The following is a 120,277-nucleotide window of genomic DNA, read 5'->3' on the forward strand; positions in this document are numbered from 1 at the left end:
TTACTGATGTGCCCCCATCATCCTCCAGTGCTCTGCATAGAAGGGAACTTCTCACATGTAGAATCTAAAAGCTTCTCAGTGAGAACACCCACCCCCAAGATTTTTCCATTAATTCTGCAGACTCTGGTGTTTTGCTTCTTGCCTCAGAGCTCTTCCCACTCGGTATCGCACTTACTTTATCTCTCGCCTTGTAAGGCTGAAGCCAGGGTATCCTGCTTTCTGTATGAATATTTTATCTCCCTAAGGTCCTTGTGGTCCCCTGGCATGGACAGACTCTGTATTCTTCAGGTCTCCAATAGCACATCGTTCTGGTAACTAGCACTTACCCAGCGATTTCTTATTTACAAAGAAATTTCACATTTTCTTGTTTATCCTTAGAACCTCTCAGAGAAATGTTATTCTGAGTCCCATTTCCCACATTAAGGGACTAAGGGTTAGAGGGTTGGTGTAACTGGACAGCAGGGCCTCTGGTGACCAGCACCATCCTCTCTGGGTCACCTATGGCCTGTGCTCTCTGGGAGTTGAAAGAGACCTGCTGAGGTTTTGGCTGTGGTCTGCCCCAGCCAAAGCCCATGTTGAAGTCTGGTCCCTGATGTAATCATATTGAAAGGTGATGGGACCTTAGAGAGTGAGGCCAAGCGGGAGGTGATCGGGTCATGCTGGGCTTTGTGAAGGGACGAATGCTGGTCTAGCAGGGTGGGTTAGTTCCTGCAAGTGTGGCTGCTGTGTAAGAGTGAGCCTGGCCCTTCCTGCTCTTTTCTTCTTCTCTCTCCCGTGTACATCCTGGACACACGACATCCTCCCCCATGACACAGTGTAGACAGGGGTCTTCACCAGAGGCCAGTGTCATGCTCTCTGCGCTTTTCAGCCTCCAAAACCATGAACTTAATAGACCTCTTTTCTTTATATATTACCCAGTGTCAGGTACTTTGTTATAGCAACAGAAAAATGGACTAAGACAGGCTTTCCCAGAACAAGGGCTGAGCAGGCCATAAGGAGAAACAAAATAGCAACAAGCAGGAGTTAGAGAAAAAAAATTCCACAGACAAATGCTTTGGATGGGTTGAGAGGGCAACTGACTGGGATGTGCTGGTGAGAGCAGAAGAAAGTCTCCCAGAATGCGGTGGGTGGGAAAAGCCCCGTGGATGTGGTGCTAGGGTCAGGCCTGCCATCATGGGGCTCCGGAGTCGGCTCAGTAGCTACCAGAAAGGCAGCCTCCTTTCCTTTGCCCTGCGTTTAGCTGTCCTCTCCTCTGGCAGTGCCTCTCACACGGATATGTGTCCGCCTGGACCCTGTAATCCCCACAATACTCTCTGAGTAACAAGGACTCAAATTCCCCAAACACCCTGAGTCATTCCCAGGGCCTGTGTAGACCTCTAGCCCAGAACCAGGCTTTCAAAATCTCTCATGAGCACACCAATAGCACCATGGGTTTGCCAGTGTGTGGCTGTTGCAGGGAAGAGAGTGGGGCGTGGGCATGCTCATGGGGTGTATCCATGTCTGCACACACAAAATTCCCTTAGGTACAGGACAGAGCCTGGATGAGCAGAGAGGGGGAGCCTACCAAAAGTCAAAGCCTGACTTGTTCCATGTAGAATTCCAAAAAGTCAAAAATTCTAATGGTATAATTATTGCAATTATCATTATAAAGGTAAGGTCATCTTAAAATGATAGAAATTACACATTTAATTGTTATTAAAATTTAATTCAGAGCAGGCGCCTTGGCTCAATAGGCTAATCCTCCACCTAGCAGCGCCGGCACCCCGAGTTCTAGTCCCAGTTGGGGCCCCGGATTCTGTCCCAGTTGCTCCTCTTCCAGTCCAGCTCTCTGCTGTGGCCCAGGAATGCAGTGGAGGATGGCCCAAGTCCTTGGGCCCTGTACCCGCATGGGAGACCAGGAAGAAGCACCTGGCTCCTGGCTTCAGATCGGCACAGCGCACACTCAGTAGCGGCCATTTGGGGGGTGAACCAATGGAAGGAAGACCTTTCTCTCTGTCTCTGTCTCTCTCACCGTCTAACTCTGCCTGTCAAAACAGAAAAAAAGAAAGTAGTCTTCTGACTTCTAGCAACATGGATTACTTTGGCTTGATCTAGAGTCTTACAGTATGTTCTTGTGTCTGGATTCTTTGACCAGCAAGTAATGTTGGTGAAATTCGTCTACATGGTTTCATCTATCATTAGTCTGTGTCTTTTTATTGCTAAGTTGTATTTCATTTATCCGTTTTCCTGCTGAGTTAGAGCTACTACAAATAAGGCTGCAGTGAATAATCTTGTACAATATGCTTTTTTGCAAACATGTTTTCATTTCCCTTGGATGAAAGCCTAAGAATGAAATTACTGACTCATAGGAAGTTTATAAGAAATTGTCAAACAGTTCTTCAAAACAGTTAAGCCATTTCACACTGCAGGCAGCAACGTGGGAGAATTGCAGGCACGCTACACCCTACCTCCTCCCCTTTGGGTGGTGTTGGGCCATTTGCCGTTCTAGTGGGTGTGAGAGGTGTTTCACCTGCATTGCATTTCCCCCATCTCTAATGATGCTGAGCACTTTTCCACATGCTTTTTGTCTTCCTTGGTGAACTTGTTCATTTTTCAATTGGGCTGCTGGTATAAGTGCTCATGTGTGTATGAATTTATATTTATGTATTTATGTGTTACATAGTTACATATTCTGAGTGATTTTGTCAAATAAATGTATTATGGCTTTTTTTCTCAATTTATGATTTATATTTTCATTTATTTATTTTAATTTTTTGCTTGCAAGGCACAGAGACAGAAGGAGAGAGATCTTTTATCCACTGGTTCACTTGCCAAATGCCCCCAACATCCAGGGCTGGGCTGGGCCACAGCCAGGAGCCTGGAACTCAATCTGGGTCTCCCACATAGGTGGCAAGCACCCAATTACTTGACCCATCATCTAATGCCTCCCAGGGTAAACATTAGCAGGAAACTGGATTGGAAACAGAGTAGCTGGGACTTGAACCAGCTATTCCCCAATGTGGGATGAGGGTATCCCAAGCAGTAACTTAACTGCACCACACACTCATCCTTACATTTTCATTTTTTTAACGTGGTAAAGGCTGTGCTAGAGATTTCAGAGAGAAATAAGGATGTAACTGGGAACTGAGCTGAAGACCACCCTTGTTACATGGTAGTGAGGAACCTTGCTCTACTGTGTCCCTGTCCTGATGTGTGATGGGAGGCCAAGCTTAGAGGTGAGGGAATGTTTTGTTTGATGGAAGAGATTTCAAGACAGCAAATCATTCAGACTGCATCATGTGTATTATTGGCTATTGCTAGTAAATTTTACAGTGAGAATCAGGGGCCAAAACAACCACAGCGGAAAGGTATGAAAAATTAGCAACCTGGCCAAAGGAGTAAAGAAAACGTGACTTTAGGATAGATGCGGAAAATCCACTTGCTGACCACTTGTTCCAGAAGATCTCTCTCCTTCTGTCGCTGTGCCTTGCAAATAAAAATTTAAAATGAATAAATGAAAATATAAATCATAAACTGAGAGAAAAAAGCCATAATACATTTATTTGACAAAATCACTCAGAATATGTAACAAGGTCTGGTGGCAGACCTTGCCGTTGTCCGTGTGATGCTGGTTTTGCAGGCCTGCAGAATCAAGAGTTATGGGGTAGAGGTGATTTCCACTGAAATTGCAAAGAAAAACCTGAGAGGCCAGGCGGAATTGTGCCATGGGATTGGAGCCCCTGCATGGGGCCCCAGATGGGGCAATGCCTAGTGAAGGCGTGGGAGCAAAGTCCACTGTGGAACCCCTAGGAAGGTTTTGTGATCAGCGATGCATGCCCACCTGGAAACCTGGCTCCAGGTCCCAATTCCAGTTCCTACTGCAGTCCCTGGGAGGCAGAAGGTGACGGCTCAAGCAGTTGGTCCCTGACACTGACACCCACGTGGAGACCTGGTGAGCACCCAGCTTCCAGCTTCAGCCTGATCCCCAGTTCCAGCCATTGCAGGCATTTGGAGAGTAAACTAGATCAGTGGTCCATTTCTCTCCATAACAATAATAATAGCTTGCAGTTTAAACTTACCTTTTTTTTTTTTTTTTTTTTTTTTGACAGGCAGAGTTAGACAGTGAGAGAGAAAGAGAGACAGAGAGAAGGGTCTTCCCTCTGCTGGTTCACTCCCCAAATGGCCACTATGGCCAGCGCTGCGCCAATCTGAAGCCAGGAGCCAGGTGCTTCTCCTGGTCTCCCATGGGGTGCAGGGCCCAAGCACCTGGGCCATCCTCCACTGCATTCCTGGGCCACAGCAGAGAGCTGGACTGGAAGAGGAGCAACCGGGACAGAATCCGGCGCCCCAACCAGGCCTAGAACCCGGTGTGCCAGCACCACAGGCGGAGGATTAGCCTAGTGAGCCACGGCGCCGGCCTTTTATTTATATTTTTAGACTTACTGAGATGGCCATGTTTAAGTCTATCTTCTTGTTATTTGTTTTCTATTTGTCCTTTTTTTGTTCCTTTTTTTCTCCTTTCCCACTTTCCCTTGGATTAATCAAAAAAATTTTAAATATTCCATTTTTATCTTTTCTAGTGGATTTTACCTAAACATCTATTTTATTTTCTGTGGTTGATTTGGAGATTATAATATATATCCTACTGGTATTTCCTTCAGGCACCATTTCCTACCGGTGCTGTTTCCTTCAGTCTAAAGAACTTTATATGTGCAGATACGCTGGTGACGAATTCTGCCCGTGTTTTTGTTTGTAATCTGAGAATATCTTGACTAGGCTGTCATTGTTAAAGCAGCTTTACTAAAGTATAATTGACATACAGAAGACTTAGTAGTGTATACAGTTGGATGCACTTTGACCTAAGTATGTAAGTGTGCACTCATTACATAACCGAGCAAGTGACACCGGCGATGCATGGTCAACTCCAACGTTTGCTCATGATTCTTCGCAGCCCCCTCTCCTCCCCCTCCAAAAGCCCATCTGCAGAAAACACTGAGCTGCTTTCTAGTGTTCTAGGTGACTCCTTTATCTTGGTCTGTTCAGACTGCTACAACAAAAATAGTATATACTAGGTAGCTTTTAATAACAGAATTTATTTATTTCTCACAATTCTGTAGGCTAAGAAGTCCAAGATCAAGGCAAGTTCTGTCTGGTGAGAGCTCACTTGCTGGCTCATAAATGACACCTTCTTGCTGTCTCTTCATCTAGTGGGAGGGGCAGTGGGGCTCTCTGGGACCCCTTTATAGGGGCACTAATCTCATTCGTAAGGGCTCTGTCCTTATGAACTAGTCACCTTCCAAAGACCCAGTCTCTTCATATCCTCACCTTAGGGGATAGGATTTCAACCGTAATAATTTTGGGAGTACATACATTACATTTACATTTTCTAATAAGTTACATAAATTAAAATTCAATTACTGCCGGCGCCCTCTCACTTGGCTAATCCTCCGCCTTGCGGCGCCGGCAGACCGGGTTCTAGTCCCGGTTGGGGCACCGGATTCTGTCCCAGTTGCCCCTCTTCCAGGCCAGCTCTCTGCTGTGGCCTGGGAGTGCAGTGGAGGATGGCCCAAGTCCTTGGGCCCTGCACCCGCATGGGAGACCAGGAGAAGCACCTGGCTCCTGGCGGATCAGCGCGATGCACTGGCCGCAGCGCGCCGGCCGCAGCGGCCATTGGAGGGTGAACCAATGGCAAAAGGAAGACCTTTCTCTCTGTCTCTCTCTCTCACTGTCCACTCTGCTCGAAAAAAAAAAATTCAATTACTTTACTTTTATCTAGTTTCTTTTACTTAGCATAATTATTTTAAGATTTGTCCATGTTGTGTGTATCAATAGCTTGGATTTTTTTTAATTGCTGAGTGGTATTCCACTGAATAGATACATAAATTATTGTTAACTTATTCACCTGTTTATGATCATGTATATTATTTCTAGCATTTGACAATTACCAATAGAGCTGTTATGAACACGCATGTACAAATCTTTGGATATATGCTTTCACTTCTTTTAGGTAAGTCCCTAGGGCTGGAAAAAATGGTTATAACATTTTATATACCCATCAACTGTATATTACCACTAGCAGTTCTTCCATATCTTTGCCAATACTTAGTGTGGTCAGTCTTTTTGGTTTTAGCTAATATAATAGGTGTACTATGAATTTCACTATGGCTTTAATTTGCATCTCTCAAATCATTAATGATATTGGGCACCTTTGAATATATTTATTAACTATCTGCTAACTTTCTCTGTCTAAGTGTTCAAACCTTTTGACCACTTTTTAAAAAGATTTATTTATTATTTATTTGAAAGGCAGCATTACATTCAGAGAGATGGAAAAACAGAGAGAAAGGTCTTCCATTTGCTGGTTCACTCCCCAAATAGTTGCAATAGCTGGAGCTGGGCCGATCCAAAAGCAAGAGCCAGGAGCTTTTTCCAGGTGCAGGGGCCCAAGGACTTGGGCCATCTTTTACTGCTTTTCCAGGCACATTAGCAGGGAGCTGGATTGGAAGTGGAGCAGCTGGAACTCGAACTGGCACCCATATGGGATACTGGTGCTGCAGGCAGAGGCTTGGCCTACTACACCACAGCACCGGCCCCCTTTGGACCATTTTTTAATTGGGTTGTTACCTTACAAAAGTATTTTAGAGTTTTTTATTTTAAAGATATATATTTGAAAGTTGGAGTTACAGAGAGAAGATGAGATACAGAGAGACAGAAAGATCTTCCAAGCACTGAATAATTCCCCAGATGACAGCAACAGCCAGGGCTGGACCAGGCTGAAGCCAGGAGCCAGGAGCTTCACCCAGGTCTCTCACATGGGTGGCAGGAGCCCTAACACTTGAGCCATCTTCTGCTGCTTTTCCCAGGCCATTAGCAGGGAGCTGGATGGGAGGTGGAGCAGCCAGGACTCAAACCAGTGCCCAGATGTGATCTGGTGTTGCAGGTGGCAGCTTTACCCACTATACCACAATGCCACCCATAGCCTAGAAACTCAAGGGAATGAAATGGGGGCATCCCTAGGATTCAATCTTCTTATTTTCTATTTCTTAGAAATCACTGTCCTTTGCTGGCTGATGTGCAAAGTCTTGAAAACTGTTGTTAAAGTCGTCTTAGTGGAGAAGATAAATCCGGTCATAATAAGAGAAGTCTTGGTCATTAGCAGAAGTTCACCATCATCATATATCTGGAACCTACTGGGTATTGCCACTTGGAAGTCCTTCTGGCTCCTGAAACTCAGTCAAGGGCAGCACTAAACGCCCTAACTCCCTGCCCTCTGATCTCCTTGTCTGGAGTCTTTGCGTCAGTGGATAACAGCATTATTCACTTACCCATTGCACAGAAAGCCAGTCATTGACATTGGGGTGGTAGAAGAAAGTAGGTGTTTTTTGCAATGCACAGAGCAAGGAGCCTGGCAGCTATTGCTTAATTCCTGGGCTCCCCAAGGAGTTGGGGCGAAGATTCTCATAGTTTGAAATTGAGGCTGAGAGGTGCGTGTTCAGCTTGTATCCAAGTTCCCGGTTGGTCAGTGGTGCTCATAACCTTCCTTTGATTGGTTGGTGATGCTGTGCTCTTTAGGGACTTTTTATTATAACCAGACGGGCTTCAGTTGGTCTTGGGGGATGGGTGGGTTTACATGGTCTTCTGTCCCAGACCTGGAATTTCCCTGCCTGGACCTGGAATTCTCCTACACAAACAGTTTCAGCCAATGTGGGCCAACGGGGTTTTATCTGTTGTAAGAATCAAACAACTTCTTGAGTCTGGTGATTAGAAACCTTGTAGGCCAGCTATAACACTCCCTCAGTTCAGCGAATTCCTTTTGATAAAGGACAGGCAAGGACACCTTGGGCTAAGGAAGGCAGAGGAGAGGCTGGGTCCTGCCTTTACTTACAGGGATTCGGTCTCGCCCTAATCCACCCCGTTGTCTGTAAGTCGGAGTCTGAGAGTCATCCAGGATTTCCCATTTCCTCATTCCTCACATGAGTTAAACTGATCTCATCAGTTCTTTTCCCTTTTGGATGTCAATGCTCACTGCCCGAAGACCTTCACAATTCTCATGTGGCAGTTTGTACTGTGTCAACTTGGCATCACCAAACTACCTTCCCAGGGTCGTTTCCAAGTGGACTTGCATAAAAGAACACGCCGAGGGTATTGCAGAGTCAGAAATGAAGCAGCAGCCGTTAGTCTCTGAACGTTGCTGTCCCTGGTTGGTGGGACATGCAGACACAGATACTGATGTCTTCCAGCTTGCTTTGCTCTCCCTCTCTCTGTTCAGCTCTTCCCTGTCCATCAGCTGGAGCCCCTGTGCCACCTCCAGATCCCTGGCTGAGAAGCTGCAGAGTGGTAGCTTTCTAGCACGTTTTATACAGCATCTGCCTGGTTCATGCTCCAGCAACTGGATGTGCATGGCTTTCCAAGGTTCCCTGTAACTGGACTCGTCCACCTCGCTGTCCTTTAGGAAGGCAGGCAAGGGACTGTTCTTTGGTCCTCCAACTCCCCCTTCTGAGCTGTTACTTTTCCTAGCTTTTTTTTTTTTTTCTTTTTTTTTTTTTTTTTTTTTGACAGGCAGAGTGGACAGTGAGAGAGAGAGACAGAGAGAAAGGTCTTCCTTTGCCATTGGTTCACCCTCTAATGGCCACCGTGGCCAGCACGCTGCAGCTGGCACATCGCGCTGATCCGAAGGCAGGAGCCAGGTGCTTCTCCTGGTCTCCCATGTGGGTGCAGGGCCCAAGGACTTGGGCCATCCTCCACTGCCTTCCCGGGCCACAGCAGAGAGCTGACCTGGAAAAGGGGCAACCGGGACAGAATCTGGCACCCCGACCAGGACTAGAACTCGGTGTGCCAGAGCCGCAGGCGGAGGATTAGCCTATTGAGCCGCGGTGCCAGCCTATTTTCCTAGCTCATTCTATGATTGTATAAGGTCTTATTTTTTTTTAAGATTTATTTATTTATTTGAGTTACACAGAGAGAGAAGGAGAGGCAGAAAGAGAGGTCTTCCATCCTCTGGTTCACTCCCCAATTGGCTGCAACAGCCAGAGCTGCGCCAGTCGGAAGCCAGGAGGCAAGAGGCAGGAGCTTCCTCCCGGTCTTCCTATGAAGGTGCAGGAGCCCAAGGACACCTAGGGTACACCTATGGGATGCCAGCACTGCAGGCGACGGCTTTACCTGCTACGCCACAGCACTGGCCCTGCAAGGTCTTACTTCTATCATAACTCCCTTAATCAATTCTTGTCGTGATTCTCCTTCTCTGATTTTACACTGCTTGACACATCTCATTGAATGTATTTTGTAACTTAAATTCAGATATAAAACATAAAAATGCACAGTTTGTAAGTGCCCAGCTTTATGAATAATAAAAAATAAATATATCTGTGTAACCTTACATCTAGAACAAGATAGAGAACATTACTCCAGGGTGGGTGAAGATGAAACCGGAGGGGTGGAAGCAGGGAGTGTTTGCTCTCAGAACACATTTAATACAGCCTTGACTTTTGAATTATTGAATTGTTTTACATTAAAAAAGCAACAAGTATGAAGAGATAAATCTATAAACATGTAATTAAAATCAATAAACCTAGTGAGATATTACATGGATAGCATGATCATAAGGAATATTACAAAGAAAAAGAAGAGAGACTGGACTACAATGAGACATGAAGTTTATTTGTAAATTCTTTTGGTATAATCTGTAATATCTATATATTGATATTCTGGGGAGCTCGAGTTCTGTTTGTGGGATCTGGGAAGTACAAATGTGGACTGGAGGGAGACAAGGAAGAACAGTGTTTGGACCACAAGTAATGCAGATACACACACATGTGCACCTGTACACACATACATTTCCTAATTCTGTCTTCTGAGAGGAGCTAGAAACAACTCAGTTGCAATACTTACACCTAATGCCCATATATTGGCTGTTAATACCATTAAAAGGAACCAGGAACTTGTACAGGAGGCTGGTTCTGGGGGTGGGCAGGAAACCTAGAAGGTAACCAATGAACATCTTCTGCTTGAAAATAAATGTGTCTTCAAAAACCGACAGGGACACGTTGACAAAACACAGGAGGCAATTTGAAGAGACTCATCCCTAGCTAAGTTTGTGGCAACTTCAGCACCAAAACAAAGAAAGGGACCAGGTATTTGGCCTAGTGGTTAAGGTGCCAACATCCCACATCAGAGTGCCTGGGTTCAACTCCCAGCTCCAACTCCCGAGTCCAGCTCCCTGCCAGCTCAGACCCTGGGAAGAGCAGATGACAGTTTAAGTGATTGGGTTCCTGCTGCCCACATGGGAGACCGGGATTTCATTCCTAGCTCTCAGTTGTAGGTATCTGGGGAATGAACCAGTTGATGAGAGCCCTCCCTCTGTCTCTGTCTCCCTCTGCCTTTCAAATAAATTTTTAACAATAAACATAGGAATCAATGAATCCAACTTCCTAATGCACACCCTGGGAGGCAACAGGGAATGGCTCAAGTCCTTGGACCCCTGCCACCCATTTCAGAGACCCAGATTGTGTTCCCAGTCCCTGGCTTTGGCCTGGCCCAGCAGGCACTTGGGGAGTGAACCAGAAAATGGAAGATCAATCTCTCTTTCTCTTTCTCCACCTTTCTAATTAACTAATTAATTAATTTAGAAAGAATCAGTGGATTGATATTAATAAGTTTCTCTTTACTTAAGATAGAAATAAGAAAGTTCTTATTTACAATAAGTCATACAATAAATGTTGATGAAATAATTGAAATATAAAATCACCATTTTATATCCATCATTGTAATAATGGGTTTATGGATAAGAATCATTAATGGTTGTTAAGGTTGTTAGGTGAAAATTGTTGGGGAACAGAATATAGAAAAACTGTCAAACATCACTTTAACTGAACAATAAAAAGTAACCTCATCGACAGTGGGACTGTGGATATCCTTGCCTCCTGCTGTGGTGCCCTCAGAAAAACACAACATCGCTTCTGTAGTAATTTTGCCAAAACATTACACTTTAATCCAACCAAGAAGGAAACGAACAGAAACATCCTTCTCCCTTAAAGTAAGCACTACTATGCTAAGTTTTAACACATTCTTGGCCTATTTTTTAACTTTAGATAATCTTTCTCCAATTGCTATGTTTGTGAGACCTAGCTATGCTGGTGCACAAACGTTGACTGCAGTGTCATTTTGCAAAACTAGCCTGGACTCTTCAAAAATGTTGATTTCTTGGAAGAAAGTAGGTGTTTATTTTGCATTGTGCAGAGCAAGAAGCACAGGCATTTGCGCTCAATTTGTGGACCCCTCGAGGGAATCTTACAGCTTACAGCTGGGGCTGAGCAGTGAGTGATCATCTCACAAATGCATCTCCGGCTGGTTCGTGATGTTTGATTCATCTGGGATGTTCTGCAAATGGTGTGGTGCCAAAGTAAGCTTTGGTCTGTATCTGGGGTCTCGGCAATTACTTTGATCGGGACCTGGTATTCCTATGAAGCATCTCAGGATGGGTCTAACGTTAGGACGTTAAAATACAGAGGTGATCTTTAAATTCTAGCTTGTGATCTGAGGTCTTATGGGTCAGTATGATCCATACACTACTCGCTTAATTTTGTGTTGATCTCTAATAAGGCATTGACTTGCAACCATCAACCTGGAGACAAAGGAACTGTAAACTGATGGAAGATTATAGATAGGGGCTTGATATCAACAGTGTTATGCAATATGTGAGCCTTGATTGGATACTGTACCTGCCAAAACCTTGAAAACACAGTTGAATAGAAGTGGAAACTCTCAGTATCACTTCTTTTATTCCTGACCTCAAAGGAAAACATTATAATATTTCCTAATTAAGTGTGATGTTTACTATAGAACTTTCCTAATACCCTTTATCAGATTAATAATGTTGCTTTCTATAGTAGGCTGAACAGCTGCCTCCAAATGTATCACATCCTCATTCCTGGAACTGTATCCTTTTCCTTTTTAAAAAAAGGTGTATGTATTTATTTATTTAAAAGAGTTACACAGAGAGAGAAGGAGAGGCAGACAGAGAGAGAGGTCTTCCATCTGCTGATTCACTCCCTAGTTGGCCACAATGACCGGAGCTCCGCCGATCTGAAGCCAGGAGCCTGGAGCTCCAGGTCTCCCATGTGGGTGCAGGGGCCCAAGGACTTGGGCCATCTTCTACTGCTTTTCCAAGCCTTAGCAGGAGGTGGCTTCACCTGCCATGCCACAGCACCAGCCCCCAGAACTGTATCCTATGTAAAATACATCTTGGCAGATGTGATAAAGATGTTGCAATGAGCAGGCTATCCTGGATTATCTACATGAGCCCTGAATGCAGTATAAGGCAAAGGCAGAGAAAGATTTGACATGATCAGAGAAGAAGACAATGTGACTATGGAGGCTAAGATCAGAGGGAGGAGGCAACAAAAGCCAATGAATGCAGGCAGCCATCAAAGCTGGAAGAGCCAAGGCGTGGGCTCTCCCTAGGGCCTCTGGAGGGAGCCTGGTCCTGCTAACCACGTGATTTGGGCCCAGGGAGACTGATTTTGGACTTCAGGTTTCAGAACCATAAAATAGTTTATATGCTGTTTTGAGCCACCAAGTCTGTGGTTACTTGTCACAGCAAACAAATGAAACTATACGTCCTGTCTGTATTATGCTATTATTGTTCTGTGTCTATTAAAATGATTGTAGGGTTCTTCTCCTTTATTCTGTTACTGTAATGAATTGCATTCAATTGTTTTCAAATGTCAAACCAACCTGGAATTCCTGGAATAAATCTAACTGGTCATGATATCTTACCCTGTTAGCCATTTTTTATTCATTTTTACTATTTTGTTTAGGATCTTTTCATCTAGCTCCCAAGAGAAATTGATCTATAATTTTCCTCTCTTGCTCTTATTTATTTTTTTTTTTTAAGATTTACTTATTGGCCGGTGCCGTGGCTCAATAGCCTAATCCTCCACCTGCGGCGCTGGCACCCTGGGTTCTAGTCCCGGTCAGGGCACCGGATTCTGTCCCGGTTGCTCCTCTTCCAGTCCAGCTCTCTGCTGTGGCCCAGGAGGGCAGTGGAGGATTGCTCATGTGCACCCACATAGGAGACCAGGAGAAGCACCTGGCTCCTGGCTTCAGATCAGCGCGGTGCGCCAGCTGCAGCGGCCATTGGAGGGTGAACCAACGGTAAAGGAAGACCTTCTTTCTCCCTGTCTCTCTCTCTCTCTCACTGTCCACTCTGCCTGTCAAAAAAAAAAATATTTACTTATCTATTTGAAAGGCAAAGTTGCATATCAGCATATCACTAACATATGTTTGTTATTGATTTCTAGTTTATATCATTGTGGCCAAGGATATAATCTATGGGTATAGTGCTTTGAAATTTCTTAAAGCTTAATTGGTGACCTGGCTTGTGTTGATTTTGATAAATTTTCCATGTGTACTTAAAGGAAAGTATATTCTCCAATTGGTGGGTAGCATTTATAAAGTTTATTTATTTTTATGTATTAAAGAGAGACAGGGAGAGAGAGAGAGAGAGAGAGAGAGAGAGAGAGAGAGAGTCGTGTGTGTGTGGCAGGCACTTGAGAGTTATCGTCTGCTGACTCCCAGGGTGTACGTTAGCAGGAAGCTGGAACTGGTAGAAGAGCTGGGACTTGAACCCAGTGCTCTGATAAGGGATGTGGGCATCCCAGCTAGCATCTTACCCTGTATTCCAAATGCCACCCAGTGTTTTATGTGAACTAGATCAAGTTTATAAACTGTGATTTTCAAACCTTCCATCCTTCCTGGTTTTCTCCCCGCCGTGATCTGTCACTTTTATTGGATATAGAATTCTAGGTTGTCATTTCTAGGTTTAATTTCTTTCAGTACAAAGTATGCTTCAACACTCTTCTGTCTTCCATTTTTTCTGTCAAGAAGTTAGTGACAAGTCTTATTTTATGTCCCTTTGAAATATCTTTTCTGTTCTCCTATTTGTGAAAGTTTCCCTTTTACTTTAATTTTCAGTTGTTTTTGTAATGAGTTTAGGCATAGTTTCCTTGTGTATGTATGCAAATAGACTTTAAGTTCACAGCAAACCGAGCAAAAGATACAGAGGTTTTCTGTATCCTCTCTGCCTCTACATGAACCACCTGCCAGGTTGTCAGCCTCTCCCAGCAGCGTGGCGTGTGTGTCACAAGAGGGGAAGTGTCGGTTGACGTCATTACCCCCAGAGCTCACAGTTTACATTAGGTTCACTCTTAGTACTGTATATGCTGTGGGTTTGAGCAAAGCTGTAACAGCACGGTCCACTGGGTGCACTCACACAGTCGTTCCAGTGCTCTAGAGACCCTCTGTGCTCCACCTGTTCAGTTCTCCCCACTCTGTTCCCAACCTCTGGAGAACACTGGTCTTTTCTACTGTTTTCAGAGTTTTTCCTTTCCCAGAATGTCCTATAGTTGATATCTTACAGTATGTAGTCTTTCCAGATTGGCTTATTTTATTCAATAATGTGCATTTAAGTTTCTCCCATGTCTTTTCATCTTTTCATGGCTTGATAGCTAATTCCTTTTTAAAAAAATGTATATTTACTTATTTATGTGAAAGGCAGAGAGTGACAGAGATTTTCCATTTGTTGGTTCACTCCCTAAATAGCTGCAACAACAAGGTCTGGGTCCGGTTGAAGCCTGGAGCCAGGACCCCATCCAGTTCTCCCATGTCCTCATGTCCCAAGTTCTCTTTTCGATTTTCTGTGTTGCTTTATTTGGTCTCTCAGTGCATCAGCTTGATAAATTCTTTTGACCTTTCATCCAGTGTACCAATTCTTGTTTCAACTATGCCCACTCTGATGTTAAATCCATCCAGGGAATTATTTATTTATATTAAAGAATTACTGTTTGATTCTGTATATTATAGCAATTCCTTATCGAAATTATCTATCATCACTTTTTAAAAAGATTTATTTATTTGAAAGACAAAGTTACAGAGTTAAAGAGAGAGAAGGAGAGACAGACACAGACAGAGAGATCTTTTACCACTTCCCAAATTGCCACAGTGGCCAGGACTGGGCCAGGCTGAAGTCAGAAGCCTGGAGCTTTTTCCGGGTCTCCCACGTGGGTGGCAGGGGCCCAGAGACTTGCGCCATCCTCCACTGCTTTCCCAGGCACATTAGCAAAGAGCTGTATGGGAAGTGAAGCAGCCAGGACTTGAACCAGTTCCTACTTGGGATGCTGGTGCTGTAGGCAGCAGCTTAGCCTGCTGTGCCACACGCCCCCCCCCCATCTCGTCATTTATTAATCACATTTAAACCTATAATCACAATTAGTTTAAAGTCTGTGGTAACTTTACTGCTTGGTTCTGTGAATTTGTACTTATTATCTGTGTCTCTCTTGACTTTCACTCACTTTTATATTTTGGCATGCTTGATGGGTTTTGATTGAGTGATAATACTCTATCTAAAAATTTACAGACTTATTTTAGGTTATACCAGATGCTATCTTCTTTTAGAGAAAATTTACTTTTCCTTGGCAGCAGGCAGTTAGGGGAGGAGCAGATCAATGTGAGAATGATATGATTCTAAATTGGACAACACTGTTCTTTAAAAGATTGATTTATTTATTTACTCATTTATTTGAACAAGGCCAAGCAACAGAGAGAGAGAGAGAGAGAGAGAGAAAGAGAGATTTTCCATACACTGGTTCACTTCCCAAGTAGCCACAGCTGCCAGGGCTGGGCCATGTCAAAGCCAGGAGCCAGGAACCCTTTCCTGGTCTCCCATGTTAGTGGCAGGGAGCCAAGCACTTAGGCCACCATCTGCTGCCGTCCCAGGAGCATTAGCCGGAAGGCTGAGTTGACAGAGGAGTACCCGGAACTCAAACCAGCACTCTGTTATGGGGATACCAACTTCACAAGCAGCAGTTTAACCTACGGCTCTCAAAGCCAGCCCCAGCAGCAGTATTTCTGAAGCTGGTCTAGCCTTCCTTGTCTGGCCCAAACTGAGAGCATGGCATGTTTATTGGGGCCCCTCTTCTTGCCAGTTGTGAATTCCAATTTGTCCTTTCTCCAAGTCTCTTCTGAACTTTTGTGCTTACCTCTTGCCATGGATCATCCTGCCCTTAAAGAAACACGCAGCCTAAGACTACTGCTTCCAAATGTTTGTTTCATCTTGTACACCCTGCTCACACTCCGTCACCTACTCCCTAGTGCTTAAGTGTTCCGTGGCAGTCGGCAGAGAGGCAGAAGAGGTCAAGCTGTCAAGGGGCTTGTGAGCCTCTATGCCCCACCCCACATCCCCGAAGAGCAGTTCCACATTGATTCTGTTCTTGCATTGCACCTTAAGGCTTCATTTGAATAAAGGGGTTTGCAGCTAAATTGATTTGACAGTCTTAGGCCGGCGCCGCGGCTCAACAGGCTAATCCTCCGCCTTGCGGCGCCGACACACCAGGTTCTAGTCCCGGTTGGGGCGCTGGTTCTGTCCCGGTGGCCCTCTTCCAGGCCAGCTCTCTGCTGTGGCCAGGGAGTGCAGTGGAGGATGGCCCAGGTGCTTGGGCCCTGCACCCCATGGGAGACCAGGAAAAGCACCTGGCTCCTGGCTCCTGCCATCGGATCAGCGCGGTGCGCCGGCTGCAGCGCGCCGGCCGCGGCAGCCATTGGAGGGTGAACCAACGGCAAAAGGAAGACCTTTCTCTCTGTCTCTCTCTCTCACTGTCCACTCTGCCTGTAAAAAAAAAAAAAAAAAAAAAAAAAAAAATTTGATTTGACAGTCTAAGTTACATAACAGTATCTAAACTGTGAACATGACATGCAGGACTACTTATGACCTGACTTCAGCCTTCCCTCTCATCACTCACCCCATCCCACCGTCATGCACCATTCCAGCCCCACTGCTTTCTTGTCGTTCTCTGTGCTTCAGACATTCAGTTTCCTGTCTGGACAATTCCTTGACCTTCCTCGTCTGCCTAGTAAGTTCCTACCACTCCTTCTCTGTTCAGTTCTCTGAGTTCCCAGCTCAGAGAAGCTGCCCATAACTCCCGGGATAGACTTTGAGCCCTTCGCTCTGCTGAATTGTGCTTGCACATCCGTCCCCTTGTTCTTGCTGATTTGCGTGCCTTCCCCCACTCGCTGTGAGCTCCTGAGGCAAGGACTTCAGCTTTCATCACCATGCTTAACCTCAGCACTTTTTTAAGGTTTATTTTATTTGTTTGAAAGTCAGAGTCACAGAGAGAGAGAGAGAGAGGGACAGAGAGAAAGAGGTCTTTCATCTGCTGGTTCACTCCCTAAATGGCCACAGCTGCGAGGGCTATGCCAGGCTGAAGCCAGGAGTCGGGAGCTTCCTCCAGGTCTTCCACATAGGTGCAGGAGCCCAAGCACTTGAGCCATCCTCCGCTGCTTTCCCAAGTCCATTAGCAGAGAGCTGGATCACAAGAGGAGTAGCTGGGATTCGATCCAGTACCCAGATGGGATGCTGGTGATGCAGGCAGCAGCTTTACCCACTAACCACAGTGCAAGCCCCTCAGATTTTCCTGTTTTGGGAGTCTGTGTTAGTCTCTTTGCTGTGGCTTTAACAAAATATGCAAGGTTACATACTTTATAAAGAAAAGAGATTTAGTTAGCTCAGGATTCAGATCCAGGAGCCTGGCACCATTTGCTTAGCTCTCGTGAGGCCTTGTGAATGGCGTCACAGTGGTGGGAGAGCATGCAGAAGTGGTCACATGGCCAGACAGGACAGGTTCACCCTGGGAACCCATCCCTTCCACGAGACCAGCATTAATCCCTCCCAAGGGTGGACCCCATGACCCAGTCACCTTCCACTAGGGTCCCACCCCACACTTGCTACAGTGAGGACAGAGTTCCAGCACCTGATCCCCTGGGCGACAAACCACAGCGGGGTTCAGATAACATCTCCACACTCTCTCCTAGTAGCAAGTGGCCCAGGAATGCTCGTTACACTGAAAACCCTGGTAGTTTTGTTCAGAAAGTACAGTCACCTTGACTACATATGTGTAAATGTGTATATCATCATGCCCAACACTGAGTTGAGGACCCAGTAAGTACTCAGCATCGACTTGTTGACTAATTTCTACTGAGTGGGTTTTGTCCCTAACCAAGCTAGAAAGAACTCAGTGTCCCTATAAAATAGTCCTAATTGCACAGGACGAGCCTTTGATGTGACAAGCTTCCCTCCCTCTGAAAGCTGTAAGGCAGTAGTGTATTCATTACAAGGTCATCAAAAATTGATGACTCAAGGATCAGCCTTATAAAACTTCAAAATCTCTTGTAAATATGAGTCAGAAGCTGAGTAATAAGCTTGTTTCTATTATAATTAATCATGTCATGGCCGGGTGGGCCATGTTTTGCAGAGTTAGTGTTCCAGAATGTCCATGGTGAGAAATCTAATTTTCATAACGAGAACACTGATTTAAAAAGCTGTAGAGAACATAGTTATGGGGAAATTCAATAACTTTAGTTATTAAATTTTAAAAAGAAACCTAAAAGCGAATTTTGATGCTTGTTTCAGACAAGTCTGGCTTTTTTCACATACAAAAGATCTTCAAAACTTTGCAGAGAATGTATGTATTATGAAAACTTTGCATGGATTTTTTTTAAATGTGTGCAATAAAATAAGCTTATCTTTTCATTCCATTTTCCCGCTAACTTTTGCAAGTAGGGTCATAAGTCTGGAATTTGTTTTAAATCAGCCCCAGGTTCATATTCTTTCACTGAACTCCTAATCTCTACTGGTAAGAGGTGACCTCACTCCAGGCCTGGACACTCAGGCCCAGAGCTTTCACTGCGATGAGGGGGCTTGGAAAGCCCCGATGTACAATTCTTCACTGTGCAGCACAAAGCTCTGACCCCAGGAAGACAGGGACCCTGGGATGGGTCACTCTCTAAGCTACTCTCAGTCACTGACACTCTTAGTCTGGCCAGGTTTTGACACTGCATAACAGAACAACTGAGGCTGTGGAAGATTCTGGAAAACACACAAGGCAGCCATAGATGCCAGGACACTGAAATGTCTTCCATTCATCTGCCACGTGCCCACCTTGACCCTGGCTTTCTAACACCACATCAGAATCTTACCCCCACATCAGCTATGGTTGATGTCATCAGAATGATAACCCAGTAACACTGGTTGTCAGAGCTGTGCAGCTCAGACAGAGGCATGGCCCCTCCCAGGAAGGAGGCCCAGAGCCGCCAGGGATGGGAAAGCCAGAGAGAGATCTTGAAACATCAAATCATCAACCATTCCTGTGGTCAATAAATCCAAACACTCTTTTAAAAATTCAAACAAGCATGGCAGTTTTATAAAGGAGACTGAAGACCACGCAGTTGTTAGCATATGACAGTTCAGTGTAACATCTGCCTCCCTGAGGGTCATTCAGGACACGCATTCACTTTCCCCGGTCCTTGAGTGTTGGAGGTGCACTGCTGCATAGCCAGCCAGTTCTGGAGGCATGGAGCCTCCCAGCTCACAGCAGAAGAGCTGGAAAAGAGGCAGCTCCCCACCCCCCCGGACCCTGAAAACCATCGCCCTCTGCAACTTTCCCTGAGAGATTCCAGGGTGGGGACTTGGCACTGGCTCTGTGGAAAGACTCCAGAGCCAGCTGCAAGTTCTTTGCCACTCTAACAGCTGCAGAGGAATGCTCTCTGTGGGAGCTCTCCACAGTCTCTCTCTCTACTATGAGAAAGCTTGTGTGTAAAGTCAAATTGGAATAGGCACCACCTGGCACCCAGTGCTTGGCCAACTTTCTGCACACTTTTGTATCAGGATAGGCTGGTTTAAGTTATGGTAACAAACAACCCACAAAATGGTGGGACTTCACTACACCGAAGGTTTATTTCATGCTCACACTGCTCGGCCATGCTCATCATCACAGGTCTGTTTCAGGCTGATACTATACGTCAAGCTCATCATCACACACTGAGGAACCCATTCACCACCTCTCTCCAGATGCAGGCTAATGGAGCACCCTCCATCGCCAACATTGTGGGCACCACGGTAGAGGGAAAGGAACTTTGCAAGTTTCCCAATCCATAACTCAGTGCCCATCCCAGAAATGAGAACTCCCACCCACAGCTCACTTGCCAGAAGTCGGCACATGGCACAGCCCAGCTGGAAGGGGCAGGAAGTGTGATCCAGCCACGTCCCTTGAGGGAAGCCGACCAAAACTATTTGGTGAGTAGCAGTGGCAACCACAGCTTTTTTGAAAGCCCCAAGCCTGAACCTTTAGGGTATGTGCCTGCTCTCGAGGGAAAAGCTCAGGCCTAGGGGAACATCTGAAAAAATCCATATTGCCCTACCTGCAGTCTGAGCCATTACTTCCTGCTTCTCTGATCTCAGCTGATAGTTTCAGGCTCAGCAGCCTTCCCAAGGTCATTTTGGGTGAGCTGCTCAATAACCGGCACTCTTAGATTTTTCCAGGTGTGCTTAGGAGGAGGGGCGTGAGGAGGTGGTATCTATTAGACCAGAGGAGAGTGATGAATTCTTAGGACTTTACCACACAGAGCAATAAATCAGGATTTGTACTAACTCATTACTTTTTTAAAAAAAATTTATTTATTTATTCAAAAGAGTTACACAGAGAGAGGAGAAGCAGAGAGAGAGAGAGAGAGAGAGAGAGAGAGAGAGAGAGATGGCAGGCACCGCGGCTCAATAGGCTAATCCTCCGCCTTGCGGCGCCGGCACACCAGGTTCTAGTCCTGGTCGGGGTGCTGGATTCTGTCCCGGTTGCTCCTCTTCCAGGCCAGCTCTCTGCTGTGGCCCGGGAAGGCAGTGGAGAATGGCCCAAGTGCTAGGGCCCTGCACCCACATGGGAGACCAGGAGAAACACCTGGCTCCCGGCTTCCGATCAGCGCGGTGCGCAGGCTGCAGCGCGCCAGCTGCAGCGGCCATTCGAGGGTGAACCAATGGTAAAGGAAGACCTTTCTCTCTGTCTGTCTCTCTCTCTCTCTCTCTCTCTCTCTCACTGTCCACTCTGCCTGCCTGTCAAAAAGAAAAAAGAAAAAAAAAGAGAGAGAGAGAGAGAAGTCTTTCATCCACTGGTTCACTCCCCACTCCCCAATGGCCGCGATGGCTGGAGCTGCGCCAATCCAAAGCCAGGAGCTTCTTCCAGGTCTCCCACATAGGTGCAGGGGCCCAAGGACTTGGACCATCTTCTACTGCTTTCCCAGGCCACAGCAGAGAGCTGGATCAGAAGTGGAGCAGCCGGGACTCAAACTGGCGCCCACATGGGATGCCAGCACTGCAGGCGGCAGCTTTACCAGCTATGCCACAGCGCTGGCCCCATAAAGCCACCCTGTATTAAGCACTGCAGGAGAGATAACAGAAATAAGACAGACTCTTAGGGAACTTAAATCTATGAGGTGAGTTAGGCCACTGTCTGTTATCTTATACTGCAAATTCTCCCTCCGTGCCCAGTGAATGGTAGCCAATCAATATTAATGGCCATTAGAGTTTGGACAAGGTAGAGTTTGCTGCAGGCATGCCTGGGATGGAAAAGTCTTCACTGTGAGAATTAGGACTTTGGGGAAGATGGGGAACTCTGGTGGGTGAGAGGGAAGGACGTGTGATGAAGGGCCCAGGAGCAGGAACCCCCGGCCTCGCATGACAAGTAGGGACAGAGAGTCATGACAGGCCACAGAGAGAAAGGCTTTGGGGGGGTCTCATGTATCCACCCAAGGAGCTTTGCTTGTATGGCTTTTGCAGAGCCTAGAGGGCCAGCTGCCAGGATAGATCCCTGTCTAGGCGAAGGCTTGGGTCCATCACCCTTTGCCACACCTGGCTGTGCATCCAAACACCAACCTCACTCCTATCCAACCCCTGAAAGGAGCTTGTTAGAACAGACTTCCTTAAAATCAGAAAAGTTTTCCCTGCAATACTCAGGTCCCACCCCTGGAGATCCTGACTCAGTAGCTGTGAGGTGGGCAGTCCCTGCCCTCACAAGCTTCCCCAGGGACTCTGGTGGCGCTGGTCTGAGAACCTGGCTAGCTAATTCCCCAGACGTGGCCCTGGCACACTGGTTGAGCGTGTCCAAAGGTGAAGTTTTTCCGTCACATTCCTAAAAACTGCTCTTCTTTCCGATGGTTTTATTCCTCTCTCCACTCGGGCTTGGCGCCGTCCTGGGGCTCTTCCTCCTTGCACAGCCCAGCATGAGAGGTGAGATCTCACCTCTTGCTCAGACTTCTGCTTTGCCTCCTGTCTAACCTCTTACCCCTCCTGCACACTGCCACCAGGGAACTCCCGATCAGCACCAAAACTGGGTTACCCTCACTCCTCCACAATGACAACTCCAACCCCTTAGCCTAAACAAAGTTTAAGTGCCTTGGCAACTAAGCTCGTTACAATATGATTTGGCTTGTTTTCCTTTGTTTTTCAAAGTCCTAGCCAAATTGGACCATTCTCTTGCCAATTCCTGCCTCAATTTTATTTTATTTATTATTATTATTTTTTAGAATGTCACCCAGCTCACATCTCTACTGCTTTCTGGTATGAAATGCTCTCTGCCTATTATGCAGTGGACATTTGGGCTAGTGATTTAGATGCCTTTTAAGACACCCGCATCCCATATGGGAGCGCCTGACTTTGATGTCTTGCTCCGGTCCTGACTCTAGTTTCTTGATAATGCAGACTCTGGGAGGCAGCGGTCATGGCTCAATTGGTTGAGTCTCTGCCATCGACATGGGAGACTTGAATTGAGTTCCTGGCTGCAGGTGTTGGGGGTGAACTGGTAGATGAGTGCTTGCTCTATCTCCAAATATATCTGCCCCAGCTCCCTGCTAATGTGCAGAGGAAAGGAGTGGAAGATGGTCCAAGCACTTGAACTCCTGCCACCATGTAGGAAACCCAGATGGAGTTCCAGGCTTCCTGGCTTCAGCCTGGACCAGCCCCAATTGTTGCAACCAGCAACAAATGAACCAGCAGATGGAAAATCTCTCTCTCTCTCTCTCTCTCTCTGGCTCCCCCTCTCCCTCTCCCCCCCCCCTTTCTATCACTCTGACTTTAAAATAAATAAACAAATTTTTTTAGAAAAAACTTCTCTTGGTGCGGTGCTGTGGTGCAGCAGACTAAGCCACCATCTGCAGTGCCAGCATCCCAAATGGGCACCAGTACCAGTCCTGACTGCAACTTTTCCAATCCAGCTCCCTGCTAATGGCCTGGGAAAGCAGGAGAAGTTGGTCCAAATGCTTAGGCCCATTCACCCATGCGGTAGACCCAGAAGAAGATCCAGGCTGCTGGCTTCAGCCCAGCCCAGCCCTGGCTGTTGCAGCCATCTGAGGAGTGAACCAGCACATGGAAGATCTCTCTATGTGTCTCTCCTCTCTCTCTCTCTCTCTCTCTCTCTCTCTTAATTCTTTCAAATGAATAAATAAATCTTAAAAAAAAACTTCTTAAAAATAAATAAAATTCTGGGGCCAGCGCTGTGGCATAATGGGTAAGGCTGCCGCCTGCAGTGCTGGCATCCCATATGGGCATGAGTTCAAGTCCTGGCTCTCCACTTCCGATCCAGCTCCCTGCTGATGTGCCTGGGAAAGTGGTGGAGGATGGCCCAAGACCTTGGGCCCCTGCACCTACATTGGAGACCTGTAGGAGGCTCCCGGCTCCTGGCTTTGGATAGGCCCAGCTCTGGCCATTGCGACCATTTGGAAAGTGAGCCAGCTGATGAAAGACCTCTCTCTCTGCTTCTCTGTAACTCTGCCTTCCAAATAAATGAATAGATCTTTTAAAAATAAATAAAATACCCGTTCTTTAAAATCTAATTTAGATTTTATCTACTCTTTAATGTCTACTCTGTTTAAGAAGAAAAATATATATGTATGTAGCATATTGTGCCCATATTTTCTTATCAACTGTGTGCTAGGAAGTTTGCTGGTTTTAGGAACACAAAGATGAGTAAGTCATGATCCTTCCCCAAGAGATTATCTTGTCCAAAGGGCCAGAGTAGGTAATAGAACATATATTGGAAGAGGTCCATGAAATTCAGAGGTCTCTCACACTTTCTCAAAGCTCCCTTTGAAAGAAAGTGACCCAAGCTAATCCTTTCTGCATAAAGTTGCTCATAGTTGTTGTCAAGTACAGAATCAGCCTAACACTGCCCTACTGGCCTCCACCCCCCTCAGGGGACCATGGCTTTCAACTCTGCACCGAAGGGGCACTCCCTATTGGGTAGTAAGATCCAACCCAATTAGACCCTCTCTCCAGGAAAGAACTCTTAGCAGAGACACACAGATGGTCACTTAAGCCTCGTCCTCTATGAGACGGTCAATACACCAATTATGGAAGCACTGAGAACCCACAGGCTGTATTACCATGGAGATAGCATCCCTGTTTCCTTGAACAGGAATCAGCCCCTTCCCAAGGTAGTCTGGAGCAGCTCTTTCAGGAAACAGCAGAGGGATCGTCATGAGAACACAAGCATATTAGCATGCACAGTGACCTGCAATAGCCCACAGCAAGAGCAGAGGCTGTGGTCTTCAACTGGGTCCAGTATCAAGGCAAGTTAGAGGTGGAGGAAGGCCAGACCAGGGATATTTACAGAATGACCTAGTACAATCTCTGCTTTACACAGAGGCTGGAGGCTGACTGACTTGTCCAAGGACCTCAACCAGTAAATGGCAGAACTTCCGGGTCTCTCAACTGCCCAGACCTGGTCACAGCGCCCCAGGGCACTCCTCTTAGCCTACAAAAGGCTTAGGCGTGTCCTGATGTCCTTGACTTCACAGGGAAGCTCAGGACGCTTATGTTTGTGCTCTGTGCCTACTTTTACATTTGTAATTGTGTCAGTTTTTCCTAGATAGTATTCCCCCAAATTACACAAACTTCAGACCAACAAATAATGGGCCCACCACTGGCAGAAGGGATATGTTACTTGGGAGGGAGAAGAATCATGTGGGAAAATGTCTAAAGGAATAAAAGAGGAAGCAGACCTGGGGTGGGGGTAGGGGGTAGGGGTAGGGGGTAGGGGAGAGATCCAGGAACATTCTGCCATGGTCCATGCATGACCAGGTCACCTTTGCCCTCCCTGGTACTTAAACTAAAAGGCAAAATGAAGCCAGGAGCTCTAAGCAGGATATCTCTATGTCCTTTCGTTTGAGCAGCAATCCCTGAACGTCGGGTTAACACGGATGGCAAAAGCCAAGTCAGGGGCAGGGAGCAGGCCTCATGGAATAGTCTCGGCCACAGCGTCTCCCACCACAGCTCGGGACTGCAGACACAAAAAGGACGTGTCCCGGCTGATCCTCCGGCTGGCTGTCCGCTGGACCCAGGCTATGGGAGAGAAGGCAGCCAGGCCTGGCAGGCCCAACAGTCTGGACCCAGGGTGCTAGCCAGCTTCCCCAGGGGGAAGTCACCCTAGCAGAATTCTGAGCGGTAATTCGTCTTTGTAACCACAGGGGGGCCCCATTCCAGGCTCTTCCATCTGCCAGTTCCGGTTCAGGAGTTTTACCTTTTATTCTGTCCTTGTTTAAAAATAATGTCTTTTGATGATACTTTTTATTCTCCCCTTGAGACTTTCCTTTTAATAAAGCTGTTTCTATTGACACATAGTAACTGAAATATTTATGGGGTACAGGGTGACATTTCAGTGTATACAGTGTGTAACAGCGAAGCAACCGGCCTATCATCTCGGAAATGTATCCTTTGTGTTGGGAACATTGAAAACCCTTTGCACAAGATATTTTGAAATACTCCACTAATCGTGCTCTAGAACATTAGAAGTTATTGCTCGTATCCTCCTGCAGTGCCCCTCAACCATCCTCTCTCCATCCCCCCCTTCCCGCCCACCTCGCTCCCCACCTCAGGTAACCACTCCTCAGCTCCCCTCGGACGAGATCATCGTTTTAGCTCCCACATAGGAGCGAGAGAACGTGCAGTATTTGTCTTTCTGTATCTACCATCAAAATCCTACTCCTGTTACTACAAGATAAAGCAGAAGTTAGAAAATGAACGGAAACATCCCGCGGGCTCCTATTAAAGAACACTAGAGTATGTTGATAGGCACGCTTCAGACTAAACACGACATGTACTTGCTACACATGAAGTACATACGTGTTGTCAATAAATACGTATTGATGGTCCTCCTTAACACACAATATACACCATCCCATAGCAAAAAAAAAAAAAGTGCATGTGCAATGGGATTTATTCTGCACAGGCTTCTCCTCAAATATCAAATTCTTCACCGAAATCATTTCAATTGAGGGTACTGTATGCCATTGCTCCTTCCGTGAAAAATAGTCACTCTGACGAATAGGTGACAGAAAATTGCAAGTGGCTGCCTACCCGGATTTTACCGAACTATAATCCTATTGTTGGAAGCATGTATTCATCTCAGGCCAAAGACAGAGCCACAGCTGTCCAAAAACTAAAGCCCAAATCTGCCAGCCCGGGGCCCGAGGCACGCCCGGGCGCCGCGGGGGCGAGCGGGAGGCCTGGCCGCGGGCGGCCACAGGGGCCCGCACACCGCCCCGCAGGCCACCCCGCCCGCCAGCCTGCGCCGCCGGGGCCGGGGGCGCGCCCGGGCCACCGCGGCCGGCGGGGCCGAGGCAGCGGCGCAGCGGGCGCGCGGCCGTCGGGGACCGGGCGGTGCGGCCCCGGCTCCGGGGCGGGGCGGGGTGGGGCCGCGGGCGGGCGGGCGGGCGGGCGCCGCGCTGCCGTTCGCCTCTCGGGCTGCAGGTGGGGCTGTGCGGCCGCGCTGCCTCCAGGAAGCCTCACGGGCCTTCGTCGGCCGGGCCGCGGCGCCGGCTCCCAGGATGCAGTGTGGACGGGCCGGGCGCTGACGGCGGCGGCGCGTCTGCGGGCGGAGCGGCGGCGGGCCGGCCACCGAGGAGGCGGCGGCGGGGCAGGCAGGGCCGCGCCGGAGCCGCCTGCGGAGAGGACCCGGCGGCCGGGCCTGCGCGCGGCGGCGGCGGCGGCGACTTCCTCCGGGCCGGGCCGGACAGCGCAGGGCCATGGCCGAGGCGGCCGCGGCTCCGGTAAGAGCGGGCGCCGCGCGCACGGGCCTGGGGACCCCGGGCGGCCCGGGCCCGGCGCACGGCGCCGCAGGCCCCGGGGAGGAGCTCCGGGGGCCGGAGCGGGCCGCTGGGCCTGGCGCTCGAGCGAGCGGCTCGCGGGGTCCGCCGGGGCCTACGGCGCCCGCGGTCGGGCCCCCCACTCCGGGCCGAGCCGGAGCGCGGGCGGAACGGCCGGCCCCGCGCCGGAGGCCGCCCCGCGCCGAGTTCCCCTCGCCCCGCGGGGCTGCTCGGCCGCGCCGCAGCCGCTGCCCTGCGTCTGCGCGCCCCCACCCGCAGCTCCTTTCTCTGCCGAGCTTCCCTCCCCCAGCTCCCCCCAGCGGCCTGGTGGCACCTGGGAGGTGTCCGGCTTCCTTTCCGCACACCCCGAGCCGCGCTGCGTGCTCCGCCTGTCCGGGTGGGCGCCGAGGGCACTCGCCGCCGTTGGCAGAGCCCGGCGCCGCGCTCAGCCCGGTGTAGCCATTATCTTGTCCTCACAGCCAACCTGCGGGGTAGGTACTGCTAATACAAAAGGAATACCGGAGGCCTAGAGAAGTCCGCCTGCCCGGGATGGCACGGCGAGGAAGTGCGGAAGACACAGGGGCTGTGATGGTGGGGAAGCAGACAGGTACCCTGGCTGGGATCGTGCGAGACGCGGCGAGCGCTGGCGTGGAGCTGGAAGCCGGGGGTGCCCGCACACTCGCGCTCGCCCTTCCTGGCGCGGCACTCGGCTTCTGCGATTCGAGCGGGGCTCTCCCGGAAGGCTAGGGCTGCATCAAGCTGAGCTCGACGGGTGGAGCTCTTCAGGGAGTGAGGCAGAAAGATGGGACAGCGCAGGGCATGAACCAGACCGGAAGGCGACCGTGGGCTTGGGGAAGACGACTTTGGCAGGGGGCCGAATGCCTGCTCCCGGTGCTGTGGGTGGGGAGCCCAGCAGGGATTCCCTGCCCAGCTGCTGCAGCCGCTGAGTGTCCGCTCCCCTGCGGAGCATCCCCGCACAGTGCCACAAAGCCCTCAGGTAGGGCTTCCTGCACCGTTACAGTGGTAAGAGAAGTGCCTGTTGTTCAGGCGCTATAGACTAGTATCTTAGTCAAGGAGGAGTTTGTGCGGGTGCCCTCTGCATCGCAAAGGTTGTGGGGTGGGGGCGGGTAGGATTCTCAGGGGTGAGGAGCTGGGTGGTGAACTTTCGGAACCTGGGGTTGTATGGCAGAGATTTGGCCTGCGGGAGGACGAGCAGAGGGGGAAAGGTGGCCGTCAGGAGAAGGTGGACTCACAGGAGCCCAGAGGGTGCCAGCCTGCTACAGTAGGGAAAGGCGCCAGGGCCAGACCACCTGCTCCACACCCATCAGTGTTTCCCCTGGAGACAGCTCTCTGCCTGGCCCAAACCGCCCATCCTAGACCCAGCTGGAGTCCTACCTCCTTCAGGTCCCTCTACAACGGGGCAGGGAACGGAAGGCTGGCTGCATCCTTTGGTCTGGCCCTGCCAAGGCAACCACAGGCAAGACTTGAAATTCAATACATCTATGGCAGGCTTAAATTTTCAGTTGATAATTGTGTATGGCCTGCAAGTGATGTTATAAATATCCACATGGCCTTGGCAGGAAAAGGGTTTCCCACACCTGCTCCACAACCATAGACTCTCTTAAGCTCTGTCCTGGACAGGTTTTTTTTCCCCTGCCTGTGCCCAAACTCCTTTTGTCTCCGTTTCCTAAGGTGTCCATGCACATTGTAGTTCTCAGTGACTTTCTCTAAATGAATGCACACTGGTTCCTAGTAGTCACTTTATTTTGCAAGTAGTCACCAGCCTTTTGCTTAGGAGTGATTCCCCAGAATATTAAAAAGGAACCATCGCCGCCACCACCACCCCCACCCCCATCCACCTGCCCAGTCCCTGTAGGAGAAGGCCAGTACCAGGACCTCCTCTCTGCCCCATAGGTCCCAGCTGCAGATGCATGTTAGGCACTCCCCACCCAGAGTAAGATGGGCACTTTCTTCCCTGTTCCCAAGTGCTGGCCACCCAAGGCGCCCTGTGGCTATTGCCAATCACCAGGAAGCATCAGGTGTTCTGGTGCTTGCCTCGTATATGAAAGTGCAGCTCCTCGCCAGGCTGATCCTGGTGCAGCCACAAAAGTGCCTGAGACCAGCGTTTTTACCTTGGGAGGGGTGGGAATTGGGAAAGAAAAAGAATCTCTGGATGGTTGACATATTAAAAAAATAAATAAATAAATGAGTAACACTCAGCTCTTTAAGCTAGTAGCTAGTGGAGCTTTCAGCTTGTCAGGAGGAGACGAAGTTGCATTGCCCTAGGGTCGTTAGGTTTTTCTGTTTATGGAAAGGGGAGGTGAGATGCTTTGGAGGAAACAGCAAGACTCTCATCTGTGCCGTTTCAGTGAAAAAGCTGTTTATTTTTGCCAGGTCGTCACGCGATCAGGACGGGAAGGCAGCCTGGCTGGGGTAGATCAGCGGGTTTCCATTTCTCCATGAAAATGCCCCCGCAGTGCTAAGTCACTGTTTATGTAGCAAAATTGTACCCGGTGCTTCCCAGGCATCAAGCACTGAGCTGTGAACAGAGCAGTGCGGCTCCAGGTTAGCAGGTGCCTAGGTAGGAGTCTGCACAGTGCGCTGGAAGTGCCTAGGTCTAGCAGAGTTATCCCCAGACACAGGCCGCCAGGCTGAGATCCGGAGCCCAGCGCAGGCTCTCCCGTCCCACCCCGGCTCCCCCACGCCCAGGGGAGACAGACCGAAGAATCACGGTGGATGCTATAGGTGATAGCTGCTTTCTTTTTCTTTTTTCCTGAAGATTTCTCCGTGGACAATGGCGGCTACGATTCAGGCCATGGAGAGGAAGATTGAATCGCAGGCAGCTCGCTTGCTGTCCCTAGAAGGTCGGACCGGCATGGCCGAGAAGAAGCTGGCCGACTGCGAGAAGACGGCCGTGGAGTTCGGCAGCCAGCTGGAGGGCAAGTGGGCCGTGCTGGGCACCCTGCTGCAGGAGTACGGGCTGCTGCAGCGGCGCCTGGAGAACGTGGAGAACCTGCTGCGTAACAGGAACTTCTGGATCCTGCGGCTGCCCCCGGGCAGCAAGGGGGAGGTCCCCAAGGTAGCCCGTGGGTGCCCGGGGGTGCCCGGGGGTGGGGGAGCCCGAGGAGCCGCGCCTGTCAGTGTTGGGCGAGTGAGTGTGACCCTTGTGGTTCCAGGTGCCCGTGACCTTTGATGACGTGGCCGTGTATTTCTCTGAGCAGGAGTGGGGCAAGCTGGAGGACTGGCAGAAGGAGCTGTACAAGCACGTGATGAGGGGCAACTACGAGACGCTGGTCTCCCTGGGTAAGGCCCGACGCTCACTTTTCTGCTGCATGGGCTTTTGCGAGTCCTCAGACCCCTGCCTTCATGCAGGCTGTTTTGACCCCAGCAAGAGGTGAATCATTAGAAACTTTTCCCTTGCAGGGAGTTTGCTCCTCCTGCTACCAGGGATGAGCCCTGGGGACGCCAGCTTGCGTAGGTGGGGCCCCTCTGCCAGCCAGGCCCGGAGCATGGCTGTGTCTGTACTCGTGGAGACTTGGAGTGGAGAAGTTCCTACGTCTCCAGGATGCAGTGCGTCAGTGACCCCACGTTTAGGCAAGACTGTTCAGCCGTCTCCCATGGAGATGTGTGGCCTTTAGGTGGGTCAGCAGAACATGGCCAGACTGGGCTGCAGGCAGTGGGCATTTTCTTCCTGGTCCAGAGCTTTGCCTTCCCAGATGCTGCTGACCTGTGACGCTGCCCAAGTGTGACCCCAGGACAGGAAGGCGTGTTTAGTGGGCATGGGGGCGGAGCAGGCCTGACGGTTTGTTCTGGTTTGCAGAAGCACACTGCTGCTCCGTGTGGAGGCTGTCCCAGTGCTCCTCAGGGTTTGGCCCCCACAGTGCTTGTTGGGCTGGGGAGGCCGTCCTGTGTACCGCAGGATTGTCAGCAGCCAGGAGTCCCTCTCCCCCAGTCCCTAGCCCTGACAGGTTGTCTCCGGAATTTGCTGAATGTCACCCCAGGGAACAGAGTTGCCAATGGCTGAGAACCACTGCCCGGCACTAACCGAGAAATTGAGTTTATAGAACGACCTTGGCTCTCCTGGCTGCCTGTCCCCAGCTCTCCCTGGAACACGGCCAAAGCTAGCCCTCCTGTCTTTCCCCAGACTATGCCATCTCCAAGCCGGAGGTTCTCTCCCAGATTGAACAAGGGAAGGAGCCATGCACCTGGCGGCGCACTGGCCCCAAGATTCCGGATGTTCCTGTGGACCCAAGCCCAGGTGAGGGGTTGAGAGAAGCCAGGGAGACTCCAGGGGATCCATCCAGTGGGAACAGGAAGCAGAGGGCCAGGTGCGATGTTTCTCCCCTGCCCCGGGAGCGCCAAGGAGAAACTCCCAACTCACTCGTTAAATCTCAGTGCTTTACAGTGAGTTGTAACCTCCAGCCTGTTGAGCCAGCACTCCAGGAGCCAGTCCTTGCTGAGGTAGAAAGGACACGCAGCAAACCCAGTCTAGGAAGGAGACGGCCTTGGCCACAGGGTTAGGACAAGAGAGAGGGAGGCACTGACAGGGAAGGTGGGAGAGTATGGCAGGCAAAATTTAGTTCGTTCATAATTTTATGAAGCATCAGCCCTGCCTCCATCCAAGAAGCAAATTTCCCGTAAGCCCATTAGCACTTGCAGAGCGCAAGCCCACTGGTCGCTGTGTGGTTCAGTGATGAGAACCGGAGATTTACTGAGGGTGCGTCTGGGCCCAGGTGCCAGGGTGGAGCCAGTCGGCACCTTTGGAAGTCAAGCAGAGGTCAAGTAGGCACAAGAAGGGGAGACTTTGCCAGGTTGCAGGGTGAATGACAGTCTCATTTGACTGGGGAGACCCCGGCTCTTCCAGGCTTGACCCCTGCCACCTCCAGTAGGCTCCCCTGGGTTTCCCTTCCCCCCAACACCTGTGTTACTCACTCGTGTGTGATGAAACCCATGTCCATTTCGTTCACGTACTCACCAGCTTAGCCCAGGAGAGTGCTGAGAGCTGGAGGACAGACATGACGAGAACATGGTCTGCCTGGAAAGAGGCGTGTGACACAGGGGCTTCCAGCTTCTTAACCTGGGCGGGAAGCTCAGGGTGGGCTGCTTCAGCTGTATTTACAGGATTCAGTGGGCATGGGTAAGGGCCTGGAACCACGCTGGTCATTGGTGAGACCCCACCAGCACTCAGAGTCGCCGCCGTGCACCTCGGGTCATCAGCAGGAGTCCCACGTGGCTCCCCTGTCTCCCCTGTCCACTGCTGTCTGTGCAGCCAGACGCAGCTCAGCCCTCATGCCCACTTGGTTCCTTCCCTCCTGCGTCAGACCATCCTCCTCCAGTGCTTTCCGGGGTCTCCCGTGCTCAGCCAGCCCCTGGGATCTGTGTGTTCCACCCACTCCTGCACCATCTGAGCCCTGGCTCTCCCTGAGGCCCTGGTTCCCCGTGGCGCTCTTTTGCCCACACCCAGCGACCCCAGGTTTGCTGGGAGCAGTACCCTTGCTCACAGGCAGTGCTAGGCCCCTCTCTGCCCACCCCCAAGGCCATCCTGTCTCTGGAGATGGCTGTGCACCCCTTCTCCATCTCCATTCCCCACACGCCCTCCAGCTGCCTTCTGTCCTTCCAGTTCTCTGCACATCTGTGCACGGTCCCTCCAGGCCTCCACCCTGCTCCCCAGGCCCTCATGCCCGGGTGTCTGCTGTTGACCCCACCGAGGGAGCCCTTTAAAACACATGTCCAGGGAGGGCATCTGGCACAGCAGTTAGACGCCGCTTGGGATGCCTGCATCCCATGTTAGAGCGCCTGGGTCCGAATCCCAGCTCCACTCCCGATTCCAGCGCCCTGCAAGCACAGACTCTGGGGGGCAGCCGGTGATGGCTCAAGTACTTGGGTCTCTGCCGCCCACATGGGAGGTGCAGGTGGAGTTCCTGGCGCCTGGCTTTGGCCTGACCCAGCTCCTCTTGTGGGTATTTGGGGAGTGAACCAGTAGATGGGAGGAGATATTCATTCATTCATTCTCTCTCTCTCTCTCTCTCTCTTTCTCTCTCTCTCTGTCTGTCTGTCTCTCTTTCTCCCTGCCTTTTAAATAAGGAAAAATAAATAAAGCGGTTTTTTTTAATTTAGAAGATTGCACATCTTGTCTTCCCGTCTGAGCCACATAGCCCGTAGCCAGGCTGCAGGCCTGCCCTGCCCACGTCTGCACGGTCAGGCCCTCTGCCAGAGCGCTCCTCGAGTAGTTCTGGCTCAGTTCATGGCCTCCTTTGGGCCTTTGCTTAGACAGCACTCCCCCAGTCACCCTCCCTCATCCAGGATTTCCACTTTCCTCTCCTGGTTTGATTGGTTCATTTCAGATACTGTCATCTGTTTTACACACACGTTATTTATAGATTCATTGCATTGGGGTGTAAATCTCAAAAGGACAAAAATGTTTATCTTTTTTTACTCATAGACTCATTTAGTCACCTAGAGTACTGCGTAGCACCAAGTAGGAATTTTCTATGTATTTGTTGAATGTACTGTTTCATAATTTAAAGCGTGTTGTCAAAGGGTGTGTGTGACATTTAACTCCTACTTTGGATCTCCTAGTCCCATTCTGCCTTAGGGTGACAACTTGTCCTGAAGTTGATATATTATCCTTTCTATCCACATTTTAAATATCAACTGTGTGCATATGTAGCCATAAACAGGATATAATGCAGTCTTATGCTTTGAAAAATCACGTAAATAAATATCATTGTATTTATCACTCATTCTGCATTTCAGAATTATGCAGGTTGATCTGTATAGAGCAAGCTTTTTTTTTTTCTTTTAACACATTAAGCACTTGAACAGATGCAACTATATTATAATTTAGTTTCCATTATTCCATTGATTTGCACCTAAGCGATTTGTGGCTCTTTATTATCACAAGTGACACTGCTGTAGCATCTTTATGTGTCTCGGTGTCCGTGTGCTGTTTCCTCAGGGAGCGGGCCAGGGTGCTGTGCTGTTTTCACCTCTGTCATTGCCAGTCTCTCTCCCAGTGGTTACTGCCAGTAGATATCAAGTACCTGTTTGCCCACTTTTCATAATGAAACTTTTGCCAGTCTGGATGGAAGCTTCTTTGTGTGCTTGAATAAGATGTTACAGTTTTCTCCTTAGAGTTGTTTCTATTGTAAAATTCTTTTCCTATGTTTGTTTGATTTCCTCTCCTGTGATTCTTTTTTTTTTTTTCTTAAGATTTATTTACTTGATAGGCAGAATGACAGAGAGAGCAAGCGTGAACAGTTAATTGATCGCTCCTCCATCTGCTGGCTCACTCCCTAAATGGCTGCAACAGCCTGGGCCAGTCCAGAGCCAGGAACCAAGAACTCCGTCTGGGTCTCCCACATGGGTGGTGGGGGCCCAAGCCCCCAGGCCAACTTCTGCTGCCTTCCCAGGTGCACTAGCAGGAAGCTGGATCGAGAGCAGAGCAGCTGGGACTTGAGGTGGTACTCTGACAGGGGGATGCCGCCATTGCAAGCGGCGGCTTCACCTGCTGTGCCACAGTGCCAGCCCCTGAATCTTTTTCTGTTTTCCTACTGAGTTGTCTTTCATTTTCTCATTGATTGAAGACTTCTGGATCCATATCTAGAACAAATACCTGTTACTTTCATTACAAGCATCTTCTCCCAGGGTGTGGTAGGTCTTCTAACTTTGTAGTTCTTTTATGGAAGGTTTTATTGTCAGGCAGACATACCAGTCTGCCCCTTTATGATCTGTGCTTTTACTGTCATAGATATTGCTTGCCTGCCTGCCTCACTCAAGGTCAGAAGGGTATTCTCTTATATATTTTTTTATTTATTTGAAAGGCAGATTTACACAGAGAGAAGGAGAGAGAGAAAGGTCTTCCATCTGCGGGTTCACTCCCCAAATGGCTGCAATGGCTGGAGCTGCGCCAATCCGAAGCTAGGAGCCAGGAGCTTCTTCCAGGTCTCCCATGTGGGTGCAGGGGCCCAAGGACTTGGGCCATCTTCCACTGCTTTCCCAGGCCGTAGCAGAGAGCTGGATTGGATGTGGAGCAGTCGGGACTCGAACCAGCACCCATATGGGATGCCAGGATTGCAGGAAGCAGCTTTACCCACTATGCCACAGTGCTGACCCCTCTTATATTTTCTTATAAAAGTTTTAAAGTTTGACTTTTCACATTTAGTCCATCTAGCATTAATATTTATATAAACTGCAAGGGAGGATTTAATTATTTCCCCACAGAGACATCTGATTTTCCAGCAGAGTCCTCCCCACTGATATGCGCCACCAGCTCCGTGGTGAACTGCTTTCCGTGTGTGGAGAGGCTGTTTCTGGGCTCTGATTCTGTTGTGTGGATCTCACACCCTCTGTGCCAATCCTCTGTTCTTTTAGCTGCATAGTTAAGTCTTGACAGCTAGTAAAACAAACCTTCCCTGCTGGTTCTTCAAAAATTTTTAGCTTTTCTTCTCTCTTTGTTCTGCTATATGAATTTTAGAATCTTTAGGTTGCATTTCTAAGAAAACGTGGTTGGAAGTTTACTTTATGATTTCTGGAGAATCGTCCTCATTACTGCGTTGAGCCTTTCTGTCCATGGGAAGACTCACTGGAGGCTGCTTTGTGTGCTTGAATAAGATTTTACAGTTTTCTCCTGAGAATTGTTTCTATTGTAAATGGGATTTTTGGAATTAGGTGCCTGTTGTAAATAGTTACTACTGGTATATAGGTATATTGTTGACTTTTTTTTTTTTTTTTTAAGATTTACGTATGGGGCCGGCACTGTAGCAAAGTGGGCAAAGCCACCGCCTGTAGTGCCTGGCATCTCGTGTGGGCACTGGTTGGAGTCCCTGCTGCTCCACTTCCAATCCAGCTCTCTGCTAATGTGCCTGAGAAAACAGCAGAAGATGGCCCAAGTCCTTGGGCCCCTGGACCCGTGTGGAAGACCCCGGTGAAGCTTCTGGTTACTGGCTTTGGATCTGCCAAGCTCTGCCAGTTGCGGCCATTTGGGGAGTGAATTGGCAGATGAAGTCCTCTATCTCTGCCTCTGCCTCTCTCTAACTCTGCTTCCCAAATACATAAATACATCTTTTAAAAAGATTCAATCATCTATTTAAAAAAAAAAAATAAGGCGGTTTATTTATTGACTTGAGAGGCATAGTTGCAGCCAGAGGGACAGAGAAAAAGAGGTCTTTCATCTGCTGTTTCACTCCCCAAATGGCTGAAATGGCCGAGACAGACCCATTCTGAAGCCAGGAGCCAGGAGCTCCTCCTGGGTCTCCCAAGCGGATGCAGGGGCCAAAGCTCCCTGCTTTCCCAGGCCATCAGCAAGGAGCTGGATACAAAGTGGAGTAGCCAGGATTCGAACCAGTGCCCATATGGGATGCTGGCACTGCAGGCAGAGACTTAGCCTACTATGTCACAGTGCCTTGAAGATATTCTTAGTTTGAAGACATTTCCTTCTACTTCCGACTAGCCAGAAGTTTTTATTGTGAATGAGAGTTATATTGTATCAAGTGTTTGCAGTTTTTTTAAATACTTTGTTTTATTTCTTTTAAAACATTACTGTTGTGTTATATATTACAACAGGCAAAACACATGCAGAACAAGATTCCTTTAATATGTAGAGATTGTAAACGTTCACGTTCCAGACACCCAGCATGAGAAATGGGTCACAGAAGGTCCTCGGTCGCCCCTTCCTTCCTCTTGTAGATAAACACAATCAGCCCTTTGCTTTACATTTCATTCCCTCTCTATTCCTAAATTCCGTTGTTTGGCTTTACCTGTCTTTGAACATCCTAGCACACGCTTTCTTCTCTCAGTGGCTCTTCTTGGACAGGGTGTGTGTGAGAGCCAGCGGTAGTTCCTTCATGTCCACCATGTTATACTTTGTAGCAGCGCATTCGTTCTTCCTACCCTGGTGGGTGTTGTGTTGTTTCACATGGCTTTTAAGGAAATACTCCTGGGAAAATTCTTGTTCCTGTGTAAAAGTTCCTCTAGGTTCAGACCCAGGAGGGAACTGCTGGGGCTAAGGAGAGGTGCTTGTTTGGCTTCCAAGTGTCTCTGAAGCTGGGGGACCGCCTCGGGGCTTCCTGCTGAACCCCACCCTCCCCAGCCTCAGAACTGCTGTTTTCATTTCTTCCCAACCGGTAGATGTGAAGTGGCTTAAAGTTTGCATGTTCCCGATTGATGATTGGATCCTTTATTTATGGGCCATCTGTTGTTCCTCTTCTGTGGTGTGCCCATTTATGTCTTTTGTCCATTTTTCCTTAGATTCGCAAGAGTTCTTTACATGTTCTGAATGTAAATCTCTCTGTCGCTTCCGTGTGTTGCTGTTATCTTCTCCATTTATGGGATATTTTAAAGATTGGGTGCTTTTCATGGTAGTGTGCTTGGATTTCCTAGTCTTGTCTTTGACGCGCCTTCAACAGGTAAGGAACTTTCCCTCCCTCGAGGTCCTAGAACATACAACACCAGATATTTCCTCTTAAAAGTCTGAAGATTTTGCCATTTACATTTAAATTCATAGTCCGCCGGGTAGGGGCCCGTGGCCCTGTGAGGGGGCCCTGGTTACCGTTCGGTAGCACCGTGTTCTTTTCCTCTGCTATTTCAGGGACACTTGTGGATCGTTTTATCAAGTCTTAAGGAAAACCCAGCCGGGGATGTTTTACCGTGAAGCACCTTGGAGAGTCATGCCCTTCATCAGTAGCCTCTTCCGGCACTTGGCAGGGCCCAGAAGCCTCCGCGAACTTTGACCATTTTCTACCAGAAAGCTCCCTCATGTTTTCTTGTTAGGTGTGGTCCCAGGTTCCGTATTGTTGTGTTTTAATCACTCCTGTCAGGGGTATCTTTTTTCCTCCACATTTTCTAATTGTCGCTGACGTACGTTGGAGCCTTGGGGGCAGTGAGCCCGTGAACGCCTGCCCCTTTCCTGGACGGGAGCTTGGTTTGGAGACTGTTCCAGTCTCTGCCCTTTGCACACCGCGTGGGATGTCCCTCGCTGGAGCTGGCTGAGCAGAGTCCTTGGGCTGCTGCCTCCAGGGTCGGCAGCTGCTGCTCTGCTGGGGACAGGTCTGTCTGTACAGTAGCTAACTTTCTGCTTCTGGGGTCAGCATTCAGAATCCCTGTTGCTCACAGATAAAAGCTGCATTCTGAATCGTCAGTAATAAAAGTAGATTAGTCTCACTTGCCTTCCTCATTTGTTTTCTTAAAATTCAGGACTGGAAAGAACATTGGTTATAGATGAGCTCCCTGGACCCCCGACAGTGTGTTGAAGTGTGCTTGTCTTTCAGGTGAAGATTGCTATCCAGGAACCCGGCGAAAATTGTCATTAGTGCTGTAACTTCTCAGAGTCTCAGAAAAGTAGTCACATCACTTATGATTAATAAGAAGTTAGTTCTTCTCAAATCTTTGGGGTTTATTTTTCTCTTGCTTTCTTATGCTGACAGAACTCTCAGAAAATCTTAAATAGAAGTAATATGACAGTTTCTTATTGGTTCATGATTTTAAAGAGAATACTTTTTAACTTTTTCATATTGAGTATAATATTTGCTAAAGGTCTTATTTACAAATACCCTTTAGTAGGCTAAAGTAATTTCCTATATTTCTGGTTGGCTAGGTGTTTCTAACAGGAATGACTGTTGAATTTTAGGAAATATGTTTTTGGTATGTATTGAGATGGTTTTCTCCTCCAACCTGCTACTGTAGTAAATTGTGTTATTTTCTAATGTTGAACCAACCTTGCAATCCTAGAGTAAAGCTAACTTGGTCATAAGCCTTTACGTACATTGCTGGATCTAGCATACTACCTAATTATTTTGTTTAGAATTTTTGAATCTTTGTTCCCGAGTGAAGCAGGCCTGTAATTTTCCTTTGTCAGACTGTCTTTAAGTGGTTGTGGCATTAAAGATAGAAGCTGTGATGTGTTCCTTCTGTTTTCGTTTGCAGGTGGGACTCAAACTGGTGCTCATAGGGGCTGCAGCCTCCCAGGCCTTGGCTGAGCCTGCCGTGCCACAGCGCCAGCTCCTCCTCTTTATCCTCTCAGTCTCCACCACATCCATAACTCTGTTCCCTTCCTCGTTCCTCAGATTGATTATGGTGTTGTCTCCTTTTCTCTTGATTATCTTGCTGAAGATGCTTTGGCTTACTAGTCTCTTCAATGAGCCAACATCTGGCTCTCTGTATTCTTGTATTCTTATTTTCTCTTACGAATTTACTCCTTTTGTTGTGTGTGGGCTTCCTATCATTTTCCTTTTTTAATCTTTAAAGATTTATTTTATTTATTTGGAAAGCAGAGTGACAGAAAAGGAGAGACATGAGAGTGATCCTCCATCTGCTGGTTCACTCCCCAGATGGTCACAACGGCCGAGGCTGGGCCAGGCTGAAGCCGGGAACCTGGAACTCCATCTGGGTCTCCCCCATGGGTACAGGGGCCCAAGCACTTGGGCCATCTTCCACTGCTTTCCCAAATGCATTAGCAAGGAACTAGATTAGAAGTGGACCAACCAGGACTCGAACCAGTACCCACTTGGGATGCCAGCATCACAGGTGGTGGTTTAACCTTTTATGCCACAACACTGGCCCCAATTTACACTATTCTATTAATTTCCTCTCTACTTTTTACAAAGTTTCTTTTTTTTAAAGATTTATTTATTGGCCGGCGCCGCGGCTCAACAGGCTAATACTCCGCTTAGCGGCGTCAGCACACTGGGTTCTAGTCCCGGTCGGGGCGCCGGATTCTGTCCCGGTTGCTCCTCTTCCAGGCCAGCTCTCTGCTGTGGCCAGGGAGTGCAGTGGAGGATGGCCTAAGTGCTTGGGCCCTGCACCCTATGGGAGACCAGGAGAAGCACCTGGCTCCTGCCATCCAATCAGCGCGGTGCGCTAGCCACAGCGCACTGGCCACAGTGGCCTTTGGAGGGTGAACCAACGGTAAAAGGAAGACCTTTCTCTCTCTCTCTCTCTCACTGTCCACTCTGCCTGTCAAAAAAAAATTTATATAAAAAAAAAAGATTTATTTATTTATTTGAAGGCAGAATTACAGAGAGGCAGAGAAAGAGAGACAGACAGACAGACAGACTTCCATCCGCTGGTTCACTCCCCAAGTGGCTGCAAAGGCCAGAGCTGTGCGGATCCAAAGCCAAACCAGGAGCCAGGAGCTTCTTCTGGGTCTCCCACGTGGGTGCAGGACCCCAAGGGCTTGGGCCATCTTCTACTGCTTTCCCAGGCCATAGCAGAGAGCTGGATCAGAAGTGGAGCAGCCAGGACTCAAACCTGCACGCATGTAAAATGCTGGCACTGCCAGTGGTGGATTTACCTGTTACTCCACAGTGCCAGCCCCTTTTACAAGCTTTTGATGTCTTATTTCTTCTTTAAATTTTTTTTTTTTTTAGGATTTATTCAATTTTGTTTGAAATTCAGAGTTACACAAAGAGAGGAGAGGCAGAGAGAGAGAGGTCTTCCCTCCGATAGTTCACTCCTCAACTGGCCACAGTGGCCAGAGCTGTGCCAATCAGGAGCCAGGAGCTTCCTCTGGGTCTCCCACGTGAGTGCAGGGGCCCAAGGACTTGGGCCATCTTCTACTGCTTTCCCAGGCCATAGCAGAGAGCTAGACGGAAGTGGAGCAGCCAGGTCTTGAATTGGCGCCCATATGGGATGCGGGTGCTTCAGGCCAGGGCGTTAACCCACTGTGGCACAGCACCGGCCCCTCTTCTTTAATATCTTGCATTCACTACTTAGCCCACTAATTTCTGACCTTTTTTCTCTTTTTTTAACATAAATAATACAAAGCTATAAAATGCCTTCCTTCCAGTTCTGTCCCAGTTGTTCCTCTTCCAGTCCAGCTCTCTGCTGTAGCCCAGGAAGGCAGTGGAGGATGGCCCAAGTCCTTGGGCCCTGCACCCGCATGGGAGACCAGGAGGAAACACCTGGCTCCTGGCTTTGGATCGGCGCAGCATGCCGGCCATAGCGGCCATTTGGGGGGTGAACCAACAGAAGGAAGACCTTTCTCTCTGCGTCTCTCTCTCACTGTCTAACTCTGCCTGTCAAAAAAAGAAAGAAAAGAAAAGAAAAGAGAAAAAGGAAGGAAGGAATGTGCTAAGATAAAATCCATACGTGATTTTGAAAACTACAAAAAATAAGATGTAGAAAAAAGAGTGTAAAGTTTTACATTGGTTATGTGTTGAAGTAACATTTTTGATATTCGTGTTAAATAAAGTATACTGTTTAGATTTATTTCAACTGTTTCCTTATGCTTTTCTAATGTGGCTTCTAAAACACTTAAAATTAAGACAGGTATTCCACATTGGATATCCCATTAGGAAACAGTTTTTATCTTCAAGCTATTTTTTTTTTTTAAGATTTTATTTATTTATTTGAATGGTAGTTAAAGACAGTAAGAGGGAGAGACAGAGAGAAAGGTCTTCCATCTGCTGGTTCACTCCCCAAATGGCCACTATAGCCAGAGCTGTACCACTCCGAAGCCAGGAGCCAAGAGCTTCCTCTGGGTCTCCCACGTGGGTGCAGGGGCCCAAGGACTTGGCCATCTTCCACTGCTTTCCCAGGCCATAGCAGAGAGCTGGATCAGAAGTGGAGCAGCCAGGACTTGAACTGGTGCCCATATGGGATGCCGGCACCACAGGCGGAGGATTAACCTGCACCACAGCACCAGCTCCCACACTATTATTTTTAATTACTTGAAAGTTTCACATCAATTTATGTTCTCTTAGGGAAGCTCTTAGAAATTGTTCTTCCTTCAGAAGTTATATTTTCTGTGTCTGATGCTAGTGAACTTTCAGCATGTGTTTGTGTGTGAGTTTATCTGAAGTATCTTTATTCTCTTCCTGCGTTTGAAAGGTGGAATTCCAGTTGGACTGTTATTTTCTCTTAGCCTTTAAAAATCATCCACCCTCCCTCTGGCTCCTGCTGCTGTGGAGAAGCCGGCCGTCAGTGCAGGCACCATCCCTGTAGGCAGTCTCTCTTTCCTCTGTCTGCAGTAGGCCTGTGTCGGCAGTGGCCTACCGTTTACTGCTGTGTCTGGGTGTGGACTCCTTTCCCTCTATCCTGCCTCAGGTACTGAAGCTTGGGGAAGTCTGCTGGCCTTTCTCTTTGAGAATTGTCTGAGCCCCGTTCTCTAGGCCTTCGCTCTGGAACTTCCTCAAACCTCTGTCGTATTTTCAGTTTTACTTCGAGTCTGAATACTTTCTTCTGATCTGGCTTCTAGTTAGCCCACCATTCTCTGTGTCATTGTTTCCATTCCTTGGATTTTTCCATTTCACTGATTTTATTTTTTATTTATTTATTTTTTTTGACAGGCAGAGTGGACAGTGAGAGAGAGAGAGAGAGAAAGGTCTTCCTTTGCCGTTGGTTCACCCTCCAATGGCTGCCACAGCCAGTACGCTGCGGCCGGTGCACCGCGCTGATCCGATGACAGGAGCCAGGTACTTATCCTGGTCTCCCATGGGGTGCAGGGCCCAAGCACTTGGGCCATCCTCCACTGCCCTCCCGGGCCACAGCAGAGAGCTGGCCTGGAAGAGGGGCAACCGGACAGAATCCGGCGCCCCGACCGGGACTAGAACCCGGTGTGCCGGTGCCGCTAGGCGGAGGATTAGCCTAGTGAGCCGCAGCACCAGCCACTGATTTTATTTTACAGTTATAAAGTTAGATTTGATTATTTTTCAAAATTTGATTAGCCAGTTTCGATAGTCTCGTTTCTCACATTTTCTCTGCCCCCTTTATTTCTCTAAGTATCTCAAACTTTATGTTCTCTGTCTGGTAATTCCAGCGTCCAGAGTGTCTGCAGGTCAGTTCCCAGGCCGCGGTGCCCACTGACTTTATTGGAAGTGGCTGGTTTTGCTGTGGAGGAGGTGGCAGGGAATTGTGGGCTCGCTGGTTGAACACTTGCCTCTGGGGAATGCGGCGTGTGCCTCTGCTGCTCCCCTGGTGGCAGCACAGACTCAGGCCCTCCTGGCCCCAGATACCCTTGAGTGTCGAGTGCCGGCGTGCGGTGTCAGCTCCATGGGAAGAGTCCTCTGCCCCTGAGCCTCTAGCAAGGTCAGGACAGGTAGTCTCTGTGGGGCAGGTTTATTTATTTATTTACAATTTTTTTTATTTATTTGAGAGAGAGAGAGAGCTTCCATTCATTGGTTCATTCCCCAAATGGCCACGGCAGCCAGGGAAGCCAGGAGCCAGGAGCTTCCTCCTGATTTCCCACCTGGGTGGCAGGGGCCATTCTCTGCTGCTCTCCGAGGTGCCTTAGCAGGGAGGTGGTGAAGCAGTGCCCATGGGGGACGCCAGCATCCCAGGTGGTGGCTTAACCCACTGGGCCACAACGCCAGCCCCACAGGGCAGGTTTTGATTTTGATTTTCGTTGGAAGTTTAGTGCGCCGGGAATATCGCCCTTCCGGGTCGTAGGTTTTCTGCAGTGAGGGATATCTCCAGAGCGAGCTTCTCACACCCCTCTCGCCCAGGCGTGCACAGTGCATTTGGACGCAGGGAGGGCAGGGAGTGGTCTCCAGCTTGCCATCGTTGACTTGGGCTTTCTTAGTCTCCGGCCTCCCTTTGTTTTCCTTACTTTATTTGTAGGTCATCCATGCTTAATTTTTTTTTTAATTAACTTTCTTGAAGGGTTAATTAAAACGTAAAGAGTCCTAACAAATGGTTACACCCATGTGACTGTCACCACAGTCAAGACATTTTCATCAACCCTGAAGATTTTCTTGTGCCCCTTCTCAGGTAACCAGTTGTTGCCTCCACTCCTTCAGCTCTTCCAACCCCAGCAATCATTTCTACTTTTTAGATAAAAATGAATATAAGAAGTTCTACCATTCTTTTCCCCATACCCTGACACCTTGGGGTACTGTCTAGGATATAGGCACCAGTTTTGGAGTTGTATTTGGGGTCTTCAAAAAATTTATGGAAGTTTATATTATGAGAAATCTATGTATGGATATAAAAATTGGGCAGGCATTGTGACTGTGATGTTAAGCCACTATGTGATGCCCACGTCCTAGGTACTCAACTTCCAATGCTGTTTCCTGCTAATGCACCTGAGGGGTTAGCAGATGATGATCCAAGTACCTGGGCCCCTGTTACCCATGCAGGAAACCTGGATGGAGTGCTGGGCTCCTGGCTTTGGCCTGGCAAACCCCTGGCTGTTGTGTCATTTGGGGAATGGAACAGTAGATGGATTATCAATCTCTCTCTCTCTCTTTATCCACCTTTCAAATGGATGAAAATGAACCCTTTTCTTAAATTTTTCAAAAAAAATTTATTTTTTAATTCTATTTTTCCATAAACGTTTTGAACTTCTCAAATTTTAATATGCATCAGAGCCACATTGGGGAGCTTCCTAAAATGCAGATTTGATTCCCAAGTCACACATCAGAAATGCTAGTTCACAAAGAGTACGTTAGAATAAAATATTTCTTTTTATATTTTACCCATCATTTTTATTTTTATTTTTTTGACAGGCAGAGTTAGACAGTGAGAGAGAGAGAGAGACAGAGAGAAAGGTCTTGCTTTCCGTTGGTTCATCCCCCAAACGGTCGATCCGAAGCCAGGATCCAGGTGCTTCCTCCTGGTCTCCCATGCAGGTACAGGACCCAAGCACTTGAGCCATCCTCCACTGCAGTCCCGGGCCACAGCAGAGAGCTGGCCTGGAAGAGGGGCAACCAGTACAGAGTCCGGCGCCCATCATTTTTAGATATTCTATACTGGGAGAATTTTCTGTGTTTCTTTGCAGATGTAGCCAGCTATCTGCCAAAAATAGAAGAGCTCAATGCTGCTTTTATATCTGCTAAGATGATTGTGTTACTTTCACCGTTATTCTATTAATTTTGTGAGTTATATTATTATATTTGCTAGTGCTGACTTATCCTTGAGGTCTTAGGCAAAACCCACCTTCTTTATAATGCATTACTTTTTTTAAATACATTGCTGAAGTTGATTTGTAATTTTTAATTTAGAGTTTTTGCACACCTGTTCATAAATGAGGTCATTTTACAGATTTTTTTTTTCATATACTGTCTCTAGTTTCTGCAATCAAATTAAAGTAACCTCATAAAATAAGTTGACAGATACCTCCCCTCAGCATTTGAGAATATTTTATTATTTTCTGATGACCTAGTTGCCAAAGGAAATCTTTCCATCTGAAATATCCTTCTTTTGTCTTTGGTATCTTTTAAGATTTTCCCTCTGCCTCTGGAATAAATGGGATTTATTCCACTTCATTTAAGTGTTGTCTTGGTTGGTTTACTTTATTTCATTTCCTTCTTGGGTATTAGTGTGTTCTTTTGTACTATGGGCTCATAATGCCTTCGGTTGTGGAAAATTCTAAGCCATTATTTGTTTACCGCTTGTCATTTACTTGTTTCTCTACTCTCTCCTTTCGATATTTCAACCTGGCTGTATTGGAATTTCTCAATCTGTCCTCCATGTTTCTTTTCTGTCCTGTTTTTCATTTCTTTATCTCTCAGTGCTGTGCTTCGGATTATTTTCCCAGATCTGTCTTCCAAGTCACTAATTTTCTCTTCAGCTATTTTCAGTCTGCTGTGAAGCCATCAATCATGTTTTTAATTTGTGTGACTGCTTTTGTCATTTCTAGAATGTCTGTTTAGTTCTTTTTCAAATTTACCTTTTAAAAAATAATTTGCTGTTCTTGCCTTAGAGGTCGTATTCCCTCATTTCATATTTTAGACGTAAGTCACGTATCATTAAGTGTCCTCTTTTCAGCAGTTCTTGCAAGTGCTTTCTGCCATGATTCTCATAGCCTTTTGGTTTGTGGAGTTTTAGTTTTCCTTCTGGTTTTAGTTTGCAGTGGAGCCCCTTGTGGCCTGCCGTGTAGGGGTGCCTTTGTGGGGCAGGTTTGCATTTGCAGTGCTGGGTCCTTCTGAGCTACCATGCTCTCAGCCAGTTTTCCTGTGGATTTTCGGCTTAGCTTCTCCGCACCTGTGTGTAGATGCATTTCATGTGGACATGGGATTCTGATTTCTTGCTTAGCTGTGGGTCCGTGGGCGGCTTCCTGATAGCTGCCCCAGATAGATGTAGTTTGCTAGCCCCTGCTTCACAGACTGGGCATGTCAAGCCACAGGGCTCTTTGCTCCATAGTCCTGAAAGCCTGTATCCCATCCCAGCAGTTGTGTGGGTCATGCACACTCCACTGTAACGCTCGGTTTGGCTTTGCATTTGCTCCTTGATTCTTATATCCAGAATCTTTGTCTTGGGCTCCCTTGAACACCTGTACATAGAGAGAGGGTCTGGGAGGAGGGGCAGCAATGGCGGTTCAGGTTTATCTGGCTTCCCAGTGTTAACAGAAGAGCGGCACTGCCCAGGAGGGCTCAGGCCTCCCGTGGACCAGCAGCCTGTCCCCGAGAGTGTGCATTTCTCAAACAGCCTGTCCCATCCTGCTCATCCCTAATCCAGGAGACCTCACGTTCTGCCTGGAGGCCCTGTGTGCTGAGGCACTCCCTTCCCCAGCTCAGCCCTTTCTCCAGCTGGGGGCGTGTCTGCCCCGGGCCACAGGGCCACAGGGCCACAGGGCCGGGCTGCTGCAGCTCACACACTATCCCTTCCCCAGGCTCGGCTCCCCCGGTTCCTGCCCCTGACCTCTTGATGCAGATCAAGCAGGAGGGTGAGCTCCAGCTGCAGGAGCAGCAGGCCCTGGGCGTGGAGGCCTGGGCAGCCGGGCAGCCTGATATCGGGGAGGAGCCCTGGGGCCTCAGCCAGCTGGACTCCGGAGCAGGAGACATCTCCACAGAGGCTACATCTGGTGAGTACCTGACGTGGGAGCAGACACACCCTGGCAGCGTGTGGGGAGCTGTCCTGGCCAGTGCTGGGCTTTTCCCACCTGGAGGCAGGAGCTACCCCAGAGGACACCTGCTGGGCCTTGGGAGCTCGGCGGTGCTGTCCCCGGGCATTTCTCAGCCCCTCGGTCAGCTACGCGGCCGCCCTTCCTGCCCCCGGCACTGGGCAGTGAGGTCATCAGTGGCCTCCTATTCAGGAGGACTGTGAGTCAGTGGGGGACTTCGGGCCTTCCAGGTGCTTCAGAGGAGGGGCAGAAGGCACTGGGCTCACAGAGGCCGGGTCACTGTGGCCCTTCAGAAAAGTTCCAGTGAGCGAGCGCTCTTGGGGTTTAGCCGTTCTCCTCCCGTGTTTGCCCTCGGCTCCCCGGCCTGCCCCTGACCCATGGCCTCTGATCTCTCTCCATCGCAGGCGTCCATTCCACCTTTTCAACCACTATCCCACCCACGTCCTGGCAGGCAGATCTCCCTCCCCACCATCCCTCCTCTGCGTGCTCGGACGGGACCCTGAAGCTTAACACGGCAGCCTCCACGGAAGGTACAGGGAGCTGGGCGAGGGGGAGGCCGCGGCGGCGGCCGGGGGAAGCCTCGGCCCAGGCACCTGATCACTGGCAAACTGCTCTGACCTTTCAGCCGGCAGGCAGTTGGTCACCTGTGATCATGTCACTCTTCGTCCATTCTGTCCTTTACTCCTGTCTTGGGCTGTCCAGCTTTCAGACCGTTCCTTTGTGGAGCAGTGCTGAGCAGCCTGCTCTGAGAAGCTGGTACCCTTGAAGGAGATGCCTCTTCCCTGGACTAGGCGGCCAGTGGCTGCGGTCCAACGTGGAAGAAAACAAAACCAGATCCACGCCATTCCTTAGTTACTGGCGCAGTACCAAAGACAGGTGTATTAGTGTTCCCTTTACTTACATGGAGAAGGCCGGTTATCTGCTACTTCAAGTAAGAATTCCGGCCATATTTTAGCATCCCCAAAAATGTGCTGCAAGCCAAGATCCCAGAGATTCACGTGCACGTGTAGAAAAGAAAGCACATTCACTTGTGTGTTTATCCTTAGCTAGCGGCCTCCTGGCATGCTAAGATGCTTCGGGACGTGATCTGGCTGATCGGCATACAAGCCTACCAGGCGACATGCACCGACGAGCTGTTCCTGAAGAGCAGTGGGTGCGTGGCCGAGACGCGGCACAGCCTCAGAGCCGTCTTGACCCCACGGCCGTGCTTCTGCCCCTTGGCAACACAGCCATCGGTGGTCAGAACCCATTCTTAGGATAAATTCACAACTAGCACTAAAAGCCATAGTGAAAACAGGCCCTGGGAACAGATGTGACAGGTGTGGGGACACAGCATCCTCTGGGTGTGAGGCAGCCCCCTGACCGTGGGGGGAGAGGGGGTCTTCCTCAGGGCTTTGGTCCTAAGGCTGGGCCTGCGGCACCCAGCATGGTGCCTCCGGGCTGAGTGAGCAGCTATTGTGTGTCCAGGTAAAGCGCCAGACCCTTCGTTCTGTCAGCAGGCAGGGGCCCGAATGATTTCTGCTTTTCTGTTTCCCTCAGCAGATGTAAAAATTGTGATCAAAACAGAAGTCCAGGAAGAGGAGGTGGTGGCCACACCTGTGCACCCTACCGACCTGGAGGCTCACGGGGCCCTGTTCGGACCCGGCCAGGCCACGAGGTTTTTCCCTAGCCCTGTCCAGGAAGGAGCCTGGGAAAGTCAGGGCAGTTCCTTCCCCAGCCAGGACGCCGTGCTGGGGCTGCGGGAGCCCGCCCGGCCCGAGAGGGACATGGGGGAGCTGAGCCCTGCCGTGGCCCAGGAGGACACTGCCCCCGGGGACTGGCTCTTTGGTGGGGTCCGGTGGGGCTGGAACTTCCGGTGTAAGCCTCCAGTGGGCCTGAACCCCAGGACCGGGCCAGAGGGTTTGTCTTACTCCTCCCCGGACAATGGAGAGGCCATCCTGGACCCCAGCCAGGCCCCACGGCCCTTCAACGAGCCCTGTAAATACCCTGGCCGGACAAAAGGCTTCGGCCACAAGCCGGGGCTGAAGAAGCACCCAGCAGCACCCCCCGGGGGCCGGCCCTTCACTTGCGCCACGTGCGGGAAGAGCTTCCAGCTGCAGGTGAGCCTGAGCGCCCACCAGCGCAGCTGCGGCCTGCCGGACGCGGCGGGCTCCGGGGCGGCAGCCTCTTCCGGCGGCGGCGGCGGCGGCGGAGGTGGCGGCGGCGGCGGCGGCGGCGGCGGCGGCGGCGGCGGCAGCGCCCGGGATGGCAGCGCCCTGCGCTGCGGCGAGTGCGGCCGCTGCTTCACGCGGCCCGCGCACCTCATCCGCCACCGCATGCTGCACACGGGCGAGCGGCCCTTCCCCTGCACCGAGTGCGAGAAGCGCTTCACTGAGCGCTCCAAGCTCATCGACCACTACCGAACGCACACGGGCGTGCGGCCGTTCACCTGCACCGTGTGCGGCAAGAGCTTCATCCGGAAGGACCACCTCCGCAAGCACCAGCGCAACCACGCGGCGGGCGCCAAGGCGCCGGCCCGCGGCCAGCCGCTGCCGCCGCTGCCCCCGGGGCCGCCGGACCCCTTCAAGAACCCCGCAGCCAAAGGACCCCTGGCCTCAACAGAGCTTGTGACCGACTGGACTTGTGGCCTAAGTGTCCTGGGACCCGCCGACGGCGCGGACCTGTGAGGCACCCCTCACGCGCCGTGAGCCCCAAATGTAAAAATCCGTCTTGTAGACAGCGGGCGAGGCTGAGCTCGGAGGCGGACGCGGGGTGGGAACCAGATTTCCCAGTTGCAGAACTCATCACTGGAAAACGCCAGACTGTCAGTGCAGCTTCCACCTCCAACCAAGGTAGAATTCTGATTGTGAAACTGAGCACCGTAGAATTTTAAGTAATTTAATTGCAAAACTGGTTTGTTTGTTTTTAATTCTTGAGGGGGAAAGAAAAAAAAGCTGGAAAGTAATAGTAAGCGCGGGTTTGAATCTGTAGCACGCTCTTGGTTTCCAGGGCACCTCCTAGCTGTGTCTTGCTGAGTGACAGGTGAGTACTGGGAAGCCGTCGGCTGGGGAGGGAGGTGCGGAAGGCCCCGGCCCCACTGACTGCTAGGGATGGGTCCCCCCCCCCCCCCCCCAGAGAGCTGAGGCCCTGCTCTGCCAGGGTGGGCGGGTCTGCACATGGGCTGCCACTCGGCAGGAAGGACCCACCCAGGAGCCACTGTTACAACTCCAGCTTGCCTCTTCATCCAGAAAGGAAGGCCCCCTCAACTGCTGGCCATGGTCTGGCCTTTCCCTATGTGGGGCCACCTGGGGTACCTCTCTGAAGGGAACTTGGCCACGGCCCCTGTTGAGTGAGTCCCGGGCTGTAAAGCAGCATTGTCAGAAGCCACAGTGTTGGTCTTGGGAGGGTGAAGAAGCTGAGGCGAGGAGTGGAGCCCGCAGACATCTGGTGGTCACCCCGGAGCCAAGAGCAAAGTGTCGCTGCCACTGCCCACTCCTGCCCTGTGCCTCTGGCGGGATCAGCGCCCTGACTCCAGGAGGTGGGGCAGGCAGGCATTCTTTCCTTTGAGACATGAGAGAGTAAAGGCTCAAAGGGGACCATCTCAGTCTCACTGTGGGTGCACAGTGGGGCACCCGGCGTTGAGAAGGGCCGCAGTGGGATGCGGCTCCTGCCCTTGGAGCATCAGTTTGGGGGAGAAAAGGTTTCCATTTTCGCCCTCTAAAAAGATTGATCCCGCACCTGCATGAGTCAGATCATCAAGCCTCAAAGAAACTTCGGGTGCAGCAGCTGCCTGGCTGCGCCCCAGCTTCCCCGGTGAGTGCACGCACCCCCACACGGGGTACTCGGAAGGCAGCGTGAGAGCTGAGTTCCCAGTCTGCGGCTTGCCCCCAAGCCTGTTCTCTTCAGGCTGGAATGAGAAACAGGCCCAGGTTTCTTGATTCTACCACAGTGCTGTCCCCACCACACGAATACCCATTCCTGTTTTGTTGACTGCCTGTGGCCCTCTCCCAGAGTGAGTACCTCCTCTCCCTGTGGAGGAGAGGCCCTGGCATCCATTTGTTCAGCTCCCTCATGCGTACTTTTATTAGGCAATAGACTAGTTAAGAAAATTGTTTCTATGTACTGTATATTTTGTACCTGTTTACACTTCTAATATTGATATAACTGATATTTTGAAAAACAAATGGACAGAAAACATCTTGTTAAAATAAAACCTAACCAGCACCAAGGCGGTTTGGTGGGTTCCATTCTTAGACCTGTGTCTTTGTTGCTGATGCTTCTAAATACATCCCCCGGGGAGGGGAGTGAGGGGAGGCGGCGATCTGACGGGTCTCCCAGATGGGTGAGGAAAAGTTGGTTGAAGAAGATAGGGAAGGAGGGAAAGAAGCAAAGGAAAGATCACAAAACAAAATGGTGGAGAAATCCACATACATCTATGTTCACTACAAATAAGCTTTGTGGTCGAAAAACAAATTGTCAGATAATAAGACAAAACAAAGATCCAGCTCTTCACTTTGAAGTTTTAGGGGAGGATTCATTGTGGCGTAAACACAAAATAGTTCTCCTCCAGGGACTGCCCTGAAACTGTGCTCTGTCAACCTTTTTTTCTCACTGGCAGTTTGGTGCCTAAATGACATCTTGTCAGAATTCCAACACATGCAGTCACTTTGTGCCGTCGGAGGAGCCTCATTCTACTCTCAGTGGGAACCATATTTGAATTTCAGTGTGAAGCCCCATTCAGAGCCCACGTGCCTGCCACCCCAGCTCCGGCCAGCTCTGTCTGGGGTGCCAGCAGCTTGGCACTGGGTGACATTGAGGTCTGCTCTTCGAATCCTTCCCCGAGAATGTAGCCTAGGCCTTCGCGAACTCTCGCTTCTGACTTTGAGGATCCAAAAAGGAGGGAGTACCGATGCCTGCTGACGTGGGACCGCGTGCGGCTTGGCTCCACCTGTGACTGGCCCCTGCAGGGGTGGCGGTAACCAGGTGACTGTTGTGTGAGCTTTCCTTGGGGTAGTGCTCAGCTTCACTTTACACCCCTCTGATGCTGAAAACCAGTCCCAGCGAGGGAGCTGGAAAGTGTTGCCCCCCAACTTTGCCCTTGGGCAGGCACGCCATCCTGTGGCCTGTGGCTGTATGGACAACCTCCGCGTCCCTCCCCCTGCTTCCAAACCCCTGAGCCTCGTTGCTGAGAGAACCTGGAATGTGGCGGGAGCAGCCGCACCTTTCCCTGCTCTGCTGGGCTGCTCCTTCAGAAGCTCTGCACTAACTGCCACGTCCCAGTGTGTCCACACCCTGCAGGGGTAGCATCAAGGGCTCCAATGAAGGAGAACAAGAGCGGCTCACCTGGCAGAAAGGGAAGGAATCTCACAGACATCTCTGTATTTGTGGAGCGGGGGAGAGGGTATTCGTGCCTCGCCAGTCGTGAGGTGACTGTCCCGGAATTAACACGTGGGGCACTTTACATCTCTTGTCCTGGGCTCTGGGCCTTAGCTTCAATTTCCAGAGAAGGATAAAACAGTGCTGGACATCTTATCATATGCCATTGACAAGAAGCATACCTAAAACTTAAGGATGCAAAATAGTTCAAAGTAAATAATTAGGGAGAAAACCCACAAATGCTAGGTAAAAGATAGCTGGAGCATCAATCCTATTGGGAAAAAGAAACCTTTTTTAAAATATTTATTGGGGCTGGCACTGTGGCGCAGCGTGTTAACATGCTGGCCTGAATCGCCGGCATCCCATATGGGCGCTGGTTCAAGACCAAGCTGCTCCACTTCCGATCCAGCTCTCTGCTATGGCCTGGGAAAGCAGTAGAAGATGGCCCAAGTCCTTGGGCCCCTTCACCCACATGGGAGACCCAAAAGAAGCTCCTGGCTCTTGGCTCCTGGTTTTGGATCGGCACAGCTTTGGCCATTGCAGCCAATTGGGGAGTGAACCATCTGATGGAAGTCAGTCTCTCTCTCTCTCTCTCTCTCTTTCTCTCTCTCTCTCTGCCTCTTCTCTCTCTGTGTAACTCTGACTTTCAAATAAATAAATCTTTTTAAAAATATATTTATTTATTTACTTGACAGAGTTACAGACACGCTTTGGGGGGTTGGAGAGAGGTCTTCATCTGCTGGTTCACTCCCCAAATGGCCAAAACGGCGGCTGATCAGAAGAGAAGCCAGAAGCCAGGAACCTCTTCCAGGTCTCCAATGAAGGTGCAGGGGCCCAAGCACTTGGGCCATCTGCTCTTTCTCAGAGCCATGAGCAGGGAGCTGGATCAGAAGTGGAGCAGCTGGGACACTAGCAGCTAAGGCAGATGCTTAAGCTACTACACCACAACACCGGCCCCGAGGAAAAAAACATCTTTAGTGCGAAAGTATTACTAGGCCAAAATGAATGGCAATGTTATGAAAACAGTAAGGTTTGATGTCCCTAACATTATGGTTTCAAAATCCATAGAACATGAAGAATGATGAAGAAACAATTGAAAAATCACAATGAGAGAATTCCACATACCTTTTTCTGTAATTTATAAAAGAGAAATTAGTGGCTGGTGCTGCGGCTCAATAGGCTAATCCTCCACCTAGCGGCGCCGGCACACCGGGTCCTAGTCCCGGTCGGGGCGCCGGATTCTGTCCCGGTTGCCCCTCTTCCAGGTCAGCTCTCTGCTATGGCCCGGGAAGGCAGTGGAGGATGGCCCACGTGCTTGGGCCCTGCACCCCATGGGAGACCAGGAGAAGCACCTGGCTCCTGCCATTGGATCAGTGTGGTGCGCCGGCCGCAGCGCGCCGGCCGTGGCGGCCATTGGAGGGTGAACCAACGGCAAAAGGAAGACCTTTCTCTCTCTCTCTCTCTCTCACTCTCCACTCTACCTGTCAAAAAACAAAAAATTAGTAAGAATATAGAAAATTTGAAAGTATATTATAAATTGGACATTGTTTTAAATGAGGCTTTATGTTCCTTTCAAGTATTTATAAAAATTGGCTTCAAAACAAATCACAATGAATTCCAAACAGCTTATTTTATTGACTTCAAAATCACAATGCAGCAAAACTAGACATAAATAACAATATTATAAATGTTTTTAAAAGAGAATAACGATTTATTGCAGAAAATATAAAACAGTTGTTGCTCACAATACTGTTTCTTTTAAAAGGTTTATTTATTTATTTATTTGAAAGGCAGAGTTATAGAGAGGCAGAGGCAAAGAGAGAGAGAGAGGTCTTCCATCCACTGGTTCACTCCCCAGAAGGCTGCAATGGTCAGAGCTGGGCCTATCCTAAGCCAGGAGACAGAAGTTTCTTCCAGGTCTCCCACATGGGTGCAGGGGCCCAAGGACTTGGATCTTCAACTGCTTTCCCAGGCCATAGCAGAGAGCTGGATCAGAAGTGGAGTAGCCGGGGCCGGTGCTGTGGTGTAGCAGGTAAAGCACTGCCTGCAGTGCAGTGCCGACATCTCATAGGGGCGCCGGTTTGAGACTCAGCTGCTCCATTTCTGATCCAGCTCTGCTATGGCCTGGGAAAGCAGTAGATGGCCCAAGGCCTTGGGCTCCTGCACCCGCATGGGAGACCAGGAAGAAGCTCCTGGCTCCTGGCTTTAAATCATTGCAGCTCTGGCCGTTGCAGCCATCTGGGGAGTAAACCATTGGATGGAAGACCTCTCTCTCTCTCTCTCTCTCTCTGCCTCTGCCTCTGCCTCTCTGTAATTCTACATTTCAAATAAATAAATAAATCTTAAAAAGTAAAAACAAAAATAAGTGGAGCAGCCAGGACTCAAACCAGCACCCATATAGGATGCTGGCAATACAGGCGGTGGCTTTAACTGCTACACCACAGCACCAGCCCCTAATACTGAGAGACACAGAGAGAGGAGAGGGAGAGAGGTCTTCCATCAGATGGTTCACTCCCCAACCGGCTGCAACGGCCGGAGCTGCACCAATCTGAAGCCAGGAGCTTCTTCCAGGTCTCCCATGTGGGTGCAGGGGCCCAAGCACTTGGCCCATCTTCTACTGCTTTCCCAGGCCATAGTAGAGAGCCAGATCTGAAGAGGAGCAGCCGGGACTAGAACCGGCGCCCATATGGGATGTTGATAATACAGGCGGCAGCTTTACCCGCTACTCCACAGCACCGGCCGCTAATACTGTTTTAATAACAATCCTATTGTGATAAGTTCATAATAAAGAATTTAAGCTAACTACTGAATACTTAATATTTTTTAAATATTTATTTATTTATTTGAAGGGCAGAGTTACAGAGAGGGAGAGAGATCCTCCATCCTTTGGTTCATTCCACAAATGCCCACAACGGCCGGAGCTGAGCTGATCCGAATCCAGGAGCCAGGAGCTTCTTCCCATTCTCCCACATGGATGCAGGGGACCCACGCACTTGGGCCATCTTCAACTGCTTTCTCAGACCATGGCAGAGAGCTGGATTGGAAGGGAGCAGCTGGGACTAGAACTGGCGCCCATGTGGGATGCCGGCACTGCAGGCAGCGGCTTTACCCACAACGCCACTGCGCCGGCCCCGAGGTGAATTCACATTGAACATGCTGTTTCATGAATGAAACTACTACTGCAAAGCATAAGGCTGAACTACTGAAGTATGCGCCAGCATGACTGGTGCCAACCAGAGAGGCTCCACGTCCCCAAGTGCACACAGAGGACTCCACCTCTATGACGAGGGCAACAATAATGTACGGGGGCCCAACACAAGATTCCTGGGCCCGTCAGAACTCAGACTGGGGGGGTCACAAGAGAACTTTCTTCAGGGGTAGGATGTTTTCTATCTTGATGCGGGGTGTGGGGACCACACGGGGATTTGCATTTGTTAAAACTAGATAAACTGTACACCTGAGGTCAGTGCACTACCTGTATGAAAACAACACTTTCACTAAAAAAAATAGATTGTGGAACAATTACCACAAAAAATGTTAAAAAAAAAAAAAACAGACTAGGAGATATTGCCATGGGTACCACCAGCAGAGCGCTGTGGGGACTACAACCTGTATAACAGTCCCCTGAGCCACTGGAAATCTGTCCCAGGCCACTGGTGGATGCGTGAAACCATGGATGGAACTGAACCCTATGCATACTATGCATTTTACTGTATATGCATATTTAGGATAAATTTTATCTATTAGGCACAGTAAAAGTAATAATAATGACTAATAGAACATTTATAACAATATACTATATAGGCCGGCACCGTGGCTCAGGCTAACCCTCCGTCTTGTGGCGCCGGCACACCGGGTTCTAGTCCCGGTCGGGGTGCCGGATTCTGTCCCGGTTGCCCCTCTTCCAGGCCAGCTCTCTGCTATGGCCCGGGAGTGCAGTGGAGGATGGCCCAAGTGCTTGGGCCCTGCACCCCATGGGAGACCAGGAGAAGCACCTGGCTCCTGCCTTCGGATCAGCGCAGTGCACCGGCCACAGCGCACCGGCCGCGGCGGCCATTGGAGGGTGAACCAACGGCAAAAGGAAGACCTTTAGCCGGCGCCGCGGCTCACTAGGCTAATCCTCCGCCTAGCGGCGCCGGCACACAGGGTTCTAGTCCCGGTCGGGGTGCCGGATTCTGTCCCGGTTGCCCCTCTTCCAGGCCAGCCCTCTGCTGTGGCCAGGGAGTGCAGTGGAGGATGGCCCAGGTGCTTGGGCCCTGCACCCCATGGGAGACCAGGAAAAGCACCTGGCTCCTGGCTCCTGCCATCAGATCAGCGCGGTGCGCCGGCCGCAGCGCGCCGGCCGCGGCGGCCGTTGGAGGGTGAACCAACGGCAAAGGAAGACCTTTCTCTCTGTCTCTCTCTCTCTCACTGTCCACTCTGCCTGTCAAAAAATAAAAAAAAAAAATAAATAAATAAAAATAAAAAAAAGGAAGACCTTTCTCTCTGTCTCTCTCTCTCACTGTCCACTCTGTCTGTCAAAAAAAAAAAAAAATACACTATATAGTTATTTGAATTGTTCTCTGCTCACCTTCTTGTGATCATTTGAAATGATTCTAAAAGGAATCACTGTATGGCTTCTCCTATCTGAATTGCCAGCAACACAAATGTGGTGCTTTGGGGCCATTATTAAGTAAAATAAGGATTATGTGAACACAAGCCCTGCAGTGTTGCAAAAGCTGATCTGATAACCAAGAAGGCTGCTGAGTGACTAAGGGGCAGGTAGCATATACAATGTGGATACACTGCACAAAGACATGATGCATTTCACAGGTTCAGAAGCAACAGACAGGATGGTGTGAGATTTAAAATGCATGAGGTTAAGCTGCCGCCTGCAGTGCCAGCATCCAATATGGTCGCTGGTTCGAGTTCTGGCTGCTCCACTTCTGATCCAGCTCTCTGCTATGGCCTGGAAAAGCAGTAGAAGATGGCCCAAGTCTTTGGGCCCCTGCACCGGCATGGGAGACCCAAAAGAAGCTCCTGGCTCCCAGCCCATTGCAGCCAATTGGGGAGTGAACCAGCAAATGGAAGACTTCTCTCTCTCTCTCTCTCTCTCTCTCTCTGCTGCTGCTGCTGCTGCTGCCTCTCTGTAACTCTGCCTTTCAAATAAATCTTTAAAAAAAAAAAAATGCATGAGGGGCTGGTGGCGCTGTGGCACAATGGGTTAACGCCCTGGCCTGAAGCGCCAGCATCCCATATGGGCGTTGGCTCTAGTCCCAGCAGCTCCTCTTCCAATCCAGCTCTCTGCTATGGCCTGGGAAAGCAGTCCTTGGGCCCCTGCACCCACGTGGGAGACCTGGAAGAAGCTCCTGGCTCCTGGCTTCGGATTGGCGCAGCTCCAGCCGTTGCGGCCATCTAGGGAGTGAACCAGCAGATGGAAGACCTCTCTCTCTGTCTCTACCTCTCTGTGTAACGCTTTCAAATAAATAAAATAAATCTTAAAAAAAAAAAAAAGGCACGACTCAGGGGCCAGCATTGTGGCATAGTAGGTAAGCCTCCCCTGTGATGCCAGCATTCCATGCAGTTCAAATTCGCTGCTCCACTTCTGATCCAACTCCCTGCTGATGTGCCCGGGAAAGCAGTGGAAGGTGGCCCAATACTTGGGCCCCTGCACCCATGTGGAAGACCTGGAAGCTCTGGCTCCTGGCTTCAAATCAGCCCAGTTCCAGCCATTGCAGCCATTTGGGAGCCAACCAGCAGATGGGCGATCTCTCTCTGCCTCTCCTCTCTCTGTAACCCCGGCTTTCAAATAAATAAATACATCTTTAAAAATATATTAATTATTTATTTCTAGAACTGCCCATTTAATATTTTTGTACCATGGTTCACCTTGGGTAATTGAAACTCCCCAAGGCAAAACCACAGAGAAGGGGGCTACTGTAAAAGCATAAAGTGTTCGCTAACAATAGTGCACAGGAGGATACAGCTGACCTATTATAAGGTAACTACCAGATGTGAGTGGCATAACTGATATGTGGTAGGCTGCCAGACATTGGAGATGTAGGGGCTGGCACTGTGGCATAGTGGGTAAAGCCACCCCCTGCAGTGCCAGCATCCCATAGAGATGCCAGTTCAAGTCCAGGCTGCTCCACTTCCAATCCAGCTCTCTGCTATGGCCTGGGAAAGCAGTGGAAGATGGCCCAAGGCCTTGGGCCCCTGCACCCACTTGGGAGACCTGGAAGAAGCTCCTGGCTCCTGGCTTTGGATAGGTGCAGCTCCAGCCATTGCAGCCAATTGGGGAGTGAACCAGCAGATGGAAGACTCTCTCTCTCTCTCTCTGCCTCTCTATAAATCTGCCTTTCAAATAAATAAACTTTAAAAACTGAGATGTATATTACAAACCTTAAGGCAACCATTTAAAATGATGTGTAACTAATACGTGAATGGTGAAAAAGTAGCCATTATTTTAAAAGTGAATACTAATATAATAATAGAATTACTTTAAAGATAATCTAAAAGCAGGCCAAAAGGCGATAAAAGTATCACTGAACATCTGAAACACAGAAACTAGTAAGACAGCCAGTTTAAATGCAATCATATTAGTAACTACATTCAACATTTGGTGATAGAGTTAATATCCAGAACAGGTTTTACAAAACACCTACAAGTGAATCAGAAGACCTTACAACAGAGACTTTGACAAAGGATAGGAATAGAAAATACACGGGAAGAAACCAAATGTTTAGTAAATATGGAAAGATGCTCAGCTCCCTTGATCAGTGAAATACCAATACAGTTCTGGACCATCAGCCACCACTTGCCCTCACCGTGTTGGCAAACTTGCTCAGTCTGTTAGCAGGGAGCTTTGGCAAGGATGTGCAAACAGGAAATCGTGCATTGTTGGGGTGGGAGGGAGTGAGTGGGCACCACCTCTTGGTGAGCAAAAAGCTGCAGGTTCCTGTCACCCAGCATTCCCTGCCGGGCTGTCTCTCCAGCAGTGCGCGGAGACCTGGGTCCCAACAGCAGTTTTGTTTTCATTCCACTCAGGGGATTGGAAAGTAAACTGTACTTGAAGTAGTCGATGAAATACTGCAGCGTGGTTGAAATGAATGCACCAGATCTGCCAGTTTAAATGTGATTGGCTACGGAATGAATAACTGTCATTCACATACAATTTTTTTTTAAATATCCCAACCAGTAGTATGCATTGTACACAGGTGCACACAAGGTAGGAAATGCGAAGACCTGAGTGGAGGGAGGGGAGGGGGTGTTCTAGTACTGGGCCGATCTCTGTCCACAACTTTCCCATTAAGATAGCTGAGCTGAGCGGCCAACTGCCTCCCAAGGCCAGCTCCAGTCCTGCCCTCCGTGGGCTTCCACTGGGGAACAGATGTAGTCTGTGCCACTCCCCACCCCACCCCGGGCCACTTCCTTCCAGATGGGTTTCGTCACTAGTAGACTTGGACACCTGCCTGCACCACGACACTTCACAAACATCCACGCAAAATGGAGCTGAAAGGCAACACGCATTTTCCACGAACTTTCTAGGTGTCCTCTGCTCTCCCCCCCCCCTTTCTCATTCCGCACCCCGTTCTTGCTACCTAGCAGGCATTCACTAAATAGGTGTTCAAGTGAACCTGTCCAGCAAGGGGAGTCGCCAACTCTGAGCGCCACCGCTTCTTTGGGGCCACCCCTCGCGGTGGGAGAGAGCGTTCATGCACACAGGGGACTGAAACGGAGCCCTGGGGGTAAACAAGGCGCTCCCCACTCGGCCCGGTTCCTCCCGAGGACCCATCCATCGGCCGGGCCCCCTCCAGCCCAGCACTCTCCGATTCTAGGAATTCCGTCCTTTCATGTCGAAAACAACACCGAGGCGTTTCACAAAAGCACCCAACCCCCTGGCTACCCTTGGAACCACGGCTCGCTTCCCTGGGACCCGGACTGCACGGCGCTGGTCACATGAACTCCGGGCTTTCTCTGGTGTGACGGCTTTCTTAGATCCCTTTGTGAGCGCAGGTTTTGAAAGGGAACGACCCCGGGTTCTGGGTTTGAGAGGAGCAGGGGAGCCGGCGGGAGGAAGGCTGTCGGAGCCAATCAACCCGCCTCCAGACCCCACCACGTCGCCTGGGCTGCGCGCTCGGCTTCTCCTCTGCCCGCCCGCCTCCTGGCCTCGCCCGAGGGTGCCGGGGCAGGCGAGGACCCCCAGGTGAGAGGCCGGAGGGCCCCGAAGGGTGGGAGGCCCCAGCGGTTCGGCCCGGGCGGCACGACGGGCTGGCCCGGGCTCAGGGCGTGTCCGTCGCCGCCTGGCTGCTCGCTCGACACTGTTCGCTCCTACCGGCTGTAGATGGAGCTGTCTGGGTTCCGGCAGCCTCCGACGAGCCTCGGAGTGTTTCTCTTTAAACGGCCTGAGAGGGACATGCCTCCCAGGATGCAGTTTGTATCAACATGGCAGCTGCTGTGCAGCTCCCCTGCTGAAGAGGCGCCGGGACGGCAGCGCAGCTCGCAGCCGGGGCCGGGGCCGCAGCCAGGGTCGCAGCTGCGGCCGCAGAGGGGCGGCGCGCGGGCCGGGGGCTGCTGCTGAGGGCCGGGGCCTAGCTCGCGGCCGGGGCGCAGCCGGCCGGGCCGCCCGCACAGCCGCGCGCCCCTCTCCGACGCCGCTGCCCGGGCTCCGCGGCTCGGTGCCCGCCCGCCCCGCGCGCCCCGAGCAGGCCGGGGCCCGACGGCCGCGCGCGAGCCCCGGCGGGGCAGGCAGGGCCGAGCCGGCGCCGCCTGCGGAGGGGACCGGGCGGCCGGGCCTGCGTGGGGCCGCGCACGGCGGCAGCGGCGGCGGCGGCGGCGGCGGCTCCCGGCCCCGGCCGGACAGCGCAGGGCCATGGCCGAGGCGGCCCCGGCTCCGGTGAGGACGGCCCGCGCGCGCACAGACGCGCGGCCTCGGGGCCCCGGGGACGGCCTGCGTGTCCCGGGCTCGGCGTCCCGGCCTGGGGTCTCGGTAAGGGACAGAAGCGCTGCGACGTTGGCGGGGGAGGGGGCGCTCTGGAGGGGCTCTCGCGCCTCTGAGCGCGGGGCGGGGGGGCGGCGGCTGCCGGCCGGGTCCGGGCGGAGACTCGGCCGCCGTCCGTGCGGGGCTGCGCGGACGCTGGGCCCGGCACACACACACACACACACACACACACACGCGGCCCCGAGGTGGGGCGCCCGGCGGCGCGCTCGCTCGCTCGCTCGCTGCGGAGCCGGCGCTGCGTCCGTCGGGGTGGCCGCCGGCGCGTTTTCCGCAGAGCTCGGCCCCGCCGAGCCTCTCCGGCCGGGGCGCGGCGCTGATGCGTTTCTCCCATTTCGCAGAGCGGGGACACTGAGGCACAGGCACCTGGCAGCGACCTGCCCTACCTGCCCCAAGGTCACGTAGCGAGTCCTCGGAGGCACGGCGCCCGCGGCCCCGGAGAGGCCTGCCTGGCGGGCTGAGGGCCTGGACGGGGAGGGGGACGGGCCTGGCGGTGGCCTCTCCTGGTGGGTGGGCGGGGGCCAGGGGGTCCGGGCAGCCCGTCGGGGGAGGTGAGGGAGGTGGCCGAAGAGGCCAGCCTGCGCCCTGCCGAGCGCGTCCGTCCGCGGTCCCCAGTCAGGCAGGCCTCGGCCCCCAGCTGTGCATCTGTGGGGCCCAGGGCGGAACTCCGGGGGTCCTGGCGGCTGGGGTCTGGGGAGCGAGCTCCTGACAGGTTGAGGGCTGCACTTGCTCTCCAGTGGGCCGTTCTGAACATCCATTCTTAAAATCTCCCTGCAGACCTGCGTTTTGGGATGCCCGGCTGTGCTGCTAAGTCAGTGCCTGAGCCTCAGTTACCTGTCTGGTACCAGGAGGGCACGGCATATATGCATCTACATGGCTTCCTAAAAGAGCCTCCGCGTTCTTAGAAAAATAATGAGAACAAATTCGAAACTCTTGGGAAAATAAAAAAGCAGAGATTGTTAAATGCCTTCCCTTGAATGATAAATAATTCTGAATGAATCACATGGGGTCATAGAACAGAATGGCACAGCTCTCTTAATAAGTCAGGTCCATGTGGTTATTTATGTTTCTACTAATATGGCTTGGATCTTGGAGGACCCTGTCCAGTTATGATTCACCGGGGAGGGCTGGGGGGTGGGGTCTGTCAGAAGACTCCCATCCCCCAGCCAGCAGTTTGAGAATGTATTCATTTTAGATACATGGACAGCTCTGGCCCTCTCTGTACCAGTTTCTGCTCGGGGTAGGATCAAGCCCCAGGTTTTGAGACTGATGACATTATAGCAGGGGGTTTTCATTGGGGGACAGGACGGGGGACAAGCCCTGTGTCCCCTCATCCCTCTGCATTCCTCCAAATCCAGAAATGGAAAGAGACAGCCTAATACTGGAGAGCAAAGAAGCTAAATTTTCCTTTAAGGGAAATTTGTGTTGCTCTTCTGCCTTTATTTCCAACACTGGACCTTTTTTTTTTTTTTTTTCATTGTTTCAGTTAAACCGCGGTGTTACTCAGGGAGACTAACCTGGCCCCTGGGGATTTTTTTCCTTCGTCCTACTAGTTGTAGGCAGATACCCTAGTGCCCTTCTGAAGAAAGGACTATGATGTACCTGTTGTGTTGCATGGGCTAGTTGCGTACCTGCCAGTGAGGCGCCTAGCTGAGGGGCCATTCAGTGTTACCCTGACCTGTTAGTAGCCAAGGGTTGAGAGGTGGCTTGGGTGTTTATGAACCTTCAAGTTTAGGGGTCTTGTCAATTCATTGCAAGTATTTGCAAAATTCTGTATAATCCCCCAGCCCATGCATTTGGGAGGTAAAACAGATTCAGAGCACATACCTACCAGCCGCCTGTGATGACAGTTGGGCCTGGAGGCAACCTGCAGGCTGTGGGGCCCATCTGTCCTCTGTGCCTCCACAGGCTGTGTGGGTAGTGGTCCTGGTGGCACCTGGTTCATAGGTTTGTATGAGGATTAAGCGAGATAATCCTTTAAAATGCTTATCATAGTTCGTGGGGAATATAAATGCTGAATAACTGTTAGCTGTTCTCAGCTAATCAGCGCTCCCATCGCAGAGCTGTGGGAACTCACACGTCCTCGGGAGCCTGTCGCTGAACTGGCTCTTGAATCTCTGACCGATTCCTTGAAAGGGTGAGGCTCTCAGTGAAGCCACCTGTGGTGACTGAGTGAACGCACACCAGTAGGAAGGGGCTGTAGAAGGGAGAAAGTAGGTCTAGATAAGTCTTCGATGGGGGACTTACAGGAACTTCGTTGTTTATCCTGATGATGAACGTTTCCTTAACAATGCTCTCGGCAGATATTTGTTGAGTACGTGCTATATGTAAGACTGGACACCAGAGACACGTCAGCTTTCAAAGAAGGAAAATGGAAGTTTTAATTACTTGAAAGATAATTTGTATAGAGAGCACAGTAATTGAGCAGATTCTCTGAAGGCAGGTGGTGCGGAGGTGAACAATGGAGGAACGCCATTCAGTTCCAATAAAGCTGTTGCCGGTCTGGCTGGGCAAACACAGGCCTGGTCGCTCACAGGTTGTGGCCTCTCCTCCCTGATGTTTCAGGAATCTGGGGCAGGATGGAAAGAGGGGGAGCGAAGTTCATTGGAATCCCAAAAAGGAAGCTGAGACTTTATTTGGGTTCTGGTCCCCACCGATCTTGACATAAGTCACAAAACTGGCTGTTATGCGTTCTGTCCCTCAGGCCTCCTGTCTTCCTTATTCCCCACCTCAGGAGCCACAGAGGGGAAGCCAGACAGCCGGAGCTGCCTACCACAGTGACCAGCTGTCTGCTCCACCCATCTCGGTGTCTCTTCTCCCTGCTCATGGCAGAACATCAGGCAGCATCTTTAGGAAGGGCTGAGCACAGATGAGGAGAAGATGTTCTCCAAGTCAAGCATGTCCTGTAGTTACTGACAATCAGCAGCTCTGACCAAAGAGCAGGAGTCCGGGAAACTTTAGATAATTTTGTGTGCTCACTCTTAGACAAAGTAAGGGAGAGAGCTCAGGGTACCGTGCCCGCCTGATAACGCTGATGAAAGCAACAGGGGCTAGCTGTCAAATCCACGTTCGAGTTAACTCCGTGGACAGCGCTGGCCCCCAACTAATGATCACACCCCCGCCCCGAAGCCCTTCACCTGGCTAGCACTTGGGGGACAGTAACATTGTGTGTGGCATTTATAAAATTCTGCTGTGTCATTTCTCAGAGTGTTATGCTCAGTGTTCTGACAGCCGAGATAGTCTGTCTGTGTCAGGTGTATTATTCTTAGTTTATGGACAAGGACACCAAGAAGAGGGAGGTCAAATAACCCGGCCAGGGTGACACAGGTAATTGTAGGTCAGGTAGAAAGCCAGGTGTTCTCATTCAAGTCCAGAGGTGGCTCTATGAAATGCATAAGGTGACACCACCATGGTTTGTTTCTTGTTCATATAATTGATGGCCCAGTCAGTGGCTGAGTCACGTCGACCGAGCGTATCTTACGGCCACCAAGACCAGAAGTGTTTTTAATGTGGGCACTTCCTTTAGGGATTGATCTTGCCAGCTGTAGTCCGGGGCCTTCAATCCTGTCTTTTCCTTTCTTCCCCTCAACACAGGTCCAGCAGCTGGACATGGAGAACCAACGGTCATCACCTCTGTCATTCCCCAATGTTCCACAAGAAGAACCCCTGCGGCAGGCTCCTGCTGGCCTCCCCCGAGAAACTCTGTTCCAGTCCCGCGTTCTTCCCCCCAAAGAAACCCCATCTTTGTCTCCCGCTGTTCCCCGGCAAGGCTCCCTACCCCAGACTGCCGGTGTCCCCAAGCAAGAGACTTCTGGCCGGATGCCACGTGTTCTCCAGAAGGGACCTGCACTCCTGTGTCCTGCCACCTCTGAGCAGGAGACTCACCTCCAGGGCACCCTGGCTTCCCAGGAGGAGACCCAGTATCCTCCCCCAGCTGCTGCTGATCAAGACGTCTCCCTTCTGTCCCACCCCACCCACCATCAAGAAGCCCCCCTCCCCTCCCCTGAAGTTCCTGAGAAAGACCGCCTGACCCTGTCCCCCACCGTTCCAGAGACCGACCTGGACCCTCTGCTGCAGAGCCCAGTTTCCCAAAAGGACACCCCCTTCCAGATCTCGTCTTCAGCCCAGAAGGAACAGCCGCTGCCCACGGCGGAGATCACCCGCTTGGCCGTGTGGGCTGCCGTCCAAGCGGTGGAGAGGAAACTGGAGGCCCAGGCCATGCGGCTACTGACGCTGGAGGGCAGGACAGGGACGAATGAGAAGAAGATAGCCGACTGCGAGAAGACGGCCGTGGAGTTCGCCAACCATCTGGAGAGCAAGTGGGTCGTGCTGGGCACCCTGCTGCAGGAGTACGGGCTGCTGCAGCGGCGCCTGGAGAACATGGAGAACCTGCTCAAAAACAGAAATTTCTGGATCCTGCGGCTGCCTCCCGGTAGCAATGGAGAAGTTCCCAAGGTAAGTCCGTCCTGACTGGGGCTTCCCGGCGCAGCGGTCTGAACCGGAGCGTAATGAAGGGACGTGGTTTACTGTGAAAGCAAAGGTTGAGGAGAGAAGTGATGACGCCCGGCTGCAAGCAGAGGCCGGCAGCAGGTGGCCCGGGGATCAGGAGGGTCGGTTAGAAGGGTGTTGCGCAGGGTCCTCCAGGGACGTCTGAGGTCAGGAAGGGGGCACGAAGGCCAGTGCTCCTGAGGTGAGGCTCTACAGTGAGGAGCGGCCCCGTGGAGGGAGGAAGGCCGGGGCCTGGACATCACAGGGCTGCGTCCTGCTCAGCGTTCACCGAGTGAGCTCACTTACAAACCATGCTCGTGCCAGTAAAACTGACCCTGACAAAAACTAGAGGAGAGTTAGGTTTCAGTAGTATTTTCCAGAAGGTTCTAAAAGGGGCCTAATGCACACAGATTTTCTTTCTATTCCTCTGTGCTGCTGCCCCTTTTCACAGCCTTCCGAAAGGAGAAAACATTGTGTTCTAAGGTCAGCACTTGTCAAATCTGGTGTATCCAGGAGTCAGCTGCAGACTGATTCTGTGGGTCCAGGGCGGGGCCTGAGAGTCGGCATCGGCTGCCTGTCCCCTGTGGTGCTGTGGCTGCTGGGCTGCAGACCCCGCTTCCGAGCAGCAGGAGTCGTGCTGGGAGAAGGATGAGTCCCGGCCCTGGAAGCCAGGCCAGACTCCCAGAGAGCGCCTGTTCTGGGGAGGAGCTGTGTGGCCCGGGGCCGTGGGAGGGGTGGACAGCCCCAGGGCAGTGGTTGCCATCCTGTGGGTCTGAGCGGAGCCAGTTGTGTTTCAGGTCCCCGTGACATTCGATGACGTCGCCGTCCATTTCTCGGAGCAGGAGTGGGGAAACCTGTCTGAGTGGCAGAAGGAGCTCTACAAGAACGTGATGAGGGGCAACTATGAGTCTCTGGTTTCCATGGGTAAGGACACGGCATCGCTGGCCTCTCGGGGAGAGGTGCATCAGAAACTCGGGGAGCACTGAACCCCAGTAGAGCTGGTAGTGGGAACCAGGCAAACAGAATTGTAGGGAGCACAAATTTGTTAAAACGTGCATCCTCGGCGCAGCTCAGGTCAGAGCAGGGGAGCCAGGAGGCACAGGGAGCGGCACAGACCCCATGCATCGCACACCTCGAGAGTGTCCTCCCCGTGGAAGGAGACAGACGCGCCCAGGGCCTCCTGTGCCCCAGCCGAATCACATCACCAGTCCTCGCAGCCCTGCTGTCAGGGAGCCAGAGCTGGGTGACAGCTCCGTTTTACATTCTGGTGGCTGAATGCTGTCATTTACCGAGGGCTCACGGCCACCAGGTCCTCGTCCCTGTCATGCAGCTGAAGAGCCTGGACCCGAGGAGTTAAAGGCTCCCCCTGGGTCCCCATCAGGAAGTGACAGTTCCACTGGGATCCGCCTTACCCCAAAGTCTGTGTTCTTGTTTTCAGGAAGAATATTTAAGGTTAAAAATCTGGAGAAACGCACTTTACTTATATATGCATCCTTTTCTCTGACTTGGGCGTATACAAAAAAGTTTAGAAAAAACACTGTGCTATTGCACAGAACTTTGATTCTGGCTAGAATTGTTGATTTTCCATGGACTTTTTTCATAGGCTAGCATTCCCACTTTTGAAAATTATTTTTTCTTTTCTCTAAAATACATGCCTGATTATGAAAACTCAACAGCTTAGACTTACATACCCCCCAGAGGTAACCACTGTGACCTTTTGGCCTCCTTTCTTGTGCGTGTGCAGATACAGGCATGGTGCATACAGTGGTGCACACTCAATGCACGTGGCGCAGATGGGACCCTTTGCCCATTCCACCTAACGGTGGGATGTAGTCACCCTTCCCCATCAACACCCCGCACCTCCGTGGAGAGACAGCGCGGTGTTGCCGGAGAACCGTCCGGCTTTTGGCCTCTCTGCTGCGCCGAGCAGTGGGCTGATTCTGAGACCGTGACCCCATCACCGCCCCACAGTGTGGTGATGAGCATCCCTGTGTGTTTGTGCCCCCCTTCGCCGCGTTTCACTTCTCACTGGGGCACGTTCTGAGAAGTGGGCTTGCTGAGTTAGAAGGACGCACATGTACGGTTTCATGGCTACTGCCCTGGAACCCTCCAGAGGGCTCTTGTATTTCTGCAACATGTATGAAAATGCCCTTTCTCCAAAAACCTGGCCCGAATGGAGGCTCTTCTGTTATAAATATTTGTCATTTTGATAGATAAAAATGATACCTCATTTTTTAATGCCTTTTTTCTTTGATGGTTAGTGAACTGATGCATCTTTTTATATCTTTATTGGCCTTTTGTATGTCTTCTGTAAACTAGATGTTCATAACCCTGCTTTTCAATGATTTATTAATGTAGAGTTTCTGTATATAATTATGGGTATTAACATTTTGCTATATATAGATCACATATACATGATACAAGCATGTGCATGTATGTCTATAATATTTCCTCCAGATTTCTTCGTCTTTTAATTTCTCAAGAACTTGAAGCTTTTTTAAATTAAGGAAACCCATCACTACTTTACTTTATGGCTTTTAGATTTCTTTCACAATGATTTTATTGGAGCTGGTGCTGTGGCATAGTGGATTGAGCATCTGCCTGAAGTGCCGGCATCCCACATGGGAGCCAGTTCGAGTCCTGGCTGCCCCACTTCCAGTCCAGCTCTCTGCCATGGCCTGAGATAGCAGTAGGAGATGGCCCAAGTCCTTGGGCCCCTGCACCCAGTGGGAGACCCAGAGGAAGCTCCTGGTCCCTGGCTTCAGATCAGCACAGCTCCAGCCGTTGTCGCCATTTGGAAGTGAACCAGTAGATGGAGGTGAACCTTTCTCTCTGTCCTCCCTCTCTGTCTCTAACTCTGCCTCTCGAGTAAATAAATAAATCTTTTTTAAAAATGATTTTATGTATTTGAAAAGCAGAGTTACAGAGAGAGAGAGAGAGCGATCTTTCATTTGCTGGCTCATTCCCCAAATGGTTGCAGTGGCTGGGACTAGGCTAGGCCAAAACCAGGAGCCTGGAATGCCACCTGTCTTCCATATTGGTGGTAGGGGCCCATATTTGGGCCGTCTTCTACTGCTCTCCCGGGTGCACCAGCGGAAAGCTGAATCCGAAGCTGAGCAGCTGAGACTCGAACCATACCCACATGGTGGCAGCCCAACCTACTATACCACAACATTGACACTGTGGCTTTTATATTTTACCAGCATTCATTTTTTACTTCATAAATTTTCTTGTGCTCAACATGAAAACCTGGGCAGGCATCAGCCACCCGTGAGCAGCATGAGCCCTCCCCCTGCCACACACACACGCACACACGCACAGTGGCCCTAAGGAAGAAGGCTGGACACTCAGGCACTTGTTCTTCAGCTCGGCTGGCCCCCAGCAGAAGGGCTGTCCTTGACACCACACTGCCGCAGATGACACCCTAGCAGCAGCCAGGGCCACCTCACCCCATAGTATAGTATATTTTATTTCCTTCCTTCTGCCCAGACTATGCAATATCCAAACCAGACCTCATGTCACAGATGGAGCGCGGGGAGAGGCCGACCATGCAGGAGCAGGAGGACTCGGAGGAGGGCGAGACGCCTACGGACCCCAGTACTGGTGAGTGGCTGGCTGGCAGCAGCACTGAGCTTGGCATTCTGTGTCTTTCACTAGATAGAGCCCAAGGAAGACCTGACGGCATGTGTTAGCAAGCCGTGTGCAGCAAGGAGCCCTGCAGGTGTGGGGACCTGCGTGGGGGCCCCTGTGTTCACCAGTGTCCCAGGTTGTTGAAAAATAGGAATGCACTAGAGTTCATTGCCTCAGAGGTGTTCTTTGTTTGTTCATTTGTTTTATTCGAAAGGCAGTTACAGAGAAAAAGATCTTCCATCCAATGGTTTGCTCCCCAGATGGCCACAATGACCAGAGCCAGGCCAAGCTGAAGCCAGGAGTCATCAGGAACTCCATCCAGGTCTCCCATGTGGGTGGCAGGCATCCAAGTTCTTGGGCCATCTTCTGCTGCCTTCCCAGGCAGATTAGCAGGGAGCAGCATTGAAAGTGGAGCAGCCGGGACTTGAACCAGCTTCCCAGCGTAGGATGCCGGTGTTGCAGATGGCAGTTCACCCTGCTGCCCCACAACACTGGCCCCTCAGAGGTGTCTTGACATGACCAACTGTCACCTCATTCTTTGCAAGAAATAAAGCAAGAAACTCAAAGGCAGCCATTTGTATCAGGGTAATGGTGCTCACAGCTCCCAGAGCTTCCCGGAGAAGGGCCACATCCCTCAGTCCTGTGGCTTGCCGGTAGCAGGATGGGGGACAGCAGTGGACTGTGCCAGAAACATCCTACAATGCACGATTCCAGCAAGACAGTGTCTGGAGAAGCGGTTAGACTGGGTCAGCAGATACGCAGCAGGCACGGCCAGTCTGAGGCCATGCGGCCCGAGGGTAGGCCCTGGTGTCAGGCTGTCTGTGTTTGAACGAAGCTTCTTTGCTTACTAGCAATACTTCTCTTTTCAGAGTTGCAAGTTCCTTATCTGTGGAAAAGGGCCTGGCACATAGTAGTGCTTAGTACACACCAGCTGTGGTCAATACGCTTGGGCTGTCACCCTTCCCCCGTGGCTGGACCACAGACACTGCTAGTGCCTTCACGGTGCCACGTCAGCTCTCAGAGCCTCTGCTTTGACTTGCGTCTCTTACCTTGACCGTCTCGAGACGAAGCACTTCCTTGTCCTGACTGGGCGCATGTGACGTGTGACAACACTGAACGCGGCTGGGGATCTTGTCCACTGGAAAAGGAAGATGACCCAGCTGGGGAGAACGCAGTTTGACCACAGTCAGGGCTTGTTATAAATCGGTGTCTTGGGTTTGGGGACCTATAAACTGGCTCCAAGGAAATGTTCAGGAACACTGAATGATGTCAGCCTCATGTAGTAAGAGGGAAGGGAGCTTGCAGGGGGGACAGAAGCCAGTGAAAACACAGTGGTGGCATGACCCAAACAAATCCACTGTCATTGTTTCCAGGAATTTGCTGGATCTTAAAATCAAGGGCAGATGCTGATCCTGAATTTGTTCTAACAGATGACAAATATGTATTTAATTTACATTTTAGATAATTGTATATTTAAATGATTGGGGCCAGCACTGTGGTGTGGAGGGTTAAGCCGCCACCTGCAGCGCCAGCATCCCATATGAGCACGGGTTTGAGTCCTAGCTGCTCTACTTGTGATCCAGCTCCCTGATGATGTGCCTGGGAAAGCAGCAGTAGATGACCCAAGTGGGCCCTTGCACCCACGTGGAAGACCCAGAAGAAGCTCCTGCCTCCTGGTTTTGGACTGACCCTGCTCTGGCTGTTGGGGCCATGTGGGGATTGAACCAGTAAACCAGTAAATGGAAGATCTGTCTATCTGTCTGTCTGTCTGTCTGTCTCTCTCTCTCTAACTCTGCCTTTGAAATAAATTAATAAATATTTTAAAAGATTTTTTTTCTTTTAAATTGAGAGTGAGCTCGCATCTACTGGTTTACTCCCCTAAATGCCCACAACGGCCAGGACTGGACCAGGCTGAAGCCAAGAGCTGGGAACTCCATGGGTGACAGGGACCCAGGCATTGAAGCCATCACCTGCTGCCTCCAGAGGTACATGTTAGCAGGAAGTTTGAAATGGAGCCCAGGTACTCTAATGCAAGATGTGGGTGTTTTAACCACTAGGCCAAACACTCGCCCCAAAAGATGAATTTAAAAGTAGATGAGGACAAGGAGTTGAGGCCAGCGTGGCACAGGGCAGGGTGATCTTGGTTGGAGGAAAATCAGTCTGTGCCTTCTAGGTTTGAGTGGCAACATCCCAAGTGGGAATAGAGATCCACATAGAGAAAATAAGAAAGAACACAAAGAATGAGAATTTGGGAGAAGGGATTCGTGATTAAAAATCCTAAAAGGCGGTGTGACGTACCAGCGGGGTCTTGTGGTCCAGATGCTGCTCGTATCCTCTCCTTAGAAAGGCTGGGGCAGCGGAGCCTCCGTCCTCTTTCTCTGTCTGCTTTTCACTCCCGCATCACAGATGGGCCTCCCGCAGAATGGGGTCAGAGTCAAAACATCAGTGCCATTCTGGCACGGTCACATCCATGGCCTGAGTTTCTGTCGAGAGTGGCAGCCTCACAGAGGCATCCTTGTGTGGCTGAACCTTTCCATGTGTTCCATCAGCCATCTCCAGCGCCTTGGAGCATGCGGCAGGAGGGGGCGGGGGAGGAATAGGAACCACTGCTGCACAGAGCAGGCCTTCCACCTGGCCCTGTGCTCAACCCAAGGCCGAGACCCTGCAACAATGGGCGAGTCCGTGAAGCGGCAGTGTCAGTGCCCCCACGGTGCCCGTGGTAACCTGTTCCTCCCTTGCCAGAATGGCAGCACAACCAGCCCTGGGCCAGACCCAAAGGTATGCTGCCGGGGGAAAAGTCTAGAAAACTGATGATTTTCAGAGTTCCAAATATCTTAGACATGACAATTTCATAAGCAGGCTAAGTAAATCCGTTCAGTAAACCATCATTTAAGTTTGGATCCCTAAGGACCAAGAGATCCCAAGACAACTCAGATATCAACTGAGTTGTCAGTACTCTGAATGAATAGGGGCTCCCATTCACAGCCCTACAAGGCTGGTCAGGGGGCCCAGGGAGACCAGATACAGTCTGTCCCTAACAAACTAGAGGATTGCCAAAATCCACGCCAGCACCCAGTGCTGCTCGGAGAGCACCTGGTTGTTGTCTGTGTAGAAAGAAGTATGGGCCAGCGCCGTGGCTCAATAGGCTAATCCTCTGCCTGTGGCGCCGGCACACCAGGTTCTAGTCCTGGTCGAGGCGCCGGATTCTGTCCCGGTTGCCCCTCTTCCAGGCCAGCTCTCTGCTGTGGCCAGGGAGTGCAGTGGAGGATGGCCCAGGTGCTTGGGCCCTGCACCCCATGGGAGACCAGGAGAAGCACCTGGCTCCTGGCTTCGGATCAGCGCGGTACACCAGCCACAGTGCACCAGCCACGCCAGCCATTGGAGGGTGAACCAACGGCAAAGGAAGACCTTTCTCTCTGTCTCTCTCACTGTCTACTCTGCCTGTCAAAAAAAAAAAAAAAAAAAAAAAAGAAAAGAAAGCAAGCAGTATGATGTTTTGTAATCTTAAAATGTTTTTTGAAATAAAGATTTATTTATTTATTTGAAAGTCAGAGCTACAGAAAGAGAGGGAGAGACAGAGATACTTTCCATCCACTGGTTCACTCCCTAGATGGCTACAACAGTGAGGGCTGGGCCAGGCCCAAGCCAGGAGCTTCATCCAGGTCTCCCACGTGGATGCAGCAGCCCAAAGATTTGGGCCACCTGCCACTGCTTTTTTCCAGGTGCACTAGCAGGGAGCTGGATTTGAAGTGAAGCAGTCAGGACTCAAATCAGCACCAATATGACCTGTATTACAGGCAGCAGCTTTACCCACTATGCCATAATGCCAGCCCTAAAAATAGGTTTTAAATATTTCAGATGTGTGTGCACTCAACTTAATAATTCCCTTTTTGAGAGTCTGCAGCATAGAAGAGAATCTAAAATATAGGTCAAGATTATAAATGTACATCACATTACAATGGACAGGTATATAGTCACAGAAATCATTTATGAGGGGCTTGGAGAGCGTGTTTCACTTACAGGTTTATTAGTTCTCCAGCTATGTTCTGTAGCAGGTACTGTGTCAGGAGCCACGTCCTCCAGAGACCCTCACCGTCGGCCTAGCAGTCCAGTGGAGATGTTAATGTTAACAGCTGTATTAGGCAGCGTTTCATTCCTGTAACTAGAATACCGTTCTAGGGAGGAAGGGAGGTTGGTTTCGACTCAGAATTTGGAGGAGTCCAAGATCAGGTGGCCCCATTATTCTGGCGTCTGATAAGGATGGTGGGTGGCGGAACTCATGCAGAGGAAAGAGACACAGAAAGCACACGCTGCTTATATAACCAACTACCTGCTGAGGGCAAGCCTCTAGCAACCCAAGACCTCATACTAAGTACACCTACCAGGTGCCATAATTAGATCAACCTTCCAGCCTTAATCCATCAGCCATTAATATTAATATCCATTGTCTTTTTTTTTAAGGATTTATTTATTTTTATTTGAAGGTCAGAATTACAAAGAGGGAAAGATAGGGAGAATCTTCCATCCACTGGTTCACTCCCCCAGATGGCTGCCATGGCCAGAGCTGTGCCGATCTGAAGCCAGGAGCCAGGAGCTTCTTCTAGGTCTCCCACGTGGGTGCAGGGGCCCAAGCACTTGGGCCATCCTCCACTGTTTTCCCAGTCCTTAGCAGAGAGTTGGATCAGAAGTAGAGCAGCCAGGACTAGAACCGGCGCCCATATGGGATGCCGACACCACAGGTGGAGGATTAACCTGCGCCACAACTGTTCCCTCTATTAACATAGGAGTTCAGACTTTGAATGTCTCCTTGCGTCTTGGCAGCCCAGTCCTGTTTGAACCATCACAGTCGCCGCTGCCTCCCTCCCCCCATCTGTAAAAACACAGAAACCACCTGCAGAAGAACTACGATGAAAAACATGCAGGGCTCTGAGACGTACAGCGTGGAGACCTGACTGCGTCCGAGACCCAGAAAGGCCTCTCTGAGGAGGCTGAGTGTCGCTCCCCCTCTTCGTGGAGGAGCAACACTGAACCCTGCGCTGTTCTTTCTGTCTGCTCGGCCCTCCCCGGGTTTGCTGCTGGTTCTTCCCGGGTTGGCTACTATCCCTTCCACCTCCGTGGAAGGGCAGTTCCCCCTGGCCGCATTCCCCACTTCCGCAGGGGAGCGGCACACCGCCGGCCGGCTCTCTGGGGGCTGCACGGGTTCCCTTAGATGTTCCCCATAGATGTTCCCGGTGCATGCCGTCTCTCTCCTCCTTTATAGTCCTTCTCTGCCAATCCCAACTCGGCTGCCCACACGCCGAGTACGCTGCTCTCCAATCAGGAGCAAGTCCTACAGTTAATTGGTTGAACTGGAGGCAGCTGTGCGGAAGCTGTTTACTTCTCTCCCAGCGCCATATTGTGGGAGAGCAGATGCATAGAATAAGTCCTAATTCGAGTAACTTAGTCTAGTCCGGATTGCTCCCCACAGATCCCCCTTTCTTTTTATTTTTTAGCGTTGATACGCGCCTGTCTTCGGTGTCCCGCGGCACACACTAGAGTTGCCACAGGCTCTTACAAGTCCTATCCATCAGGCAAACCGAATCCGGGTCCTCTCTTCGCCATTGTGAGGAGGTTTTTAGGCGCTGATGCATGCCTGTGTTCGGTGCCCTGCAGCGCATGCTCTGCTCTGCCCGCAGGGGCTTACAAAACCTATCAGGCAAACCGAATCCAAGCCTTCTCATTGCCTTATTGTGGGGGAGACTTATTAGTGTTGGTTCGTGCCTATCTTCGGTGACCTGCAGCTCATACTCTGGTCGAGCTTTGCTGGCGCTTACCGCCTTAAATCAGGCAGACCGAATCCAAACCTCCTAATTGTTGCATTGTGGGGAAGCTTTACTGATGTTAATTCGTGCCTGTCTTCGGTGACCTGCGGCTAGCCGCCCAGGTGCTCATCGCCTCACTAATCGGGCAGACCGAATCCAAGCCTTCTAATTGGCATGTTGAGGGGAGGCCTTATTTTTCTCTATTTCTCTATCTCCGGGCATTCCTACCTCTCCCATTTCACTTCTATCTTCCAGCATTCCCATTTCTCTTTTACTTCACTTCCAAACTTCTGTTTCTCTTATCCCTGCGGCTTTCCGGCACCTCGCCCCGCCGGCGGGTTCCCGGCTCTGCGCCGCTTCAGCCCGCGCGCCTCTCTCATCTGCGCAGCTTCCCGGCTTTGCGCGGCTTGGCTTCGCGCGCTCCGCGGTCTCCACGCTTAACCCTTTCGCGTCTAAACCACGGCCTACGCCAGCGTTCCCTATCTATTCACGCCCCGTGCTCTCTCTGCACGCGGCGGCCTCCGCGAGTAACACAGCGTAGCTTGCGTCTCCGCCACTAGGATTCATTCTAAGTTCCCCGGGCTAGCCTGGCGAATTCAACCCAGCGTACGTCTCCGCCCCACGGTTTGGCTTCCCGTCCTTTGCTCCCCGGGCTAATCAGACGGATCCCAACCTGGCTTACGTCTCAGCTTCTGGTTTCAACTTTTCGCCCCCTATTCCCGGGCTAACTTGAGAACCCCAAAGTGGCTTTCGTTTCCGCCTCGGCCTGCCCCCCGCGGCTTCAATTTCCCTAACAGTTTTCTCTACCCGGTATGTTTCCCTAAGTTTTCCTCCAACGATATTCCTCCCTCATTTCTCCTGGCCTCTCCCCACAGTCCGCATCCGAGTCTGTTTGTTCTAGCTTTCACTTTCGCTTTCGACCTTAGAGATTTCTCCCAGCTTCCCCCCGTAGTCCGTATCCGAGTCTATGCCTAGGCTTTCAATAGCTTCTTCCGGCACCCTTTTCGTCCGGCTTTTCCCTAGGCTGTTTGCTAGTTTCTCTCTCCGGTATTTTCCCAGTTCTTCCCGTTTCTTCCCTCCTAAGTTTCCTATCCGTCCTGGGTTTCCTATCCGAGTCACGGCACCATTATGTCGCTCCCCCTCTTCGTGGAGGAGCAACACTGAACCCTGCGCTGTTCTTTCTGTCTGCTCGGCCCTCCCCGGGTTTGCTGCTGGTTCTTCCCGGGTTGGCTACTATCCCTTCCACCTCCGTGGAAGGGCAGTTCCCCCTGGCCGCATTCCCCACTTCCGCAGGGGAGCGGCACACCGCCGGCCGGCTCTCTGGGGGCTGCACGGGTTCCCTTAGATGTTCCCCATAGATGTTCCCGGTGCATGCCGTCTCTCTCCTCCTTTATAGTCCTTCTCTGCCAATCCCAACTCGGCTGCCCACACGCCGAGTACGCTGCTCTCCAATCAGGAGCAAGTCCTACAGTTAATTGGTTGAACTGGAGGCAGCTGTGCGGAAGCTGTTTACTTCTCTCCCAGCGCCATATTGTGGGAGAGCAGATGCATAGAATAAGTCCTAATTCGAGTAACTTAGTCTAGTCCGGATTGCTCCCCACACTGAGTTTAGTGGAAACCTAAGAAACAAGTAAATTCCCAATTTTTCCAAGAACTAATTGGAGGGAGAAAAGACTGGAAGCTCAGAGGACATTTGGGGGTTCTTTTTGTCTTACAGATAGGAGACCTTAGCATAGCCCTGGGAGAAAAATGGCTGTTGGCAAGATCTATTTTGACATTAGACCAGAACAGGGTGTGTGACTGGGTGGTGTAGAATGTGTATGTATGTGCACGTGTGCGAGAGAGAGACAGAGATGGCAAGGACTCCTGGGCCTCTGACTTAAGTAACAGAGATGAGGACAGCATGAGGTTTAGATTTGGAGAAACATGTGGGTTTGTTTTTTTTGTTTTGTTTTGTTTTTGTTTTTTTTAATGAGCTCCAGGAAAGCTATGGCCTCACATTAGTATTTATTTATTTTTAAGATTTATTTATTTATTTGAAAGACAGAGTTACAGAGAGGCAGAGGCAGAGAGAGAGAGAGAGGTCTTCCATCCGCTGGTTTACTTCCCACATGGCCACAATAGCCAGAGCTGCACCAATCCAAAACCAGGAGCCAGGAGCTTCTTCCGGGTCTCCCACGAGGGTGCAGGGGCCCAAGGACTTGGGCCATCTTCTACTGCTTTCCCAGGCCACAGCAGAGAGCTGGATTGGAAGAGGGGCAGCCAGGACTTGAACCGGCCTCCATATGGAATGCTGACATTGCAGGTGGCGGCTTTACCCACTGTGCCACAGCACCAGCCCCATGGGTTTGGTTTTGAGCATTCAGTCTGCGATCCCTGTGAGACATCAGGGAGAACATGTTGAGGAAGAGCTGAATGAAGGATCCTGGGGTTCTAGAAAAGAGGCCTTAGACCTTTGGCATGCAGACATTTGGGCATTTGCACGTTGTTAGCCTAGACTGGGTCTGCTCGGCCTATAGAGGGAGAAGAGAGGACAGCACCGCCCCGCCCTGCAGACCTTTGGAGCAGGTTTGAGAGTCTGCAGTACGTGGGTTGGCACGAGGTCCAGGTGTTGTACACCCCAGGTGCTTCTCCTGCGCAGCCAGGTCTGAAAACGACTGTTGTAGGAAGAATCAAAAGAAACTAAGAGCAGAGAGGTATCTGTAAATTAGGATAGAGCCACACTGGGTATTTTAAGACAAGATTGTAGAGAGGAAGGTGGTGAGCCACATTGAATTCCTCTGTGGCTTAGTAACACAGAGACTAAGAAGTGACCCTTGGATCTGCACATTGAAAACTCACCAGCGGCTTCAGCAGGGCAGGTGTGGGTGGCGGAGTGGCGGCGGGAGCTTGATGAACATGTGAGGAGGGAGAGGGCGCTATTGGCAGTTGTTTCTAGAGGGTTAGCTGTGAGTGGGGAGCAGACACACGGGCAGCCGACGGGTTGTTTAAGATGGGGATTGCGGAGACCTGTTGGAAATGTTGGTGGGGGAGATCCAGTGGACTGGGGAGGTTAACACTGCGGGAAGGATAATGTGAAGTCAGCAATGTCACAAAAGGCAGAGGGGCTGTCGTGGGGCCGTGAGCTAAGCCATCCCCTGCAACACTGGCATCCATCTTGGTAGTGCGGGTTCCAGTTCTGGCTGTCCCACTTCCAGTCCAGCTCTCTGCTAATGCACCTAGGAAGGCTGCAGAGGGTGGCCCAAGGGCTTGGGCCCTGCCATCGTATGGGAGACCAGGATGGAGTTCCTGGCTCCTGGCTTTGTCCTAGCCCAGTACTTGGCTGTTACAGTCATTTGTGGAGTGAACTAACAGATAGAAGATCTCTTTTTCTCTCTCTGCCTTTTAAATAATCAGTTAATTAAACCTTTTTTAAAAAAGAAAAAACTGAATGGAAATATACCAAATTATATTTCTTTATGTTTTATAGAATTTTCTCTGACAGAGCAGATACTGCTTCTTATTCAGTAAAAACATTTTTAAAATACATGATGAAAGACAGTTAAAGATGACAGATTGAAGATGTGTTGACTCCTACTTCCACAAGTCATTCTAAAACAAGAGTGAAGGACTTTTAAAAAGAATGGATACTCTGCTTCTCTGTAACTCTGCCTTTCAAATTAAAAAAAAAATCTTAAAAAAAAAAATGGACAAAGACACAGCAGCAAGAAGCCTGCAAGCAGGTGGATGAGAGACTGCTGAGATAGAAAGCTGGGACTGAAGCTGGTAATGGGGTCAGCTAAGAAGAAACTGATTCATACTCCCACCTCTGCTTAAGACTTGGGGTTCGTGGGGCCATGATGTTGCGGATCTCTGGACATGGAGGTCATGATGAAGCGAACCCAGAAGACTGGTTGGCTTCCTATAAACACTCCCCTCTCCTCACGGTCCTCTCCCAGTGCCTGTGGCTCTTCTACCACTACCCAGTCCTGGCATCCCATTGAGGCTTTTCCTCTCAGAGGGTAAGAGAGGGTCTGTGCACGTGGGCACCAGGCCAGGTTTACTGTGGAGTACCACATTGAAAACATGCGAGGAATACCTGACACTTGCCATTTGAATGTTGAGATCTCCAACATTTTCCCTTAAATTGGCTCCCAAAATGATGCTGACATCCAGGGTGAAACCCTTGGGGCAGAATATTCAGAGTCTTAGCTAGAATTTTCTAGAACTGGCACAAGACATTTTCCAGTGAAATGACCTGACCAAACCACAGGTGGGCCTTAGTCAAGAAACCCCACCAAAGGCATCAAAATTTCAATTCTGTTTTGAGTGTTCCACTTGTAACTCTACCAAGAATCACAAGACATCTAGGGAAAGCCTCAAGTACACAAAGACAAATAAATAAAACCAGAAAAAGATAGAGTTAGACTAATAGACCATGAGGAGAGAGGAAAGAATATGTATAAATGCTTATATAGGAGCCAGCGCTATGGTGTAGTGGGTAAAGCTGCCTCCTTCAATGCCAGCATCCCAAATGGGCACCAGTTCAAGTCCTGGCTGCTCCACTTCCGATCCAGCTCTCTGCTGTGGCCTGGGAAAGCAGTAGACGATGGCCCAAGTGCTTGGGCCCCTGCACCCACGTGGGAGACCCAGAGGAAGTTCCTGGCTCCTGGCTTCAGATCGGTGTAGCTCCAGCCGCTGCAGCCATCTGGGGAGTGAACCAGTGGATGGAAGATCTCTCTCTCTCTCTCTCTCTCTCTCTCTCTCTCTGCCTCTCCTCTCTGTAACTCTGACTTTCAAGTAAATAAATAAAATATTTTTTAAAAAAATGTTATAGAAATCCTTAAAGAGAATTGAATGTATCCATGACATAAAAAATAATACTTTTTAAAAAAATTTATTTGAGAGGCAGAGTTATAAACAGAGAGGGAAAGACAGAGAGAAAGCTTTTCCATCCACTGGTTCACTCCCCAGATGGCCCCAATGGCCGGAACTGGGCTGATCCAAAGCCAGGAGCCAGGAGCTTCTTCCAGTCTCCCACATGAGTGTAGAGGCCCAAGCACTTGGGCCATCTTCTACTGCTTTCCCAAGCCATAAGCAGAGAGCTGGGTTGGAAGAGGAGCAGCTAGGATCCGATCCAGCACCTATATGGAATGCTGGCACCACAGGCAGAGGCTTAACCTACTCCAAAGCACTAGCCCCAAAATATAATTTTTTGGAAAGAAAATATATGAGGCCAGCATGGAGTAGCAGATTAAGGCACTGCCTGCAATGCCAGCATCCTTTATGGGTACCCATTTGAGTCTTGGCTGCTCCACTTCTGATCCAGCTCCCTGCTAATGCACCTGAGAAAGCAGAGGAAGATGGCCCAAGTGCTTGGGCCCCTGTACCCAAGAGGGAGACCCAGATGAAGCTCCTGGCTTCAACCTCGCCCAGCCCCCATCTGTTGTCATTTGGAGAATAAACCAGTGGATGGAAGACCTCTTTTTCTGTCTCTCTGTCTCTGCCTCTCTCTCTGTCTCTATAGCTCTGCCTTTCAAATAAATGAATCTTAAAAAAAAAAAAAAAAGAACAGAAGGAACTCTTACAAATATGATTCACGTTAAAAAGATCAGTAGCAGTGTTGGGAGATAAATGTGAGCAAGCATCCCAGAAAACAGACAAAAAGGAAATAGGGAAGAATAAGAAAACTGAAGGGTAGAAGTCCAACATCTAGATGGCAAGTGCATCAGAAACACAGTGGAAAGGGATGGGAATTATCAACAAAGGAGTGCAGTTCCCCATAAGACGGGATTTTCCAGGGTGAAACAGCCCAGCAGCTGCCCAGAAGAGTGGATGAAAATCAACCTGTCCCTTAGACACCACAGCACAGAGATCAGTCTCAGACCAAGTGAGGCCGAGAGAGATCCCGACAGGAAAGTTAGGTTCCTGGGAAGAAACGGGAATGAGGATGGCTTCAGGCGTTCCCGCAGCACCGGGAGCTGGAAGATTGTAGAGCGATACCTCTCACATTGCAAGGGAACATATTTTCTAAGCTAGAAGTTGACATCTAGCCAAACACTTGATGAGATGTGAGAGGGAGAGGGAGACACTGTGAGCTGCCCAAGGGTGCAAGGTCTGCGTGTACCCTTTCTCAGGTGGGGGAGGGACCCCAAGAGAGGAGCCAGAGCCACGTGCACTGCTTCGAGCGGGGACACAGCTGCGCACCCACGGGCAGGCAGTCAAGCCCGGGCGCGCCAGAGGCTCAGGTAGATGAAACTGATGGATAGGCTCTGTGTAGGTGTTCTGAAGGAAGAGTTACAAGGCGAGGACGGGGAGGGTTGGGAACTGAGTTACCAGCAAAGCCGCAGACACAGCATGGGCGCCAGCGAACGCAGAGCGGTGTACAGGCCTGGGGAGTAGCTACCGCATACCGCATGGTTCCCTGGTCAGGGGCGTTTGCTTCATCCAGCAGCGTACACGCCCCGTGCTGACTCCACTGCAGTCCCAGGACCAGGGCTTTGTGAGAACCAGCCAACCTCTGACCCATGTCCACCTTTCAGTTAAAAAACAAACTAAAACCATGCACCAAATTTGTAAAAACCTAATAGAGGGAACAGCCATGAGAGGTTGGGAAGGGGTGTTACTTCCTTGGTTTGTGCTGGTAGAGCAGTTAATGCGGCAACATGGTTTTTCATTTCAAAAAGAGAAAATGCAGAGAGCGTGAAAACATCACATGAGTCTCAAATAAATTAGAAGTTTATTCCTCCTGATTTTACATAAATATTGACTCTCATATGGCCTTAATTATATAAACAATACATAAATAGATTCTCACTGTATATTATTTGGCAACTTCACATGTCAAAATATAATCTACCTTGTTGTTTTAATAGTAGGCTATATTATTCTGTGTGTTGATTTCATAATTTAAATACTCTTCCATTGATGTATATTTAGGGTGTTCAAAAGTCACCATGTTTCATTAAAGATCCTTATGAATATCTATTCTTTGTGCACTTATCCAAAAGTGTTTTTAAAGATTTATTTGAAAGGCAGGGTGATAGAGAGAAAGAGAACTTCTGTTCATCAGTTCACCCCCCAAACGGCTACAATGGCCAGGGCTGGGCCAGGATGTGGCCAGGGGGCCAGAACTCCATTCAAGTCTCCCATGTGGGTGCAGGGGCCCAAGCATTTGGGCCATCCATGCTTTCCCGGCTGGAAGGAAAGTGGAGTGGCAGGAGCTCGAACCAGTGCTCCGATGTGAGATGGTAGCATTATTGGCTTAACCCATTGTGACACAGTGCTGGTCCCTGAAAACACAAATACGCACAAAAGTAAATTATGAAAATAGTTGTAAACAGAGAAGAGCTAATATCTCTAAATTTAAAAAGCTTTTATAAATCAAAAATTAAGAATCCAGAAGAATAATGGACAACAGGTGTTACAGAATGAGACAAACAAGTCCTGCTAACCAGTAAAGGTCTGAATATATGGACAGTACCACCCTTACTGAAAGTTGAAGGAAACATCAAAATATTGTTTTGGTGTATGTCTCTTTGGCAAAAAAAAAAGAGAAAGATAAATCATATCTGGTACTGGCATGGGTGTGTGGGTGAAGGTTGTTTTATAAATTGGCACAATTATTTTGAAGGCTTTTTGCCAGTATTTAAGTTGGGTATATCCTTTGACCCAGAAAACACACTTCTTTTTTTTTTTTTCTTTTTTTAAAGATTGTTTATTTTATTTGAAAGGCAGAGTTAGAGAGAGAGGGAGGGAGGGGGAGAGAGAGAGATCGATCGATCCAGTGATTCACTCCCCAGATGGGGAACAGATTTTGTATTCAAAATCATCGTTTTTAAGTTTCTGTGTATTTAGATCTATCAGTTCTTCTGCTCATGGTGTCTGAGCTACACATCATATGTGGGAGTATTTGGGCCATGTAATTCAGAAAACAAGGTGATCATAGACTTTGGCCCTAGAACTTCTCAAAAACCTATTAAAATGTTTGAAACCCAAAATAAAATACTTCTTGCCCTAGAAAACAAAGTTATGGGGCTGGCACTGTGGCGCAGTGGGTTAATCCTCCGCCTGCGGCGCCAGCATCCCATATGGGCGCCGGTTCTAGTCCAGGCTGTTCCTCTTCCAATCCAGCTCTCTGCTGTGGCCTGGGATAGCTGTAGAAAATGGCCCAAGTGCTTGGGCCCCTGCACCCACGTGGGAGGCTGGGAAGAAGCTCCTGGCTCCTGGCTTCAGATCAGCGCAGCTCCGGCCATTGCAACCATTTGGGGAGTGAACCAACAGAAGGAAGACCTTTCTCTCTTGTCTCTCCCTCTCACTGTCTGTAACTCTACCTCTCAAATAAATAAATAAAAATCTTTTTTAAAAAAAAGAAAGTTGCTAAATGTAAATAATTAAGTACTTATTCTAACATTTTACTATTTGTATTTATCATATTTATTACTATATTATTTTAGCATTTAATATACATGTCTACAAATGTTGCATTATATGAGCTTATTAATCATTGATTTTAGTTTTCACAATCATTTAACACATGTGAATCTTTTTTTCTTTTTTCTTTTTTTTTTTTTTTTTTTTTTGACAGATAGAGTTAGACAGTGAGAGGGAGAGACAGAGAGAAAGGTCTTCCTTCCGATGGTTTACCCCCCAAATGGCCGCTACAGCTGGCGCACCGTGCTGATCCGAAGCTAGAAGCCAGGTACTTATCCTGGTCTCCCATGCAGGTGCAGGGCCCAAGTACCTGGACCATCCTCCACTGCCTTTCCGGGCCACAGCAGAGAGCTGGCCTGAAAGAGGGAGAACTGGGACAGAATCCGGCGCCCCGACTGGGACTAGAACCCGGTGTGCTGGCGCCGCAGGCGGAGGATTAGCCTAGTGAGCCGCGGCGCCGGCCCATGTGAATCATTTGTCGGGTACATTTTCCCTATCTCACGAGAATTCTTATGAACAGGTGTTATTTCAGAGACTGAAAAATCAGATTGGATGTTTCTCACAGCCGTGCGATGTCAAAGCAAGCTACCAAAGTCCTGAAGGAACAATCCGCAGCAGCCAGGTCTTGGCGATACAGACTGAACACAGCGTGTTCGGGGGAGTGGCAGGACAGCCTCCAGGGCAATGCCTGAGGCCCCAGAGGCCTGTTACTTGGCTCAGGGTTTGACAACTTACACATAAGCGCTTTTTCTAGTCCTAGCATAATTTCATTGCTTGCATCTAAATGTTTCCCTCAACAGTTTATTTTTTATTATAATATTTTTTAAAAGTATTTTCTTTTTTGGAAAGTCAGAGGTTCAGAAAGAGAGAGAGAACTCATATCCACTGGTTCACTCCAGCTGGGGCTGAACCAGGCCAAAGCCAGGAGCCAGGAACTCCATCCAGGACTCCCACGGAGGTGTCAGGGACCCAGCTCCTTGAGCCATCACCTGTTGCCTACCAGGGTGTACATTAGCAAGAGGCTGGAACTGGGAGTGGAGCTGGGACTTGAACCCAGGCATTCCTCTATGGCACGTGGGCATCCCAAGCAGCATCTTAATCAGGCCAAATGCCTGCCCCAGGATTCTATTTTGAAGTGAGGTATTTGAAGGTAGCTTTTCCCCCCTTCCACTCAAGAAGCCAGTTGTCTTCATTTAATTTCTTTTTGAAGATTTGTTTACTGGGGCTGGTGCTGTGGCATAGCAGGTAAAGCACCGCCTGCATTGCTGCCATCCCATATGGGTACTAGTTCAAGTCCTGGCTGCTTCACTTCCGATCCAGCGCTCTGCTATGGCCTGGGAAAGCAGTGGAAGATGGCCCAAGTCCTTGGACCCCTTCACCCACATGGGAGACCTGGAAGAAGCTCCTGGCTCCTGGCTCCTGGCTTCAGATCGGCGCAGCTCTGGCCGCTGCAGCCATCTGGGTAGTGAACCAGAGGATGGAAGACCTCTCTCTCTTTCTCTCTCTCTCTCTCTCTCTGTCTCTGTCTCTCTGTCTCTCTGTCTCTCTCTCTTTCTTTCTCTCTGCCTCTGCTTCTCTGTAACTCTGCCTTTCAAATAAATAAATAAATCTTTAAAAAAAAAGATTTGTTTATTTATTTGAAAGGCAGAGTTACAGAAAGGGAGAAGGGAGAGACAAGCAGAGAGAGAGGGAGAGATCTTCCATCTGCTGGTTCACTCCCCAGATGGCCTCAATGGCCAGAGCTGGGCTGACCTGCAGCCAGAAGCCAGGAGCTCCTTCTAGGTCTGCCACATGGGTGCAGGGGCCCAAGGACTTGGGTCATCCTCTGCTACTTTCCCAGGCACATTAGCAGAGAGCTGGATCAGAAGTGGAGTAGCCAGAACTCGAACTGGTGCCCATATGGGATGCTGGTGTCACAGGCAGAAGTTTAACTCGCTATGCCACAGCACCAGCTCCCCGTGTGTCTCTTATCAGGAGCATTTCTCCGAGAGATAAGGCCCGTGGGTCACCAAACACAAAGATAATCCAGAATGGTAGAGTGCACTCAGGCAAGTTCTTGGGCAAATTGGGTTGTTTGCAATATTTAGCAAACAGGTCATTAAAAGCAGTTTTTGATAATGTTATCCATGTGACTTTTTGTGGCATATAACTCAGAAAAAGTTCATATAATCAAGTGGCAATCTACATATTGATGTAAATGAGGTTTCCCGATGCTTGCATTTATAAAATTGAAAAATAGAATTGATTCTGAACTCTGTCTCATTCTACAATACGAGTATGTATTCAGTGTCAGATAAGTGAGCTAACTGGGGAAAATTCCTATTTATCCTTACAAGAGAACATTTCCAAACATTTTTTTGTTTTGTATCTTAGATAATTGTTTGTAATTATGTAGTAATAGTCATTTAGTATGAATTAAACCAGGAGAAAAATTAAAGGTTAGAGTCCTGTGGTTTACTAGAAATGAAAGCAAATTGAAAATTTTAATTTATGTGCACATTTTTGTGGCATAGCAACAGACAAGGTGATCAGTAAAAGACTTCTAAGCATAAAAGTGTGTTCTATTAGGATAAAATTCTGTGGGCAAAGTGGGAATGGAAATAGAAATGCAAGGTGAAAAGAATGATATAAAAACTCCAAGTACCAAAGAAGAACTTGTTTGTGAACATTTTAAGTGAATAATGGCAGGTTTAAAATTGCTAGGGTTCTTAGATTCCACTGGTGACATTAAAGGGTGATGGAAGAGTTTACTTCAGAATATCAATATTTACAGTACTGCAGAAATTACATCTTTTGCAGTTACTGATGCATTTTGTATATTTATTTTTAAAGGTGCAAGGGGGTGCATAGTTTTGAAAATTTGTCATAGTGAGTAGGCAAGCAAAATATTTTCTGAAGTTTGTAAAGTCAGGAAAGTTTAAATTTTGTTCTCTAACATGGCCTAAACCAGAAGGACACCACATGGCGTGTTCATGGTGCTCAGTAAATATGTTAATAAACATTCAGTGAATGAATGAATCAATGAATCAATGAATATGTATTACACACGTAGAAGTTCCTCAGCTATCAAATGATTTTCTTTAATATATATTTTTATTTATTTGAAAGTCAGAGTTACAGAGAGAAAGAAAGAGATCTTCCATTTGCTGGTTCACTCCCCAGTGGCCACAATGGCTAGGGCTGGGCCAGGCCAAAGCTAGGAGCCAGGAGCTTCATTCAAGTCCTTCACATGGGTTCAGGGGCCCTAGCACTTGGGCCATCGTATGCTGCTCCTTTCCTGAGCACATTAGTAGGGAGCTGGATTGGAAGTTGAGCAGCCAGGACTTGAACCAGTGCCCATATGAGGTGCTGCACTGCAGACAGTGACTTAAATCACTGTGCCACAGTGCTGGCCCCTAGAAGAGTGATTTTCAAACTGTAAAGGTGTTTATGGTTTCACAGGTCTATCCATATGGAAGAAAATAAAGTTGAACCCCTTCCTCACACCATTTACAAAATAAAAACAAATTTCAGGTCAATTAATGACCTCAGTGCTAATAAGACAATAAAAACACTGCAGTAAAACCAGTAGACCAGAAGAAAAACCTAGAACCAGAGGAGACCTTAACTAAGTCAGAAAATCAAGGCGCCATGAGATGACATAGGAAGGCTTTCGGCAGAGGAGCCACACGTCACAGCAGCAGGCAAATGGTAGATTTGAGATTCAGGTAAAGAAAAATGGGTATCTTTAATAAAATAATTCTTAAAAGTTGATGAGAAAACACAGTCTAACTAGAACTGAGTCAAAGATACACATACACAGTTAACATAAATCGAACCTGAAAGACCTTGAAGTAAAGGAAATTCTATTGGAACTTGCGGGTCAGAGAAGTGGAGTTAAAGTGTAAGTTACCACTTTATATCTGGTTGAGGAGAATTAAGAGGAGCAGAAGCATCGGCTGCTGCCTGGCTTATGGGGGGAAGGAGTCTCAGGCGGGCTTTATTGAACAGCAGCCTGATGACATCTGTCCACATTTTAAATAGGGCCGGGCATTTGGCAGGGCAGTTCAACCGCATCTCCTTTCAGAATGCCTGGTTTGAGTCCCAGCCATTGCACTTCCGATCAGCCTCCTGCCAATGTGCTCCGTGGGAGGCAGCAGGTGCCGGCTCAAGTACTGGGTTCCTGCCACTCACGTGGGAGACCCAACCTGAGTTCTGGGCTCCTGGCTTCGGCCTGGGTCAGCCCTGGTTGTTGTAGGCATTTGAGGAGTGAACCAGAGGATGGAAGATCGAGCTCTGTCTCTTTTCTCTCTTTCTGTCTTTCACATAAATTGAAAAAAAAATGACCTTTAAAAAATTAAAATATATACACCTTTGATTCTGCAGGAAAAACCCCACTATTTTGTACTTAAAAATTTAAGCAGATGTGTATTTGCAGTATTGCTCACCATAGAAAAAGACTGGGGAAAAAAGTAAATGTTCTATTAGGGAATGATTGAGTTTTAAATTACAGTTTTATTCTCACCATGGAATGTATGCAGCATTTAAAAAGAATGCAGTAGCGTCGTAGAATGGGTTTGAAGGGATCTCTATAAGATATTTGAGGAAAGGTACATAAAGGAGCAACGTAAGGCAACTGTGCTGTTCTCACACCAGTAAAGGCCAAAAATAAACACACATGATGTTGTATGTGCTGTTGCGAATAACTGTATTAGCATAGAAAAGGTCCTGATTGATTATAGAAGTCACCTGGGCGATCGTAACTGACATGGCAAGTCAGGCAGGAGGAGGACAAAATAAAGGGGGAAACACCCCCCCCCAAAAGAAAGTGGTATAATCCCATTTGTGTAAAATGCTGCTGTGTGTGTACTGACACATTTGAAGTCAGCAGACCCATAGGCAAGTTGCAGAAGCACACAAATGCAGGGCAGCGTGTATAAGAAGGGGAAGACGTTCAACCAAAACCACGCAAACCCACACGCCCCCATTGCGCACGTACGTGTGCTCGCAGACGCTTTCAGTCTCCTCCAGGGCTGGGCCAGAGGGTGAGAGTGGTGAGATTTTCTTTATTTGGCCTGGTGGGAGAGAGCAAGTGGGAAACTGTTGACTTTGGCTGGCCTGACCTGGGAGAGGGAACAAGAGTGCCTTTGACATACACCCCGACAATGCTGCACACTTTAAAAACAGTGTGAGAGTCCTGGAAAACACACTTCACATTTATTTTACCTTGACTCCAGTTTTTAGTGGTGTTCAAGGCTACAGAGAGTCCAGAAGATTCTACTCACCTCAGTGACTGTTCTTCAGGTCTCTCAAATAAGAGTCATTGAAATGCAGGTTCTAGGGCTGTAGAAAGCTGGGCAGGTGGCGTGAACACGTCTGGATTCTCTTCTCCTCCCCTCCCCCTCCCCCACCTCAGCCCACGACGGCATCGTGATTAAGATCGAGGTGCAGACCAACGACGAGGGCTCCGAGAGCCTGGAGACTCCTGAGCCCCTGATGGGACAGGTGGAAGAGCACGGCTTTCAGGACTCAGAGCTGGGCGACACCTGCGGAGAGCAGCCGGACCTGGACATGCAGGAGCAGGAGCACGCGCTGGAGGAGTCCCCGGACGGCTCGGGCGAATTCAGTGAGCTCAAGCAGATGCTGGTGCAGCAGAGAAACTGCACAGGTAAGCTCTGAGCCCCGGGGCGGGGCCTCCAGACGGGCCCTGGCGCCAGGGAAAGCCGTGGTTCCTTCAGTGAGATGATTGGACACCCATGGGGCCGATGGGGGGCCGCAGCGGGGAGACAGGGCCAAGCACGGCCTCGGGCATAGGTTTCCAGTCTAAAGGTTTTACAAGGCTTTGTATCTGAGCAGAGTGGGAAGGTGTTTCGTCTGAAGATCTGTCTAGACAGCACTCAGAGGGATCCTAGAGACCATCTGTCCAGCCTCTCATCCTAACACAGAGAAGCTTGTCCAAGGTCACCCACATGGTGGCAAGGCGAGAACTTCACTCTCTCCTGCATCTTTGATCATCTGGTGTCACACTGGATGCTTCAGTCAACTTGGAGAGGTCAACCCTGGAGAGCACGTTTTTTAATTTTGATTTATTTTTTATTTTTTTGAAAGATTGATTTATTTATTTGACAGGCAGGGTTACAGAAACGTAGGGAGAGATAGAGAGAGGTCTTCCATCCACTGGTTCATTCCCCAGATGGCCACAACGGCTGAGGCTTGTCTGGGCCGAAGCCGGGAGCTTCTTCTGGGTCTCCTATGCGGGTGCAGGGACCAAGCACTCGGGCTGTCCTCCACTGCCTTCCCAGGCACAGCAGCAGGGAGCTGGATCGGAAGTGGAGCAGCTGGAACTTGAACTAGTTACTCTATGGGATGCCGGCGTCACATTAACCCACTATGCCGGCCCCAGGAGCATGTTTTTAAAAAAGACTGCTGTACCACTGTCTGTCTGTGGTAGAATCGAGCATTGTTTTTCTTTGGTGATGCAGCCTCAGCGTCACCATTCTGCTCACTGTGGCTCCTGGTGAGTAGAGGAGCCTTCAAGGGCTAACGGTGCCCAATCTCAGCACATGGTTAGAGATTGATTATCTCTGCTGCCCCACCATCCCAGGAGTCATGGGATAAGCCACTTGGAGCCAGGAGCTTCTTTGGGTCTCCCACGCAGGTGCAGGGGCCCAAGGACTTGGGCCATCTTCTACTGCTTTCCCAGGCCATAGCAGAGAGCTGAATTGGAAGTGGAGCAGCTGGGACTAGAACCAGCACCCATATGGGATGCTGGCACTGCAGGCTTTAACCCGCTATGCCACAGCACTGGCCCCTGTGTTGTATGTGTTTTAAATGCTCTTGGGCTTATTTCAAACATTTTGTTCAGAAGTTTTACAACTGTATTCAAAAATAAAATGAATCTGAACTTTTATTGACTCGTCCTCACCTCATCTAGTTTTGGAAACTTTTAATCAACTTATCAAATGGACAGGGCAGCTTTTGCTCTTATTCTATATTCTGGAAATAAATGTGTAAGGTAGGCACTAAGCATCTTCTTTGAAAATTTGGTGAAACTCAACCTGCATTTTGTTTTTGTTTTGTTCATGTATGAGCCATTAACCACATATTTGTATATTACTATTTATATTTAGAAATGAATCCACATTTGTTTATTTAGGGTTTCAAAAGTATTTAATTTCTTTTATCTGTAGATAATTCCTCTATAATTTGCCTTTTTGCACTTAATAAAATATCGTGGACGTCCACCTTGGTCAAATGGAGTGTATCAAACCCCCTTTTTAAAAAAAAAAAAAAAAGATTATTTATTTGAAAGTTTCACAGAGAAGAAGCGGGGGGGGGGGGGAAGGAGGGAGGGAGAGAGAGAGAAAGGTCTTCCATCCACTGGTTCACTCCCCAGTCGGGCACAACCCCTGGAGCTGTGCTAATCTGAAGCTGGAGCCAGGGGCTTCTTCTGGGTCTCCCACATGGTTCAGGGGCCCAAGGACTTGGGCCATCTTCTACTTCTTTCCCAGGCCATAGCAGAGAGCTGGATCGGAAGTGAAACAGCCAGGACTTGAACTGGTGCCCATATGGGATGCTGGCACTGCAGGTGGTGGCTTTACCCGCTACACCACAGCGCCGAACCCTCAAACCCCTTTTTTTTTTTTTTGACAGAGTTAGAGAGAGAGAGAGACAGGGAGAAAGGTCTTCCTTCCGTTGGCTCACCCCCCAAGTGGCCGCTATGGCTGGTGCACCACGCTGATCCGAAGCCAGGAGCCAGGTGCTTCCTCCTGGTCTCCCATGCAGGTGCAGGGCCCAAGGACTTGGGCCATCCTCCACTGCACTCCCGGGCCACAGCAGAGAGCTGGCCTGGAAGAGGGGCAACCGGGACAGAATCCGGCGCCCCAACCGGGACTAGAACCCGGGGTGCCAGTGCCGCAGGCAGAGGATTAGCCTAGTAAGCCACGGCGTCAGCCCAAACCCCTTATTTTTAAATAACTGCATGATGTTTCAGAAATCTTTTTAATATGCATCATTGTCTTTCAGAAAAGTACAGTGAAAAGACATAAGGCCCATTCTGAATATGGCTAAATTGGGAGTTTCATAAAATAAATTCCACATTGCCATTCGGGCCATTAATTCTAGTAGAACCTTAGAAAACTACTAAAAAATGGTTGGTGGGATTTTGAGTCTTAAATTTCAGGGCCAAGTATTTCATTTTTATCAAGCAAGTTTGATGCTGCAGGAGAGTTTCGCGCTCTTGAGGCTCCTATTCCTCTGCCTTCCACACGCACCTCTGTGTTCTCAGGATGAACGCCAGGCACCTAGTTAGCAAGCTCTGCAGCTGTCTCCCTGATCTGGTAGGCATGGTGCTCAGGGGAGGTCCTGGGAGGCTTCCCCCGAGCCTGCTGACGGCACCCAGGCGGGCGGCACTGCTGTGGCACAGCTCTGTGCTGATGTCAACACCTGAACCTGCCTGGCTCTAGGAGAGAGCGCTGTGGCCTAGGAGTCCCAACATCGCCAGCTGCCCTGGCCTTGTCCCTGCACTGCAGGCTCTGCAGATGCCTGTGGCTTTGTTTACTTCACTGGGAAACATCCCTTGGCATCTCCGGGCTTGGACGTCCCATCTGTGAAATGGGGATATCCTGTAACCAGGTGTTGTACCCGTGAAAAAGGAGGGCAAGCATGAAGGCATTTAAAAAAAAAAATCTTTGTTTCTAAGAATTCTGCAAATGCAGGCTGTGGTCGTGTCTCAGGTCTCACAGATGAGCTCCAAGAAGAGTGACCTTCTCATGTGGCACGGAGTCAGCCACTAAAAATAGAGCTCCCCGTTAACTGTGCTTGGGGAGTGGCGTGAGCACCAGGCCCTGAGACATTGCAAAGAGGCGTCAGGATTGCATTCCTCTACTGACATTCTCACGGGCGCTGGTGCAACGTGGCATGGTCTAGGCCCCAGAGGGCTAGGCGACAGGCTGGCGGGTGGGGATGAGGAGGACATCGGCACATCTGGCTGTGGGGAAGACAGAGAAAAGCCACTGAGCCCAGCCTCAAGCTTGGGAGAGCCACTGCGCCTGAGAGGCCGCAGGAGAGACCCACTCCTAAATGGGAGTGGGGGAGCACCAGCCGTCCCCGGGACTCAGGAGGGGCCCAGGGCTGCCATTTGGGATCCCCGAGGGAGATAGGGAGAGGAAGGGGAAATTGCTGGAGGAGCATGGGTGACGGCAGGGGGAGGAGAAATCTGCAGGTGGATTTGGGATAGTAGCAGACCAGTCTGCGTTAGCCAGAGCGGAGCCGGAGGACGCCTTGACCATGGAACCGGTAGAAACCGTGCTCTTAAGTAGCCTAAACCAAAAGGGGGGGGGGGGGTATTAACTCAAGTGATCGATACGTTCTTGAGTGTGCCAACGTCAGCCAAGGCTGGAGCCTCGCACCCCCCGTGCCAGCTCCGGGCTGGTTCCTTTTTTTCCTGCTGGGTCCGGTTCCACCAGCAGCTTCCCATCATACCAGCAAGAGGCCGTGTCCGACGCTTCCTCCGTGTAGACTTCCAAGACGGTCTCTCATTTGACCCGCATCAGTCTGGCCCGTCCCTGGACCAAACAGCGTGGCCAGCCGGGGTCACACGTCTGATCCCCCGCCCCCCAGCTGTGTTCTGCAGGAGCCCGGGGCTCTGGTGTTTGCGCCCTGCCTGTTGGTGAGGCTGCCACAGTGCACGCCCTGCCACGCTAACGCCCGTCTCTCCCTGTCCCCTGGCAGAGGGCATCGTGATCAAGACGGAGGAGCAGGACGAGGAGGAGGAGGACGAGGAGGAGGACGAGCTGCCGCAGCACCTCCAGTCCCTCGGGCAGCTGTCGGGAAGGTACGACGCCAGCATCTACCAGACCCCGCTGCCCGGCGAGATGTCCCCGGAAGGCGAGGAGAGCCCCCCGCCCCTGCAGCTGGGCAACCCGGCCGTGAAGAGGCTGGCGCCGTCGGTGCGCGGCGAGCGGCACCTCGGGGAGGGCCGCGGCTCGGCCAGCCAGCAGCAGCGCAACCGGCGCGGCGAGCGGCCCTTCACCTGCATGGAGTGCGGCAAGAGCTTCCGGCTGAAGATCAACCTCATCATCCACCAGCGCAACCACATCAAGGAGGGGCCCTACGAGTGCGCCGAGTGCGAGATCAGCTTCCGGCACAAGCAGCAGCTGACGCTGCACCAGCGCATCCACCGCGTGCGCGGCGGCTACGGCTCGCCGGAGCGCGGGCCCGCCTTCAACCCCAAGCACGCGCTCAAGCCGCGCCCCAAGTCGCCCAGCTCCGGCAGTGGCGGCGGCGGCCCCAAGCCCTACAAGTGCCCCGAGTGCGACAGCAGCTTCAGCCACAAGTCGAGCCTGACCAAACACCAGATCACGCACACGGGCGAGCGGCCCTACACGTGCCCGGAGTGCAAGAAGAGCTTCCGCCTGCACATCAGCCTGGTGATCCACCAGCGCGTGCACGCCGGCAAGCACGAGGTCTCCTTCATCTGCAGCCTGTGCGGCAAGAGCTTCAGCCGCCCGTCGCACCTGCTGCGCCACCAGCGGACTCACACGGGCGAGCGGCCCTTCAAGTGCCCCGAGTGCGAGAAGAGCTTCAGCGAGAAGTCCAAGCTCACCAACCACTGCCGCGTGCACTCGCGCGAGCGGCCGCACGCCTGCCCGGAGTGCGGCAAGAGCTTCATCCGCAAGCACCACCTGCTGGAGCACCGGCGCATCCACACGGGCGAGCGGCCCTACCACTGCGCCGAGTGCGGCAAGCGCTTCACGCAGAAGCACCACCTGCTGGAGCACCAGCGCGCGCACACGGGCGAGCGGCCCTACCCCTGCACGCACTGCGCCAAGTGCTTCCGCTACAAGCAGTCGCTCAAGTACCACCTGCGGACCCACACGGGCGAGTGAGCGCGCGCCCCGCCCCGCCTCGGACAGCGCCCCCGGGCGGGGGCGGGGCGCCCCGGAGCCCTTTTGCTGTGAGCCCCCCTCCCCTTTCATCCCTTCTCCCCAGGACTTGGGGGTAGTGAAACCAGGTCGCTTGCTGCCGCGTTTCCCCCGGGCCCATGGTGGGTGGGGGAGAGCGCGCGGGGGGCCTGGGGAACCCCTTTCGGGCTGTTAATTTCCTTGACAATAAAATGGATGAAATCAATCAGCACGGGGGGAGTGATTTGGCCGCCGGCCACTCGGAGGGGCGGGGCAGGGCCCGTTTAGCTGGGGATAGAACTTTATAATTCCCTTTTGGATACTGTGGTTCTATTTGATAATAATAATAGAGTAATTTTTAAAAGACGAGCGTTTCCTGTTTGCCATTTTTGTTTGGTTTTTGAAGGGGCGGGGTTGAAAAGGCGGCCCCGGGGCACGTGTGCCTAGTGTCAGCTGTCCCGTGGTCAAGCAGCGGATCCCAGCGCTTGTGAAGTGGAAGGGGAGAGGTGGGTGGGGCCGGCCTGGAGTAGCAGCCAAGACTCTGGGAGAGACAGAAGCTCCTGGCTTCGGACCCTTGAGTGTGCCTTGGCGTCCACTCGGACAGGTCCAGGTTGACCAGAATGGTCAGGGAGAGTGACAGGTTTGGAGCGAGCTGGGAAGAAGGGCTATAGCAAAAGCTGTACCCTCCCCTCAGGGCCCAGGCTTTCCTGCCCTGCTGGACGCTGGCAGAGCAGTGCAGGGGCTGGGAGACGCAGGAAAGGGATGCAGAAGCCCCTGGTGCCATCTCTGGGGAAGCCACAAAGGCCACCGGTCAGAACATTTTATTATTTGAGCGTTGCACCACATCTCTAGATTTGTTGAATGCACTGACGAGCGCTGGTTTCTCTTAGGTTGTCTCTTAATTCCCAATCACCCTGCAGCTTTCTACCCTAGAAAGAGAAACTGCAGGCGGAGGATGTCGCCCACAGAGCGATTCACTCTCACTCTGCACCCGGCCTTAGCATGCCCAGAGCAGACCCGGCCAGTGCGGAGGGACAGTTCCTGGAGGCCAGCGGAGCGCGGGGCTCAGCCCTGTAAACCAGGGAGACAGGGAGGCCGGCCCGAGACGGGGGCTGCATGGCAGCTTGCGACAGGATGCTGAAGGGGGTTCGACAAAGGGAATTTGCGTGGAGGCAGTGCTGCGTTCTGCATTCTTGACCTGGGGGGGGGGGGGACCAGAGAGATTGTCAGCTCCCTCTCCTCCTTTGTAAAACTGAGGCACAGGGAGGGGTGGGGAGTAAGGGCCCAAGAACTTCATTAACACTGCTAGTCCTTCCCACGATGCTAGGATGTCGGGTGGCAGCCAGAGGAGGGAGTGTGGCACGAAGGGCTGGAGGGTCAGCCAGCGCCCACTGTGATCCCAGGAGCCAGCTGGAGAGCTGGGCCAGACGGAGGGGCAGGTCGTTTTGTTGGGCTGCAGTATAGTTAAGGTGACAAGCGGGGGGGCATGAGTACCCTCCAGGTTGCAGGAGGTGGAGTCCGAGCTGGGCCTGTGGGTGAGAGAGGATTTCCAGAGATCAGAAAAAGGCACGCCTTCCAACTGGGGGTGGCTTCAGGCAGAAGTGTGGCAAGTCAGCCCCAAGGATGATGGGGGCAGTGAGTGATGAAACCCGTGAGCCAGCCAAAGGGCTGGTCTTGGGAGAAATGGGCCAAACGCTGGCTCGGGGTGCCCAGGGGGTACAGAGAAGGTCTTGGAGCTAAGACTGCAAGGCTGTGGAGTGGAAATTGATCTTCCGTGAGAATCCATGGAGACTGTCAATCAGGAGAGACATGTGATGCCGGTAGACCCCAGGGACCATGTCTGATGGAGAAGGAAGCTCAGACCTCAGACAGAGGAGGGGAGGGGCAGCTGTGTGCCATGGACAGGTCACAGGTCATGGGGTGGGGTGGGGGTGGAGGCTCAAAGGGTGGCAGAGCGGCAGTTTCTCTGAAGCAACAGGACACCGGGAGCCCCAAAGAGAGGTCGGCAGAGACATTGTGGAGGCGTTTGTGGGGGACTGCCGCTGCTCAGTCTCTTACAGGGCCTGGACTTGGAGTGTTGGACATGTTCCGGCTTCAGTGGGCACCTGGTGGTTTGGGGCAGAATCTAAGTGAGGAATATTTGTGATGTGAAGTTATCAGCATACTGTGGGGTCAGATGGGGACAGGGCTTAAGAGACTGTCTTCCTGGGACATCTGGTTTTTAAGTAGATTAAACCAAATATAGGCAAAGACTGGTCCTCCTTATGTGGGGCTGGGCTGCCGGGGTGGGGGCCTCAGAACTGCTGCTTTCCCGTCCTCGGCTCCAGGCCCGCCTCTTGTGCCCACTTCCTGCACCCCTGCACGCTGAGCTCCTGGTCGCCCCTGCCCTGGTCCTGACCCCTCCAGCGCCATCATGATTCCTCCTTTCTGTCTGCCCTAATCTCCGCTAGCAGCCCAAGGCCCACATCAAACAGAAAACAAGCTCACTAGTGGCAGCCACTGGAGCCAAAGAGATGGGTTTACACCTAACGTTTGTGTGTCCTCGAACAAAATAACAGAACATCCGATCCCTCACCTATTAAATGGGCTAACAAAGGTCCTATTGTTCTGAGACGTAAATAACATAAAGAATAAATATGGCTGGCGCCGCGGCTTGATAGGCTAATCCTCCACCTAGCGGTGCCGGCACACCGGGTTCTAGTCCCGGTCAGGGTGCCAGATTCTGTCCTGGTTGCCCCTCTTCCAGGCCAGCTCTCTGCTGTGGCCAGGGAGTGCAGTGGAGGATGGTCCAAGTACTTGGGCCCTGCACCCCATGGGAGACCAGGAGAAGCACCTGGCTCCTGCCATCGGATCAGCGCGGTGCGCCGGCCGCGGTGCGCCGGCCGCGGCGCGCCGGCCGCGGCGGCCATTGGAGGGTGAACCAATGGCAAAAGGAAGACCTTTCTCTCTGTCTCTGTCTCTCTCTCTCTCTCTCACTGTCCACTCTGCCTGTAAAAAAATAAATAAATAAAAATAAAAAGAATAAATACACAGCAAAGACACTGGCTCACTCCCCTGTCGGCTCATGGCTAATGACAGTTGAATTTAGTAAGACAGTTCAGGCAGGTAGTAGGCTAGTCGTGTGTCCTGCAGAAGGAATCGCCAAGAAAGAACTGTCCTCAGAGGCAGAAGCTGAAAGTGACTCTGGTGTCGGGAAGTTCAACTCAAACCACACCGGCGACTGCACCGGGGGCCTGATGGCGCGGACTAGGTTGAAGCTCACCACTCAGCCACGGAGGGGACAGCCCTCCTCACTGGGTTTTCTGGTTCTCCCAGCAGTGTCTTTGGCTGCTCTCAATTAGGTAGAAAGTCAGGCTTCGAGCTTCCTCACTTGCCATTGCCACGGGCCACAGTCACGTCCCAGAGGACAACTGCCGTTTAGGGAGCGCTTTCCTCCTGAAGACTCCCCGTGCATGACTTCGCAGCGCTGATGCGGCTTCCTGACGCCCCTCACAGGTGAAGACCTTGAGGCGCCGGGACACGCAGTAGGCCCAGGGTCACACAGCAACCGAGCAGTGAAATCGGGACTTGCACTCGAGCCCTCCCCTGGGACCGGCGTGCACACTGGGGAAAAGCCTTCCCCGGGACTGGAATCTCTGACTCAGGTACAGTTGAGGAAACCAGCAGATCCCGCCAGCGTTCACCGCAGTTAGTCGAAAACGATGAGTGAGGTGAGAGTAGAAAGGAGCCTTCTAGGCAGAGAGGCCGCGTTGGGGAACAGCCGGAACAGCTGGGAGGAGAGCCATGGTGCCGTCGAGGGCTCTTCCAGGAGGCAGAGGGGGGAATGGGGTGCTCCCTGAGACCAGTCTCCCGGGCCACCCCCAGGTTTATCAAGCACCACGTATGTGCAAAGCATTGTCTGCACTCCACAGCACACACAAAAGAATTAGAGACTGGTGCTGCCTCAACTGCACTTAGAATCCAGAGGAGCCTCCGCAGCCTGGGTCTGGGGCTGCGCAGAGGCCTGGCGGGCGGGGAGCCCTCGGGGCGGCCGTCGTGGACAGAAAGGAAGCGGCCACCTCTTCCTGTGCGTGGCGGGAACCGGCCAGGTGGCGCTGGGAGATCTTTCCCAAGGCCCTGTGTGGCAGCTCCTCAGATTAAGGGATCAGGCACTGAGGCCCGCCAGGCCCTCCTGTTGCCAGGGCAACGCTGAGCCAGGCGTCAGCTTTCTGGGAAAGCGTTTTGGCTGCTGAAGCCTCTTGCTGCCTCCCTGTCCTAGTGAGAACTTCGAGATTAAAAAAAAAAAATGTTTTTTTCAGTCAATCTTGCCTTTACCTCTTTTGGGTTGGGTTCCTTGAAATTAGTATTTTTAAATTAAAACGCATCATCTAACACTCATATTTTTGTTTTCTACAAAGAATAGCTCTAGAGTAGAAGAAGTGAAAACAGGAAGGAAGCAAGAGAGCGAAGGAGGGAGAGAGAGAAGTAGAAAAGGAAGGAAGGGGAGAGGAAGGGAGGGAGGGAGGGGAAGAGAGGGGTGGGAAGAGGAGGGGGGAGGAGGGAAAGATGAGGGGCTGGCAGTGTAGCACCGTGGGTCAAGTCTGCCTGTGATGCCAGCATCCCAAATGAGCACTGGTTTAAGTCCTGGCTGCTCCACTTCTAATTCAACTCCCTGCTAATGTACCTGGGAAAACAGTGGAAGATGGCCCAAGTACTCATGCCCCTGCCACTCACTTGGGAGACCCAGATGAAGGCCCTGGCTCCTGACTTTGGCCTGGCTTAGCCCTGGCCTTTGCTGCCACTGGGAAGTGACCCAGCGGATGGAAGATTCTCTCTCTCTCTTTCTCTCTCTCTCTCCTCTCTCCGTATGACTGCCTTTCATATAAATTAAGTAAATCTTTAAAAGAAAAAAAAAAAAGACAAGGAAAGAAAAGATAAAATTAAACAGCATGGCCGGCACCGTGGCTCAATAGGCTAATCCTCTGCCTTGCGGCCCCGGCACTCCAGATTCTAGTCCCGGTTGGGGTGCCGCATTCTGTCCCGGTTGCCCCTCTTCCAGGCCAGCTCTCTGCTGTGGCCAGGGAGTGCAGTGGAGGATGGCCCAAGTGTTTGGGCCCTGCACCCCACGGGAGACCAGGAGAAGCACCTGGCTACTGCCTTCGGATTAGCACGGTGTGCCGGCTGCAGCGGCCATTGGAGGGTAAACCAACGGAAAAGGAAGACCTTTCTCTCTCTTTTTATTTTTTTAATTTTTTTTATTTTTTGACAGGCAGAGTGGACAGTGAGAGAGAGAGACACAGAGAAAGGTCATTGAGCTATGGCGGCGCCGGCCGACTTTTCTCTCTGTCTCTCTCTCACTGTCCACTCTGGCTGTCAAAAATTAAAAAAATAAAATTTAAAAAAATTAAACAGCACATATTATGAATAATCTTACATGAAGACACCCCACCAGAAACCAGACTGACCTTGAGTTTATCAAGGATAATAATCCCTGTGATTTCTTGAGCCTTACCATGTTCCAGACCCAGTGCTAACTGGGTGCTTTCATTTCATTTTATCTTGCACTACCCTGTGAGATTGGTATTTGTGTTCCCTTTAACAGACAGCAATCAGCCCGAGGTCACGTGGCTGGAATGTAAAGCTAAGCGTATTGAACCAAAGTGTGTGCTGCTACCTGCTATTACCTCCCAATTTCAACATGGATCCTTAATAATAATAGTAATAAAAGGCAAACAGTGCCATTTCCCTCTGATTTCTAGCTCTGACTGTCCTGTGGGTGTGTGTTTAAGTCTGGACTTGGCTGAAGGCAGACAGACAGGTCACTGGTTGGCCAGCCCAGCCCAGCCAATATTTCAGTGGGCTGCTTGGTTCACCTGATCGGGGCGGAGTAGATGCTGCCTGCAGTGTTGATGGCTGAAGACCAAGCTGACCCCCATTCTAAACTGAGCCCTTAGGGACTTTGGGAGGGAAGCCATCTATCATCACACACAGCACCCCTTCTGAATTTATTTCTGACACTGGCACCTAAGCAGCCATGAGATCCTCAGTAAGAGAAGTGGTTGGGTGAGGCGGAACGTGGCGCTCTCTAATCAAATATCACCCCTGATTCTGATCCTCCAGGCTCTGGCTACCCCCTCTTGTGGTCACAACCTTCCCTCTGCTGCCACTTCTCTTCATAAAACAACATCCAAGTTCTCAAAATAACTTGAGTCTTAGAAGTCAGAGGCATCACTACTGTCTATAGATTCAGATACTGAAACGTGGAATTTTAATGATGTAATGTACCAATGAACACTTCTATCACTACCAGTAATTTTACTTAATGGATATCAGGACTATAGACTTTATTTTTAGAATCACTATAGCCTAATAAGCATAAAAACCTTTCTAAGAACTCAGTTTATTAATGGGATATACAAATTCTGAGATTATGCCAAGGATTGAAGCTGATTGGATTAAAGCTAAACTCAGGAAAAGTCGATGCCATGAAATGTGACATTTATCATTCTTCCATGCCCAAGAACCACATGGTTCCATGATCAAATTTTCTTCAGGTAAATATTTTTATAAATCCTAAAAACTAAGCTCAAATTTTCATGGAAGTCGCTATTGAATTGATAGTCACCATTGAAAAACTCATTAATTTTGTACAAAAGTAAAGGTACTAAGTTAGTTCCCATAGTTACCTTCTGAACAATTTAATAACAATCAATGTCCAACTAAAATTATGATTCTTTCCCACTTTAACCCAGTAGTGCTAAGCCTATTTTGAATCAATCAGCACCTTACCAATCCAAAGGTTTGTGATGCCTTTTGACATACGTTCGGAAAAAAAAGTAAGCCTCATATGTCTGAGAGAGCTGCTAAAAAAGCCAGGCAATACCAGACAAATTCAGCCAAACGCAGTACATTTAATCCAGATAGTAGACATGTTGAGAGAAATACACATTTTTCTTGTCCAAATCTGTGCCAGCTCCTCAGAGTCTTGGAACAAGCATTAGGCTGCATACAAACATGCTTGGGTGTTCATTTTACCAAAAAGCTTAACTCAGAATGTAAAGCATATGACAAAATGTAAGGATTTCATTTAAACTCTTTCCTCCCAAATGAATAGCATTGTTGATTGTTTTTCTGACTGTGAAAGGAATCTCCACATTCAAGGCAATAAAAACTTAACTGAGTATCGAATGAGTCCCTTATTTCTCTGAGAGAAGTTATCCAGCATCTTCCACAAGTATAAGGGGAAAAAAATCCATTTTATCTTCCACCTGGGATGGGGCCTCTTACAACATCTCGCCACCTAGGTAGAGTAGATGTGCACTGCATTGTGGAATCTCACATTCCGGACACAACAACATTTTCTGCGGTTCATGTCCGTGTTTTCTAGCTCTGGTTTGAAGCCCCAGGATCCCTTATTTAAAGAAACTCGTTTTTCAGGAGCTTCGCATGTGACTGCAGAAGTGGGGGCAGAGAGGCCGGGTCTCCGCCGGCCAAGCTGGCTTCAAGACGGCTGCCCCGGACAACCCACCGTCTCCCCACTGCTTCGACGTCTGCCAGGCCGAATCCGAGCGTCCTGTTCCGCTGCTCCGGGGACACAGTCCACGCTCATCTGCTTCTGGGACAGGGGCTAGGATTGGGGTTTCTGTCCTGGGGAACCCCCGCCTCCCTTGGTGGCGGTTCTCGTCCTTCTTGGAGCCCTTGCGGGCATCCGGCGCGTGGCCACTGAGAGCCCTGGAAGGCCCGGAACATGGCGACCTGAGGACAAGCCTGTCCGAAAGCCGCGGCGAGCCGCGGGGAAGCCAGGGAAGGACGCGCAGCAGCTTTGCCGGGGCGGCTCGGAGGGGCCCTGTTCCCCTGGGCTCCCGCGGGCTGGCCGGGCTCGCAGGGGGCACTGGGCGGCGGCCACGGCTCCGGTGCGCTCGGTCGTCCCCGGGGCCCGGCGGCGCGGCCGCGTCAGCCCCTCTGGCGCCGAGAGCGGCCGCAGGCAGAAGCCCAGGTGCGATCGCACGTCTTCGCCCCGGGGAGCTTCTTCCCGAGACCTCGCAAAGACGTCACCGAGAACTGCGTCGCGGCCGCTGCATCACCCCCGCCCCACAGCTCCAACCAAACAGCAGGGAGACGCCCAGGGTCCCTGTCAACCCCCCCGACGCGGCGGCTGGGTGCGTGGGGATGGCAGGGACCCTTTGAAGAAAGGACTCCCGGGGCAGCATGGCCCCGCCTGGGGCAGAGGGGGCCTCCCGCCCTTCCTGGCCCGGGCCCGGGCACGAGGCTCAATTAGAGCGATTGCTTTTTAAAATGGTTTATACGCGCTTCTGCACATCTATGTTACATAAACGCATGTGCACCCGAATGACTTAAATTTCAGACATTCCTCTGCCGAGGCTCCCTCTCCCCACCCCGAGGACGCCCGAGGCCGCGTGCCCAGCGCCGCGCTCCGGCGCCCGCGCCACGTCGGGCCGCGCCGGGCCTGGCGTGCTGCCCCCTGCTGGCCGGCGCGGGCGAGGTCCGGGAGGCCCCGGGCGCCCGCACCTGGGCGCTAGCGGCCGCTCTAGGAACGCGCGAGGACCCTCTCGGTGGTGAACTTGGCGCGCCCGGTGCCCGCCCCACGCTCCAGAGGTGGACTCGCGGCGAAACGCGCCCGCGCGGGAGCGACCCCGACTCCGGCTCCTTGCAATGCGTGTGTCTGTGCCTTGCACTGCCCGGCCGGCCTGGCCCCGCTCCCCGAGCTCGCCATGCAAACACGAGGGTCTGAGGCCTCGGATGGTGGGGCTGAGACGCACCCCACCTCGAGGGCCAAGCCCACTGCCGAGAATCCAGGAGAAACCCCCGAAGGCCGAGGGCTCCAAGAAGGAAGGCGGGACTCGGAGAATTGACCCTGAGCCACGAGCCTGCTGTTTTCTCCATTAAACGAGAGCTACCGGGGAGGGGCCACGAGACCCTCCTCGGGGTGGCACAGCTGGGCCCCCCCAAGTCCGCCCGCTTTGCAGTTGAACCTGTGGTTAACGCATCATGATCAAACGGGAGCTCACCCGCACTAGAAAAGCCTGGTTTGCAGCCACGTGCTCAGAGAGCCCGAAGGTGTGCAGCTCAGGGCCACGACGCCCCTCGGCGCCCCTGGACGGCAGGGATAAGCGCCCCCAGTCAGGAAGAAAGCGCCGTGTGCTCTCTCGGCTGGCCTGTTCCTCCCTTGGAGCACGTCAATAAACGTTGCTCTTCTGTCTCCACGCTTGTTTCTCTGAACTGTTAGGTCATTATTCGGCCGTGAAAGGAGGGCTCGAGTCAGCTAACGTAGCCACAGCTGTGGCCCCTGAGGATGGGCTGCGCTTTATTTATTTTTTCCTTGATATATTTTGCAAGCATTTGCGTCGCATTTCCTAAGCGATGGAATTACCCAGAAGATAAGGGTGTTTTTTAGGACTTGTGATGCATGTTGCCACATCGCCCTCCAGGTCGGCTGCTGGCTGGTGGACCAGTCCTCTGTGGGAGTGAGGCGGGGGGATTCCCTTGGGAAGATGGCGGGCAGGCTGACAAGCACGTGGTGCCTTTAAGGAACACCTATCCGCCTGTGAGTGTCGTGCAGGCCAGCAGTGGAACCGCAGCTGGGTGGCTTTCAGCAACAGAAATGTGTTCTCCACAGTGCTGGAGGCCAGGAGTGCAAGACCAAGATGCGGCCAGGATTGGTTCCTATGAGACTCGGGGAGAATCTGTTTCCGGCCTCTCTCCTAGCTTCTGGCCACTGCCTGCATCCCTTGGGTTGTACCTGCCAAACTATTCACTTGGCTCGCTCGCTTTCTCTCTCTCTTTCCCCTTTCTTCCTGTAAGGATCGCAGTCATATGGATAGCCTGTCTCCCTGGTCCACTCTCCTAGCCATCTTTCCTTCCTCCTGCAAGGTGTTACAAAAATGTCACTGCCTCAGAGAAGTTCCCCGGAACCACCTTAGATTGGGATACCCCCCTCCCCCATCCTTATCCTAGGCTCACAGGACATATCAACATTTTATTTATTTGAGAGGCAGAGTTACGGAGAGAGACAGAGAGAGAGAGAGAGGTCTTCCATCCGCTGGTTCACTCCCCAAATGGCCACAATGGTTGGAGCTGTGCTGATCCAAAGCCAAGGAGCTAGGAGCTTCTTCCAGGTTCCCCACGTGGGAAAGGCAGATTTTTAGAAAGAGAGGGACACACACACACACACAATTTTCCACTCACCGGTTCACTCCCCCAAATGGCCACAACAGCCAGGGCTGGGCCAGGCACCTGGAAGTCTGCCCAGGTCTCTGATCAGAAGTGGAGAAGCTGGGACTCAAACCAGCACGCATGTGCCAGCAATCACAGGTGGCAGCTTAACTCGCTAAGCCACAGGCTGGCCCCTCCTTGTACACTTTTAAAAGGGAAATATTTAGCTTAGCATTGCAAGGTTAATTTCATCTCTGTGTGTTATAGTGGTTCTATCCACCTACAAGTACTCACACATACACGGAAGTAGATATAAATGCCTGTACTTACAGTTTCATGCACTATAAAAGAAATAACTTTAGACATCAACACAATGAAAAGCGTAAACCTAGTAACATCCGGGTTAACAGGCATTCGGGTGAACCTGCTTTGCTAGCACCCAGGACTCTGCATAGTGCTCCTGAAAGCATCACACCATTGACAGAACCCGGTGCTCCTCCGAGACTGCCCCTGACTTTGGCCTGGCCCCAGCCCAACTGTGGCAGGTGTCTGGGGAGTGACTCAGTGAGGGAGAGCTCTGTCTCTCAAATTAACAAAAGAAAAAAGTCAATTTAGCAGGACGCGTGTATTAGGTACAGGTGTCGCAGGTGTCCTGGGTGAGGAAGTGCAAAGGCGGCCAGCAGGCTCAATCCGAGGACTCCTAGGGGCCATTCCCCGGTCTCCGCACCCTGCGGGAACCCTCCTGATGCTGCTCCTCCTGCCATTAACGCTACGGCCACCAAAGGCTTAGCGGGAACTCTGCCTCTAGCTCAGGGTGTGCAGGGCCTCCGAGCCTCTGTCACCCCCTTCCTGTGGGGCTGGTTTGCCTTCCATAAATAGAATCATTGCTGTCAGGTCATGCCACTATTTACATCAAATAAAATGAGGTGAAAAAAGCAACACGCAGTACAGTGTGGACGAGGATTGTAAGTTGCCATTTGCGATGCTAGAAACGGCAGGAGAGAATGCCTGTTAATAACGTACATGGGCAGATCTGTGGAAGAATACATAAGAAATGGCTATCCTGGCTTCCTCCAGCCTGGAAGAGGGAGCCCTGGTAGGTGGGAGAGGGAGAATTTTCACTGCAACTTCTTCAAATCTTTTGAATATTAGTATCATGAGAATTCCAATAATTCAATATTTTAAATACTATCGGTGCTGTGGTGTAGTGGGCAAAGCCTCCACCTGCAGTGCCAGCATCCCATATGCACGCGGGTTACAGTCCCTGCTGCTCTACTTCCAATCCAGCTCTCTGCTATGGCGGGAAAGCAGTAGAAGATGGCCCAAGTTCTTGGGGCCCTGCACCCACGTGGGAGACCTGGAAGAAGCTCCTGGCTCCTGCCTCCCGATAGGTGCAGCTGCGCCCATTGCAGCCATCTGGGGAGTGAACCAGTGGATGGAAGACCTCTCTCTCTCTCTCTCTCTCTCTCTGCGCCTCTAATTGCCTTTCAAATAAATAAATCTTTAAAAAAAAAAAAAATCTAGCCAGAAGCCTTGGTAAACAGCTCTGCTGCCTTGGGCAGGGCGGACTCTAGCCTCAGGGATGTGCCTAAATTGCAAAACACACTTTATAATTATATATATATATATATGCATATGTGTGTGTGTGTGTGTATACACACATTCTAAACAAATCTAATTGAATTAGATCTAACCCACTCAGACTGTTTCGATCAGGGTGGAGGTACCACTGCTTTTATACAAATTTGACATTTTCCAACATAAAAACCCCTATCTCATAAATACATATGTTTTATGTGCAATAGAAGGAAACTGTGACATTCCATTAAATAGCATTAAAAATGCCATTATCATCTTGAGATCCTGACTTGGGTTTGTTTTTTTAATAACTGAGTGTGGGAGGCAGTCTTTTTCCTTTTTTAAGATTTATTTATTTATTTTTAAAGCCAGAGCTGGAGGGAGAGGGAGACACAAAGAGAAAGAGAGCAAGATCTTCCATCTACTGGTTCACTCCCCAGCTGACCGCCAGGAGCAGGGCTGGGCCAGGCTGAAGCCAGGAGCTTCTTCCAGGTCTCCCACGCGGGTGGCAGGGGCCCAGCACTTGGGCCAACCTCTGCTGCTTTCCTCAGGCACATTAGCAGGGAGCTGGATCAGAAGTGGAGCAGCTGAGACATGGACCAGTGGCCATATGGGATGCTGGCACTGCAGGCAGCAGCTTTAGCCGCTACCCCACAACATGGGGCTCCCGGACTTAGTTTTATATATTAAGCTGTATTAACAAGCTTTGCGTAGCTGTGTGCACGGGGAAAACGTTCCCTGTTTGTCTCAGCACCGTGGAGAAAGGCTGGCATTTTCAAAGGAAACTTTGCTGGTAAATAAAAGGAAACAAATCAAGCAAGCACACTCATGGTAGCGGTCCCTGTGGTTTCTGGGTGACTGCCACCATCGCCGGCATCCTGTGTGACAAAGGGCTGAACAGGAACCATCAGAAGCCTTGGTGAGCAGTTCTACTGCCTGGGGCTGGGCAGACTCTAGCCTCAGGGATGTGCCTAAGGCCTCCTCTCCCCCCAGGGATTTAAAAGAAAAATGTTTTTTTGTTTACCCCAAGCTTCTCCAAGGAGCTTCCCAGCCTTGTTTGTATTTGGGACGGTGACACTCCTAGAACCTGGAGACAAACTCCTTCGAAGGCAAGATCACCCCAGCAAAGGGGAGCTAGAATCCGCGCGCACAGATGGCCCTGGCATCCGCAGAAGTGACCCAGAGGCGAGTTCCCGGGGAGGAGCGCGCAGGCGCTGCTTCAGAACGGAGCCCTCAGTCCAGCTGTTTGCATCTGGCCTCTCAAGCTAAAGCTGCAGGAGTGGCGAGCTGTTCCCTCCAGAATACTTCAGGAGAGCAATCAGGCGAAGGCACGCCCTCTCACCGCCCCGCAGGCAGGACCATCCTCCACCCTCTTCAGAGAAAATTCCTGCAGTGCAGCCCCAAGGTTTGCCTCTGGAGTCAGACAAGACCATAGGAGTGACTGCATTTCCCTGAGCTTCATTTCCTCCACCTGAGCCTGCAGACCGTGGCTTGCATCCCCCAAGGGTCGTGTGAAGACACGAGGAGCCAGTCACAGCAAGCACATAGTACCCAGTCCTGTCACAGCCCCCAAGAGTAATTTATATATTGTTTGGAAATGTTATGTACTGGCTAACATTTTTTTAAGTATGTTGACAGACCTACAAAACAGTTATATTCGGTAGCTATCACCAACCTTCTTGGCAGAGAGAAAGTATACATTAAGTCAGAGCTGTCACACAAATAATTAATTGGCATATATATCATGTCTGAACAAATTCAGCATTTATTTCAACTGATAAAATAATACAACCTGCGGGGATGCACTTGTGAGTTTTGTGTGTATCATGATGCATCCCGGGAAAGATGGAAAGTAGTGGGGAGATGGAGCGGTGACGGGGAGACCAGTTGGCAAGCTGCATCTTCCAACATATCATAAGGTGAGGTGACAACCAAGTTCTTGCTGTTTATTGGATATGGTCCCCGCCCTCTCTCCAACCACACATGTGGGAAAGAAGGGGGATTGAGTTAACGCTGTGGAGAAGGGATGGGTGACAGGTAGACTGCAAATCGTCTGTGCTCAGATTTCAAATTCCAACATTCAGCTTGGTGAGTGAATCAGGACTCAAGATTGGCATGGGCAGGGAGGCACTGTGGCATAGTGCTTTGGGCACCAGTTCACGTCCTGGCCCCTCCTCTTCTGATCCAGCTCCAATGCTGTGGCGTAGTAGGCTAAGCTTCTACCTGTGATGCCAGCATTCCATATGGGCAACAGGTTCATGTCCTGGCTGCTCCTCTTCCAATCTAGCTCTCTGCTTATGGCCTGGGAAAGCAGTGGAAGATGGCGCAAGAACTTGGGCCCTTGCACCCACGTGGGAGACCAGGAAGAAGCTCCTGACTCCTGGCTTCGGATCGGCACAGCTCCGGTCATTGTGGCCATTTGGGGAGTGAACCAGTAAATGGAAGACCTTTATCTCTCTCTGTCTCTCCCTCTCTCTGTCTGTAACTCTACCTCTCAAATAAATAAATCAATAAATCTTTTAGAAAGATTGGCATGGGAGCAGTCAACAGTTCCAGCATATGAGGGCCACTTGCCCATGCCCACTCCCAGTGCCGGGGTGCTCTGAGAAACGCTTCAGAATTTAGGCGCAAACTGGGGGAAATATTGGGAGTGGGAATCCTGGAGTTGGGTCACCAACTTTTGGCCAATCTAGATATGCAACACAAAAGTAGAAATCAAATTGTTTCACAAAAGAATAGGTGCACGGGTCTAGGAGACCGAACAACAGGACTCAGTGACCTGTGCAGGGTTTGTGGACGCGACTATGTCAGCCTCTAGGACGGAGACGATGCTCTGGAACAAGAATGACTCATAATAATTTTCCACAGCCTGAGAAAATACTCAAGGGCATTCAGTTCCATTTGCTCTGATTGCTGCCTCGCTAAGCAACCTCTGGTGGCTAATTTGGTTTCCCAGGTAACCTGAAGGGCACTCTGGCTGATTAAGTATCAGTCTTGGACTCTAACTGGGGAAGTCCTGAAGGCCAGGTCAAAGCAGGTGGCAGCTACAAGTTCAGGGGTCTGGCACCACGAATCCAAGGCCCCAGCTCCACACCCTGGTGATCGCCTTGAGGTCCTGCCCTATCAGGATTCCCAGTGCCTTCCTGAAGCCAATTACTAGCGCCGTGGCGAGGGGCAGTGGGCGCTGTAATCCAGCAAGCACAGCGGTGCGGGCAGAGGGGGATTGAGTGACTCCTGAGAATCACTGTTGCCGGCCACATTCCTGGCCAATATCCTTCGGCCCCCATATTCCCACTGCAGGAATCCATCCCAGGAGCATAATCTGAGAAGCAGGCCAAGGTGTCTACTCATCTTCATTGGCGCGTTGTCTCTAACGCTGGGAAAAAAATCTCCCACTTGCCAACGCTCAAGCCTCCTTTCCCAGGTCCTTCTCTTCCCACATGTTCATGGCGGGCAAACTGCAACCAGGGAAAAGCCCGACCACACACTCACACTGGAGAACACTGAAGCATGCTGGGGGGAGCCACACAACGGTGGTGTGCCCGCCTCCCAGGGCTTCCATGGCAAAAACTACAGACTAGGGGCTCCGATGGGAAGCTGATTTCTCCCAGCTCTAGGAAATGCGAAGTCCACAGGGTGTGTTCCTTGCACACCTCTCCTGGCTTGTAGATGGCGTCTCCTCCTGTGTCGTCCCCCTGCTGTGCCTTCCTCAGTGTCTGCTTAGTCGCCTCTTCTACTAAGGACATCAGTCAGATTAGGGGCCACCCTAACGAGCTCATTTAACTTAATCACCTCTTGAAAGCGCCTATCTCAGGGCCAGCACTGTGGTCTGGTGGGTAAAGCCGCCACCTGCAGTGCCGACACCCCATGGGGCACTGGTTCAAGTCCCAGCTACTCCACTCTACTCTGCTAAGGCCTAGGAAAGCAGTAGAAGATGGCCCAAGTCCTTGGGCCCCTGCACCCATATGGAAGACCCAGAAGAAGCTCACTTTATGATCCTTGTCATGAATCCCATGTTACAAAATACTAATACCCCTACTTTCAAGAAAAACAGTGCGTATGTGTGTGTATGAAATATTTGCATATGAAGCGACTAAGACAAAATGTTAAAAATTGTTAAATCTGTTTTTCTTTTTACTTTTTTAAAGATATAGGTTTATTATCCAAAGAAAACTGCTCTTGTTAAACAAGAGTAGTTACAATAAGTTGTCAAAAATTTAAAATCATAATATCTTTACGTTATCATGTTTTATTTCATGCTCAATAGTATGCTTCAAGTAAATATCCATCATGTCATATCTAGCCAGCAGAAAAAGTAAACATCAAAGAAAGACATATCATTTCCCTTTAAAGGCAAATCTCAGAAATCAGATTGCACAATTCAACATATACTAAACTGGCCAACATCTAGTCACATACAGCAGAGGAGGCTAGGAGATCTAATTTTTAAACTAGGCTGTCATAGATCAACAGATCTATTAATAAGGGAGAAAAAAAGTGAATATAATGCAAAATCAGAATCTGTGCCCCTCAGCTTCATTTTGACAATTAACAAATAAGGAGAAAGAAAAATGCAATTTTCGGATTGTTAGGTAGAATTGCAATCAACATTAGGACTCAAAGTCATCATTTTGTAATAAAGGTACACTTCTGAATTACAACATCACTCTGTTCTCCTTCAGTGGACAATGGTCAAGGTGCCTGAGTCAGACTTCCAAAGCCTAAACAGAGGTCTTAAGACACCTTGGAATACATTTTGGGTAAAGCTGAAAATATGGGATCCATCTGTCATGTTATAGAATGACACATCTCCATCTTCATAATCCAGGAATATCCCCACCCTACGGGGGTGCTGTCTCAGAGTAAGACGAGTTTCTGGGGAAGTGAGAGCCCAATACTCCCCCTGATAAAGCCTGATGGCTCAGAAACCATTTTGTGGGGATATTGTGACTTGCCCCTTCCTAGTCACATTGTCCCTACAAATTCCCAGATCATAAGAAACTGTGTCCCCAATATCTACCTCCCAGTAGTATCTCCCCGAGGTGATACTCAGCTGACCCTGCACACAGGGAGGGGAATCGAATCTCTGTGGGGAGTCAGGGAGATCTTGCTTCTCTTCTTGCCAGGTTACTCGTCTCTGTTCAGACAGGAAGAGGGGAGGATGGGCAGTGTCTTCATCCAGGGTCACGTTTACAGCCTGGAACTCTTCTTTCCTCCAATCAGGGTATAACGCTGCTTTCTTCCAGTCAGTCTTATATTGAGCCTTCCTCCTATCAAGGTCTCCCTGAAGTTCTTCACATTGTCTCTGAAGTTCATTTTCCATTGTGTTATCTGAAGTTTGACATAATAAACCATTTTGGTTGCATTTTATAAAACATTTGCAAATAAAGTAAATTAAAATGCAAATTAAAATAAATGATACAATCCCAAGGATGACTTCAACCATAATCAAAGTCTTAGAATTATTTGCACAGTTTCCTTGTGTTTCTTCTAAAGATTTTTCTGACATATCTGACACCCGAAGCTCCCAGGTGGCAATCTGGTCATAAATCCCATTGCTGAACCGGCACCCATACACACTAGCGTCTAAGGCAGTGACATTCTTCAGCTTCAGGGAGACTTTCCCCTGTGCAATGGAACCATTCAGGAACTCAGTCCTCTTTTGATACTCTGGTGTCTGCATCGATGGTAGGTCTTCCCCATGACTATAGACGACGATCTCAGAAGAGAGCTCTTTCCTGTAGAACTGCACTTTCATGGCCTCTGCACTGATTTCAGGGAAGAGGAAGCAGGGGAACCCTGCGTCCTCCCCACTCAAGGCCAGGATAGGACTGTCTGGTCCAATCGCCTGCCAATGCTCTGTTTCTAATGCTGGTGGGGAGACTCTCAGCTGCTGGTGTCCTGCTGTGTGGGTATCCACACCCTCCATATAGGTCCACCATGTTCTTCTAATTTGTGTAGAGTTTCCTCTGTCATTTTCTCCCTAACTCTTCCCTGAGACTGCACTCTCTCTCTCTCTTTTTATTTTAAAGCAGAAAAACTGAAGCCCTAGCTTTCAAACCCATGGCATCCCACGTCCGGGTAACAGGCGGGCTCACACAGAGGGGAAGCCGACACACACTCAGTCACCTACAGGAATCTGGGCCCTGTTAGGCAGCCAGCCACACAGCAGCTTTACCCCCTGCAGAATTTGCTGCACAGCACAGCTGGCCAACCCACAGCATCCACACGCACCCAAGTCCAGCCCAAAAGCCCTCTAGCTGGTGCCCCCTGAGGCCATCACACTGTCAGCCAACCCACAGTGCCCATGTGCATTCAAGCCTAGCCTGACAGCCAGCCAGGCAGTGTCCCTACCCCTCAGAACAGCCCATTGCATGGTTGACCAGGCTACAGCACCCATGTACCTCTGAGCCTTGCCCAGGCAGCATCCTTGTCCCCCTGATGGTCCCACCACTCACTCAACCAGCCTGAGGCCTCTACACATGAGCCACCACAGCCCAATAGCCAGCCGGGTGCTGACCCCTCCCCTCCGCAAAGCTATACCACGCCTCAACAGCCACAGTCCCAGCCTAGGCCACCAATGCAACATCGCAGGTGAGGATCAGAGCTGAAGAAACTGCACAAAGACCACACTACTGAGCCCACCTAGAATCCACTCAGAACCCACACAGGGAAAAGATTCTGCCTCAAAATCTCCATCAAATTAAAAGTGCTTGTTGTACTAGATGCAGAGATATTAACATATAGAATAATATAAACACGAGAAAGCAAAGAGACATGACACCCCCTAGGCAGCATAATATTCTCCAGTAATAAGCAGCAAAGAAAAGGAAATTCAAGAAAAGCCTGTAAGGGAATTGAAAATGGTGGTTGGCCGGCGCCGCGGCTCAGTAGGCTAATCCTCCGCCTTGCGGTGCCGGCACACTGGGTTCTAGTCCCGGTCGGGGCACCGGATTCTGTCCCAGTTACCCCTCTTCCAGGGGCCAGGGAGTGCAGTGGAGGATGGCCCAAGTGCTTGGGCCCTGCACCCCATGGGAGACCAGGAGAAGCACCTGGCTCCTGCCATCAGATCAGCGCAGTGCACCGGCTGCAGCGCGCCAGCCGCAGCAGCCATTGGAGAGTGAACCAATGGCAAAGGAAGACCTTTCTCTCTGTCTCTCTCTCTCACTGTCCACTCTGCCTGTCAAAAAAAAAAAAAAAAAGTGGTCTTTTTTTTTTTTTTTAAAGATTTGAAAGGCAGAGTTACAGAGAGGCAGAAACAGAGAGAGAGAGAGAGAGAGAGAGAGAGGTCTTCCATCCACTGGTTCACTCCCCTGGCTGCAATGACCAGAGCTTCGCCGATCCAAAGCCAGGAGCCAGGAGCTTCCTCCAGGTCTCCCACACCAGTGCAGGGGCCCAAGGACTTGGGCCATCTTCTACTGCCTTCCCTAGCCATAGCAGAGAGCTGGATGGGAAGTGGAGCAGCCGGGACTTGAACCATCTGCCTATATGCAATGCCAGCACTGCAGGCGGCGGCTTCACCTGCTACGCCACAGCACCGGCCCCAAAATGGTGGTCTTAAAGAAGCTCATTGAGAGCCCAGCACCATGGCATAGCAGGTAAGGCTGCCTCCTGCAGTGCTGGCATCCCATACGGGCACTGGTTCTAGTCCCAGCTGCTCCTCTTCTGATCCGGCTCTCTGCTACGGCCTGGGAAAGCAGTAGAAGATGGGCCCAAGTCCTTGGGCCTCTGCACCCACGTGGGAGACCCGGAAGAAGCTCCTGGCTCCTGGCTTTGGATCAGCCCAGCTCTGGCCATTGCAGCCATTTGGGGAGTGAACCAATGAATGGAAGACCTCTCTCTCTGCCTCTATATCTCTGTAACTCTGCCTTTCAAATAAGTACGTAAATATTTAAAAAAAAAAAATTAGAGAAGCTCACTGAGATCCAAGAATATAGACAAACAATTCAATGAAATCAGGATTAACAGCTCATTATCTGAATGAGAAGTTCAACAAAGAGATAAGTATCATCAAAAAAAAAAAAAAAAAGAATCAAGCAGGTATGCAGCTGAATAATTCAGTGAACAAAATTGAAAATGTAATTTAGAGCCACAAGAAATCAGGAGTGGGGAACATACAGCCTGTGGGCCATATAAGGCCTGAGAAATCATTCGGTCTGGCCCTGCCAAGGCAACAGCAGGCAGGATGTGAAATTCCATAAATCCATAGCAGACTAATTTTTAAATTGATAATTTTGTATGGCATACAAAAAATGTCATAAATATCCAAATGACTGTTGGCAGCAAAAAGTTCCCCCACTCCTGGACTAATGAAGAAAAGAAAAAATTTCTAAATTAAGACAAGTATTTTGAACTAATCTATTCAGATGGGGGGGGTGGGTGAAAAAGAGCAAACAAAGCCTGCTGATAATACAGGGCAACATTAAGTGAGCAAATATTTGCATTATGGGTGTTCCAGATGGAGATGAAATGCAGAAAGCACTTTTAATGAAATAAGAGCTGAAAACTTCTGAGGTCTTGGGAGAGCTAAGGACATTCAGATCTGCGAAGCTCAAAGAACCACAGCTAGACACATCTCAAGGACTTTTCTCCAAGGTACATTATAATGAAGCTGTCAAAAGTAAAAGACAAAAGAAGTCCAAAATCAGCAAGAGAAAAATGTCCAAGTCACTGTGAATTTAGGAGAATCCCTAATATACTAACCTCAAGCTTCTCACAGGTCAGGAGAGACTGGAACAATAGTCTACCTGGCAAAGCAGTTCTTCAGAAATCAAGGAAAGATGAAGTCTTTGTATCTCCATGTGTCAGACACATCATAAAACAGAAAATTCATCACCATGAGACCAGCTCTACAAGAAATACATGAAGGACTCTAATGCAGCACAGAAACACAAAGGGTCAATAGGCACTATTTTGAACAACTATATGCCAACACACTAGAAAACATAGAAATAGTGAATAAATTTATATATACCAAAATTGAGCCATGAAGACAGGAAACTGGAATAGATTAATAATGCAGAGTGAGATGGAACCAATAATCAAAAGCCACTCAACAAAGGAAAGCCCAGGACCAGACGGCTTCTCTGCTGAAGTCACTGAACTTTTATGGAAGAACTAACATTAGTTCTTCTCAAACTACTCCAAAGAATTGAAAGAGAGGAAAACTTGGAGCCGGCGCCACGGCACAGTGGTGCAGTAGGTTAATCCTCTGCCTGCGGTGCCTGCATCCCATATGGGCGCCGGTTCAAGTCTCTGCTGCTCCTCTTCCAATCCAGCTCTCTGGTGTGGCCTGGGAAAGCAGTAAAAGATGGCCCAAGTGCTTGGCTCCCTGAGCCCACATGGGAGACCAGGAAGAAGCACCTGGCTCCTGGCTTCGGATCGGCACAGCTCCAGCCCTTACACCATTTAGGGAGTGAACCAACGGAAGGAAGAATTCTCTCTGTCTCTCCCTCTCACTGTCTGTAACTCTACCTGTCAAATAAATAAATAAAATCAAAAATAAATAAATTATAAAGAAAGAGAGGAAAACTTTCTACATGCATTCTATGAGGACAGAGTTATCTTGATTCCCAAACCAAAGACACAACAACAAAACTATGATCAGATGTCTCTGATCATAGATGCAGAAATTCTCAACAAAATATTGGCAAATCGACACATTAGAAACAACAAATCCAGAAGATCATTCACTGTGATCAAGTATAATTTATATTAGGGATGCAGGGATGATTCAATATAGACAAATCAATAAATATCACATTACCAGAATGAAAGATAGGAACAATGCAATCATCTCTATAGATGTGGAAAAGGCATTTGATAACATTCAACATCTGTTTATAATACAAACTTTAAATAAAGTTTATATACAACAAACTCACAGCCAACATCCTATTGAATGGGGAAAAGCTGAAAATATTTCCCCTAAGATATAGGACCAGATAAAGATGTCCACTTTCACTGCTGTTTTCTATATAATACTTGAAGTTTTAGCCAAAGTCATTAGGCAAGGGAGTAAAAGGCATACAATTAGGAAAAAACATCAAATTATCCCTGACTACAGATTACATGACTCTTTGAGAGAAAAACCTAAAGACTCCATCAAGAGACCATTGGAATTGATAAAAGAATTATTAAAGTTGCAGGATACAAAATCAATAAAACAAAATCAGTAGCATCTTAATACATCAATAACAAACTCACTGAGAAAGAAGTTATAAGGGCAGAGGCCAGCGCTGTAGTGCAGTCAGTTAACGTCCTGGCCTGAAGCACCGGCATCCCATATGGCCGCCAGTTCTAGTCCCAGCTGCTCCACTTCTGATCCAGTTCTCTGCTGTGGCCTGGGAAAGCAGTGGAAAATGGCCCAAGTCGTTGGGCCCTGCACCTGCATGGGAGACCCGGAAGAAGCTCCTGGCTCCTGGCTTCAGATCGGTGCAGCTCTGGCCATTGTGGCCAATTAGGGAGTGAACCATTGGATGGAAGATCTCTCTCTCTCTCTCTCTCTCTCTCTCTTCTCTCTCTGTGTAACTCTGACTTTCAAATAAATAAATAAATCTTTTAAAAAAGTTATAAGGGCAATCCCATTCATAGTAGCTACAAAAATAACTTGGAATAAATTTCACTAAGAATGTAAAGGATCTCTACAATAAAAACAACAAAATATTAATGAAAGAAATACAAGACACACAAAAAATAATTGGAAGATTTCCTAAGTTCATAGATTGGAAGAATTAATGTTAAAATGTCCACATTCCCCAAAATGATTTACTGATTTAATGGGATCCCCATCTCAGGTTCAAGCAAAATGCGATCTCCCTCTCTTTATAACCGTGACTTTCAAATAAATTAATAAAACTTTGGCGGGGGAAGAGTCATCAGTACCAACGACATTCTTGAGAGAACGAGACAAAATTTACAGGAGGAGATGATTATCAGTAATAACCGTAAACTTAAAGTAACCGCTGGCCTGAAGGGCAAGGTGGGGACCAGGGCTCAGAGGAGGGACCACGGCCCGGGGGCCGCCGAGGTGGATACAGATGGCTCGGCCCCCACCCATGGCGAAGGAAGAAGTGAAGAGAAGGGCGGACAGCCCCCGACAGGGGGCAGGAGAGGCCACCGAGGCCCCGGAAGAGAAGGAACAGATCCCGCCACTCAAGGAAGGGGAGACAGAGACCCGCAGGCCGGGAAGACGCTGGCTCCCTGAGCCCAGGGAGCAGCCAGAGCCTTGCCTCCGCACAAGAAGAACCAATCCTGCCTTGTCTCTCCCTCGGACTGCTCCCCGCCCAAAGCCGTTGTTTCCCCCTCCGACGGCGCCGTCTCAGTCTGCAGTTCTTCCTCCATACGGAGACCCTCCTCTCTGCTTCTCCTTCCAGGACGGTTTCGCCCCAGCCCTCACCTCCTCCAGCTGCACCTGACGCAAGCTCTTTCCCTCCCAGAAGGTATCCATGGGTTCCTTCTTCTGTGCTGTGGCTCCCCGTGCCACTGAAGATCTCAGGTTCAAGGCAAAATCAAACTCCGTTAGAATGTCATGTTCTTTTTTTTATTATTATTTATTTTATTTATTTGAAAGACAGAGTTACAGAGAGAGGTAGAGGTAGAGGCAGAGAGAGAGAGAGAAAGAGAGAGAGAGAGAGAGAGAGAGGTCTTCCATCTGCTGGTTCATTCCCCAGATGGCTGCAACGGCCGGAGCTGCACCGATTCAAAGCCAGGAGCCAGGAGCTTCTTCCAAGTCTCCATGTGGGTGCAGGGCCCCAAGGACTTGGGCCATCTTCTACTGCTTTCCCAGGCCATAGCAGAGAGCTGGATCGGAAGTGGAGCAGCTGGAACTAGAACCAGCAGCCATATGGGTTGCCAGCACTTCAGGACAGGGCTTTAACCCGCTGGGCCACAGTGCTGGCCCCAGAATGTCATGTTCTGTAGTAGAACTTATGTATGTTTCATACGCTTTCCACTTGAAAAAATAAATAAAAGATAGAGGCTAACTGGACAAAGGCCCAACTGTATTCTGCCTATGAGCCATCCTGGGCTGGCATTGTGGCATGGCAGGTAGAGCCACTGCCTGCTACACCAGCATACTATAAGGGCACCGGGTTGGTGTCCCGGCTGCTCCACTTCCTATCCAGCTCCCTGCTAATGGCCTGGGAAAAGCAGCAGAAGATGGCCCAAGTGTGTGGGCCCCTGCCACCCACATGGGAGACTGGGCTGAAGCTCCTGGCTTCAACCTGGCCCAGCTTTGGCCACTGCAGCCATCTGGCAAGTGAGCCATTGGATGAAAGATTTTTCTCTCTCCATATCTCCCTCTCTCTATAATTCTGACTTTCTTTTTTTAATGAGTTGGATTTTACTTATCTTATTTTTTTAAAGATTTATTTATTATTTGCAAATGGGAATTACACAGAGAGAGGAGAGGCAGAGAGAGAGAGAGAAAGAGTGAGAGAGAGAGAGAGAGGGACTTCCACCTGATGGTTCACTCCCCAATTGGCCACAACAGCCAGAGCTGTGCCAATCTAAAGCCAGGAGCCAGGAGCTTCTTCCAGGTCTCCCACGTGGGTGCAAGGCCCCAAGGACTTGGGCCATCTTCTACTGCTTTCCCAGGCCATAGCAGAGAGCTGGATTGGAAGTGGAGCAGCTGGGACTAGAACTGGAGGCCAAATGGGATGCCGGCGCTTCAGGCCAGGGCATTAACCCACTGTGCCACGGCGCTGGCCCCTATAACTCCAACTTTCAAATAAATTAATAAATCTTTGGGGAGAAAAAAGTCATCTTATCAGTACATATATGATTGAAAAGGAAAAGATAGAAAAAGAACAGTATACAAGTGGAAACCAAAAGCCAGCAGGAGCAGCTATACTCACATCAGGTAATACAGAATTTAAATCAAAATCCATAGCAAGAGACAAAGGTGATTACATAATGACAAAAGGATCAATTGAGTGACAGGATATAACTGTAAATATATATGAACCAAATAGCAGACTAATCAAATATATAAATCAAATAATAGAATACTTCAAGGAATTCATAAAAAGTAGAATTAAATGATGTTTATTTTGGTGCTAAAATTTTTGCAACCTATGCATAGTATTTTCTTTTTTTAAGAATTTTTATCTAGGGACCAGCATTGTAGTGTAGCAAGTAATGCTACTACCTGCAATATTGGCATCCCATACGGGCACTGGTTGGTGTCCCGGCGCTCTACTTCCGAATCAGCTCCCTGCTAATGGCCTGGGAAAAGCAGCAGAAGATGGCCCAAGAGCTTGGGCTCCTGCCACTGATGCGGGAGACCCGGAAGAAGCTCCTAGCTCCTGGCTTTGGTCCGGCTCAGTGCTGGCCTTAGCAGCCATCTGGGGAGTGAACCTGTGGATGGACAATCTCTCTGACTCTCCTTGTCTTTCTCTGTAATTCTGACTTCCAAATAAATACATAACCCATTTTTAAAAAGGAATTTTTATTTAGTTCCATTTTTTAATTGAAAGATAGAAGGGCAGAGAGAGAGATCTTTCATTTTCATTCCCCAAGTACCTACAACACCCAAGTCTCTTCCAGGCCAAAACCAGGAGCAAGGAATTTTGTCTTGTTCTCTCAGATGGGTGGCAGGGACACAGTACTGAGCCATCACCCGCTGCCTCCCAGGGTGCGCTTACGGAAGCCAGAATCGGAGGTAGGGCTAGAACTCAGTCCGAGCACTCTGATACGGGACACACGTATCCCAGCGGGGTCTCAACTCCTGGGCCAAATGACCGCCCCTGTCTTTTTCTCAATATGCATTTTCCATGAACTTCTGAAGACCTTCCTGGATTTTTAGCTCTAAAGCAAGAGATAGACTCCAACACAGTAGCAGGAGGGAGCTTCGGCACCCTGCTTTCATCAGTAAGGAGATCAGCCGGACTGAAAATCAGTAACACTGGAGGTAAACAATACTGCAGACCGAGCTGCTCTCTTTCGTAACTACACAGGAGTATCTGACACAGCCTACTACTTAACTCACAGTCCTGGGGTTTGGGGGGATGGTGCCCGAATTGGCACCCTTCTTATAAGAGCCTGCGCTACATCTCGTCACAGCAGGTAGCAAAGGTGGGGGCACACGCAGGAGTCCAGTCAGCACTTGACTCAGGAAGAGAGGGGACTGCTTACATCCATATCACAGTGCAAAACACATTCATCCCACCCCCCGTGATCCAGCACTTTTAACTGTCCAAATATTGCTTCATTTCTTATTTGCTTATTTATTTAAAGAAAGAGACACTTGGGGAGGAGATAGAGAAATCTCCTATCCTTTAGTTAATCCCCA

The 120,277-nt window shown here is 50.2% G+C and overlaps 3 protein-coding genes across 10 annotated transcripts; 2 read left to right on the forward strand and 1 right to left on the reverse strand.

Annotated features, from left to right (window-relative positions):
* Positions 1-26,553: 26,553 nt before the first annotated feature.
* On the forward strand, positions 26,554-50,940 carry ZNF746 (zinc finger protein 746). 6 transcript variants are annotated; one of them, XM_051849841.3, is made up of 7 exons: positions 26,554-26,895; positions 29,711-30,010; positions 30,108-30,234; positions 31,076-31,189; positions 46,478-46,669; positions 47,113-47,238; positions 48,248-50,940. In XM_051849841.3, the coding sequence occupies exons 1-7, from the start codon at positions 26,872-26,874 to the stop codon at positions 49,372-49,374; spliced, it is 2,010 nt and encodes a 669-aa protein (XP_051705801.3). In that variant the 5' UTR covers positions 26,554-26,871; the 3' UTR covers positions 49,375-50,940. The 6 variants fall into 6 exon arrangements, with proteins under 6 accessions (XP_051705801.3, XP_051705802.3, XP_051705803.3 ...); XM_051849842.3 differs by having other exon boundaries at positions 48,251-50,940; XM_051849843.3 differs by having other exon boundaries at positions 26,647-26,895; positions 30,153-30,234.
* Positions 50,941-60,117: 9,177 nt separating this feature from the next.
* Positions 60,118-94,618, forward strand: ZNF777 (zinc finger protein 777). Of its 3 annotated transcripts, none has more exons than XM_051849832.3 (6): positions 60,118-60,248; positions 64,635-65,495; positions 66,326-66,452; positions 69,018-69,131; positions 88,767-89,018; positions 93,083-94,618. In XM_051849832.3, the coding sequence occupies exons 2-6, from the start codon at positions 64,650-64,652 to the stop codon at positions 94,237-94,239; spliced, it is 2,496 nt and encodes an 831-aa protein (XP_051705792.1). In that variant the 5' UTR covers positions 60,118-60,248; positions 64,635-64,649; the 3' UTR covers positions 94,240-94,618. The 3 variants fall into 3 exon arrangements, with proteins under 3 accessions (XP_051705792.1, XP_051705791.1, XP_089185677.1); XM_051849831.3 differs by lacking the exon at positions 60,118-60,248 and adding an exon at positions 60,484-61,031; XM_089329551.1 differs by lacking the exon at positions 60,118-60,248 and having other exon boundaries at positions 64,959-65,495; positions 69,053-69,131.
* A 16,018-nt stretch (positions 94,619-110,636) lies between these two features.
* On the reverse strand, positions 110,637-111,913 carry LOC108176911 (butyrophilin subfamily 1 member A1-like). Its single transcript, XM_089328722.1, has 3 exons — positions 111,388-111,913; positions 110,914-111,315; positions 110,637-110,880 (listed from the first exon to the last, which is right to left on the reverse strand). Exons 1-3 carry the CDS (start codon positions 111,911-111,913, stop codon positions 110,663-110,665), a joined length of 1,146 nt encoding a protein of 381 aa, XP_089184848.1. The 3' UTR covers positions 110,637-110,662.
* Between the last annotated feature and the right edge of the window lie 8,364 nt (positions 111,914-120,277).

This window comes from Oryctolagus cuniculus, chromosome 3, assembly GCF_051225735.1.
Source record: "Oryctolagus cuniculus isolate XC-2025 breed Fujian yellow rabbit chromosome 3, ASM5122573v1, whole genome shotgun sequence".
In the NCBI taxonomy this organism is placed as follows: Eukaryota; Metazoa; Chordata; class Mammalia; order Lagomorpha; family Leporidae; genus Oryctolagus; species Oryctolagus cuniculus.

Bases quoted from the DNA above. Each gene is read 5' to 3' on its own strand.
- ZNF746 (XM_051849841.3), top strand. From the start codon at position 26,872: ATGGCCGAGGCGGCCGCGGCTCCG. The intron at 30,011-30,107 runs GTAGCCCGTGGG...TTGTGGTTCCAG, and splicing joins GCAAGGGGGAGGTCCCCAAG to GTGCCCGTGACCTTTGATGA. The intron at 31,190-46,477 runs GTGAGGGGTTGA...TCCCTTCCCCAG, and splicing joins TCCTGTGGACCCAAGCCCAG to GCTCGGCTCCCCCGGTTCCT.
- ZNF777 (XM_051849831.3), top strand. From the start codon at position 60,915: ATGGCCGAGGCGGCCCCGGCTCCGGTGAGGACGGCCCGCGCGCGCACA. The intron at 69,132-88,766 runs GTGAGTGGCTGG...CCCCCACCTCAG, and splicing joins GCCTACGGACCCCAGTACTG to CCCACGACGGCATCGTGATT. The intron at 89,019-93,082 runs GTAAGCTCTGAG...GTCCCCTGGCAG, and splicing joins GCAGCAGAGAAACTGCACAG to AGGGCATCGTGATCAAGACG.
- LOC108176911 (XM_089328722.1), bottom strand. From the start codon at position 111,913: ATGGAGGGTGTGGATACCCACACAGCAGGACACCAGCAGCTGAGAGTC. The intron at 111,316-111,387 runs GCATTTTAATTT...GTCAAACTTCAG, and splicing joins TGTATCATTTATTTTAATTT to ATAACACAATGGAAAATGAA. The intron at 110,881-110,913 runs GTTTCTGAGCCA...ATCAGGGGGAGT, and splicing joins CACAATATCCCCACAAAATG to ATTGGGCTCTCACTTCCCCA.